The 144,179-nt window shown below is 36.2% G+C and overlaps 1 protein-coding gene, 2 long non-coding RNA genes and 1 pseudogene across 4 annotated transcripts; 2 read left to right on the forward strand and 2 right to left on the reverse strand.

Annotated features, from left to right (window-relative positions):
* Positions 1 to 17,423: 17,423 nt before the first annotated feature.
* LOC100061763 (pregnancy zone protein) lies at positions 17,424 to 70,981 on the reverse strand. Of its 2 annotated transcripts, none has more exons than XM_070270988.1 (36): positions 70,455 to 70,981; positions 67,470 to 67,653; positions 66,556 to 66,709; positions 66,344 to 66,396; positions 65,759 to 65,779; positions 65,137 to 65,305; positions 63,371 to 63,455; positions 60,433 to 60,556; positions 52,286 to 52,400; positions 50,576 to 50,685; positions 48,918 to 49,079; positions 48,042 to 48,269; positions 46,499 to 46,562; positions 40,063 to 40,205; positions 36,689 to 36,838; positions 34,588 to 34,752; positions 32,846 to 32,945; positions 30,133 to 30,277; positions 29,512 to 29,740; positions 28,894 to 29,020; positions 28,578 to 28,699; positions 28,345 to 28,396; positions 25,793 to 25,876; positions 25,055 to 25,231; positions 24,681 to 24,768; positions 23,892 to 24,048; positions 23,437 to 23,511; positions 22,973 to 23,150; positions 22,301 to 22,524; positions 21,223 to 21,441; positions 20,923 to 21,053; positions 20,455 to 20,545; positions 19,783 to 19,851; positions 19,311 to 19,413; positions 18,227 to 18,268; positions 17,424 to 17,594 (listed from the first exon to the last, which is right to left on the reverse strand). In XM_070270988.1, exons 1-36 carry the CDS (start codon positions 70,535 to 70,537, stop codon positions 17,587 to 17,589), a joined length of 4,431 nt encoding a protein of 1,476 aa, XP_070127089.1. In that variant the 5' UTR covers positions 70,538 to 70,981; the 3' UTR covers positions 17,424 to 17,586. The 2 variants fall into 2 exon arrangements, with proteins under 2 accessions (XP_070127089.1, XP_014596179.2); XM_014740693.3 differs by having other exon boundaries at positions 30,133 to 30,280.
* LOC138924772 (uncharacterized) lies at positions 21,386 to 22,700 on the forward strand. Its single transcript, XR_011439983.1, has 2 exons — positions 21,386 to 21,477; positions 22,286 to 22,700. It is a non-coding gene; the product is annotated as an uncharacterized lncRNA (long non-coding RNA).
* On the forward strand, positions 29,908 to 35,038 carry LOC138924773 (uncharacterized). The gene is made up of 3 exons (XR_011439984.1): positions 29,908 to 30,308; positions 31,734 to 31,804; positions 34,575 to 35,038. It is a non-coding gene; the product is annotated as an uncharacterized lncRNA (long non-coding RNA).
* Positions 70,982 to 82,714: 11,733 nt separating the features above from the next.
* LOC100061791 (M-phase phosphoprotein 9-like) lies at positions 82,715 to 100,819 on the reverse strand (annotated as a pseudogene).
* Positions 100,820 to 144,179: the final 43,360 nt, after the last annotated feature.

Here is a 144,179-nt window from a genome sequence, read left to right on the forward strand (position 1 = left end):
CTTTCTTTAGGTAATGTGAGTGGTGACCAAATTAGAAGTTATTTGAATTACTAATGGAGTGAACAGAATTTAGTAATAGCAGTTCTGTGTACTATACTGAAGCTTGTAAACTCATCGCTCTCTTGATAACAAGGCTAGAGCATTAGGTTTTATTCCATTTATTTTACGGAAAAGAGAAATGAAGAATTCAAGATACCAAAGAGAGTTATTTCCATTTGGTATAGCTCTATGGTTGAGACAAAAAAATCATTTGCAAAAGTGAGAGGGTAGTGAATCAAACATAAGGGCTATCTGGTCCCTGTTGTGCCTGACATTGTGCTTATAAATTGAGTTTGAGTTAGGCTCTCCACTCAAGCATCCCATCTGATATTTCAGAATTACCTTGTGAAAGAATATTTATAAGGAAAAATATATTTCCAAAAATTTTCCCTCAATATCTTTCTCAACTGTAAAAAGCGTGAATAGTAATTTCTTTAATAATTATCATATAGCTGCTTTCCCTCACGTCTTTCCAAGTGGTAGCCATCTCTATCTCTGATTTCTCACTGATATTGTTCTATTGTCTTTGTCTTTACTCTTATTTTTAATACTTAAGTATCTAAATAAACTATTTTCCATTTCCTGCCCCAGATGTCAAAGACCCTCCAAGTCTTCCAGCTATTACAGTTAACAAACTACTCCATAATGTGTTACTTTAACTTCATTTATTGAATGATGGCTATAGCCTCCCTATTTTCTCTTATTCTCAATGTCAATTTGACTCTCTACCTATCCTTTCAGAGTTTATATGATAAAATTTGATTCTTCCTCATGCTACCATTAATAAATTCTACTGTAAATTCCTTCAAATTAATTTGTCAAGACAAAATCTTTTTTTTTTTGGTTTCTTTTTCCCCTCTGACTTCATGAAAATGTGTCGATCCCTGAACTCACCCACTTACCTTATGTTCCATTGCTGGTCACAAATTACTTTCAACTGGGTATTCTGTTCATAGCTTAAAAAGGGCCACTTAATCTAGCTTTGTAATACTTGTATTCATTTCTGACCTTGACTACTTTCAAGCCAAAAAGTGTAAACACTTGAAACTTTATTTTCTTCCAAATTTTGTGCCTAGTATGATCCTTCTAAGAAACATATTAGATCGTGTCACTCCTGTTTTGAAAATCTCCCCATCTCACTCAGAGTAAAAAGTCAAATCCTTACAGTGATCTACAAGGCCCTACACAATCTGACCTAAATTTTTCCTCTGTTCTCTTTCTCCAACTGCTCTTATTTTATTAACTCTGTTCCAACCACACTGGTTTCCTTGTCTTCTTAGAAGATTCCAGGCAAGCTTTCATCTCAGAGCCTTTGAGAGGCAGAATAGTGTAGTAGTTAAAAGACATGGATCTGGAGTCAGATTGCCTGATTTGAATTCTCATTCCATATCTTACTGGCTGTGGGATCTTACTGACTGAGGTACTTAACCTTCCTAGGTTCAGTTTTTCCATTTGAAAAATAGTGATAACCACAAAAAAGAAATAGTAATTATGTGACGTGATGGTGATGTTAACTGATTCTACAATAATAATCATTTTGCAATGTAAGTGTATCAAATCAGCATGTTGCACACCTTAAACTTACACAATGTTATATGTCAATGATATCTCAATACAGCTGTAAAAAATAAAACAAAAAGAATAAAAACAGTGATAAGAATACATACCTATCTTATTGCTGTAATAATTAAGGAAATTTATGTATTTATCTATCATCCATCTATCTTTGTATCTATCTATATTATCTGCCTATTATCTATCTTTCTATCTATATTTCTATCTATCTATCTATCTATCTATCTATCTATCTATCTATCTATCTATCTCCCTACCTACCTATCTCTCATCTATCTCCTGAAACATAGTAAGCACTCCATAGGTATTTTCTATTATTGGTGTCACTTTCTATGACTGTAATGTTCTTCGAGTGTCATATAGTTGGTTCTCTTCCATTAAGTCTTTGCTTAAATTTTACTCTCTTTGTAAGACATTCACTGACCACCCTATTTAAATTTCCAACTCTTTCATTCTCTATTTGAATTTTTCCTATAGAATTTATCTTCTATCAAATATAAAATTTACTTGCTTGTTTCGTTTACACTCTATGCCCATTAGAACATGAATTTCATAAAGTTGAAGATTTTGTTATATGTCTGGAAACTAGGTTGGTAAGTGTTCAATAAATACTTATTGAACACATGAGTAATAATAACTTTCATATTTGTAACTTCTTAATTTTTAATGTTTCAAGCACTAACAATTTCTATCATTGTCTAACATGATTTTAGTCTCTTTATTAGATTAACCATTATCTCTCTCTCTCTCAGGTCCTGGGGGCACTTTTAAAGTTATATTCTCCATAGATATATGGAAAGAGCTGAGGCGAGCCAGAGTCAGCCAGAGAGGACTCCTGGAACTTCTTGTTCAAGGAACCAAGCTGAGAGAAACCAGACAGCTAAAGACTCAAATGATGAATCCTAGCAGGTGAGAAGAAGCCAGATTGACAGTGGCCAAGGAAGATAAGAACTCTGAGACCAAAGCCCCTGACACTTCTTCTCCACCAGTAAGTAATGGAGATCACAATCTTTTAGACACTATCTTGGAGAGGAACTGGGGAGAGGTAGAAAAAAAGTCTTACAACTTTTGGATTTCACCAGCTTTATGACTGAATAGAGTTAAAATTGCTTTCCCCCTGCATTGACCGGTTACTGGGTGCTCTTGATGAGGACTCAATTAGTTATTGAAAAATAAAGAAGCTTTATTTTCTATACACATATGATCTACAACATGAGTTAAATTGCACCCCACTATACACTTTAAATGTTTTTGTAGTCAATGCCTTCCATCCAAAAGAATGATTCTGTGAAGGTAGGGTCTAAGGTTTAGTGTCTAATGCAATGCTTCTAATGCTTCTTGGTGACTACTTGTGTTTACGACGATGATTGGCCCAATGAAAAGATTATTTCATATAAATGAAAGAAAAAATGTATTAACCATTTATGATTAATCTCTTATGATTGGAAGGTATCTTAAGGAATGCAAGGGTAGCATTTAACAGGAAAGGCAAAGCAAAGAATGAGAGGCTGAAATACAGAATAGACTCTTGAGGAAGAGACTTTGAGTGAGACTTACAGTTCTGCAGAGTCTGAGGCATTGGTAGAAAACAGGACAAGGAGAAGTAGCGTGAAACGTGAATGAGGAAGTCTGTCTTTCTCTATAGTAAGGGACAAATCTATTATGTATTATGCCCAACTCTCTGTCTTCAGCCTGGTCCCTGAGATCTCCCAAATTTACCAGGCTTTATGTGGCTGCTATTTGCAAACAAGCTCCACCCCAAGGCTTCCAAAAAGACTTCAGAGTTGGGCACAGACTCCCTAAAACGGTCGTTGTTGCCCTCAGTGATTGCCTCATTACTCTCACGGCTAAACTCTGACAGGCTCTGGGCATTTCCAGAGGATTTATTTTTCTCCAGCTTTATTGAGATATAATTGACATATAACATTGTTCAAGTTTAAGGGGTACAACATGATTTGATACACATATGTATCACAAAATGATCACCACTATAGAGTTAGTTAACGCTGCCATCACCTCACGTAATTACCATTTGTGTGTGTGTGTGTGATGAGAATAAGATCTACTCTCTTAGCAACTTTCAAGTATATAATACAGTGTTCTTAACTGTAGTCACCATGCTGTCCATTAGATCCCCAGAACTTATTCATCTAATGATTGGAAGTTTGTACTCTTTGATCAATATCTCCAAGATTCTACATATAGTGAGATCATATAGCATTTGTCATTCTCCGTCTGACTTATTTCACTTAGCATATTGCCCCCAAGATCCATTCATGTTATTGCAAAAGGTAGAATTTCCTTCTTTTTTATCGCTGAATATATTCCATTATGTATATATATACACACATATATACACAATATAGATATATAGTGTGTGTGTGTGTATATATATATATCACATTTTCTTTTTCCATTCGTCCATTGATGATAGATACTTAGGTTGTTTTCATGTCTTGGCTATCATAAATAATGCTGCAATAGACATGACACTGCAGATATATCTTCGAGATAACAATTTCATTTCCTTCAGATATATACTCAGAAGTGGGATTGCTGGATCATGTGGTGTTTTATTTTTAGTTTTTTGAGGAAACTTCATGCTGTTTTCCATAGTGGGTGCACCAATTTTCATCCCCATCAGCAGAGCACTGGAATTCCCTTTGCTCCACATCCTTGCCAGCACTTATCTCTTATCTTTTGACAATAGCTGTTCTAACAGGGGTGAGGTCCTATCTTATTGTGGTTTTTATTTGCATTTCCCTGATGATTAGTGATGTTGAACATCTTTTCATGTACCTGTTGGCCATTGTATGTCTTTTGTGGAAAAATGTCTATTCTGGTCTTCTGCTCATTTTTAATTTAAATTATTGGTATTGTTATTATTATTATTATTTTACTATTGAGTTGTATGAGTTCTTTAAATATTTGGATATGAATCCCTTAAAAAATATGCGATGTGTAAATGTGTTTTCCCATTTCATAGATTGTCTTTTCATTTTGTTGATTCTTTCTTTTGCTGTGCAGAAGCTTTTTACTTTGATGTAGTCCCACTTGTTGATTTTTGCTTTTGTAGCTTGCACTTTTGGTGTCATATCCAAAAACTGATTGCCAAGACCAATATCAAGGAGATTTATTCCTGTTTTCTTCTAGGAGTTTTATGGTTTCAGGTCTTACATTCAAGTCTTTAATCAATTTTGAATTACTTTTTGTGAGTGGTATAAGATAGAGGTCCAATTTCATTCATCTACACGTGATTATCTAGTTTTCCGAACATCATTTATTGAGGAGACTATCCTTTCCTTATTGAGTATTCTTGGCTTCCTGGTCAAATATCAGTTGACTGTATATCCAAGGTTTTGTTTTTAATCTCTGTATTCTGTTCCATTGGTCTATATCTCTGTTTTTCACCTATTTCTGTGAAAAATGCTGCTAGACTTTGATAGAGATTGCATTGAAACTATAGATGGCTTTGGGTAATATGGACATTTTAATGTTTAATGTTAATTCTTCTGATTCATGTGAGTGAGATATCTCTCCAATTTATTTATGTCTTCTTCAATTTCTTTCATCAATGTGTTATATTTGTCAGTGTACAAGTCTTTTACCACCTTGGTTAAATTTATTCCTAGATATGTTATTGTTTTCGATGCTATTGTAAATGAGAATGTTTTCTTTCTTTCTTTATTTTTATTGGAGTTACATTGATTTATAACATTATATAAATTTCAGGCGTACATCTTTATATTTCGATTTCTGTGTAGATTACATCATGTTCACCACCCAAAGACTAATTACAATCCATCACCACACACGTGTATCTAATCACCCCTTTTGCCCTCTTCCCTCTCCCTTTCTCCTCTGGTAACCACCGATCCAATCTCTGTCTCTATGTGTTTGTTTGTTGTTGTTTTTATCTTCTACTTATGAGTGAGATCATACAGTATTTGACTTTCTCCCTCTCACTCATTTCGCTTAGCATAATATGTTCAAGATCCATCCATGTTGTCACAAATGGCCAAAATTCATCCTTTTTATGGCTGAGTAATATTCTTTTGTGTATATATACCACATCTTCTTTATCCACTTGTCCCTTGATGGGCAACAAGCTTGCTTCCAAGTCTTGGCTATTGTTAATAATGCTGCAGTGAACATAGGGGTACATATACCTTTGTGCATTAGTGTTTTCATGTTCTCCGGATAAATACCCAGCAGTGGAATAGCTGGATCATATGATAGCTCTATTCTTAATTTTTTGAGGTATCTCCATACTGTTTTCCATAGTGGCTGCACCACTTTTCACTCCCACCAGCAGTGTACAAGGGTTCCCTTTTCCCTACATCCTCTCCAACATTTGTTATTTCCTGTCTTGTTCATTATAGCCATTCTGATGGGAGTGAGGTGATATCTCATTGCAGTTTTGACTTGCATTTTCCTGATAATTAGTGGTGTTGAACACCTTTTCATGTGCCTGTTGGCTAACTGTATATACTCTTTGGAGAAATGTCTGTTCAGATCTTTTACCGATTTTTTAATTGAGTTTTTAGGGTTTTTTTTGTTGAGATGTATGAGTACTTTATATATTTTGGGTATTAACCCCTTATCAGAGATATGATTTGCAAATATCTTCTCCAAATTGTTAAGTTGTCTTTTCATTTTGTTGAAGGTTTCCTTTGCTGTGCAGAAGGTTTTAGTTTGATGTAGCCCCATTTGTTAATTTTTTTCTATTGTTTCCCTCGCTGGGTCAGACATGGAACTTGAAAATATGCTGCTAAGACCAAAATGGCAGAGAATACTGCCTATGTTTTCTTCTAGAAGTTTCATGGCTTCAGGTCTTTAATCCATTTTGAGTTAATTTTTGAGTATGGTGTAAGATAATGGTCTACTTCCATACTTTTGCATGTGGCTGTGCAGTTTTCCCAGGGCCATTTATTGAAAAGACTTTCTTTTCTCCATTGCATGTTCTTGGCTCCCTTGTCAAAATTGGCTGTCCAGAGATGTGTGAGTTTATTTCTGGCATCTTGATTCTGTTCCATTGATCTATGTGTCTTTTTGTGCCAGTACCATGCTGTTTTGATTACTATAGCTTTGTAATATGTTTTGAAATCAGGGAGTGTGATACCTCAGCTTCGTTCTTTTTCCTCAGGATTCCTTTGGTTGTTTGGGGTCTTTTGCTGGTCTATATCAATTTTAGGATTCTTTGTTCTATTTCTGTGAAAAGTGTTGTTGGAATTTTGCTCGGGATTGCATTGAATCTGTAGATTGCTTTAGGGAGTATGGGCATTTTAACTATGTTTATTCTTCCAACCCAAGCCACAGAATATCTTTCCATTTTTTTGTGTCTTCTTCGATTTCTTTCAACAATGTTTTATAGTTTTCCATGTACAGATCTTTCACCTTTTGGTTAAGTTTATTCCTCTGTATTTTATCCTTTTTGTTGCAGTTATAAATGGGATTGCATTCTTATTTTCTGTTTCTGCTACTTTGTTGTTAGTGTATAGAAAGGCAGCTGATTTTTGTATGTTGATTTTGTATCCTGCAACTTTACCATATTCATTTATTATTTGTAAAAGTTTTTGGGTAGATTCTTTAGGCTTTTCTATATATAACATGATGTCACCTGCAATGAATGACAGTTTCACTTCTTCCTTTACAATTGGATCCCTTTTATTTCTTTTTCTTGCCTGATTGCTCTGCCTAGGACTCCCAATACTATGCTAAATCAGAGTGGTGAAAGTGGGCATCTTTGTCTGGTTTCTGTTATTAGAGGGATAGCTTTCAGTTTTTCTCCATTAAGAATGATATTAGCTGTGGGTTTGTCATATATGGCCTTTGTTATTTTGAGGTACTTTCCTTCTGTACACATTTTATTCAGAGTTTTTTTTTTTATCATAAATGGATGCAATATCCTGTCAAATGCTTTCTCTGCATCTATTGAGGTGATCATGTGATTTTTATTCTTCATTTTGTTAATGTGGTGTATCACGTTGATTGATTTGTGGTTGTTGAACCATCCCTGCATCCCTAGAATAAGTCCCACTTGATCATGGTGGATGATCTTTTTAATGTATTGTATTTGATTTGCTAGTTTTTTTGAGGATGTTTGCGTTGATGTTCATCAGTGATATTGGCCTGTAATTTTCATTTTTTGTGTTGTCCTTGCCTAGTTTTAGTATCAGGGTAATGTTAGCTTCATACAGTGAGTTAGGAAGCTTCCCCTCCTCTTCAATTTTTTGGAAGAGTTTGAGAAGGATAGGTATTAAGTCTTCTTTGAATGTTTAGTAGAATTCATCAGGGATGCCATCTGGTCCTGGACTTTTAGTTTTTGGAAGGTTTTTGATTACTGTTTTGATCTCCTTACTGGTGCTTGGTCTGTTCGAATTGTCTACTTCATCTTGATTCAGTTTTGGAAGGTTGTATAATTCTCAGAACGTATCCATTTCTCCTAGATTATTCAGTTTGTTGGTGTATAGGTTTTTGTAGTATTCTTTTATAATCTTTTGTATTTCTGAGGTGTCTGTTGTAATTTCTCCTCTTTCATTTCTGATGTTAATTTGAGACTTCTCTCCCTTTTGCTTGTTGAGTCTAGCTAAAGGCTTGCCAATTTTGTTTATCTTTTCAAAGAACCAGCTCTTAGTTTAATTGATTTTTTTTGTATTTTTCTTGTTTGTTGAGGTAGGCTTCTATTGCTATAAACTTCCCTCTTAGAACTGTTTCTGCAATATCCCATGAATTTTGGCTTGTCATATTTCCACTTGTCTCAAGGTATTTGATTTCTTCATTAACCCAATCGTTGTTCAGTAGCATTTGGTGTAATCTCCACATTTTTGTGGCTTTTCTGATTTTCTTCCTGTAGGTGATTTCTAGTTTCATACCATTGTGGTCAGAAAAGTCGGCTGGTATTATTTCAATCTTCTTAAATTTATTGAGACTGTTTTATAGCCTAATATGTGATCTATCCTGGAGTATGTTCCATGTGCATTTGAAAAGATTGTGTATTCTTCGTTTTGGGGATGGAATGTTCTGTATATATCTACTAAGTCCAACTGGTCTAATGTGTCATTTAAGGCCAATGTTTCCTTATTGATCTTCTGTTTGTATGATCTATCCATTGGTGTAAGTGGAGTGTTAAAGTCCCCTACTATTATTGTGTTGCTGTCTATTTCTCCTTTTATGTCTGTTAATAATTGCTTTACATAGTTAGGTGCTCCTATGTTGGGTGCATAGATATGTACAAGTGTTATATCCTCTTGTTGGATTGTTCCCTTTATCATTATGTATTGCCCTTCTTTGTTTCTTGTTTCAATTTTTGTTTTACAGTCAATTTTGTCTGGTATAAGTATTGCCACCCCAGATTTCTTTTCTTTGCCATTTGTGTGGAGTATCTTTTCCCATCCCTTCACTTTCAATTTGTGAGTGTCTTTAGGTCTGAGGTGTGTCTCTTATATGCAGCATATATATGGGTCTTGTTTTTTTATCTAATCAGTCACCATATGTCTTTCGATTGGAGCATTTAGTCCATTGACATTTAAAGTAGCTATTGATAATAATGTACTTATTACCATTTTGTTACTTTTTTTCTAGGTGTTTTATTAGTTCTTCTCTGTTCCTTTTTTCTTCTCTTGCTCTCTTCCCTTGTAGTTTGATGGCTTTCTTTAGTATTATGTTTGGGCTCCTTTATCTTAATTTTTTGTGTATTTATTATAGGTTTCTGGTTTGTGATCACCATGAGGTTCATATACAATAACCTACATGTATGGCAATCTATATTAAGTGGATGGTCTCTTAAGTTTGACCTTGCTAACAGCTCTCTTCTTTCACTCCCCTCCTCCTATATTCTATGTTTTTGACATAGTATTTGACCTCTTTATTGTGCTTGTGTATCCATTATTCTCTTATCATGGAAATAGATAATTTTGGTACTTTTGTCTTTTTGACTTCATTTTAGCTTTATAGGTGCTTGATCTGCTACCTTCATTGTATATTTGCCTTTGGCAGTGATTTTATTGCTTTTTTTGTTTTTGATGATTTTCTTATTCCTATTTGTGGTCTTCTATTTTCTACTTAAATAAATCCCTTTAGTATTTCTTGTAATGCTGATTTCTTGGTGATAAACTCCTTTAGATTTTGCTTGTCTGGGAAACTCTTTATCTCTTCTTCCATTCTGAGTGATAACCTTGCCGGGAAGAGTATTCTTGGCCGAAAGGGAGTATTTCCCCTTTCAGCACTTTAAATGTATTGTGCCACTTCCTGCTAGCCTGTAAGATCTCTGCTGGGAAGTCAGCTGATAGCCTTATGGGGTTTCCTTTGTACATCACTTGTTGCCTTTCTCTTGTGGCTTTTAGGATTCTCTCTTTATCTTTAATTTTGGATATATTAATTATAATGTGTTCTGGTGTGGGCCTCTTTGGGTTTATCTTGTTTGGTGCTCTCTATGCTTCCTGTACCTGGATGTCTGTTTCCTTCCTTAGGTTAGGAAAGTTTTCAGCTATTATTTCTTCAAGTAGATTCTCTGTCCCTTTGGCTCTCTCTTCTCCATCTGGGACACCTATAACATGGATGTTAGTGCACTTGATGTTGTTCCAAATGTCCCTTAGACTGTTCTTGTTCTTTTAAATTCTTTTTTTCTTTTATCTGTTCAGCTTGGGTGATTTCCTCTAGTCTTTCTTCCAGCTCGCTGATCCATTCTGTATCATCTACTCTGCTATTGAGACCTTCTAGTGAAATTTTCATTTCCAGTATTGTATTCTTCATTTCTGATTGGTTATTTTTTATATTTTCTGATTTGTTAAAGTTCTCACTGAGTTCATCCATTCTTCTCCCAAGATCAGTGAGCATCCTTCTGACTATTTGTTTGAACTCTTTTTCAGGTAGATTGTTTACTTTTCTTTCATTTTCTGGGGTTTTGTCTGTTCCTTTACTTGGCATGTATTCCTTTGTCTCCTCATTTTGCCTCTTTCTCTGTGCTTATATCTATGTATTACATAGGTCAGCTACATCTCCCCAGTGTGGAGAGATGACCTTATGTAAGAGATGCCCTATGAGGCCTTGCCATGTGCTTCCCTCTTGTCACCAGTTCCAAATGTTCCAGGAGTATCCCCTGCTTGGTCTACATGTGTCCTTCTGTTATGGTAGGGTTGCTCTGGGTGCAGGTGCCTGGGGAGGCTGGGCTGTCACCCTGGCCAGCTGGTTGTAAGGTTCAGCTGCATGTGGCTGCTATGTTCATTTCAGTCACTTTCTCAGGCATGGGTTGCACATGTTTATCTTTTCAAAAAACCGTCTTTTAGTTTTATTAATCTTCTTTATTATTTTTTCTTGTCTCTATTTCATTTATTTATGCTCTGATCTTTGTTATTTCTCTTCACCAATCAGCCCATCTAGACATTCTGGGTTGGCTGCCTAGTGATGTCCCCAAGTGGACTTGCTGCTGGAGTCCTTGGGCAGATGGGTCTGGTGCCTGTATTAGCAGGGGGCAGGCATGGTGCTTGGATCTATGAGAGCAGCCTGGTGCCTGGATCTGAGGATGCAAACCTAGAGCCTGGATTCACTGTAGGGGAGCCTGGTGCTTGAATCTGTGGTAATGGGCCTGCAACCTAGGTCTACACAGATAGGCCTCTATTTTAGATTAAGAGAGCCAACCAGATGCCAGGGACCACTGAGATGGCCCTGGTTTCTGGTCTGTGTGAGCCAACCTGGTGCTAAGGTGGGCAGGGAGCCTGGGGTTGTAGCTGCTTTCCTGGAAGCTGGAGTCACGTAGGTCAGCTTGATGCTGAGGTAAGCCTAGTGCATGGCATCATGGGAGTCAGTCTGTAGCCTGGGAGCCTGCCTGAATCCTGAAGCCATTGAGCTGGCCTGGCACTATGGTGGGCTGGGAGCCTGAGTTTGTGAGAGTGAACCTGGAGGCTAGGTCCATGAGGGCCAGCCTAAAAGTTATGTCGTGAGAGCTATGACATGAAGGTTTACCACATTTGTTTGAGACTATTTCTTTTTAAGGATTAAAGCATGCCAAATATGGTTGGAGTCCCCTTTATAACCCTCTCTAATATTGTTTCCCTCCCAATTTCATGAGATTAGGAGATTGATATGTATCCTTCCAGTTGTGTTTCTATATATTTGCTACACATATATGTAAATAATACGTAGTATTGGTTTCATGTTTTACATTTTCTAAATTTAAACACTGTGTACATATCATTGCACAATTTGCTTTTGTCACTTACTGTTATGTTTCCTAAGATGTACTCACATTGATACTGAAGAAGTAATTTATTAATTTTAACAAATATCCGTATGGTTTTCTGTTGTACAAAAATAGCCAAACATGTTACTCTATTTCTAAACTTTAGATTCCTTGTAGTTTTTCAACGTTACATATAATGCTGTTACAAATACACATAACATGTCTACTTATGCACATTTGCAAGAGTTTCTATATGATATATACCAGAAATTGGGTCATAGGCTATATATGTATGTACATCTTGAAATCTATCAGATATTGGCAAATTGCTCTTCAGAGTTACACCAATTTTAGTACTCATCCACAATGGAAGATATTTCCAGTTGTTGTTATATGTCTACCATTATTTTGCTTTACTAGGCATTTACTTTTTGTAAACCTGATGGGTGAAGCAGTATCTTGCTTTAATTTGTATTATTAATGAGGTTATACATCTTTTCAAATTTTTATCAGCCATTTTAACTTCCTCATCTGAGAATTGTTTCCTTATATCCTTGGTTTTTTTGTTTTTCTGTTGAATTGCGTGTCTTTCACTGAACAGATTTTAGGAGTTCTTCACATGTAGTAGATATTTATCTTTTGTGAGTTATAGTCCTTGGAAATATTTTCCCTCAGTCTTTTGCTTTTTATCTTTACTTTGTGGTATAAGTTATTTATACAGAAGATTTATTTATTTATTTATTTTGAGGAAGGATAGCCCTGAGCTAACATCCGCCACCCATCCTCCTCTTTTTGCTGAGGACAATTGGCCCTGAGCTAACATCCATGCCCATCTTTCTCTAATTTATACGTGGGATGCCTGTCACAGCATGGCTTGGTAAGTGGTATGTAGGTCTGTTCCTGGGATGCGAAGTGGCCCTGGACCACCGAAGAAGAATGCACGAACTTAATTGCTATTCCACTGGGCTGGCCCCAGGATTTACATTTTAATGCATTTGAACTTATCAACCTTGTCTAGTATGGTTGATGTTTTTGACTTTGACATCTTAAAAGAAACCTTTTTCTACTTAGTCATAATTTTTGTCCTATATTTTCTCGCATTTTGTGAAATTTAAAAGGTGACCTAATTTTATTTTCTTTTTACCATAAGGATGGATAATTCTTTCAAAATAGTGTATTGAATTTTCAAAGTGCTTTATAATGTTACCTAGGGTTACCAAACATCCCATTGTGATTGGGAATGTCCAGGTTTTAGCACTGAAAGTCCCTCATCCCAAAAAATCTCCAGGCCCTGGAAAACTGGAATGGTTGGTCATCCTACATCAACACTGTCATAAAAGTACTTCCCATTTGTGTATGTGCATATATATAAAGATGCCTCTCAGCTTTATAATATACTATACTTTATTGGATAATACAGGCTCCAATCTCTGTTTTAACTATTTTAAGTCTTTATTGAATGGGCAAATGGCCCTCTCCCAAATTTTTCATTTTTAAAGTCATGATTCTCCTTGGCCCATTAAGACAAAAATGAGGAGTAGCACATTGTTTCAATATAGCTTGGGAGCAAGGGTCACTTAAAGATTATCTGGGGGAATATACTTAGTTCATCTCATTATTTACTCCACATAAAAGCTTCCAGACTTAGTGAAGTTACTTGTTGATTTTTGACAGGTACACATGAAAATAATTTCTGTCCAATGGAACAGATAACTCCAAAGATTTTGTGGCACATTTTAATCATTATTCAGTTTGATACCTAACACATCATTCTTATTCTAACAGTTTTTTGTTAAATTGTCTGTAAATATTCAAGATTTTTGGATGCTCTTTGAACTGGTTATAAGACCTTACTGGTCACTTCATTAATTAATAGGTTAAATAAGATCTTTGACACATGTTCATTTTGTATTTGCCTGAGAATATAAATTTTCTTATATATATATATACACACACACAAGCATGGTTTTTTTGTTTTTTTTTTGAAAATTTGAAATATGGTTTTTTGGAAAATTATACTTTGACAAATAATTTGTTAAAAGAAGAAGCCACCATAGTTAGTAGTATGCATCTATGAGTCCCAGTATGAATTATAAAATAGTTTATAAAGTGCTTTTTTACTTCACACAATTTGACAAAGGCATTCCTTTTTGTTTTTAATCTTTTCTTTTTTTTATGTCTGATACAAAGAAGCAATTTAATTTCATATTCAGCTTCTCAGTGCTTGTCAAGAGAGAATTTTGGGGCCAACTGTTATCTGAGTGTACTGATGATGAAAGTCTTTTGTGTGGTTTATATATTAACAGACTTTGAGTAATCAAAGATTATGTACTGAATATGACGTTTCATTTTGTCAGACTAAGTACACACTACATCTTGGCACAGATTTTCTCAGGGAAAACTCTGTTCAACAATAACTCAAATCCTTGCAGAACTTTTGACTTTTGTGCTCGAGTATTCTTTATTTTAATATCATCTCATTAATTCTGATTTAATTAATGAATTCTTATTAATTCTAAGTTTTATAAGTAAAGTGCCTGAGAATGTTAAGTGAAAGCATAAAGATATTTCTCAAACTATAGTTATTTAAACAACAGTGACTTCTTTATATTATTAAATGACTTAGAAGAAAAATCTTCAACAATACTTCTCCTTTGTATTACATATTAGTTAAACGTTTCTTGAAGGACTTTACCAGAACAGGTTAAAATCTGCAAATCAGCCTTTTCACCCAGACATGTTTGAAGTCCAGCAATATTAGTGACTCATGGATTATTCATTTTTATTGTGAACCATTTTATTTTCCTCATGACCACAGGAGACATAAACAAGAAAATTTCTCCTGGAGAACTTTAACAACAAGAAGAGATTCATCTTTTTCAAAATAAGCTATAAGCATGGCAGAGGGCTAGAAGTTAAAAAATGAACACCACATCTCATTTTATTTTTTTATTTGCTTTAAATTATAGAATAAGACATTTTCATTGTTAAATTAAACTGTGTGGAAATACATGATGAAACAGAAAGAAAATTCTTTGTTTTTTGCTTCCTCCACCCAATCGTTTGGGACTTGCTCATTTATTTGTTTTGATTTTAAAGACGAATAAGAATGAACTAAGTAAACTGGGCCAATGAATGAAAATATATTGTTTTAATTGGATGTTATAGTAATTTCCTCTGTGGTAACAAAGTACTACAAACTAGCCAGCTTAAAACAGCAGACATTTATACTCTTATAGTTCTGGAGGCTAGAAGTCAGAAATGAAGGTATTGGCGGAGCCAGGCTCCCTCCAAATGCCCTAAGAGGGAGTCTGTTCTGTGTCTTTCTCTTAGTTTCTTTTGTTGCCAGCAGTCCTTGGTTTTCCTATCTCTGCCTCCATCTTCACATGGCATCCTCCCTGTTTGTCTGATACTGTCTTACATCTCTGCATGCCTGTCTCTACGAATCTTCTCCACTTCTTCTAAGACAACAGCAGTATTGGAAAAAGGGCCCATCCTACTCATGTATGATGTCATCTTAACTTCCATCTTAATTACATTTGCAGAGATCCTATTTCTAAATAAGGTCACATTCACAGGTACCAGTAATTAGGATTTCAACATATCTTGTTGGGGGACACAATTCAACCCACAACAGAGATAATTTGTATTTACCCTTTTGATGATTGCTGACAGCTAGTTTTGCAAGATAGAGGCAATGATTTCCCTCTTAGAGCTCAATGAATGTATAAAATATAATTTTAAATAAGTTTTGCTTAAAGTCTTAATAAATAAACAAAATTCCTTTTTCTCCTCATTTATATGACTTTGGAAAAGGATGAAATGCTTTTTGGAAATGGAAATGCTTTGCGAAAAAGCATTTCTATAACATATTTGTGAAACATTAAGCAATTTGAGTCAGGTTTGATTGAAAATGATCTTTCTAGCTCATTTTTTCTTCAGCTGTATGCTAACACCTTTGTGTTACTCCATTTCTCCTCTCTCTGTCTGTGGGAATATGCTTACAGACACTGACCCATTCAATCATTCCTTTGCTTTACTGAGTGCCTACAATAGTCTCAGCACTGTGTTGGGTGAACAGGCTGCAGACTTGGCCTATCAAAGAGATCTGAGTCTATAGATGAGAGGAAAATAAACAATTTTTTAAAGTGTGGAATTATATAAGTGTGGAGGAGAGATATGTGTGCTAAATCATTTGATTAAGCATGAGGAAGTGAGCCCAGCTCTGTACAAATGGGCTGTGCACCTGGAGATCAGCAAAAACTTGCCTTCTTGTTCTTGCCATTGCTGGGAAAATGAGCTCTCATAATGCAAACTTGAAATATTCTGTTGCTTAAAATCTTCCAGTGGTTTCTATCAACAAATGAGAAATATTGCTCTTCTCTTTCATTATCTTGTAGTTTTATTTTTGCTCATATTTTTTGTTTCTATGTATACATTGTTTTTAACTTTCAAGTTATCTTGCTATATGTGTCCATGATGTTAATATTTAATTTTAACTCTGTAATACACTCCTAATTTAAAAATTAAGTCATAGTTAGAATTCACTTCATGTGAATTGAATAAATGAAGATGAAACGTGTCTGTATAGAGAAGGATAAATATTGTAAAATGTTGACATTCATAATCCTTATACATTCATTCATATTCAATGCAATACTAAACAATACCCAGCATGACCATGGAGATAATTAACTTGATAAAAAAAGATTTCAATTTTACCTGTAATAAATAATGAGCTTAACATTGCAAAGAAAATAGGAGGGACCAGCAATAGTAGTTATTAAGACATTTTATGAAGCCACGGTAATTCAAATATTTTAGTACTTGTGAAAGAATAGACTAGATAATCAATGGAATAGAATAAATCACTCAGAAGCAAGCTTTAGAATGTATAATTTAATTTGTGACAAAGGAAGCACTTTTTGTTAGCAGGGAAATACAGAATTGGTTGATAAATGATAATGGGACTGTTAGAAAGCTATATGAGAAAAAAAGTCAATTTAGATACTCACCACACAATAGACAACAAAATAATTTGAGGTAGAATTAAATGTAAAAATTTGAACCAGGACTTTAACTCCCACACATGCAGGATTTCATCACCACAAAGATCTCTCTAAGGCTATCCGGTTATAGCCACACCCATTCCTCCTCACCCTACCATCCATAACCCCTGGAAACTATTAATTTGTTTTTCATTTCTATAATTTTGTCATTTCAAGAATGTTATATAAAAGGAATGGTATAGTGTGACCTTTTGAAATGGTCTTTCTTTTCACTCAGCATAATATTTTTGAGATCCATCCAAGTTTTTGTGTTTATCAATAGTTTGTTCTTTTTTATTGCTGAGTAGTACTCCATGGTATGGATGTACCACAGTCAGTCGAAACCATTCACCTATCGTTGGACATTTTGGTTGTTCCCAATATTTGGAAACGTTGTTTTCATTTCCCTACCTTCTTGCAGGTTACTTGAACATTTTTTTGAATTCCACTTTTATTTATTTATAGCGTTTTTGAGTGCACCTCTTTGTATAGTTTTTTTAGTGTTTTTAAAAATACTATGGAGAATAGACACATTGTTTGGAAGGAAAATGCAACACTGACAAAGAAATAAAGAAAAAGAGTTGTAAATGTTATAACTTTATTCAACATAAAAATTTTATGTATTTTCAGTTCCTGTCCCTTCTTTCTCCCACTGTCTTCTCTCTTGATAAGTTTTTGTTCTTCATTTCCAGAGGAGTTCATCTGATGAGGTCCATAAGTTTCCATGTTCAAGCATTCCTATGTTCAGATTCCTAACAGCAGAAGAAAAGGTGGAAATATTAGGGAAATTCTGTGATCTACTAAAGGAATAATTTTTCATATTTCAAATATAAATATTTGAATCTAATATATTTTAGTTATTTTAAATGATAGGGCTGATCTCAGTTTTTTTCTTGTTTTAAAGTGAAGAACTGAAGTTCCTCACAGCAAGTGTTATATATCAAAGATGAACACTGTCAACCAGCCTAAAGGCAGGTCTTATAGATTACATCTCTCATGCTGTGTATATGGATAATTATAGTGAAGAGTTTCCTGACTTTAAGTAGTATAAGTTTAGAAACACCCTAGAAAGGTCATGGGTGGTAAATATGTCACCTTTGGGTATAGAATGTAAAGTAAATATTATGTGAGTTAGTTTTTATACGTGGCAAATTCCTAGGTTCATCTTCAAACAAGTCATCCTAGACACCAATAATTATACTTTATTTGGATTTTTTTCTACTGAGAAATTCTATAATACATTTGAAATAGTTTAATTCATAAATGATACACAAGGAAGTTTTATAATATGCTAGAGATATACTCAAGACTCTGCTTTATGCAGACAACAGATGTTTATTTATTTCCTTTACATAGGCAATAGATTTTCCTGTTTATACTTTACCAGCAAGGCAGGGATCACTGTACTCTTCAATGGTGAATTCCTCTGAAACGCAAAAATAATGACATAGAAGAGCAAAGACATTCAGTAACAAGCACACAAGCAGTCAGTTGTAAATAAGCTGTGTAGGCTAAGAAAAAATGTATGAAGCACAGTTATGGAGCCAATAAAACAACTTATTTCTGTACTAAGCCATTTGGGATTGGTGGGAGGGGAGTAAGAGAAGATTGGGCTTAGGGGCTGGCCTGGTGGCGCAGCGGTTAAATTCGCATATTCTGCTTCTCAGCGGCCCAGGGTTCGCCGGTTCGGATCCCGGGTGCAGACATGGCACGGCTTGGCATACCATGCTGTGGTAGGCATCCCACATATAAAGTAGAGGAAGATGGGTATGATGTTAGCTCAGGACCAGACTTCCTCAGCAAAAATAGGAGGACTGGCAGTAGTTAGCTCAGGGCTAAACTTCCTCAAAAAAAAAAAAAAAAAAAAAGGAGAAGATTGGGCTTGGATACAGAATTGAGGGCAGGTTTTACAGATGGAAAACTGTGTCTTTCTATAGGACGCTGTAGAGCCCTTTTCCACAGCTGTGTTTTTCTTGTTGGAGTAGTACCTTCCTCTCTGAACCTTTCTTTAACGTAAGAAGGAGTAAAGTTTTACCACTGCCAGCATGCTGTGATGCTGGAAAGATTTAGTTCAAAGTCATGGGCAAATGGAAGAATTTCCTGATATATCACAAAAAAATATAGATCAAATTTTAGGTCTCATATCACACATCAGTACCAAGATGTGTTTCTTCAGTTATTGTTACTCTTATTATTTTTCTGAAATAATTTAGTCCAGATCAGTTTTATATGGGAATTTACAAATAATTAATCCCCTTATTGCTTTATGATCAATTTATAAGACTAGCTCTAAGACTTGTTTAGGGGGCAGATGAGAGGTTAATATACAGGAACATGATCATCTGGTGACCATAAACTCACTTTTTCTTCCAGTGAAAGACCGTGGAGTTTTGTTTTAGTTAAGGTGACCTTTTACCAGTTTAGTTGTTTTTTCCTTTCAAAGCTCAGCATGTCTGAATCTCACTCACCTGTCTCATAATAATCATAGGCTTTTACAGTAGCTGGCTTTAAATTCTTTATTTGGATGCATTGTTCCACTGAGAAGGCGAAACTCAGGGTTTGATTGGTTAGCTGGAGAGACAAGAAAACTGAATTGGAATCAAAGATTAACTTAGTTATCAGTTACCATCCTCTCTTCTTAAGATATTATTAAACCCTGTAGTTGTGCTACCCATCTGTACCAAAACCTATGGAAAGAATGGGACATTTTTGGATCTGCATGACACACTCAATGATAGATAAAAGAGGGACAAAAAGATGATTTTATAGACAGTCAGATGTACTAAACTGAGCCTTGCTGACCTCTCCAGATTCCATTTTCCTCTGTAACTATTTTCTCCTCCCTTACCTGTGTATGTGAAAAACACTATTTGGAATCTGGATTGGTTTGTCAGAACCTTTAGTGGTTCTCCCAGATCTAGCAGTCACAGAGAATCTTACCTCTTCAAAGTAGATCAGGACATGGTTGGTGCTCACTTCAGTCCTTTGAATCTGAGGCCTTTCTTGGAGCTGTGGACCAAAAGGATAAGCCAGAGACACGGGATGAGGAAATTTCAGACTGAGAGCAGTTTTCAGGTATTTATGATCTAAGTGGCTGCTCAGAAACATGAAAACTGCTAATTTTGATTTCTTCAAGAATAATGGTAATAATAGAAATAATGATAACAATAATAATAGTAATATTTATTAAGTCCCCCTATATATATATATATGCACACACACAGAATTATCTTCCCACTATATATGTATAATAAAGGGGAGAATATATCATATATATATCTCACATATATCACAATATATGTGTCTGCATATACACGTATATATGATATATTATCCCTTTTTCTTTTTATATATAGTTGGAAGATAATTCAGTACCACTCCACATACCTAGATGCCTCAGGGCCTGCTGGAACATTATTAACCATGTTTATGACTTATGTCTTATATTTGAGACCATATAACAATGATACCCACTGTTAAAATGATGGAAACTCTAGAGAAGCAAGTTTGAGGGAGTAAACCTCTTGGAAACTGAATCAACAAAATAAAATTGACAAGCATAAATTTCAGCACTTATCATGACTTTGCTGTCTGCAAGGGATTTAGGGTTACCTTTTTCACTGATGTTTTCACAGGAATGAAGCCTGATACCATCTTCACATCAACAATGACCATGTTGGAGCTGGGTCGTTCCCCAGTATAACTATGAAGTCAAGGCATAGGGACAAGGCATTCACACAAAATTCTTTGGAATTCATTCAAGACAGAAGTCTCCCCTACTCTTTTATTTCTAGTGTTCCCTATCCCTAACTACCACTTACCTTCTCCATCTACTCTATTTGCTTCTGCCATGGTTGTTTGGAAAACCCATCATTACGAACTTACACTCTGTGGGTATGGCAACATCATGTTCTCAATGTTAAGCCTTTTTTAGTAACAGCGAAGAAGATTTGCTTGTTAATAAACATTGCAAGAATTCCATAATCTTTATGTGTGACTTTGGACAATGAAGTTCTCCCACACAAAAAAAATCAATTTTGCCAAGTTCTACAAAAGGTCTGGCAGTGATTTAGGATTTACCTAATGTTGATATGAATCTGGAATTTCCTGTGAACATCTATGCCGTCACAATTCTTAGCGAGAGGATCAACCTTCAAGGTGAAGGGAACTTTTCCTTCTTTCTTGGGCAGGATGTTATATCTCAGGGATGTCTAAAACAAATTTAAAAACATTCTTTATCTTTGTACTCAAATAGTCTATCTCTTCTAGATATTCATACCTCTCTTTAGCACATATTTCCTTTTCTATTTTGAAATTCAAATCTAATTCTTGAGACTTTTTCTCCCATTTACAGCATCCCCTAAGCTCTGGCAGTCTCACCTGGAGGTATACACATCCTGACCCTGACACTGTTGTACTGTACTCTCCTGGAATCTCTGGCAACTCGACCTCCTGCAGCAATAGGCGATTGGTATCATCTACTTGGAATTCTTCAGAGAAAGTCCTTGAAGACTTGACAGTGACTATAGCTTCTTTCTCCCTTTTAGTGAAAGTTTCTGCTCCATATTTGGAGAGGGCTTGGAGAGCTACCACTGTATCCTGAAAAAGATGGGACCAGAAACACAGGAGAGAAAGGTAACAAAATCATACTGGATGTAAACCATATCAATACTACTCTCTCTCTGAGTTATTGAGTCATAAACACAGTTCATTAACTGAACTTCAATTCAGCTCAGACTTGGTTACTTATCATAAACTATTCTAGGTACTTTAGGGAGAAATGAAATTTTCTCATTTAAGTAGTTTACAATATACATACGGAAATAAAACTCAAATATTTGACATAAAGTAGAAGCTATTTCAATGATTTATAAATTTATATAACCATATTTGTTGTAAGAAATCAGAGAAGGGAGAAGAAATTGGAGCTAGAATAGTAAGAGAAGACTTTAAAGAAAGTCAGAAATAATATCTCTGAATAATGAGAAAAGTTTATATAGACAGAAGAGAAGTATCAAGGAGTACTGGGTGGGAAATGTTACAAACAAAGACATAGAAAAGGGAGTGAGCCAGTTCCAGAAAAAGTGAAGTGATCAGCCTAATTAGATAGGAGTATTCATGTTTACTGGAGAGAGAAAATATTTTGGGTAAAATATTAGATAATTTTAGTCTTTGTATGAAAGATTTACTTTATCGGGGAAATAATCTTATGAAAACATTGCTTTAGGAAGATTAATCTACTTTGCAGTTGAGGGTCCACTAAGGAGAGAAGATATAAGAGACTGTACAGAGCACAGAGCAATAATTCATAGATAAAGAAGCTAGAACCTTTCTAGCGATGGAGAAATGGAGAAAGTATGAATTAGAAATACTGTTCAATTATTCAACTCCTAGAATATGGTTGCGTCTGCATATGTATTAATGTATTAATTTTTCTTCCTAGAGTTTCTCCACAGACCTGAGTGGAAGAGAAGCCCCCATTGGGATTTTGTTGCTTGGTGATCCATTTCACAATACGTGAGGCCACAGACAGGTCTTCTGAAGATGGGGCAGGCTGGGCAGTAAGATAGGCAAGGAGCAAGTAAGATGTCATCTCCACTTCAGCAGAAGGAGCCCGGGGTTGATAATAGAGTTCCTTAGCTTCTTGAAATTTCCCAGGACGTTGCCAGTGGATTGAGTCCTCTTTGAAATGGGAAAGGATAAGATCTTAAGCTTGGATAAAGGTTTCAAAACCTAATTCATGAATGATCCTTATAATTAGAGCTCACCTGGTGAAATGATGTAAATGAAGTAACAGTATTGAGTAGTCACCAGTCAAGCAAATTTTAACCAAGAAAGTAAATTAAGGCTCTAGTAAATTACATGTGTCTTTGTGTCTATTACATACTACTTGTGTGATATTAGAAGTTGGGCTGTCTAGAGTCTATAATGTGTGAACTGACAAAATGATCCATGTTACCTAGAGAATTTAAGTGTTAGATCAATGATAATTATTCTTATCATCATTATAATAATATAATATGATATAGTATAATATAATATAAGCATGATAGGTGTGAGTTTAATAAGTCCTCTCTTCTTTTGATCACTGCTGATTTTTGGAAGTAAATTTTTCAGCAGTAGCTCTTACCTTCTTTTACAGCCTCTTTGTCTAGTGATTCAAGCAGCTCACTTCTCTTGGCCTGGTTTCCTGCTAGGGCAAAGGCATAAGCCAATAATGCCTTGATATAGACAAGACTTCCTTGGGCCTCTGAGGTGGATCTCCAGGCATTTTCCAGGCAGAATAGAGCATTGCGGACAACTTGATGCTATGAAGAAGATGAAAGGAGAGCTTAAAATAGCAGAACCAGGCTAGTGAACTGTCTCCAGGCTAATCCCAAATTAAAAGCCCCAATCAGCCTGTGCAACATTACAGTTCTCACCAGAAAATAATCTCCTCTGCAGTTTCCAAAAGGATCTAGTCCTTTATGGTCTGGTGAAATATACCAAAATTAAATATGAAAACCACAATTCACTTTGCTCAGAGATTCGTAGTTCTATCATTTTTATTCCTTACATTTGTGAAGGAAGTACAGGCAATATGCTAGAACATACAGTGACAGGCAGTGGCATCTCCAGCAGAGCAATGGTGATGTAGGCCGAGAGTGTCACCTCATCATCTACCCCACCCTGTAAGGATCAAAAGCAGAGATGCTCAAACAACCCACTATTCATTAACCAGCGTCATCCAGCTCTACTTTTCCCCCAGGGCATCTTCACTAGAAAGCACCTTTTCTTGTGCAATATTATTGATTTCCCTCTTCCTCCTCTACTCTAAAATTCCCGAATCTTTCCCAAATCACTTTCCCTCGCTTTTATTAATATATTGTGGTTTTTGCACACTATTTTCATTCAATAAAAAACTTCTCATTCATTACCAGATTTTAGAAGCTTTAGAGTCTACCACCCTTCTTCAAAGCTGTGTCACCAGGACTTGAGGAATCAATATTAGCATAATTGCTCCTACATATGACTATATTCAGGGACCTGAACAAAATTAAAGGCATCACCTTGATAGCGTTGTTAAGCAGTAATCCAGAGCTTTGGAAACAACCATTTTCCTTTTGCTTCTGTGAGAGCCAGGTGAGGGAATTTGTGATGTGTGAGTCTTCCACATAGATGTATGACCGGGCTTGAGCAAAGGACTTGAGCACAAATGCAGTGAGCCTGTCCAACAAAGAAGAGACTGAGACATGAGGACCATCTCACTTTCAAGGCTCAGTTTGTGCAATTACCTCCAGACATTGGTCTTCACAGTTCAGTGGAAGAAACTGTTGGGGGGAGTTTGTGAGAAAATGATATTTGAATACTGAATATTCTCGTTTGTCCAGCAAATATCTAAATCTCTTGTTTTAAAATCTCTGAACTTTATTGTTTCTCTAGAGTTGATTCTCTTCCCCTTTTTTTCTCATGGAATGTTTCTTGGCGCCTCCAAGCCTCCCCACCAAAGTGCCATTTTCTGAGTGATTTTACTGCATCACAGTCTCTTCCTGTCCTTTCCCTCTTCTCCTCTCTTAATGCACAGTGTAGAAGCTTCTTCTATCCTTTCACATTATGACACTTTCTGCCTTATGTTTCTGTTTTGAGGGATCCTTATTTTACTGCTATCTACAGAGCTATCAGAGCAGGTGAGCTTTCATAGATGGAATGGTGAGATCACCTAGCAGTGATGACACACATCTGGGTTTTTAAAGGATAACAAATTCCCATGAAAGAACTTCAGGTATCAGAGAATAGCTACATCCAGAATTCTGAAATATCATGGATTTGCAGGGAGTATATGGAAATAATTATCTTACCAAGTGTTTCCCTGACTTCTGCCATCATGGTCTCCAAAAGTGCTGTATGAACCATCACTGTGCTTATAATTCAACTGTCTTTGGTACCCTGAAAAGGAAGTTTTCATAGATATACAACATTGCAGAGACATTGGAGAATTAATCTGTCTTTTGCTCAAAATTTGTTGAGGAATCATAGGGAAGCTACTATTTTATTAAGATGTCTCCAAGACTTGATGATGCCATTGAATTTCTGATTGTTTAGGGGGACATTTTATTGGATATCACAGCAACAATTATTGTTAAATCTTACCCAATGGGATGCTGATTTAAATTCACTGAAGGAGATATTTAGGGAATCACTTAAAGTTTTTCCTTTTGGGGTAATCTCTCACCACTGATAAGGTGGCTGATGGCTTTGGACTTGATCTTCTCGGTCAGCTGTTGTGTCTCACTCAGATAGTTCAGAACATAAATATTAGGGACAAAAAGGACCATATTCTGCTCTCCACACCCATAGGGCATCTGGAGAAGATTCTGAAGATTTTGCATGGCAGAGCCTAGTATATCACCTGGGGAATGAAAGATATAAAAAAATCAGAGGACCTCAGAGCTGGTTTATGCTGGGATAAGAAGACAGATTACTAGCTAAGTGGGAGGTCAAGTCGCTTATGGAGGAGAGGATAAGAAAGCATAAGAGGTGAAGAAAAACAAGAAATAGAAAGAAAAGAGAAAAGTGGGAAAAGTAAAGTAGGTGGTTTAAGCATGGAAAAAACAGGGAAAAAACTGAATGGCAGGAAAAAACTGAATCTTTTCCGATGAGCCACATGTCTGGTAAAAATCACCTATTTTCAAATCTATTAGGAAACATCACCACCCAGTCAATCTCTTGAAGATGAGGGCACAGAGAGGTGACCCTTCTAACTTTTTGGAGGGTATCAAGGTATAATATGTAACACAACATCTATTCAACCCCCTTTCCGACTAATACACAATGCAATCCTTAGCTTAGTGCTCTTTCTCTCAATCCAATGCTTAGAGTCAGTGCCTTCATTAACCATGGGTGGTGAAGCTCCATGCACTAGGAGAATTATGGAGATGGAGAGCTACTTCTCTTGGGCTGAGAGACTCACCCAAAACCGAATATGTTGCCCTGGCAGATCCTTTAACCACATCTGAAGGAACTTTTAGTGACAACTTTTCAGGTACTCCAGTTTCTAATGAAAGAAGACAAATATATATATATATATAAAGGAGGGAAAAAATGAGAGAAATATTCTATTTTTGTTTGAAATTTTTTTCCTCTATATGATCAAGATCCAACCTCTCATTTCTTTTGGTCATTATATAATTTCTTTGATGCAATCCAAGTTTCTCCTAAAGCCATGACTCATCTCACAGTGAAGTTCATGTTAATCATATATATTTGTACTTAATTTCTATACATTTCCTTATAAGCATATACCTGATGTATGCTTATTTCTTTCTCTTCATTGTTTATGTTAATTTTTATTATTGTTAGTGTTTTTTTAATAAATTGCATTCATTCAGGGGCCAGCCCCGTGGCATAGTGGTTAAGTTGGACATGTTCTGCTTCAGTGGCCTGGGTTTGGTTCCCAGGCACAGATCTACGCCACTTGTTGGCAGCCATGCTGTGGTGGCAACCCACATACAAAACAGAGGAAGACTGGCGTGGATGTTAGTTCAGGGGGAATCTTCCTCAAGCAAAAAGAGGAAGATTGGCAACAGATGTTAGCTCAGGGTGAATCTTCCTCAGCAGAAAAATTAAAAAATCACATTCATTCAATAAATATGTATTATGTGCATGCCATGTACCAGGTTCTGTTTTAAGTGCAATGACATAGCAATTTTCAAAGCAAATTTTCTGACTTCCTGGAGTTTTCATTTTAGTGGAAGTAACAAGATAAATAAATATTTAATATGATAGATGTTTGTAACTTCCATAGAGAAAATTAAAGCAGAGTAAGTGTTTATATGGGTGAGCTAGTAAGACAAGGCAAGTGTCTTAGGACATTAGAAAGTGCAGGGTGTGGGGAGGGGGCTCCCTACTAAAAAACTCATTGAAAAAAATTCAGAGGTGACAGGAGAATTTAAGCAAGACATGGAGTAAGATTTATAGATATTGGGGGAAAAGATCTCCACGAAAAAAGAACAAAAAGTTAAAATATTCCAGAGATTAGAGCATGATGGTTATGTTCCAAGAGCAGATTAGGAAGCCAATGTGGCCAGGGCATGGTGAGGGAGGGAGAGAGTAATAGGAGACAAAGTCATGGGGTTGTGAGGGTTTGTAGGTGACATTAGTGAGGTAGGCTTTAACTTTGAGGAATATGCGAAACTCTTGGAAGGTTTGAACAGAGGTGGGTCATGATCTGAACTATGCTCTAAATGATTCCTCTTGCTGTAGGGGAACCAGTGATGATGATCAGGAGACTGGTCAGAAGGTTATTGAGAGAATAGGACTAGAATAAGTTCTATTCTCTCAATAACCTTTCAGGAGAGAAAGGACTAGAGTAGAAGTAGACATGGTGAGAAGTGGGAAGATTCTGCATGTAATTTACAGGTGGAGCCAACTAGATTAGAGAATGGATTGGGTGTGGAGTGTAAGAGAAAGTACATAATAAAGAATGATGCCAAAATTTTTATCTCCAGCAAGTAGAAGAATAGAATTTTCATCATCTGAGATGGAAAAATTTGTAGAAGGAGCAGGTTTGTGGGACCAGCAGAGGTTCAGTTTTGAACATGCTGGTTCTGAGATGCCTGTTAGACCTACAGGCCTGTAGGTGGAGATGCTAAGTGGGCAGCTGAACACAGGAGTCTGAGTTCAGGAAAGAGGTGTGGACCAAAGACGTAAATTTTGTGGTCTCCAGTACAAAGTTGTTATTAAAGTTCTGTGTCTAGATGAGATCATCAAAGGATGCTTATACAGTCACGTGTCGCTTAATAGCAGGAATACATTCTGAGAAATGTGCCTTTAGGCAATTTCGTCATTGTGTGAGCATCACAGAATGTACTTACACAAACTTAGATGGTATAGCCTACTGCACACCTAGGCTGTATGGCACTAATCTTATGGGACCACACTCATATTATGTGGTCTGTTGTTGACTGAAACGTCCTTATGTGGCTCATGACTGTATAGAGAAGAGAAGAGATCTGCACACTGAGCATTGTCCTCAAGATGATTCTAGATGGTGCAGAGTTGAATATTTTAATGATAATTTTATATGATTGTATTAATGGCATTAGTAAAATACTGGTTTCCAAAAATGTGAGCAACCTTAAGTTCTTTTTAAAATAACTTGTTTAAATAAAAACACGAGTACTTTTCAATTATTAATTGAATAATAAATAGTACTAGTACCACACAGATATTTCAATATTTTGAAAATTGTTTAGGAAGAAGTTTGGAAAACACAGATGTATTTGAAAACTATGGTTGTAGCTTTCGTTCTCATTATTAGCCAAGAGATTTTAGATAAGTCTTTTAGCTTCTCTACGCCTTCATCAGGAAAAGATTGTTCTTCATCAAATTTCCTTAGATTTGCTCATAGGAGAGTATGCTAATTTTTTTTTCCAGGCGAAAACACACCCTAAAGGGCATTCTACAACTATATACTTTGGCAAGTGGCTTAAAGTGAAAACTTTGTCTATTTTTGACTCTTACCTGATGCACAGAGGAGTGTGTTGAAAGTTTCCTCCTTTTCTATTCCTTCAAGCTTTGTATTGAAAGAAAAAAAATCAAAAAGTAAAGTGATATTGAATGTATAGGAGAAAAATAAATCACTTTAAAATAGAAGAGAAAATGTTGGTGAAAAATTGAGTTGCGGATACGCCCACATTCTTGGGATGAAATGTCACTGTCTCATAAATATTGGATAATGCTATACACTTACATACCTCAACTAGTAAGGGCTTGACCACGGTGTCCTTCTGTCCAAATGCTGGGACTTCAGGCACCTCATTGCCACACAATTCCTGAGATCGCAGGGCTTCTGCGGTAGCTGTGAAATTCACCTTTCCTGAGGAATAAGATTCTTAAGGGGTTAAACAGTGATTCTATATTGAATGGTTTCTTTTTAAGTTTTCCTAATATATATAATGGCTTTTTTTCAATCAATCATTGTTAAAGGAGGAGAAAAAGCATGTGTCTGGGTCACAGTGGAAAGCTGTGGTCTTGTCAGAAGTAGGATTTGTCAACAACTTTACCACTTACCCGGTGACTTTGGGGTCACAGCCCAGGACACAGTTTTCTGCCCATTTCCACAGACACAGTGAGAGTCTTCATTCTTCTCTACTGGGACAGCCGAGAAGGCAGGAGAGATATCCAGCTGCACACTGACCTGTCCCCCATACCGGCCCACAAGTTTAAGAAAGAACACAGGCAGAAGGTCAGCAATAGGGGAACGAAGCATAAAGGGCCAATGCATGCTAATTGAGAGGGTTTGTGAAATTGTTCAAACAAGGTAATTTCTTCAAATATTTCACAGTTTAGATGTTTGCAATAAGGGAATTAGGAAAAATGCCTAGGATTTAGGCTTGTGCCAACACAAGGAAGAGATATTTTCTTTAGTCAGAGTAAAAAATTAAGTAATCAGGTAGAAATAATGGCTGAGTTTAGGAATACACTGACAATATAGAGTCCTGAATGAATATAACCTTACCACCTTGGACCTGTCAGGTAATTTTGCTCTTAGTACCTATTCCACTGTAAAATTAGGCTACATTATATACAATTATGATTTACTAGGAAATTACCTAGGAAACCTAGATAATGAGTGGCGATTGTGTTCCTTCCTTCCATTTTCACTTAATTCCAGAGAAGTGCCCTTACCCGAATGCAGTGGAACAAATAGTTGAACACAGTGGCTTTGAGTATAAAGTCTTCTCCTCGCACCACAGAGTAGGGGAGAGTGAGTTCCAGGAAGAACGGCTGGAAGACTTGAAGAGAGATGATGGGGGAGAGGCCAAGCCCCGTAGTTTTGGACAAGCAGAGTGCGTTGGCCTTCCACTCCGTGATGGTGTCAGGAACCTGCTTTGCCAACTCACTTCCACCTGATGAACTAGAGAAGGGAAAAAGAGGAGGAAAGTGAATGAATCTCCATTGTTAGCACGCACTATAGCTGATCCCAGAACATGATAACTTACTAACCTAGCGTATTCATGTGAATTTTGATATAAGGTTTGACAGTCCTAGTGAGGTCTCTGAAAGTTGTTCTTTTCTTTTTAGGGGCAAGAGTAGCTTTCTGCTCTCTATTATTTTAGGTATCTCAGGACCAAATCAGAAAAAAAATTTACAATGTTCAGCTGTGAGAAAAATGAGCTATGAACCCAAATATTTACTAGAAAGGAGTGGAGCAGAACTGAAAGGAATAGGAACCAAGGATGATACCAGAATCACAGAGGAGGATTCAAATCTTCTCCGAAACTAAATTCTAGGCAACACGCAACTTACTCGAGTGGCACCAAGTCCCAGATCCAGGTCTCAGGGAAATACTTCCGAACAGTCCCTTTCACTTCCGTGGCTGGAAACTCTTCTCTCATCATCGTTGGATAAACTGCTCCTGCAGCGCCACTTGCTAGAGCTAAGCCTTGTGGAACTGCTGTGGACAGACAGCACCAGGGCCCAAGGTGAACCTAACTTTTATCATTAATTTCCTATAGTTGCCTAGTTTCTCAAGTAGAACAAGGTCATTTGCTCAGGGAAAGTTTATTATTGGAACAGCTTAACCTACCAGCTTGCTACTTTGCTCACTTATCTATTTGTCCTATAGGAAAGCTAATCCTGTTGCTTCTTAAAATAGCCTAGAAGTAGATGTATTTTCCTCTAGAAATGAAAACAAATGTAGCTCTCTCTAAGCTGATAATTCAACTAGTGAAGAGAAAAATCAATGGTAATTCAATACACCAAATATTGTTTTTCACTGAAATAATGCTCATGTGTTCTCCATTTGCAGCAAGAATCAGACAAGAGGAATGGATGGGGGCTACAGCAAGAGGATTTCAGGAATGATTTTTTTATTTAGCAGTGAATGAGATGGGGAGACATAAACAATAGGATATAGTAAAGTATGTGTTATAAATAGCAGACTCAATAAAGGACAGAAAATGAACTTTAGATTAGCCAGAAAAGACTTTACCAAAGTAGAACTTAAGCTGATGAAGAAGGATGAGAAACTGCGGAGAATGGGGAAAGCATTCCAAGGAAGTGACTATACAAGTATGCACACAGAGGTCAGAAGGATTGCTCCAAAGGGTTATTGAAAAACTTACCCTTCTGGAGTAGAATGTCTATTTTGGGGGTGTGTTTAACATAGTTGAGTAAATAGTAAGTGTAATTATATAATATAACAACATGAATATTAGGACAAATAAACTAGATCTGTTAAGGTAGGAGTTAACTTGATTAAAAAAAGTGATACTCCAGAGATCAGAAGATATGTAAAGATAATATGCATAAATGCATAAGAATATATAAATGATGGATATAAAATAATAGAATTGGACATGCTCTTTTAAAACCTTAAGTACAACGATTCTATGAATTCTGGAAGTAGTAACGATGTATGAGAAATAAGTGGCATGATAAAAGCAATGTTGAAGGGTGATATGCCTTTCATAGTATATAAAATAGACAGAAGTGGAGAAAATTGGCGGCAAGGAAGGTCAATTAGGGTGGTTTTTAAGTAATTTGGTTGTGAAATAATGAGAGACAGGACTAAGGCATAACTGAAAATGAAAAGTAAAGAAAGGATAGGGGACACACATCAAATGCAAAATCTGTAAAGAGTTTTACAGAATGTTTGGGAGAGAAATGTAATGATGATACTCTGCTTCCAAGTTTTCTGGATCATTCCATCAACATATTTTCTCTTAGGACTGGAAAAAATATACATTTGGTATTAACAGAGATCTGAAAATAAAGTAATAGTGCTTTTCAGGTTTTGTGAAACAAAAAATATGCTATTGCATGGCATAATATATTTTCATAATTATATTTTTCCATTTTATGTTCACAACACCTCAGTGACCTTGGTGTTGTCATTCTGTCTTTAGATATGAAGAAACTGAGCCTCCAAAAGGTTAAATGAGTCTGAGAATTTTCAAAGTCACATATGTCATACCAGGTAGGAGCATGATGAGAACATGTCTCTTTGCTCTTAGCACAGTGCTCTTTTTCACTCTACAGAATTTTGTTTCTGTTGAGAGAATATTCTTATTCCCCTCTCTGTTTTCGACTAGAACTTTATTTGTCTTATAATTTCTACCGTATTAAAATATGTTTATTTTATTTTTAAAGAATGCTTTCCACCACCACATTTCTTTTTAAAGAGCAGAATTAGCAGACTTCCAGCATGCAGAGAGAAAATTCTGGAGGCCTGATAGCAGTAGCAAAGAAGACTCAGAATCTTTTCAACTTTTCCTCACTTCCAGGTATACTTGAAACACACAGAGGCCAGTAACATATCTACCAAAAGCTGAATCATCCTATTTTGTTCAGTATGTCAAAATCATTTTGATTCCCAGATAAAGAATACGACAAAGACAATATTCATATGATCCTTCACATTTCTCAGCCTCCCTTGCAGTTAGGACAGACCTGAGATGTGCCATTTTCACTGCTGGCCGTAAAAGTCACGTACAAACCTACTCCTTCTTCCCGATGGCAGTAATCTTGAAAGACTGCTTGGAGATGGGGAGTCACAAGATGAAAGCAGAATGGATATCTCTGACTCACTGATGGGTAGGGAGCTGTTCTGGACAGCTACCGGCCTCACAAGCAGTTTTTGTGTGAGCAAAAAAATAATCTGTTATATGCTTAGTCACTGAGACGTGGGGGCTTATTTGTTACTGCAATATTATCTATCTTACCCTGACTAATTTATGTTTTGAATCCATAGTGGGTAAGGAGGATTTGAAGTGGTAAGACTGTTGAAGGCTATGACAAAAAAGTAGTTGATTTTGATTTCAGAGGGAAAGAAAAAAACAACTGCTTTAAAAATACTATTTTTCGGGGGAAAAATGGCATTTGAAGAAAATTTACCAAGAAGTTGCTGCAGTGTCACAACATTCAGTACTTAGAAAAATAGCTATTTATCCCAACCCAACCCAGTGAAACATCAATTTTTCGTCTATTATTCTAGCAGACAAATAAATCTCACCCTTACCTCCTAGGTAGGGCATAGGCATTGCTGGATATCCATGAGGCAGCTGACAAAAACGTGGCTTGTGGATTTTTGAGTTGGTAAAAATATTTAATCCTACAGACTGGAAGAAAATTAATTATTAAAGCATATTGCCAATCCAATCTTGAGACTGAAATATCTTCGTACCTTTGTATTATACTTTTGCTATTATTGTACACATAGCTCACAGGATCATCATCAAAATTACCCACAATAGAGAAGAGAGCTATTTTATAAAAGCCCAGTTCACCCAGTTAGTGAATGAAAGTTGGGATTAGAACACACTTCTGATTCCTATTCCTGAATTTTGTCTGCTGTACGCTGATGCCTCTTTAATTATCTTTTGCATTCTAGAAACTGAGTATTTTAGCCTTGGAAGTTTTTCTTCCCTTCCTTTCCCCATAGAAAGCAAATATAACATATATATATATATATATACACACACACACACACACGTACTCCTCATGGCTTTATTGCAGAGAGTAATTTTTTAAAATTTCTTTTTATTTGAAATTGTAAGGTTGCATATTGGAGATTTTTCTTCATAGTCTTAGTAAACTTTGCCTTGCTTATGTTTTGTTGGAAAATATGACTTTCCCTGAATATCTATGTTCAATTCACCCCTTTTGTGAGTTACCCTTTCCTCTTTTCTTTCTCACTTTCTTTTGACTATCTTGCATCTCTGCATCCGTGCACACATGCTGATGCCCACAGTAGCCTGACTCCTAGAGCCCACCTGTTCCCAACTTTCTCTCTCTTCAATATAACTCACAGTTAAACGCTACTTGCTGTTCTATCTCAGAGTACATGGGACCCTGTGGGAGGCACAGCTCTCAGTGGTGGTAGTGATATGGAATACGGAGAAAGAAGTTAGAAATAAGTGTTAAAGATTAAACCATTAGCTAATAAACCTAAAGAGTCCTCTTTCTACCCCCCACTGCAAACTGATTTATGATTCTGGAGGCTCCAGAAGGGGGAGGTTTAAATTGCTCTCAGCAACCTGCAGACCTCTCTCAGAAGAATGGTATGTATTCCTTAAGGTTAATGAGAGTTTTCAGTCCTTTTTGGCAGTGATAAAATTTAATTGCACAACCTGGATAAACTCTCCTTTCATAATCTGCCTAGAGATAGTTAATCCTAAAGGTATACATTTTAGCTAATACACCTAGAGCATGCTAACATTTCTACCCCAAGTTTTGTAAAATCTTTTCTTCATGAAAGGCTACTTTCAGTTTCCCTGAAATTTTACTGCACTAAAGGTGATGGCTGAAGTATTGTACTTTGTATATTCAGTCATTTACTCATTCATCATGCGCTTATTGGGCAAATGACTGAGGTAATGGCTGCCAATAGCTACTCACCTTTCCAAGGGTGTCAGAGGCACTATGGAAAATGTTTTGTTTTTCTCACATATTAGAACCTTTGAGAATCACTGAGAGGAGAATATGACGGTGGTAACCAGCTTTGGGATCAACTTGGTTGAGGCTGTAGGCTCTAAACATACACCTCTTGCTATTTAAAGTGCTGGAGAAATTCATGAATGAAAAGCTATGTGTATACAAAGCTCTCTGTGCTTCCAAGGTTTCAATATTTTTCTATTAGTCATAGCTTTGTTTTGGGGGGTGGAGCAGGATCAGATTCCACAGCTTAGAAGTTCATTTGTTCTCTCCTTTAACAAAGACTTGGAAATCAATTTGAGCTATGTTTTTAGGAAGAAGACTTGCCTCAAAGATACTGTAAACATCGTCATCGTCCAGGATCTGCTTTGGTGTGTAAATGATTCCGTTGTGAGTTATGTCTTCTGCATGGATGCATTTTTGACCATCTTCATTCGCAGGACCTCTGTAGCTAACACTAAAGAGATTCTTCTCTGGCAGCAAATTATAGACCTGCAAAATCAAGAGAACAAAGGAGAAACTCTTGTTTGTTGCTGCTTTTTTTTTTTTTTTTTTAATTTCAAGTGTTCAATCCGAGATTTAAAAGATCATGGTGTACATTTAACACTCCATGCCAACATTATAAAAAAGAACACACAGAATCATGGGGAAATATTAAAGGTTATGGATCCTAATCCTCTTGTTGTACAAAAGAAATTAATATATAGAGAAATCAAATTGGTTGATCGAGGTCTCAGAGCCCGTTTTGATTGAGTAAGAATAAAACCCAAGTCTTCCAGCGAAATGTCTGCTTTTAAAAGGAAGCAGAAAATTTGGACAGTACAGAGAAGAGTAATGAGAGAATAAGAACCGCTCATAAACCTGTCACCCAGAAATAACCTCTGTAAATACTTGATCCATTTCCTTTTCCCATTTTATATGATTGTTACCAAGTTTTTTTCTTTTTCTTTTTTAGTCTACTAATTTAGGACCACGTTTAGCTTGAGAAAAAGCTAGATGCAGGAGCAACCTAGAAATAAATCAACTGCAGTTCAGTTTTTGCCCAGAGCCTAGGGTAAGGCCCCTTGCTCAGTCATATAGTGTTCAGGCCATTAGCCATACACTGGACTCCATGAGGACCTCCTAATCTGATTGCTGTCATCTCTTTTCTAAGCTAACCCAACAACCTCCTAACTGTTTCCATTCTTTCATTCCTGCTCTCATACTCCAAGCAGCAAACAGGATCTTCTTAACAGATAAATCTGTCTTGTTGCCCTCCTGCTTAAAACTCCTCGGTGATTTACCGTTGCATTTACTGTCCACTTCAAACTCCACTCCAAGCCTTAGCAGAGCTCGTCGTGATCTTCTTACTTTCCATTCCACCTACAGCCTCGATCATTCTCTTCTCACACCCCTACGTATTAGGACATTACTTTTTCCCTTTTAGAACATTCCAGACTCATTCTGACCTCAAGACCTTCAGGCATGCTGCTTTCATTCTTTGTAATGCCTGTCTCTGCCCCTCCATTATCTGACAATCTAGGAAAACATCCTTAACCATATATGAGAAATTGTTCTACTCTTTTATTCTTTATCTGTTTATTCCTTTTGTTATATTAATCAAAACTTAGAACTATTATATTTCTATGTTTTTGTTGGTTGTTTGTTTTAATATCTTACAAGACTATAAGTCTAAAATGGTCAAAGACCACATCTGATTGTCCACCATTAGAACGCCTATTCCCAGAGCATGATTCTTCCTGTAGTCAAGATGCAGCAAGACCTTGTTAAATAAATAAGTGGACCATGAAGGCCGTAACCTCTAGGCCCTTTTTGAAAGTGCTTCATTATAAGGGACATCTTTAAAAGACAAGCTTGAATGGATACTCTCTTTCGTTCGTACTTAAAACTAGTGAGTGAGTGCTTGGATTTTAGGGAAAGCTTAAAGACTGGCATTTCACTTACGTGAAATGGAGTGTGTTAGAAGTGTCATTGGATGAAAGTTGGTTCAAATTCCACCTTTAAAATATATTTTTGGCTTGATCTTTCTATAGTTGCTTAATCTATTTTAGCTGTGTTTTCTTCATTCACAAAGTTAAGGTAATAATATCTGCCTTAAAGAATTATTATTCATTTATGCATTCACTAAAACTGTGTTGACCATGTTTGATACATAAAGTAGTATGCTAGGCACAGGGGAATGCAGTGGGGAGCAAGCCTGCTCCCTCTCTAAGAAAATACTTTAACAAAGAATGAAATGAGATGATACATATAAAGCACTTTGTGCAATGTCTTTGTGGAACTGAATTGAATTCTAACTCATATATAACTTACTACATTAGACCTGACACTCTGAAGAACTTTTCTTTTCTGATTATAACCTCCAGCTTCCCAAAATGGTCTTATCGTGTGTGCATTTTCTGATAGCCAAGACTGAAATGGGACTCACTGATTGAGGTGACAGCTCGGCTTCAGGCTTCATGAGCAGTACACTCTGGTCTACTGCACGGAGGGCACACAGGGAGTGAGGAGTGGCTGTGACCTTCAGTGTGGTGTTCGAGGCTGGCAGGTTCCGGGCTGAGGAGAAGCTCAAGTTTACCTGTAAAGAGGATATGATTATAGCAGAAAATTTTCTAATTATTACAATCTCAACATTCTCTTCTACTCCAGGCTAAGACTAGTCCTTTCTACACTTCCTTTCTCTTCATCCACTTTAGAGCAGGATTAAGAGGTGAATCTGCCTAGGGACTACCAGTTAACCATCTCTGGAATAAACTGGAAATCTGGTTCTTGTTAACTCAGGTTTCCCACTCCTTATATAACTGGTGAAATATAAATTGGTTTTGGTCACATTGAAATAGAATCCTGCCTGAGAATGATATACACCTTGCTGTAGCTGACCTATTTCCATGCAGTGCAGTGTTTTTGTGATGAATGTGTGTAGTTTGCCTGGTGCTGTGAAAAATCACACTCCACCTCTGAGACCAGCCAGTTGAAGTCTCCTCCAGTTGGCAGTCTTAATCACTTGACATTCTAAAGCAGTGTAGAATTTATCAGGATCAGGGATTTATTGAGTCTCTTACAAAATTAAACATCTAATATGCATCCTGAGTTGAGAAAATTAGAAAAATGTGAATAAAGAATAAGAACTACGAAATAACAAAAAATTTGTGTGTAATATTTTCAGAGATTTGATTCTGCTTTGAACAGTAGAAATTCATTGGTAAGTAAATCTATTGGTTCCTCATGTTTATGTGAAGATTTTTTGAGTAGAACCTGAGTTTTATTTCATATTGAAATATAAAATAAAATAATTTAGAATTTACTTACTCTAGCAGCATCAGGTAGCTGTCTAGGTTCTTGAACTGCAAGCTGATTTGGATTGGAGTGAAATTTCAGTACATTTAGTTAAATAATATTTGACTTGGATTGCTGAGTTTAAGTATGATAATCCTTCTATGTGGTCTACTGAATTAATGGAACAGTTTGGATTCATGTATCATGAGACATACACGAAAAATAAATAATTAATTGGTTTATCCTCAAGATGGAGTAGTATTCATCTCTATAGTTCAATATATTATGAAAACTGCTTATGGAGAATTCTACTTTAAACATGTTATTAATTTTAGGAAATTTAAATTCATTAAAATTTGTTTGTTAATATCCATATCAAATGAACAAGTGAGTTATTTGAGATTATAATCAACTGAAAATATTTAGTAACCAAGAAATGGATATGTTAGCAAATGTAAAATATTTTGCTGATATGAGAACCAAAAAAGAACTGTAAAGTGTATTTTGAGAGTCTGTACCTATCTATGTTAATCACTATTATCCTCAATGAATAATTATATCCAGTTGAGAATGACAGATAGTTTAAACTGTTACATAGTATTTAATGTCTATACTAAATCCTTTATTTTTAAAGTAAAAAAGTATATGTAGTGAATAAAAAACAGTTTTTCTCTGTCCCAATAAAGACTGCAAAACATATTTAAAGGATATTGGTTTGAAGGAACACACGTGTCAAACTGACCTGGATCCTTCCTCACCTTCCCAGCCCACACCTGACTCTGTTTACTCAGCATCCTGTCAGGATGTCTAACTTCTAGGGTCCTTAATTTTTAACTTTAATAGCTCTCCTTTCTAACTTTTTGCGGTAAATAAAAAATAGTCAACTTTCCTCTAAGTACTGCATAAATCTTCATTACTATATTGCTTAGTTTTTCATTGCTTATCTCTGCTTCTGATCAATGATGCTAAAAGGTATTTGATATGAAATGATTGAATACAATGTCCATGGACTTTTGCTTCTGTGTAGCAGTTTCCAGGTGTGACACAGGAGTTGTCATATGTTTTGCACCAGAGAGAGACCACTGCTGGAAGGAGTAGAGTGTGCTGAAAGCTGTGGCATAACATGGCCATTCAAAGGTTTAACAAACAACTAACTACCTGTGATTACCAATAAGGGCATTGAAGCTCAAAGTGGGAATCTCTTTTAGGTTCATAGGAAACGTACAGAACATCCAAACAGAACAGGAACTATACTCTTGGACCCCTGTCCAGGTTTAATAGCATTCTTTAGTAAGATGGAGTTGACAATTTTTGTCAGAATCCACTGTGTATTTTTCTTATATCATTGTATATTAAAAAAGAATAATCTAAATATGGTTCTCATTGCGGAAATGTTCACTTGCTATAAATGCATATTGTTTTAATCTCCATAAAATCCAAGGTAAAGAGTCCTTCTAGGTATATTTTTAAAAAGATATCTGAAGTCAGCGGATCCTATCTGATTGTTAGTGTTAAGATTACAGCACCAAATTCTGTTGGGACAGTCTTATTTATATTTCAGTAGGCTTCTTATTACAGCTTTATTCTTTGGAAATATAAGAAGATCTCATTTGCAAATATGTTAGATTTTATGCTATAATCATTACTAGAGTGCCGAGGCTATGTTTCTCATAATGGAGTACACACATACCCTTGTTCTGTATTATCAAACAGAATTTAAAGTCACTAGTTACTAATTTCCACAGTAGTACATGGAGGTGTGTCAGAGGAATATTATGGGACAAAATTGACACATTCCTTTGAAGCAGCATTTTCAATAGAAAATTTTGGAAACAAAACATTTCAAAATTAAAACTATTAAAGTTTTATAATGAAATAGATTTTGAATTCCGCAAGAATTTTAAGATAAAACAAGACTTAAACCACCTTGCTTATGGCCACCTGCTTTGAACTACTCCACTAGACCACTCAGGGTATGGCATCAATCTCTGCCATTAGAGGTCTTTGGAGGAAAGTTTTAGGAGCACCACATGGCACTCTTTTAGTGTACATTTGTTATTAGTGCCAATGAGTCGATTAGGACTCATTGAGTTGATTAGGACTCTTAGCAACCCTATGTATAGCAGAGTGAAACCCTGACTGGTCTTTTCATTCTATCTTCTCATCTTCTGGCACTATTATCAGACAATGCTGTGCTGTTAGTCATAGAGTTTTCATGCCCAATTTTTTTCAGAAGTGGGTGGCCAGGTCCTTCTTCCTAGTCTGTCTAGGCTGGAAGCTCCACTTTAACTTGTCCACTGTAGGTGACTTTGCTGGTATTTGAAATACCAGTGGCATAACTTTCAGTATCATAGCAACACACAGCTGCCACAATATGACAACCGACAGATTGTGGTGTGGTTCCCTGAGCTCTGAATCTTAATGACCAGACCACCAGGGCTGGCTTTTAATGTGCATAACCTCCTTATTTTCCATGTTTCAAAAAGGGAGATGAATAAAAGAACTGGGCTTAAGCAAAACACCCACCTTATTGGCAAAACAGTTTTCAATCTCAAGTGTCCCAGTATCTGCAACAATTTCTCCATTAGGTAAAATAGTATAAACAAGCAACTGAGCACTAGGAGCATTGTCTGATTTCACTTGAAAGGAGAAGGAAAATACCCCTTTCACTGGAAAATAAAGAAAGTTGAAGATAATAGATTAGGAAGAGGGAACAGTTCTCAATTTTATAAAGAAGAGGTTCTCAAATTATTTAACTTATTCTCATTTGGAGCATACTGAAGAAAAGACTTGCATTTAAATCACCATGCTTGTGGTAGTGTTCAATAGATATATGCTGAACTAGTGACATTTTTCCTTAAAGATGTAGGTTAAATAGTTCATTTCCTCTGCTTAAATAGGAAAAATATTTAGTGCATGTCTCCATTTTTAAACTTTAAAAAAAGATTTAAGAAGAAAGAATCAAAAGAGAAGAACTTCTAGACATCTTTAATTATCTTTATCTGTGATCTATGATCTATCTAAATCAGCACAAATCGTGTCATATGTATGAGGACAATTCAAATAATGCAGCACAGTCTTTACCTTCAGACCATTTACAGTAGAGCATAGATACAGGTACAAATAGTCACATAAGAAACAAGGTGTGCCTCTGATTTTTGTAAAAGAACTCCATGTACTTGCCTTAGTGTTTGTTTTCAGTGTGAATCACTTAGTGCTTATGTAACGTACCTGCTTAATTTTCTCATAAATGTTCTAAGTTTGATTTTTCTAACATAAAACTCTTTAAAAACTGTAACCTTGCTGTATCTATAGAAGATTTGAGGGCAGCTTGTGGTGAAAATACACAAAAACAGCAGGGTCAAAATAAATTTGAAATGATAATTCTAAAACTATTAGAAGGTGGATTTCTGGAGCAGGGTTAAACATAGGCAGGAATTAATTTCATTAAGAAACTGTAACAAAATGGTTATACATTAGAATGCTAAATTTAGCATTAAGTTTTCTAGAAATCAAAGACAAATGGAAAAACAACCATTTACCTTAGTTATTATCAAATAAAATGAACTATATTTTTTCTTAAAGAGAGAGACACTTCCTTTTCCTCACTCCACCTCTCTAGGTACTCAATCCTATAGGTCTTAGACACTATTACAGGGACTAATTTTGAAGAATTTGCCTTATGAGGCATAAAAACCAATGATTAAATGGAAATTTAGAGTGAATGTTCCATATTTGAATGAATGTATTCAATTTTCTTTAAGCAATAAAAAGCATTTAGTAAGATAGATTTTATATACCTATGAGATTTTTTAGACTTAAGAAGAAGCTATGTTGAGCATGGTTCCAGAGTGGTAGACATCGCATCTTTATCATGGCCTTGGTAATCTCATGCTGATTGAAAAGTGACTAGAAAAAAAAGACACTTTCATCTAAAAGTAGAGTTAGAAGAAATTTCATAAGAGGCTAATCTAAAATTCAAAGAATTACAAATAAATTTATTAAGACTTTGAATACAAACTAAAATTCATGATTAATTATAAAGGTATATTTAAACAACATTTATGTGACTATTTAAAAGAAAAGTTGTAACTGAGTTAGGTGACTAATTGCAAATCAGGTTTTGTTTGGAAGATTCTAAAGCCTCGTAAGGTGGAATGCTTGCTTCATGTTGTGTTGAACTGTTTAAATAAAAAGAGATAAAGGGCAACTAGAGAAATAGACTGAGAAGAGGCTCTTCTTGGCACAGTAGTTTATCTTGAGCAAGATGAGATATTTTTCTGCCTACCAATTTTTCCACTTGCAAAATAAAGACTCTGGACTAATGATCTCTAAGTTCTTCTATTCAGATTTTTAAGAAAGGATGGGATTTGTTCAAAGAGAAGAGCAGAAGAGCACTAAAAATATAATATCTTGAGGGCGTGGACCATGTTTTATTAATGCTTTTATCCAAAACTCCAGTTACAGAGATATATAAAGACAGGAAGATATACTGTCTTCAAATATAGTTCTGATGGGTAAACTTTTTCAAAGTTTAGCTGTCATAAATTGTAAATCCTTCATTTATGAATTAATTTAAAAATATTTATTGTGTACCCACTTTGTACCAGGAACTACTATAAAAAATGATAAAAGACAAACACTTTCCAATCTTTAGAATACATAGTCTTTGTTTTTGGCTGGATATATTGACTTACCTTGGGTTAATAGGCTTTTTGGTCTTTCTAAATATGTCTTGTTAATGAAAATTGCTTTAGTAAAATCATAGCCTATAACTTTTCAAATGAACAGGAAAAAAGGAAGCTACTTATGAGATTTAGCCTGGGGACACATAATAAACAGACCAAATGTACTTATATTTTTTAATTGACCCTCTTCTTGAAGAGTTAATTATTCTTCCTGGGATTACAGAAATCAATAGATATTTATGATTCAAGGAAATTCAGAAGGAAAGTGTGATTTAAGATATAGAAATGCTATGAAGCAACTTGAACTAAGTGACATGTAGAGAACACTTCACTTAAGAGTAGAAGAATACAAATTCTAACATTTTCCAAGATAGACCATATTTTTTTGCCACAAAATATGTCTTAATAAATTTAAAACAGTGATACAATCATAATGGCATTAAATTAGACATGAAAAGCAAAAAAAATTCTGAAGAGTGTCCCAATACTTAGAAACTAAATAACATACTTATGAATTACCCACAGTCCAAAGTAGAAAGCAAAAGAGAAATTTGAAAATATTTTGACCTGAATGCAAATGAAAATATCACATGTAAATATTTGTAGGGTGCAGCTAAAGAAATATTTAGAGAGAAATGCATAGCACTAAACACTTATATTAGGAAAGAAAAAGGCTCAATCAGTGACCTCAGCTTCCACATGAAGAAACTTGGAAAGTGTATATTAGATGCAAAGAAAGCTGAATAAGTGACAAAAATCAGTGGATATCAATGATGTAAAAGTAGAAAAACAATGAGAAAATAAATTCAACCAAAAGCCAGTTGCTGAGAAGATCAATACAATTGATAAAACTCTAGAAAGATTGATCAGGAAATAAAGAGAAAAGACACAGATTATCAGTATCTTGAATGAAAGCAGTACTATCACTATGGATATCACAGACATTAAAAAAGTAAAAGGGGGTGCTGGCCTGGTGGCACAGGGGTTAAGTTCACATGTTATGCTTTGGTGGTCCGGGGTTTGCTGGTTCAGATCCTGGGTGCAGACATGGTACCACTTGGCAAGCTATGCTGTGGCAGGCGTCCCACATATAAAGTAGAGGAAGATGGGCACAGATGTTAGTTCAGGGCCAGTCTTCCTCAAAAAAAAAAAAAAAAAAAGAAAGAAAGAAAGAAAGAAAAGGAAGATTGGCAGCAGATGTCAGCTCATGGCTAATCTTCCTCAAAAAAAAGGTAAAAGGGAATATTATGGACTATTTTATGTTAATAAAGTAGAAAATTTAGAGAAACAAAGTCATGGAATGCCACACACTATCAAAGCTCACTCAAGAAGTAATTGCTAATCTAAACTGCACTTTATCTAGTAAAGAAAATTAATTTGTAACTAAAACCTTCTCATAGAGAAAATTCCATGCCCAGATGTCTGTACTGATGAATTCTACCAAATATTTAAGGGGAAAAAAACCCTACATAAATGAATTCTCTGAGAAAATTGAAGAGGAAGGAATATTTAATTAATTCATTAGACCAACTTTAACCTAATACCAAAACCAGACAAAGAAAAAAATAAAACTATAGACCAATGCCCTTCATAAACATATATAAATTATTAACAAAATTTTAATAAATTGAATCCAACAATATATAAAAGGATAATACATCATAATCAAGTGTGCTTTTATTCCAGGAATGCAAGGTGAGTTTAACACTAAAACTCAGTCAATGTAATTCACTATATTACCAAACTACAAAGGAAAAAAGATCATCATAGATGCAGAATAAAGCTACTAAAAAGAATAAGATATAGAAATAGAGGAAGAAAAATAACTCCAAAGAAGGCATGGACTAAAATCTATTTAAGGAATAAAATAATGATTTTATCATAGTTAGTCATAATTTAATCTAGATGTCCCAAAACGGAAACTGGTGACAAATCTTACGGTTTAGAATTGATGAAACATTTTGTAGTAAATAAAATTTTGTTGTAAAGGGATGTTTAAAAGCATAAAGAAAGTATTTTTAAGTATTGGAAATTTGATAAAAAGCTGGCTGCAAAACATTGTCAAATAAATTACGAAATTATTTTGAAAAGAATTCCTGGAAAAATGACTGGAAAACTACAGATTTTGGTACCTGAAAGTGGGATGTTAGTGTAACAAATACCTAAAAGTGTGGAAGTAGCGTTGGAATTGGGTAACAGGAAAAACATGGAAGAATTTTGAGGGAAAAGGCTTAGATTACTTTAAATAGATTTTTAGTAGAAATATGGATGCTAAAATCTGTGCTAGAGAGGACTCAAAATAAAGTGAGAAGGATGGTAGAGAAAACATGTATCATCTCAGAGAATCTCTAACTTGTTATAAACAGCCTGATGGTAGAAATATGGCCATTAAAGACATTGCTGGTGAGGGCTCAAAGGGAAGTTAGAAATATGTTATGGGAAACTGAAGCAAAGGAGATTCTTGTCACATAGTGGCAGAAAGCTTAGCTGGATTGTGTCTTGCAGTTATGTGGAAAGTAGATCTTGTGGACGGTGATCTTGGATGTGTAGCTGATGAGTTTTCCAAGTAAAGTGTTAAATATTCAGCCTGATTTTTTCTTGCTGCTTATTGTAAAATGTGAAAGAGAAGAGTTAAATTGAGGGAAGAATTGTAGACCTAAAAGGAACGAAGACTTGATAATTTGGGAACCTCTCAGTTTATCTAGATTGCAAAAAGCCCTAACATTAAGACATTCATTGTCAGAAAACTGTGCTCTAGAGAAAAAGGCAGTGCGACTGGACAACTTTTTGATAATATCTCAGAAAAATCAAGAGATCAGAATATTTAGTCACAGAAAAGCTCTTTCAAGAGATTAAGTGTATGACTCATAGATCCCCTGAGTGATCTCAGCAAAAACTGAAAAGGGAGATGGAATTATTCAAGAAAATTTTGTGGAGAAGCTTCCTGTTTAATGGAGTCCCCCTGACACATGGGAGACCTATAAGCTTCTTGAGAAATTTATATCAGTGGAAACACTGTCAGCTTGGATCAAAACAGACAGAGAGAGTATAAAATGAAAAGATTATATTGGACTCATTAAATTCTACAGAGAAGAAGCAAGCTGATAAACTGCTCAGCTGAAGACACATGTTATCCTTCATGAGAAAGAAAGGATGATTCTGAGACTGGAGCCTTTAGCTCAGAGGGGAGAGACTTGAACCAAAGAGGATTATTCCCAGGCCCTGAAATCTAATATTGTTTGCCAGCTGCATTTTAAAATTTCTTAGGACTGATAATTCTTTTCAACCTAGAATGGATTATACTCAGGGCCTTATCAACACCTAATTTAAATGATTTAGATAATGATGTTTGAGACTTTTGAGTTGATGAGACTTATATGAAATTTTGGACTTAATGCTGTAATGGATTGAGGCCTTTAGGGACATTGAGAGGGGGTGAATGAATTTTGCATGTCAGTGGATGCAAATCTTTGGGGCCAGAGGGAAGTCTATGGTAGGCAGAATAATGACCCTCAAATATATCCAAGTCTTAATCTCAAAAACTTGTGAAAATGTTACTTTCTATAGCAAGAGGGACTTTGCATATATGATTAAGTCAAGCAACTTGAGATGGGAAGACTATCCTGGGTTATCCAAGTGGGCCCAATGTAATCACAATGATTTTTAAAAGAGGGAGACCGGAATGTAAGAGAGAGATTTGAAGATGGTGTGTTGCTGACATTGAAGATAGAAGAAGGGGCCATAAACAAGGAATGAAGGATATCTTTAGAAGCTGGAAAAGGCAAGGAAACAGAAAATCCCCTAGAGCTCCAGAAGGAATGTAGTTCTGCTGACACCTTAATATTAGCCTAGAGAGACCTCTGACCTACAGAACTGTAAGATAATAAATTTGTGTGGTTTTAAGCCAGAAAGCGTGTGATAATCTATTCCAGCAGCAACAAGTAACTAATAGAAAAATATGCACAGTAAAATTTTTCTCTGGTGATCTTCAGAATTTTCAATTATTTTCTGCATTTTAAAAATATTTAGTTATAAAATGAATATATTTTATTTTAGGAATAAAATTTAAAACATAGAAATGCTATAAAAAGAAGAAACAAATCCTAAATGGACTAAAATAAACCTGGTATGCCATCCTTTTTTATCAGCTTCCTCATTTTTGTTTGGTGGAAGAAGGTTGGTGACCATTTCCTCTTGGTGAAAATAACTGTCTTTCTGAAATGTTCAGGATTTAACAATATGAGAGAAAAAATAGGAATTCTGAAAGTACTTACTATCTCCTTGTTTAATGGACAACACGTGGATTCCTGATTGAGAGATGCTTCCTCTTGCTTGGATCTGAAAACAGAAGGAAATATATTAATTATTATTTTAAAGGGTTAAACAAACACATTTATAATATATCAATAAACAATAATCTCACTACTAGAATCCAGAAGTTATTTATTTATTTATTTATTTATTTTGCTGAGGAAGATTCACCTGAGCTCACATCTGTTGCCAATCTTACTCTTTTTGCTTGAAGATGATCATCCCTGACCTAATTTCTATGCCAGTCTTCCTCTATTTTATATGTGGGTTGCCGCCACAGCATGACTGCTGACAAATGATGTAGGTCCATGCCCAAGAACTGACCCTAAGCCACCGAGGTGGAGTGCACTGAACTTAACCACTAGGCCATGGAGTTCCCCCCACGAGAAGCTATTTTTGATCACTAAATTACTCTTCCAATTTTTTCCTATATGTTTACTTATGAATTTTAAATAAAAGAAATTATTTTACTTATTATTTACTATTTATTTTTAATATTAATATTTCAAATTTACATATTCTTTCAACAAATATTTTAAGCATCATTATATGCAAAGCAATATATAGTGAAAGCAGATATAAAATATATGTAAGTACTCTCTATTATTGCTTCTGTTTTTGAAAAACTAAATATATCAACAGACTCTATATGCCAGGCACTCAACTAAATAATTTGGTTTCAAGATTTTAATTTGCACAATAACCCTATGAAGTATGTGTAAATTCTACCTCCAGGATTCAGGTGAGATGACTGATATTTCTCTTTACAAATGAGATTAGGTAAATTATCCAAAGTCATGTAACAGAGAAGCAGTAAAGCTAAGATTCTAACTTACTGTTAATTTTTTTATTTCTTCATGGAATTTTTAAAAATATTATTTATAATTAATGTTCCTCTACAGAATTTCCTACACATAAATTTCTCTTCTTAAAATGACTTACTTGGGTAACTATCAGCTTTGAATATTTTTAATTTAGGGACATAAATAGATATATTGGCCTTATAAGTATCATACCAATTTATTAAATGCCTTTCAATGTACTTTTTCCCTGCAGTTATTTAGAACCACTATAGATGTAAAATGCTACTTCATTGTTTCAATGTTTATTTCTCCAATTAATGTCAAAATTGAGCATTTTCCCAGAAGATTGTTTATAATTTTTCTTTCTCCTTAAATAAGTTCTTGATTTTTATCCTTTGCTTATTTATCTACTGAGTTTTAAGAAAAACAATTCCTTTGACTAAGAAGGCATTTGTCATAGGTTCTTTCTCTCTCACTCAATAATTTTCCATTAGAAAAACAGAGAAAAACAAAAGTTTCAGTGGAGACCAGGGCATAAATAAGAAATTAAAGCATTAATAATTTGTTAAGAAGCAGCTTCTCTTCAAGCACAAAAACAAAAAAAAGTTATATTGATATCTTATAAAAGGCACTACTTAGATAGGAACTCAATCTTTTGGGAGTTTACATAATTAGAAAGAGCTACAGTGGCTTTTGTTCTTACCAAATAATAGAAGGTTAAGTCTTTTTCATCCTGCAGAATCTGCCCATTCAGAATGTAGTGTGCCCGTATCTCCTGGGTTTGCCCACAAGTCATAGTGCCAGCAACAGGTTCAAGGCGAACATAACTCTTGCTTGGGGAGAAAATACGCTTTGCAGTGTGCTGTGCTTGTGTATGAAATTCTGAAAGCCACCAGTGATCAAAACATTGGTTATTCTCTTTGTAAGTGACCTAATGGAAGGAATAAATATCTTAAATATATTGTTATTAAGACATCTCATATATATTGGTCACTTTCTGTCATTTATCGAAGATTTTATATGAACCATGCTTACTTGGTTCCATTATAGGCTACTTTCCCAAATAAAGCATAATCTGTGAATGACTTTCTGTTAAGTTTAAGATTATGTTATATTGATTTAGTAGGTATCACTCACTCACAATCAAGATCAATTCCTTTTTCTTAAAATCCTTATGGCTGTAAATTGTGTAAGGATACCTGAATATTCAGTACAAAATAAAAATAGTGGTACACCAAAGAAGCCAAGTAAAATCTAATTTGTAATAAAATTATAAAAATATTGAACTTTTCAAGGGAACATAAAGGTAACCTAATAAATATCTCCTGAAACTAAATCATCTTGTAAACAGAGTCTACCTAACGTAAAAGTTTTATGACAGAGAATTTTTTATTTCTTATAATTTAGGTCTCCACATTGCTTAATTTCTGTTTTACTGTTTATCACCTTTTCTGTTATCCTTACATCCTTATATCCTTCTCCTTATATACATCCTTAAATTACATGGCCCATATATTCTTAAATTATGTGGCCCCAGTGATCTTTATATTTTTAGTCCCAGATGCTCCTTTCTACTTACTGTAACTGTAATGAAAGAAGATGTGAAGTTGGTGGTATCAATGGAAATGTCCACCAAACCATGCTCATTAGTCGTATAGCTGGAACGGTATCTATTTAAATCCACAGCAACAACTATAGTTTCATTGGGGATTGGCTTATCCTTCTCATCCACTAGAAGAATCTAGAAACATGAAAGTGATAGCTGATTTCAAGTGTCATATAACAATAACATCTTCCACTCTTCGTTGTGTTCACCTCTTGACCTCTTGGCCACTGTCACTTACTGAAGATCTTAGAATCTGAAAATAAGACTTGTTTTCTGGGCTCTAAACTGACTTTTCTTTTTGACATTTCTACCTGGATACCTTATGAACATTCAAGTAAGAATATCCAAAAGTGGACTCATGGTGTTACCTTCCGAAATTTTCTTTATCTCTAGTGTTATCTATCTCAATAAATGGTGCTTCTATCCATCCGTTAGTTTATGCAAGAATAATGAGGGCCTTTTTTCATCATTTTCTCTCTTTCATGGCTATATCTAACCCATTGCCAAGTGCTATCTCTTCCCCTGTTAAACATATTTCTTTCCTATTTACTTCTCTCCAAATCCACTGCTACCAGCCCAGTTAAAACCACAATATTTTTCTCCCATTTGGTTTCCAATAGCTTTCTATTTAGTCTTATGCAATCTACCCTCTTTCTGCTTTATCCTTGCTTCAAACTGGTCTCTCCACAACCTGAGATTATCTGATCATGTTACCCTTCTTAAAACCTGCAGTAACTTCTCAACTACAAATTCTGAACATATCCTAAAAGGTTCTTCAAGATCTGTTCCAGCTTACCTACAACTATTCAGTCATACAGTTATACTTTCTTTCTCAGCCAGCCCTACTGACTCTCTCTTAATTCTTTGTTTTTGAAAACTGTTTCACATCTAGAGCCTTGGCCATTTTTCCACACTTCTTAAATTTCTGGCCAAGTCATACTTATCCTTCAAGTCTTCAGTTGTCTTATGCTCTTCTCTCAACCTTAAATGATCTTGCCCAATCTTGTATATACATTTATTAATTTCTTGCCAATTTGAAATGAAATAGTGGAATAAATTAAGAAAATATAAAATTTACAATATGCTGCTAAAAATAAGGAAATTGCCTATAAACTTTCAATTCAAAGATGAGTTACTACAAAAGAAAATTTAAAATGCCTAGAAATCTTGCATCTCATATGAAAGAAAATTGATATTTACTAAATTGGATATCAGTCCTAAAACTTACCAATATTATTACCAATACTGAGCCTTAAAGCTGAAAAAAAACTTTTTTAAACTATCAAAAATAAGAACATTCAGTTATCTAGGTGAAAGAGTATCTTGCAATTCTTTCTATGGAAAGCAATATTACAAAATCATTGTCTATAAAGAGGCAATCACAGAGTATACAGTCAAGCTACACAGGAAAAATGTATTATAGATGTGATTTAGAAAGTTAATAAAAGTATGCTTTATTTTTCTGGATATTGTGATGGTGTTTACTTTTTAAGTGTTTAATTTGCTATAATTTATTTTCTTACTTTAAATAAATATTCATTTTATAATAAATTTTGGTTTTGTGATACAAAAACTCATTTTCTTAAAAGCCACATCCCCCAATTTACACTTATATTGAAAAGATATTTTACCTGCCCAAAGAAAGGGAGCCCACATCTGTAGTGTGAATCCACTTTTATAAATTTCAGTTTGCTTAAGGTATTTGTGATTTCACATGATCCATGCCCAGTTAATTCCAATCCTGAAAAAGAAGTGAAGTTGAACTGTTCTATGTATTCAACTCACCTTCTACCTCCACCTCATCATAATGGCTTCACTCCATCGTAACAAAATACCATCCAAAATCTCTTCTCTTATTCTTTCCAAAATTTCTCGCACTTAGAAGGTACAAGCAATTTGACATTAGTTTCACTTTCAATATAAAAAATTATTGCTATTAATTCCCTAATTTCTCTGCTTGTTCCACCTATGTTCTTAGTAAGTTCTTCTCATCTCTGTGATCTTGTTCCATCTTTGTTTCTGTCTCTCACATCCCTGTTCTCTCCCTACAACTTTCTGCATACAATGATTATTCATATTGGCCTAAAATATGCTTAAATTTCTATCACAAGCTACTTCTCCAGCAAGACCTCTTTCTTCATTGCATGGCCTATCCGGAGTGTAGCCAACACCTGTTGCTTTTCCATTCAATGAAGTATAATCTGTATTTTGTCTTCATCATCTAAAACACCACTCTATCAAAGTCTAAAATATCCTTTATTTGTTCCCAATATAGTATTCTCATCTCAGACTTCATAAAAACAAACTCTCAGAAGTACTTCATATATAAGTACCACCAAAACCCTTCCAGTGGCTTTGAAGAAATTTACCTTTTAAATTTCCCTCATGTCTCTGACTTCCAATTTTACTACGCTGACTTATTTGATACCATCTCCTTAATGTAAATGTTTCTGTCCTTGGACCCCTCCTTGTCCATCTCTAGCCTCAATCTAACAAGGCTAAATGAGCTCACTTTCAGAATAATTGCATTTACTTTTAGGAAGAGGTAGACATAATGGCGATGGCTCAAAATTTACATTTCTGGTCCGGATTTTGCTATGGCTTCCCTTTTAAATTATCCGCTGAATGAATCAACTTTGACCCATTCTCATCACCATAGTTCCTTCTCATCTACTCTTTGTTTTGGTTAATGGTATTTCCTTTTCTCGGGTCCCAGAGTTGAAATCTTTGGAGGCATCTTTGAATAATATTCTGATGTATCATATTGTAACACTTTTTCACCTAGCCTATCCTCTTCATGTCTAGTAGAATTACCTTTTAAAAAGATCAATTTATTTAGGTGATTCTCCTCCAATATCTGAAAATATCCAATACTTCATAATAAAGTCTAACCATTTTAGTATATGATTTACTTTTCTATACACCTTCACATCACCCTACATTTTCAGATTCTTCTGAGATTGAACACATTTGTTCTATACTTATCATGCTTTCCCAGTCCATCACTGTATCTTAAAATATTATCCATTTTATACAAATTGGCTTAAATGCTACTTTATAAAGCTTTCTTTGGCTCTATATTAGAATTAATTATCTTTCTTCATACTCATCTGGCCCTTAGTTTTTATATTTCTTACAGAAATTTTATTATGGTTATACATATCTACATACACATATATACATGTACATATGTACAATATTTTTAGATTTTTAATACCTTGAGGGCAGGGACTGTGTAATTTTCATAGTTCCCAGGAACTGTAAAGTGTTTTACATGGAATGGAAGTTTGATAAATGTTTAATAAATTAATGAATTAATACATATTTTAAAAAATACAAACCTGTTCCCTCTTCTCTGACCTTTGCTTCCACTTGTATTGTCATGTCATATAGTTTTTGTCTCAGTTGAAATATTTTAGTCTTTACGAATTGTGTGAAACAGCCTTCATTGTCTGCCTGAAGAGAAAGGAAGAGAATTCCTGGGTTCTCTGATTTTCTATCAAAAAAGTCAGTTATCAACCTATGTAAATTTTTGTTGGCTATAGAAGAAAATTTTGCAACAGTTGTATCTTTTAAGTGCTTATCCTCTCCTAAGCTCAAAAATAACATAAAATTTCTTCATTAATCATTGAATTACTCATTGCTAACCTTTGCCTTCCCCCATCTGTTCTGAAAGCCTATTCCTTTTTTGCCACATTAAACTTCCTAGAGTTTCCAAATGTGCCACAGTAGTTTTCTTCAATTATTCTATTGAGATCATATTGGTTTATAACATTGTGTAATTTTAGGTGTACGTTATTATATACAAGTTTCTGTGAGGTCTTCATCATGCTCACCACCAATAGTCTAATTTTTGTCTGTCACTATATATATGTGCCCCTTTATCCCTTTCTCCCACCCCAGCAACATCCTTCCGCTCTGGTAACCACTAATCTTTTCTCTTTATACATGTATTTGTTTCTCTTCTATATATGAGTGAATCGTACAGTGTTTGTCTTTCTCTCTCTGGCTGATTTCACTTAACATAACGCCCTCAAAGTCTATCCGTGTTGTTGCAAATGGGACGATTTTGTCTTTTTTTAATATAGTTGAGTAGCATTCCATTGTATATATATACCACATCTTCTTTATCCATTCATCAATCACTGGACACTTAGGTTGCTTCCAGGTCTTGGTTATTGTGAATAATGCTGCAGTGAACATAGGGGAACATAAATCTTTTTGAATTGTCATTTTCATATTCTTTGGATAAATACCCAGTAATGGGATAAGTGGATCATATGGTATTTCTTTTTTAATATTTTGAGAAATCTCCATAGTGTTTTCCACAGTGGCTGCACCAGTTTGCATTCCCACCAGTAGTGTATGAAGGTTCCCTTTCCTCCACATTCTCTCCAACATTTGCTATTTTTTTTCTTGGTAATTAAAGCCATTCTGACAGGTGTAAGGCGATATCTCATTGTAGTTTTGATTTTCATTTCCCTAATAATTAGTGATGTTGAACCTCTATTCATGTTCCTATTGACTATCTGTATATCTTCTTTGGAAAAATGTCTGTTCATATTCTCTGGCCATTTTTTGATCGGTTGTTTGTTTTCTTGTTGTTGAGTTGTATGAGTTCTTTATAGATTTTGGAAATTAACCCCTTGTTGGATACATGATTTACAAATATTTTCTCCCAGTTGGTGTGTTGTCTTTTCATTTTGCTCATGGTTTCCTTTGCCGTGAAGAAGATTTTTAGTCTAAGGAAGTCCCATTTGCTTACTTTTTCTTTTGTTTCCCATGCCTGAGTAGACATAGCTTTGGAAAAGATGCTGCTAAGACCAATGTCAAAGATTATACTATCCATATTTTCTTGTAGGAGATTTATAGTTTCTGGTCTTACACTCAAGTCTTTAATCTATTTTGAGTTAATTTTTGTGTATAGTGTAAGGTAATGATCTAGTTTCATTCTTTAGCTGTCCATAGATGTGTGGTTTTATTTCTGGGCTTTCAATTCTGTTCTATTGATCTGTGCATCTGTTTGTGTGCCATCTTGATTACTATGACTTTGTAGTGTATTTTGAAGTCAGGGATTGTGATGCCTCCAGCTTTGTTCTTTTTTTTCTCAAGATTACTTTGGCTATTCAGGGTCTTTTGTTGTTACAGATAAATTTTAGGATTCTTTGTTCTATTTCTGTGAAGACTGTCACTGGGATTCTGAGTGGGATTGCATTGTATCTGTAGATTGCTTTAGATAATATGGACATTTTAACTATCTAACTATTTAAACATCCAACTGTTTATTCTTCCAATCAATGAGCATAGAATTTCTTTCCATTTTTAATGTCTTCTTTGATTTCTTTCAATAATATCTTATAGTTTTCAGTGTATAGATCTTTTACCTCCTTGCTTAAGTCGATTGTTGGATATTTTATTGTTTTTGTTGTGATTGAAAGTGGGATTGTATTTTTTACTTCTCTTTCTCTTAGTTTGTTATTAGTGTATTAAAATGCAGTTGATTTTTGTATGTTGATTTTGTACCCTGCAACTTTTCTTTGGTTGTTGATTATATCTAATAGTTTTCTGATGGATTCTTTAGGGTTTTCTATATATAGAATCATGTTGCTCACAAACAGTGAGAGTTTTAATCCTTCCTTTCCAATTTAGATCCCTTTTATTTCTTTTTCTCACCTAATTTCTCTGGCCCAAACCTCCAGTAGTATGTCTAATAAGAGTGGTGAGAATGGGCACCCTTGTCTTGTTCCTGTTCTCAGAGGGATGGCTTTCAGTTTTTCACCATTAAGTATGATGTGGGCTGTGGGTTTATTATTTATGGCCTTTATTATGTTGAGGTACTTTCCTTCTATACCCATTTTATTGAGAGTTTTTACCATATGGATGTTGGATCTTGTCAAATGCTTTCTCTGCGTCTATTGAGATGATCATGTGATTCTTATTCTTCATTTTGTTAATGTAGTGCATCACAAGGTTTGATTTGCCGATGTTGAACCATCCCTACATCCCTGGTATAAACCCCATTTGAACGTGGTATATGATCCTTTTAATGTATTGCTGTATTTGGTTTGCTAATATTTTGTTGAAGATTTTTGCATCTATGTTCCTCAGTGATATTGGCCTGTAATTTTCCTTCTTTGTGTTGTCCTTGTCTGGTTTTGGTATTAGGGTAATGTTGGCCTTATAGAATGAGTTAGGAAAAGCTCTGTCCAGTTCAATTTTTTGGAACAGTTTCAGAAGGGTAGGTACTAAATCTTCTTTGAATGTTTGGTAGAATTCTCCAGAGAAGCCATCTGGTCCTGGACTTTTTCTTTTGAGAGGTTTTTGATTACTCTTTCAGTCTCTTTATTTGTGACTTGTCTATTCAGATTGTCTATTTCTTCTTGATTCAGTTTTGGGAGGTTGCATGAGTCTAAGAATTTATTCATTTCTTCTAGGTTATCCAATTTGTTTGCATATATTTTTTCACCATATTCACCTATAATCCTTTGTATTTCTCTGGTATCCATCATAATTACTCCTCTTTCATTTCTAATTTTATTTATTTGAGACTTCTCTCTCTCTTTTTTTTTTTTTTAGTGAGTCTGGCTAAGGGTTTGTCAATTTTATTTATCTTCTCAAAGAACAAGCTCTTAGTTTCATTGATCCTTTCTACTGTGTTTTTTTTTTTTTTTTTTTTTTTGGTTTCTATTTCATTTACTTCTGCTCTAATTTTTATTATGTTCCTTTTTCTGCGGACTTTGGGCTTCATTTGAACTTCTTTTTGTAGTTCTGTTAGGTGTAGATTAAGATTACATATTTGAGATTTTTATTGTTTGTTGAGGTGAGCCTGTACTGCTATAAATTTCCCTCTTAGAAGTGCTTTTCCTACATCTCATAAGAGTTAATAGGATATAATTTCATTTTCATTTGTCTCCAGGTATTTTTTAATTTCTTCATTGATCCAATCATTGTTCAGTAGCTTGTTGTTTAGTCTCCAGATATTTTTGGCTTTCTCAGCTTTTTTCTTATAGTTGATTTATATTTTCATAGCGTTATTGTTGTTGGAAAAGATGCTTGATATGATTTCAATCTTCTTAAATTTATTGGGGCTTACCTTGTTCCCCATAATATGGTCTATCTTTGAGGATGTTCCATGTGCAGTTGAGAAAAATGTGTATTCTGCTGTTTTTTGATTGAATGTTCTATATATATCTATTAAGGCCATCTGATCCAGTGTTTCATTTAAGGCCCCTGTTTCCTTGTTGACATTCTGTCTGGATGATCTATCCATCAATGTAAGTGGAGTGTTGAGACTGCCTACTATTATTGTGTTGTTGGGTTTCTCTCTTTAGGTCTGTTAATAGTTGCTTTATATACTTTGGTGCTCCTGCGTTAGGTGCATATATATTCATAAGTTTTATTTCCTCTTGGTGGAAGGTCCTTTTTATTGTTGTGTACTGTCCCTCTTTGTCTCTCATTGTCTTTTTTATCTTGAAATCTACTTTGTCTGATATAAGCATGGCAACACCTGCTTTCTTTTGCTTGCCATTTTCTTTGAGTATTGTCTTTCATCCTGTCACTCTGAACCTCTGGTTGTCTTTAGAGATGAGATGTGTTTCCTAGAGGCAGTATATTCTTGGGTCTTGTTTTTTAATCCATCCAGCCACTCTCTGTCTTTTGTTGGAGAATTCAAGTCACTTACATTTAGAGTGATTGTTGATGTTTGAGGGCTTAACATTACCATTTTATCTCTTGTTTTCCAGTTGTTCTATATTTCCACCATTTCTCTTCCCTCGTATTTCTGACTGCCATTTCGGTTTGACAGTTTTCTAAGTTTTCTCTTTATTTATGATTTGAGGCTCTATTCTGACTGTTTAGTGGTTACCATGAGGTTTGTGTAAAAGATCTCAAAGATGAAATAGTCCATTTTCTGATAGCTTCTTATCTCCATTAGCCTAAGCAGGTTCCATCCCTTTCCTCTTCCTTTTCTGAGTTATTGTTGTTACAAATTATTGTTTTGTGTTGTGAGTTTGTGGCTAAATGGAAGTGCGTATAGTTTTTTTAATGCTTTCTTCCATTTGTCTTTTATGTTATAATTAAGTGTTTGCTAACCTGTTCTGATAGAGAGCTCCAATTTTCTGATTTTGTTTGACTATTTACCTCCTTGCTCAAAGCTTTGTAAACCTTTGCCTCTTTGTTTCAGGTAGGAGGGCTCCCTTCATAATTTCTTATAAGGCAGGTCTAGTGGCGATGAACTCCCTCAGCTTTTGTTTATCTGGGAAAGTTTTTATTTCTCCAATCTATTTGAAGGATAGTTTTTCTGGATAGAGTATTCTTGGCTGAAAGTTTTTGTCTTTTAGTATTTTGAATATATTTTTCCATTCTCTCCTAGCCTGTAAGGTTTCTGCTGAGAAATTGGCTGAAAGCCTGATTAGGGGTTGCTTTGCAGTTTATTTTCTTCTGCCTATTTTCTCTCAATATTTTTCCTTTGCCATTGACTTTTGCCAGTTTTACTATTACATGCTTTGGAGAAGGTCTTTCTGCATTGATGTAACCATGAGTTCTATTGGCTTCATGTACTTGTAAGTCCAGTTCTTTCTCCAGGTTTGGGGAGTTCTCAGCTATTGTTTCTCTGTCTCTGGTCCCCTCTCCCTCTCTTCTCCTGCTGGAATACCTAGAATCCTTATATTGCTTTTCCTAATTGAGTCAGATATTTCTCAAAGAATTTCTTCATTTTGAAAAGATCTTAGTTCTCTCTTCTCCTCTACCTGTAACATTTCTATATTTTGGTCCTCCAACTCACTAATTCTATCCTCCATAATGTCAGCTCTATTTTTAAGGGATTCTAGATTATTTTTTATCTCATTAATTGTGTTCTTCAAATTGAGAATTTCTATTTGTTTGTTTGTTTTTTTTTAGAATTTCAATCTCTTTGGTGAAGTATTCCTTCTACTCATTAATTTTATTCATGAGCTAATTAAACTGTCTTTCTGAGTTTTCTTGTAATTCATTGAGTTTCTTTTCTTTTTTTTTTCTTTTGAGGAAGATTAGCCCTGAGCTAACTCCTGCAAATCCTCCTCTTTTTGCTGAGGAAGACTGGCCCTGAGCTAACATCCATGCCCATCTTCCTCTACTTTATACATGGGAGGTCTACCATAGCATGGCTTTTGCCAGGTGGTGCCATGTCCACACCTGGGATCTGAACCAGCGAACCCCAGGCTGCCGAGAAGCAGAATGTGCAACCTTAACCACTGTGCAACCAGGCCAGCCCCTCATTAAGTTTCTTTATGACAACTATTTTGAATTCTCTGTTATTTAGATTGTAAATTTCTGTGACTTCAGGATTGGTTTCTGGAGAGTTATCACCTTCCTTCTTCTCTGAAGCGTTACTGTAGTTCTTCATGGTGTTTGATAAAGTGGTCTTTTCCAGAGGATTTGTGATAATATCAGGTTGCAGATACCACCTGCCACTGCTGGTTGAGGGGGAGCAAGAGCTGTGTTTTCTGCTGGAAGTTGTACAGGTAGAACTACTCTCTGTTTGCGCTGGCTGGCTGCAGCCACTCTGAAGGTGGTGCTCACATGGACAGGACCTCTGTGCTGGGTGGGTGGGTCATGCACTGTAGGCAAGGCCTCTGCTCAGCGGCAGACTGGATGAGCTGCTGCACGCTATACTGGAGGGGTGCCTATGTGGGGACTGAGTTGCCACTCTGTAGGTTTTGTGGGCTGCTATGCTCCACAGGCAGGGGCACCTTCTGAGTGAGCAGGGCACCTTCTTGCCTGTGCTGTGCTGGGGGTGAGGAGTACACACACAGAGGCTGAGCCACCACTTGGTGGGTTGCCCTGGGTTGCTGTGCCTCATGGATGGGCGCACCTCTGAGCAAACAGGGTGCCTTCTCACATTCACTGTTTTCAGCGGATGGGCACCATCCCAGGGACTGAGCTGCTACCACTCAGTGTAGAGCGTTTCCACTGGTGTGGTTGCCACAGCATGGTGGGCACTCCCATGGGCTGGGCTGCAATTCCAAAAGTTTTCACGCAAGCTGGGGTATCCCCACCTGCTCTTACAGTCATGCCGGGCACTGTGTGAGCATCCACAACCTGGGTGGCTGATGCCAGGGAGTGTGAGGGGTGTGCTCTCATAGTCCCACTGCCTCCTGGGGATCCAGTCCACCCACCTTCAGATGTAGCTGTGTGGATCTCTCAGAAGTCCTGTTGTGCAGTGCAGTGAAGCCTCTTCTGGTTAATGAATTTCCATTTAGTTGTTGTGACTTACAGGGAAAAGGCTAAGGGAACAACTCACTCCACCATGGTGGTGATGTCACTGCCCACAGCATTTTGTAATTCTACCTCTTTGCATGTGTTGTTCCTCAAATGATAACATTCTTTCTCCCATTCTTTTCTTGGCCAACAGTTACTGCTCTTCTAAACTCAACTCAGACATAACATCTTCTAAGAAGCCTCTGTAACCACCTACACATAAATATCAACTAAGGATTGTACTTTCTTGACATCTAGAACATTAGTAAAACATATATCTTCATTGACTAGATGAATTGTTATGATAATCAGATTTCTAAGCTAAATATGGAATTCTATATTTTAATACAGATTTGTTTTCATTTTTGTACTTATTTACATGAAAATATTGCATAATAAAATTTAAACATATTTAATTTACTCATATAGAGATGTCATGACTCACTTGAAAATGAAAATTAATTCTAATCTCCCTGATATATTAAAGATTTTGGCAGCTAGATTCCTCTCATTTATCTTGTTTATCAATGTTTATCTTGACATTAATCATCATAATCATCACCCTAGCCTTTCATTTGTTTGCTCTCTGCAGCTTTGGTAAATATTTTTTCCATACCTTTATTCATACTGCCCACTCATGCTGCCACATTCTGAACTTTTATGTCTTCTTCCTCTGAAGTCAGTAGTTTATACATTTTTTAATATGACATATTCTGCTTTCTGCTGTTTCCCTTAGTTATTCGTATTACACTTCTTTGATGTAATTGCAGCCTCCGGTCCACTGTCCCTCTAAATCTCCCTCTTCTCAACCCAATGCTGGTTTCATATTCTTCCATATGCATTTTAGATCCCACAGCATGTCACTTGATTCTCCCACTAACCAAATTCTTAACGTCTGCCACATTCTTCTTTTGTTATTTGTTGATAAAGGCCAACTTTGGATACTTCCACATCCTTTTATGCCCTTACACCTAGCATATTGATCACTGTTGGAAGGAAATTACAAAACTGGCTAAATAAATACCACTATAATCCATGAGCTAAACCCTCAAATGGGCTCCTAACATTGCCAGGCAATCTTACAATGTTTCTTTTACTCTACAATTTTCATAGGTCACTATTTCAAACACTCCTCTCCATTGTATTGTATTCACAATACAATACTGTATTGTATTGTATTCTCTATTGTTCTATAATCCACAAGAAAACAAGATCTAGTGTTAGTGTCCTGAGGAGAATGATTTCCACATACCTGTTGACTGAATTCTTCACAGATACTTTGTGAATGTTTTCCATGGCAGGTGGAATAGTATCGTGAATATTTTCGGCATATATTAATTGTCACCAGACCAGAGACAGGCTTTCCATATGTGTATCTATAACAATAAAGCAGTCATACAAAAAGATATTTAATATAAATAACTCAGATTTCTTTTACATGAATCGATCCATTCATATATCCATCTTGTTCATCTACAGTAATTGTATTTCCCCCCACAGCATTTGTACTTTAGAAGTGCTTATTCTGAAACTGTCTTAATTATCTAACTCTAAGCGAAAATACTTACTAAATCCTATTTTTTTTTTGAGGAAGGTTAGCCCTGAGCTAACTACTGCCAATCCTCCTCTTTTTCTGAGGAAGACTGGCCCTGAGCTAACATCTGTGCCCATCTTCCTCTACTTTACATGTGGGACACCTACCACAGCATGGCTTTTGCCAAGCGGTGCTATGTCTGCACCCGGGATCCAAACCGGTGAACTCCGGGCCATAAATCTTTTTGAAATACTTCCAAATGGAAAATTAACAACATAGTTTTTCTCAGATCTTTCCTGCCTCTCAGTTGAGGTTTTACTATAAGGCTGTGTTATTTAATTCTTTCTGCTGTCAGATTTTCTGTTATAATTCCAGCTTTGACAACACCTCTTAAGCTGTTTTAAGGAAAAAATTAAGGATTTGTAGAAAGTGTATGTCTAAGTCCTCCCTAATTCACATGTATTTTAAGAATGTAAATGAGAAGTTAAATGGGAAAGCTCTAGCTACAGAACAAAAATGTTAAAAATGAACAGTATCATAATGACTTAATCTGATTCTGCCAAATCTGATGGAAGGATATGATGTGGTATGGTCTGAATATTTGCATCTCCTCAAAATTCATATGCTGAAATTCTAATCCCCAAAGATGACAGTATTGGAGGTGAAGACATTTGGAAGATGCTTAGATCATGAGGGTGGAACCCTCATGAATGGGATCAGTGCCTTTGTAAAAGAGGCCCCAGAGAGATTCTTTGCCCCTTCACCATATTAGGACACAGAAAAAAGGCATCAGCTATGAACCAGAAGGAGGACCTTCACCAGAATGTGACCATGCTGGCAACTTGATCATTTGGATTTCCCAGCCTCTAGAACTGTAAGCAATACATTTCAGTTCTCTATGAGCAGCCCAATCCGTGGTATTTTGTTACAGGAGCCTGAACAGACATGATGACTTAGTTTACTCTTTCTTAAAGTATGCTCATTGGACCACCTACATTCAAAATACTTGAGATGTGTATTGAGACCCAGAGTCCTGGATCTGTCCTCAGATTTATAATTAGAATCTCTAGATGTGAGGCCAAGAAATCTATATTTTGACTAAGCACCTCCATAGCTACTGAGGCACATTTAAGTTTGAAACTTATTGCTTTAATACAAGCTACGAAGTAGGTGAGGTTTGTCCTCAGCAGCCCCAAGCTTCTCCTTTTTTATAGTTTTTTCCCCCAAATTTCTGTAAGTTCTGCTGAATTTCAACCACTTTGTTGGATCCTATCTTTAAATCTATATCAGAAGGCTTTCCCTCCAAAGGAAAAATTTAAAGCATTAAAACTGATGAAAAGGGTGAAAATGTATCTCACGCCGTTTTCAAAAGCAGGAAGGAAATTATGCCTCTTCAGTGCATGCGGAGGATGCACTACTGCACTGAAAAGCAATCAGGGGTGAAAGAAATATGACAGGCATTTTTAATTTTATATTATGTATTAAGCATTTAAGATAGATGGTCTGCTTAGCTGCTTTCTAACTTTCCATAGTTCAAGAAATTGGAAGCAGTGTCCAGCCCAGTGACGCAGCAGTTAAGTTCAGACATTCCGTTTCGGTGGCCCGGGGTTCGGGGGTTTGGATCCTGGGGGTGCGGACATGGCATTGCTTGGCAAGCCATGCTGTGGCACACGTCCCACGTATAAAGTAGAGGAAGAAGGACACTGATATTAGCTCAGGGCCAGTCTTCCTCAGTAAAAAGAGGAGGATTGACAGCAGATATTAGCTCAGGGCTAATCTTTCTCAAAAAAAAAAAAAAGGAAAGAAATTGGAAGCAATAAAAAAATGGGGATATCAGGACACAGAACAACACAGAAGTTATGAGCAGGAGCTTCAGAGTTGGATGGCTGGGTTCAGTTTAGCACAGTGTCTGCGATATATAAATGCTTCGTGAAGCTAGATTTTTTTTTAATTGTAGAGGCAATACAGAATAGTGGTGAAGAGTTCGGGGTCTGGAGACAAACCGTTGGATTTAAATTCCAGTCTGACGTTTATTAACTGCAGGAACTTGAGCAAGTTTTTTACCCTCTGTGTGTTATATTTTCCTCATTTGTAAGTTGAGGACACTAATTATCTCCATCTCACAGGGTTAGTTGTAAGAATAAAAACATGAATAAGTGCAAGGCACTTAAAACGTTGTCTGGTGGGGCCAACCCTGTGGCCGAGTGGTTAAGTTTGCATGCTTCACTTCGCTGGCCCAGGGTTTCACTGGTTCGGATCCTGGGCATGGAAATCGCACTGCTCATCAGACCATGCTGAGGCCGCGTCCCACATAGCACAACTAGATGAACTCACAACTAGAGTAGACAACTATGTACTGGGCGGCTTTGGGGAGAAGAAGAAGGAAAAAAAAAAAAAAAGAAGATTGGCAACAGATGTTAGCTCAGGTGCCAATCTTTCAAAAAAAAAGTTGTCTGGTACATTTTAAGTGTTCAGTAAATGATTTTGTTATTAGGAGAAGTGTCATATGCTGCCACTTCTGCTCTTTAATCAGGGCTCAGGCAAGTTGGAGACAGAGTCATTCTTTCTCTAATTAAATACTTCAAAGTCCAGTAACAGTTATTTGCATACAAATAGAGTAGGGAAATAGAAATGAGATGAAAAAAATGCAACTTACAAGCCACAGACGGATACCACAAATTCTTTGTCTAGAAAACCAATTGTCTTGGGCATTTTCACTTGGACTTCAAATTTGGGCAAAACTGTTATCAATAGAAGAGAAAGAGGTGAGAGTGAGGAGGAGATCTTGCAAATATTAGTAATGATTCTATTTGCTGTTAGTGTCATCAAGTTGACTCTGACTCCTAGTGACCCTGTGTACAGCAGAAAAGAACACTGCCTGGTCTTTGTGTGCCATCTTCTCACCTTCTGTTGCTATATCAGACAATGCTCTGCTGCTCTTAGTAGGGTTTCATGGTCATTCAGAAGTTGGTGGCCAGGTCTTTCTTTCTAGTATGTCTTAGTCTGGAAACTCTGCTGAAACCAGTCCACCATGGGTGACCCTGATGGTATTTGAGAAATTCTGGTGGCATAGCTTTCAACATCACAGCAACATGCAGCCACCACAGTATGACAACAGACACACTGGTGGAACCACAGACAGATGGGTGGTGTGGTTCCCTGACCCAGAAATGAACCCAGGCCAATGCAGTGGTGAGAACAGCAAATCTTAACTAGACCACCAGGGCTGAAAAGTATTCTATTATAGAACCTTATAACATAGGATCACATGAAATGGCTTCAATTACAATAAGGAGGGAAGGGCCACTGCTGACAAAGGAGATACTGTTTATAAGCGGGGGCAGTTTGTACCATGTTAACTTTCCTGGAATCTCCTTCGCTGAATTTCTTCAAGATTTCAAAGGTGAAGAAAAGCAACACCATTAGTCTCTGAAGATCATCATGGTTAGGTGTGGCAACAGGTGCAGAGGGGCCATTAGCTTCCAATATGTCCTTATTTTTTCCCTGTCTGTGTCCAGCTCTTCTTCCCAATTGCTAGTTCCTGCTGATTAACAGAGGCCCTAAGCTCACCATCAGACCTTGGTTAAAGAAATATTGTAGTGGTAGATCTGAAGAGGCAACGGCCTTACACAGATTATTCTATCAGTTTCCCTTTGTGGTCCACTCTGGCAGCTGAAGGTGTCCTTGCAAGTTCTGATTTATCCATCTCCACCAATTCTTCAGGAGAACTGGTTAGTAATTTCCTCTGATCCACCAACTCCTTCTCCTGGATCCTTGCTTTTCCAGCCTCTCCCACAGTTGTATAAGGTTAGTTATTCCTATGGTAAATCCCTGTTCTGTAATCCTCATGGCAGTTCTGGTGAGTTTTAGGAATCATGTTTTTATGATGGGTCTCCTCATCCATGGCATGATATATTTAATTTACATTAGAAAATCCACATAACTGATAACTCATAAGATGGCTCCAGTGTCTGATTACTATGATTATAGTAGTATAGGTGTAGTTATAGACAGCCAGGAGATAATCCTAGGAAGTACCTTCAGTTATAAGATAGAGATCAACAGATGCATGTAGATAACACAATGTATTGGTTAACAATTCATGTTTGAATAGGGTCAAATGGACCTATTAAAAGCTCTCTTGTATCTTATTGGCTCTGTGATTTGGGTAAATTACTAACTTTTCTAGTATTGATATGCTCATTTGTAAAATGAAGATAAAATAGTATCTGCCTCAGATGGCTGTTGTGAGGATTAAATGAGATAGTGTGTGGAAAGTGCTTAGCAGATATTTAAGCAAATAAAAAACTTGCTAATTCTCAATGATTGTATGCTAGATTTTTGCTTGCCACCTTGTGTAAAAACTATCCAGTCTTAATACTCTAATTTCATGAATGTCTCGGACTCATGCAGAATTCTTACCATATTCAATCACCTCAAAGGAGTGTTCTATTTTTCTCCCTGACTCCTTCTGCAGCACGACCTTGTAGGGACCCAGAGCAGGCTCCGCCGAGAGTGGCAAAGAGAGCTGGCTAAGTCCCCCTTGCAATTTGAGACTTTGCCATTGGAAAATTCGGTTCCTCTTGGGATTCTAAGGGTAAAAACATTACGAGTTGATAGAAACAATTGAAATACATACTTTTGGGTAGAAAGACAATTTTTCAGGGAGAGTGACGTTGGTATCTGGATAATAGATGATTGGTTAATTGGCACCAAAGGTATTAGCAAAAGTTTTTGAGGAATTCTAGACTGAGAAAACAGTAATAAGTTTACCAGCTATGAGATAGTACAGATTACAATACCTCTCTTTTGAGATTATGCATATCCATTTTGGTCAGAAATATTGTTAGAGTCACTGAATTGCATCATCTTAGGGAATTTCGTTCCTTCATTTACATCTTATCCACTCTCCAAAGGATTTAAGGTAGACAGGGAAAATTGTTTAGTTTTGGTGTAGTGCTAGAGAGGAGGGAGGACGTGGAGAGAAGCAATTTAACATAATTTGTAGTAAACCCTCATTCTAATTGAGATACTTATTACCTACCTCAATGTAAACCACTGGGAACTGAAAAGAAAGAAGGAAAATGAGTATGAGATAGAGTTTATGAAGAGAAAACCATGATATCAGCATCGATAGACTATCTGGGTTAGAGGAAGTGAGTCTGTGTAGTTCTCGCCCAAACAAGGAAATTTGCCCCAGTTTGGTCCACAGCACTTCATGTGTTTAGTTTGGGACATACATCTCTTAAGAAGTCATGGCTTTCCTTTTATGAAAGAACGTACAATTGAGAAAACCTATAGTTAGGTAAAAAGGTCCAAATAATGTTTATTTTGCAGATGATATTTATCTCTGAGAAATTCTCCATTTCTCTAAGAAAGAAATCAGAGGCACTGATTTTCTTTTGTTCAATAAAAATTGCTGGGATCTTTAGGAGGATAATTTCAACTGAAAATTTAATTTAAGAATGTAGTTGATGAACTGATCTCCCTTATTCTCCAGCAGTGGTACCCATATGAGATCTTTCTCTGGTAGATTTAAGTGTCTCATATTGGTCTCAGGTTCTCCAAAAGAATGGGCTTTAAACTTTGGCCTGTTTCCCTCAACCTCACCAACTGTTATGAGACTCACCATTTCATTCAAAGGGTGAAAACTGACATCCACAGAGACGATGCGGAATCTCACTGAAACACAGAGATTTTTCCCATGAAAGCTTCCAATAGGAATTCAGGGCAGTGACACAGATAACAACATGCAGGATTTCCATGACTGCAGAATAATTAATAGAGAACCACACCTCGGCCCCTTAAAGTTGTTGCCCTTGCTCCTTTGGTTCCTTATACCTGTTTGTCCTGGTTTGTAGGTGGGTTTGTCTGTCTGGACAAAGACGAGGCTCTCTGCTTGTGTTATCTGCACTGACTTTCTATTTATGAACTGCAGTGTCGGTCCTTTCACCTGCACAGTAATGAACGCTGAAGCAGATGGCAACTCTGGAATCTGTAAGACAGAAATGAGCTGAAGAATCTGCTCAGACCCACTTCTGAATGTCTTAGCCTTTATGATTCTCTCATTTCTCTGGTTAGTTCCATGAGAATTATTAAGGGATAAGGTCAAGGATTATGTCTCCTGTTTTATAGATTATTATAATTCTGTGACATGACAGTAACAATTCATTGACTTAATTAAAGGGACAATGTCTTCGCAACAAAATGAACTTCAATCAATCAGGACAGGGAAGGAAATAAAATGCTTGCATTTTCATTGCAAAATGGTGGTATTAAAATAGTTGTTAGATTTTATTTTCCAGTGATCAACAATATTATATGTTGTCATTGGTAGTAAGCCAGTATGATAACTAAATATTTAATACCTTAAGTAATAAAGGGCTACAAGGAGAGTACATTAACCATCAATTATCTGTGAAATTTTAGATAAATCAGTTAACTTTATGAAGCTCAGTGTTTATGTCTGACATGGCATGAACATCATTTACCTCAGAAGTTTACTTTAAGAGCAAACGAAATCCTTCCTATAACTGCTATTTCCTTTTGTATATTGCACTACTTGTGTTTGTAAATATTGTGTAAGCATACTCAGTAGACCTTTCATTTTTAGACTCTAATTTGAAATTCACTCTGTACACCTCATTTTTTCTTCACTATGCTTTTTTTTTTTATTGTTGGAGGTCAAAACACAAGGCATCAACTCATATGCTCTTTCTCTAATGATCTCCCTTATCCCAAGAAGTGATACTGACAATGAAAGGGCTGCAGTAGAAGGAGTTCTTCTCTGTCACCAGGTCTGTGAGGAGGTTCCTGCTCTGCCTTCCATACTCCAGAGTTACACTCAGTGTCACGGTCTCATTCAGGTGATTAAGCAAGATACAGGCCTTCTCAGGAACCCCAGAGTATAGCTGCGATGGGACCAGCACCAGGTACTGCCTGCAGAGAAGAGGCGTCTGGATCAATCATGGAGGGATTAGAAAGACGTCTTTACTGTGGCTGGTTTCTAGATCATCTTTGCCATCATCACCAATCACAGAACAGAGCTGGATTCCAGCAAGAGTGTATTCTTCAAAGGCCAATCCAAAAGACCTTAGAAACTCAGAAACCCCCAACAAGTTAAACATTAATTTACTTCTCTTGTGTTGTGGAAATATTCATCCTCATGATATTAGTAAACCTATTCATAAGCTGTGGATAAGCAATTCATGAGTTGTGGTATTTTGGCTGGAAATAATTTTCAAATTCAGAAATTTGAAATGGATCAAGAAAATGTGTTATATATAATTGAATTTATTCAGTCTTAAAAATAAAGAAGGAAATCCTGCCATTTGTGACAACATGGATGGACCTTTAGGGGATTATGCTAAGTGAAATAAACCAGATAGAGAAATACGAATACTTCATGGTACCACTTATATATGGCATCTCAAAGAAAAAGTCAAACTCTTAGAAACAGAAGTAGAAAAGTGGTTGCTAGAGCCTGGAGGATGGAGGAAATAGAGAGAGTTTGGTAAAAGTATAAAACCTTTTAGTTATAAGATGAATAAAGTCTGAGGATATAATATATAACATGGTGACTATAGTTGATAATACTGTGTTGTATAACTGAAATTTGTAAGAGAGTAGAACTTAAGTGTCTTTACCAAAAAAAAAAGGAGTAAATATGTGAGATAGATGTGTCAATTAATTTGATGAGGAGAAATCTTTTCACTATATATATGTATATCATATCACCATGGTGTATACTTTAAATATCTGATTATTTTATTTGTCAATTATATGTCAATAAGGCTGAAAAAAATTTTATTTTTTTAGTAACAAAAAATGTGATTAATCAGTTAGTCATTATTGAAACCATTAAGAACCTGAGTGTATGTGGTATTGGGTTTCATATGGATGATATCATGGATCTCTTTGTTGTAGGAAACACTAAAGAGATAACATTTAATACATGGGGAGGAGCTGAATTGCTTTTCACTACTGTTTTGGAAGCAGCCTTAGCTCTTTCTTTTCTTTCACTCTGTGGTGTTGGAAGACAAACCAAGCAACCTAGGCTTATCACTTGGCATATTACTTTTATATACCTAGAAGAAAATAGCCAGTCGCTCTTTGCCCATGATTTATCATCACCCAAACATGCTGCACTTTGCAACGCTCCGCTTGCCCATGCTTCTCTCTTTCTGAAGTGTCCTTGTCTATCTGGAAGACTTTTATTTGCATCATAAGAATTACTTCAAAAGCAATTTTCTCGTTAAAAATGACAAATGTTGGAGAGAAGGGAACCCTCATACACTGCTGGTGGGAATGCAAACTGATGCAGCCACTATGGAAAACAGTATGGAGATTTCTCAAAAAACTAAAAGTAGAACTACCATATGACCCAGCTATACCACTACTGGGTGTCTACCCGAACAATTTGAAATCAACAATCCAAAGTAACATATGCACCCCTATGTTCATTGCAGCACTATTCACAATAGCCAAGACATGGAAGCAACCCAACTGCCCATTGACTGATGATTGGATAAAGAAGATGTGGCATATACACACAATGGAATATTACTCAGCCAGAAAAAAGACAAATTCATCCCATTTACAATAACATGAAAAGACCCAAAGGGAATTATGCTAAGTGAAGTAAGCCAGTCTGAGAAAGACAAACACCAGATGATTTCACTCACATGTGGAATATAAACAAATACATGGACAAAGAAAACTGTTCAGTGGTTACCAGGGAAAGTAGGGTGGGAGGTTGGCACAGGGGGTTAAGGGGAGCACTTAGGTGGTGACAGTCAAAAAATAATGTACAACTGAAATATCACATTGATGTAAACTATTATGAACTCAATGGTAATTTTTAAAAAAGCAAATCTTCTCTGAATGTTCAAAGAAACTGTGACTATATTTAACTTCTCTGTAGAAATGCAGACTCCTGAACGTAACTTAAATTTATGATGTATATGAGACCTCAATTCATATATGAATTGATTTTTAGTATGAAGAAATTAGTGTGCTTTTTATTAATAAAATTTGTTGTTGTTTTTTTGAAAAAAGCAACTTTCTCTGTCAGGCTTTGGTGATGCCCTGTCCCACATATAAAGTCCCATGAAAAGCTGGGTTTTCTCTGCGAGCATTTTCACAGAATCCTGCAATGCCTGCTTCTGTTTTTGCACTGTATTTCATTTTCTGTGCACCTTCTCTCTCTTTTCTATGTTGTGAGATATTGAAGTCAGGGACCACATTTTGTTAATCTGTGTATTCCCAAGACCTAACGCCAGCCCCTAAAGGTCTGCTGAAGGATTGAGTGAACTGACACGCAAATCCTGGTTTGTCTGTAGGTCATGCATCCATCTTGACAATCCTTGACTTGGGGAAAACAGGACACTGAGTCACTTCACAATGACCAGGACACTGCAGCCCTTTTCAGGAGCCAATAAAGAATGTGTCCTTTTATGGGGGTAGTAATTCTATTTTCTTATTGGATGATTGTTGTTGAATTCTGTGTTATTATTTGGTGAATATTTCATAAATATTACTGCGTGTGTCTCTGAGTTTTCTAGAATTGGAGTATGCCACTTTCCACATAAACAATAACAACTTACTGACCCCCCCCCCAGCCCTTTTGACAATGGATAATTTCATAGGGGATCAGGAAATAAATAAAAAGACAGAGATCAAGAAGCAGATAACACAATGGGAAAGAGGAGGACAATAGAAGTTCTGGAAATGTTGCTTACGGTTTTGAAGTAGCTGAAGCATCTCTGGGAAGGAGCAGGAAAAGGAGAATCAAGACTGGATTGGGCAGTTGATTTCCCTTCATGGTGTGGAGAGGAATAAAAAATCATGGGAGTCTGAGCCCGTGATTCCTTGAACTCTGTTCTTGTTCCAGAATCACTGGTTTTTATTTTACCTGATGGGCAGTTAAAGTAAACTGCCAGCCATTTATTTTTGTAACATATTAACTACTTTCAATATAAAAAAATCAATTCCAAATCATTTCCATGACCATCAGTATTCTTTCACGCACTGTCTCAAATTTTCTAAATGCTTGAAAAAAACAGTACTTTGGGGCTACATTGGCTTGGTACTTTAGTTATTTTTAAGAAAAAACAATAAATTACATGATTTTGATAAGATCAATCAATATTCTTGATTTCCTTTTTCTTTTTTTCTACAGAGCTATTAATGTAAATACATATCCAAAATCCCTCCTTGGTAGTCCAGGGTGCATCACATATTCCCCCAAGCTTCATCCTATATAGTTCTTTACATGAAACAAAAAAAAGAAATTTATCACAAGATTTTAAGCAAAATAAGTTTGAAGACTACCTCTCCATTGTTTAATAGCTTAAATTTGCTTTTTATAGCTACCCTTATACTTGATCGTTTATAAAGAAAATGATAGCTCATTTGTATATAACAACCCATGAAATATATATTTATTGTTTCTTAGTTCATTTAACATCTAGAATATAAAGCCAATTAATTTATTTTATTCTCTAAGGAAATGACCTTTATTTGATGAATATTCTTATTAATTTTACCTTGAGCAATCTAAAGATATTTTATCACTAGTGATTTATCATCCTATTTGCTTAATTGGTATGTTAGAATCTGTTTTTATGGAATGCTGAAAATAAGAAAAATCCACCCTGTTAGACTCATATAACTAGGTTTCTACAAAATGGAAGTGTATATGTTTTGAATAGAGAACTAGTTTAAACTATAAGACATGATAAAAAACAGGCACTTCTGTGGATGAGGTATATTTTGTTTTTGGCATACATTTTTGTACATGATCTGAAAGATTGAGAAGTGAAGAAATGTACACGACACCCCTTGGCAAACTGTAAAACTACAGATACGTAAGATATTAAAAGTCCAATGATGATAGTAAACTATGGATGATATAATGCCAATTCAAACAGAATAAGCTGTAATAGTATATTGTGCTAGCCCTTGATAGTCAGCAAATGCTTGCTGAACGAATATACAACTCTTCTGCTTTATTTTTGTTCCTTCTCTCACCTTAATCTTTATGCTCTCTCCACTTCCAATGATCTTCCCAGCTCTCCCTTCGTCCTCTCCCACACAGCCATAAATAAACACCCTTATTCTCTACCAGCTTAATACGGGATAAATTAACTTATAATAAATAATAAGTGACTTTTAAGAAGTCTCTATATTACTTTTCCCAGGTGTAATTATACTTTTTGGATGTGCATCAAAACAATATTTGGGCCATATGCCTAATGACTAAATATAAAAATCTATATTTGGGTGAAGCAAAAATCATCATCATAGTTCGAACTTCTGGAATGGAAGAATAAATCTGGAGTGTTATCAAGGTTTTATCATCATAATATTTTAAAAAATTTTAGTAGATACATTTTAAATATTTATTGTACAGCATAGACAATATTTTCTCAGCATTCTCGCTAAGGCTTTTACACTCTTGTGGTCTTCAATCTTTTTTCTTATATCCTCTAAAAGAATTTTATTAATATGAACCCCCTAACACATACTTGACCGCTAAAAGTCTTCATCATGGCCAAGATGACCAAAAAGTGCATTATTAATACTGACATCTAAAAAATAAAACTATAATATCAGTTTTTAAAAGTATCCAAAGAAATGTAAACACTGTAGTCATTTGTCACCTGTCATCATCCATTTGAAACCTACGTGGGTTCTTATTTTACCAGTTGGAAATTTTACATCATGCTTATTTCTTCCTGAACTTATATTTCCATCTAATTCCCCAGAGGAGTTTATCCTGGTGTTTTATGTTCCAGCATTTTCAATAATCACCTTATCTTATATTTATGAAACTAAAGATAGTCAAAATTGTAAACTAGGCTCTTGTACCTATAAAGTTATGAGTAGTGATGAAATTTTTCTGAATTGAGTTATCATTACAAGTATTGTCAAATATTACTTGCCAAAAAAAATATGTTTACTACAATCTTAATAAATATTAAACATGAGCAATAAAATTTTGTTTGAGAATCATTTTGTATTGAAATAAATTGTATATTCCATCCCTCTGGCTCCCCAAATCAGATTTTGTATCCTTGGATGAATATTACTTATTGCTAGATTGAGACACTTTTCAACTCTCCATTCCATTTTTATTTTTTTCTATTCTACTCCATTTCTATTTGTAATATTCCTATTCTATTTCTCATTGTATAGATGTAAGCACTAAGTAATCTTGTATACATAGAGAGATAGAAATGCCAGAAGTTTTGTTATAATAATATTATTTAATTATTTAAACTTGTATTCTAAGTTATAAGCCAAAGATCACATTATAATCATCAATAAAAATAATTTTAATTATTTATCAGCTGTTAAATCAAATACATCCTCCTTAATTTTGTTGAAAGCAAAGCACTGGAAACTAGGTCAACTACCAAAGGTCTTGGAACTCAGTCATTAGAATCATTCTTATTTGCAGTTTCTAGAAAGTATGCAAAAAGGCTTCCTAGCACTTATAAATAGCTACCGATTGTTACTTTCTTCCTTAAATTTTCAAGGAATTTGGGAAATTTGGAATATTATTAATTCTATTATACTTTAGCAATATAAAACCTCATAAAATGCTTATATCTTATTATCTAAATTACGACTTACTGATTACATTTCTAGAAATTGTTCACCAGTAATCTAATTTTCAAAGGCAGTTCTCACTGTCAAAATAATCAGTCAAATAAGACTTACTTCTGACAGGAAAACAATATTAATTCATTTTTAATTCTAACAAACTCAAAAATATACATCTTTATGACAATTATCCCACTTCTGAATTATAAGGTAAGATAAAGAGTCTTGCTGGGTATTTGTAACCTAGATGAAGTAAGACACTTCCCCTTCAGTATTTCTTCCCATGCTCTCTGCTTTATTCTTATGTAACTCTCAGGGGAGAGAGTTTGTGCAAATATTGGCATTTTGAATTGTTTTTTTGTAAGAGACAAGCATAAAATTTTTTACTTCAAGATACATCTAAAATACATATAATAATAAATGAATATTCATATATTAAAATAAACTCACAAGCCATATCTTGATTATATTATCAAAGTTATGATAATCATTTTATATAACTATCACCTACAAAGATTATTGGATTATTGATCATGCACCATTTCAGGGATTTCAGAAATGATGTTGAAATAAGTTGAGACCAATGCTGAACCTGAATGGCAGATTTCAGCCAAATGTCAAAGTCAAAGACCAATGTCATGACATTCCAACTTTTAATAGTAGGTAGCTGCTTAACTCATATGAATAAAAATATAGTAATAAAATTCCACTCATCATTTTAATAGTCACTCAATAAATATTTCCTGAAAGAGAGAACAAATAAAATAATTTGGGATCATTTCCTAGCTAAAATAATGTTCATGTAAGCATGAAAAGCACCTGGAAAATAAGCAATCTGACATATAATATGGGAATATTTTAACTGGCCTCAAGGCAGGACAGCATAGTGGTTAAGAGAATAGACTCAATTGTCAAACTGCCTGTGGGTGGAATCCCAGGTTTCTCACTTACTGTGCCATCTGGAAAATTCCATGTCCTCTCTCTGCTTCAGCGTCCTCATTTGTCAAGTTGGCTTAATAATAATTCCCCCACGGGCTGCCCGGTGGTGTAGCAGTTAAGTGCGCATGTTCTGCCTTTGCGGCCTGGGATTCGCTAGTTCTGATCCCAGCTGCAGACATGGCACCACTCATCAAGCCATGCTGTGGTAGGCGTCCCCCATATAAAGTAGAGGAGGATGGGCATGGATGTTAGCTCAGGGCCAGTCTTCCTCGGCAAAAAGAGGAGGATCAAGGCTAATCTTCCTCAAAAAAAAAAAAAAATTCCTCTAGGGCTGGATTACATCAACTAGCATATGTAAAGCACTTAGAAAGTTCCTGGCACGAGTAAGTGCTATATACATGTTAGTTATTATTAGTAAGACTACTTTTCCAGTTATTGCTGTTGATTGTTATCTTAGAAACCCTACTTTGTGCAAGAGACATTTGCTATACATAACTGATGTGTAATTTCCATGATTTTGAGCACCAAGTGTAACCGACTCAGTCAAAAAATTCTCACACAAAGAGTAAAAATGCACACACCAAATCGTTCACTAAAGGAAAAATCGATACTAGTAAAACTTTAGATGAACTGAAATGTTTAATAACAATCAAGAAACACGTGGTATATGCCTTGGTAGAAGATTACACGTCCACCAAAAGGGATAAATGCAAAGACTTTATCATAATATCAAAAGCTTTAATTATTTATTCCTATATGAAAAATACAGAACAATAGCCAAATTATGGCTCTAATAATAGTATTAAATATTTGCATAAACAACTAGAGGAGAATAAGTAAATGTAAAAAGAATTGACTGTCTGCTGATAGTTCTGCTGTAATGTCAATTATATAACAAATAGTTTTTAAATTCTCAAAATAAAGCTATTTAACAAAAATCCCTATGAAAGACATTATTACCTTTGAACATATTTCTAAACCAATGTTATTTCCAAAGAGAAATGTGTTTACAGAGCATTGAGCAACTCTGAGTGGGTGAGAATGAAAGTGTCCTTGCCGCCTGCCTGAGTGTGCATTGGGGGAGGTAGAGTTAGAATCATTGGCGTGTGTAGAATGAAATTGAAACTCCTACTAACACAGGCAGGACATTTATAGTAATATTTTTAATGAATAGAAGAAGTAGAAATCCTGGTTGTGATATTTTATCCTCCACGATAACTTGCTGATTTTCTGTGTATTTTTTCTCCTTGTGACTACCTGGCCTAGTGGAGAGCAGGCTGGAAAATTCTGAAGCCTAAAGGACAGATTTCCATCATTCAAGGATTTCCTGGCATAGATTCTGAGAGGCGGGACAAATGATAAAAAGCATATAAGGAATGTGCTATTTTTTGTCTTATTAGAAAGACTCACGTTTAATATTACCATGCTGATTCAGAGGTCAGGTCAATGGGCTTGTCAGCTGAGCTGTGATTCCTCCATCCGCCTTGTTCAGACTGCAGGACTATTTTCTTCATACACATCACTAAAAACTGCCCTAGTGGAAAAGTAATGTTCTATCCATCCCAATCTTCTTCCTCTGAGTCATGGGTGGAGGTTTTGTCCAGGAGAATGACGTTTTCTGTGACTGTACACTTCCTTCCCCCATGATCCCCAGTCCCCACACCCCCAACCTACCGACTCCTCTACCTTGCCTGCTCCAGCCATGCTGAACTCCTTGCTTTCCTCCAGCATTTGAAAACCTGCCTACCTTAAAGACTTTGTGTTTTTTGTTCCCTTCTCCTGTATTTCTCTTCCCCCAGATGTTCACATAGTTAACTTCCTCACCTTAAAACTTTGCTCATCTATTGACTTCTCAGTGAGGAACAAGTGTCATGTCTCATGGGCACATGATTCTTCATTCATTTATTCAACAGATAATGGATATAGTTCTCATTGACAAGAAACAGTGACCAACAAGACAAAATCTCTACCTTACTTTCCAGTGAGAGGAGCCAGGCAAAAAACAATAAATATGATATGTAAGTGTATTATCTAATATGTCAGACAGTGATGAGTACTATAATAAAAAAGAAAGGCAGAGCAAGGGAGCGCAGTAGTGTCAGAAGATAGGGAGGTAGACTGTAATTTTAAAGGCTGTGGTCAGCATAGTGCTTGTCATTTTCTGATATTTTACATAATACGCTTACTTATTACATTACTGTTTATTGCCTAGCTCCTCTCACTGGAATGTAAGGAAGAGACTTTGTCTTGTTGGTTACTGTTCTTTGTCAATGAGAACTGTATGCAGTAACAGCAAGCACTCAACGATTATTTGCTAATTTTTATTTGTTTTTGTGGTGATTTATTGGACTCAAGACTTAAAGAAATAAAAACATTTCAAAGTTTTAAACATTTAAAAATAAATTCCAGAAGATCTTCTTAATCGCTTCATTTCACATCTTTCCACAAGTAATCAATCCAACATTTACTGTTATTACCATTATTATTAGACATTCCCATCAAATCAGAATCAGAAGGAAGGAGATCTATTTGCCAAAAATGTACAGTAACAGAAATAGATTCTTTCTGTTAATTATCTGTTGGCAAATCAATTGACAAATTTATTACAAGAATAAGAGAGAGCAAGAGGTTATTGGAAGCAAGTTGGTTACTATTTACAATTAAATCTGGCGTTTATATTTAGAGTTTCTCTGTAAATAATAATCTTTTTCTCCTATTATGCAGTAATACCTTTCCAGAGTTTAATCAATACTGAGTGATTATATATATATGGGATACTATGTGTTTGATACTTCATTTTTTCTCTTAGAAGAACTGGACTAAATGTTACATGAAAAAAATAATATGACAGTGGCCACTAATGTGAGAGTATTGAGGGGCCGTGGTGAGGATTTTGCATTGCAAGTCTTTAGAATTGCTCACTTAAAATTTTTAGCATTGGAATTGGGAAAGGGGAGTCTACACATGAGATGATAGAGTGGCTATTAGAGAAATTAGAACTTTTCTGAGGCTGAAAGAAAAGTCCAGGAACCAAAAACATCGTACCTTTGAAATAATACTTTCTAATGCAAAATATAGATAATTCCATGAAAAGGTAAAATAAACAAAAATACATGATTAAAATATTGTAATTAACCATTAAAATAATAAGTTAAGAAATGAAGAAAAAGAGAAGGAACTAAATAAATGTAAGCTAAAGAAACGTCAAATATGAAAATGAGATAAAGCAGTGAAAATTAGAAAGAAATAAACCAAAAGGAGACAAAAACAAAGAAAAAAAGGAGATCAGAGATAAAATGGATATAATACAAAAGACAGACAAATGCCAGTTTTAAATAAAATACGAGGTTTTAAACGTCCTTAGGGTAGAAATGTCACTGTAATTTCTCCATAAAATATCTAGAATGAAACAGACAAGGTTGAAAAAAATAGCTAAATAAAAGACATTAATAACAATTCAATACCCTTCCACTGAATACGTGGCTGGCGGTGACAGGTTTCCAAACAGATACAGCAACTGCACCTACGTGAAACGAGGCTGAAAGACACTTAATTGTTGCTTCATTTCTTGCTCCATTGTTTAGAGATTTAGGGCCCTGCTAAACCATGAAATTGAGCAGTTTTCCCTGAGCTGTGTACATTGTCCTCGGGAGGAAGACAGCAACTCTTCTAATCATCCTTCTGGTTTATCTGCATTTAAAAGCAGTCTTTGTAAAGGCCAGTGCCAGGAGGGGTTAGGGAGAGAGGAAAGGAGAAATGTGTCAGGGTATGAAAGGAAGTTTTATTGCATCCTGATGTGTAAAAAATAACTACATCTGAAGGTGGATTTGAGTTTTGTTATGCTCCAATACTTCACAGGATTAGAGAAACAGGAAGCGAGACTAGGACATAAACCAACTTTAGCACAGCAGATTCAAAGATCAGTGTTCTTCAATTTTGACTAGGACAGCAGTAAGAAATGCATTTTAAATACACGTATATGTATATGGACATACAACTGAAAAAAGTCATAAACAAACAATAGTTAAACAGTTGTGTGCAATGCACACTGACATTGCTAGTTGTGATTTCCTAAACTGATTTCAAGGCCTGTTAATGGGTTGGAATCCTCAGTTTTTGTTTTTTGTTTTTTTTGAGGAAGATGAGCCCTGAGCTAACATCCGCCACCAATCTTCCTCTTTTTGCTGAGGAAGACTGGCCCTGAGCTAGCATCAGTGCCCATCTTCCTCTACTCTATATGTGGGACGCCTGCCACAGACAGCATGGCTTGACAAGCGGTGCGTAGGTCCACACCCAGGATTCAAACCGGCAGACCCCGGGCCACCGAAGCAGAACATTCCAACTTAAGTGCTGAGCCACCAGGCCGGCCCCAGAATCCTCAGTTTGAAAATCAATGCCCCAGATAAAAGATTTTGAGGAGAGCATTGGGATTTGAAGTAAGTGCTGATGACAAAAAATTGACCTACAGGTATAGGTGTTGGAAGGGCATTCAACCTACATATATGTATATCAAGTGAACAAAACCCAGGGAAATCTACCTACCTCTTAGCAAGTGAGCCTGGCAAGATTACTGTTCATTTGAGGATGAATAAGGATATTAAAAAAAATGGAAGTATAAAAAACCCCTTATCTCTCAATAAATAAAACTAAATATTAATAAAAAATGATCATAAGCTTTAAGACTCAGAGGAAGAGCTTAATTTTGAAAGATGATTTACTAAGTAAATTAGAAAGAAATTTAAACTTAGAACTGTTTCTTATCAACAACAAAATGTAGAAGATATGACTTTCATGGAAAGACTTTCTGTCTTTTGTCAATTGATTTATTTTCTAAAAAGCACTTCCTGGTTTAATTTAATAAGTATTTTTTTAATCAGCTGCTTGTTGTACAGTGTCACATTTTTTTCCTTTAACACCTATCAGGATTGTCATCTGATAGTTTTCTTTTCAGCTTGCAGTTTTATCTTACAACACGAACAGATAATGTTAATTGATTTCCATATGCTGAATTATTCTTTAATTCCTGCAATAAAACCTACTTCCTCCTAATATGTTACTTTTTTAAAAAGCTTTCTAGGAGATTAATAAATCTATGTTAATGAATGAGATTTGTCTGTAGTTTTGTCTCATGGTTTTAAGTCAGTATTATACAGAAAAAAAGAAACATAGTATTCAAGAGCTAAAAGAAAGCTTCGGGGGCTGGCCCTCTGGCCGAGTGGTTAAGTTCGCGCACTCTGCTTCAGTGGCCCAGGGTTTCACCGCTTCGGATCCTGGGTGCGGACATGGCACCGTTCATCAGGCCATGCTGAGGCAGCATCCCACACAGCACAACCAGAGGCATTCATAACTAGAATATACAACTATGTACTGGGGGTTTTGTTTGGGGAGAAGAAGAAGAAGAAAAAAAGAAGATTGTCAACAGATGTTAGCTCAGTTGCCAATCTTTAAAAAAACGAAAGCTTAGAATGGAAAAAAAAGAGTTTTGTTAGCGCATTTTACTTGGTAAGAATAGAAATTAGGTACAATAATTACTCAAGTATACGTTTATTTTACAAAAGGGAATATAATGGAAAGTAAGTAACAGAATAAATATACTGAAACACGTTGAGCTAAAATAACATCATTAAAAAAATGAACATTAATTTAAAATAAAAACAGATTAAACCTAGGTTAAAATAAAATTACTGACATAAATAACAAGTATGAACTGAGAACAAAACGCTAACGAGTTTAAAGGGATTTGAAAAAGAAATGATTTTGATGTTCAGAGAAAGATGATCCAAATAAATATAACCTGTGTGTCCCCAAACATCCTAACAAATGGAAAAGGTATTCTTAGGAATAAAGATGTCACATTTTGCTTTTAAGTTGAAAGGTCATCTTTTGGGTGTAAAAGAGGAGAGAACTAGAAAGAGTTAGATAGAAATTTATCAAATATTTTGCAGTCAACACCATAATGCCAAATTTATATTCTCTTTCTCAAATCCAAATTCTAGAAGTGAAAAACAGTTGAACAGAAGAGTTCTTTTTTGGCTAGCCTCTCAATAGAGTTATACTTAATCTTCTTTGGTACCACCACAAATCTTCCTGAATTTTAGTTACAGGGTAGGTATGACTAAGTTTAGACACTAGGCTTGCCAGGGAAAATTCAGTTACCCGGGGATTTTAAACAAGACTGTTACATTAATGGGCTTCAGGGATAACATGAACTCCTAGAAAATTTATGCTCTTACATGAGATGAGAATATGAATGTTCATGGTTGAAGAGTCTGAAGCTTTCATCAGATTATCAGGGGCATGTGTGAGCCAAACAAACCAGATCTAATCACTTGCTTTGCATGGATTGTATTTGTGCTGATTTAATTTGCTTTCCTTTAAAAAGCTAATCCTCCTGGTGGAAGTCTCTCTTCCACGACTTCAGAAATGGAGTGCTTGCCATCCAAGGTAAATCATTTATCCCCAGGTGTTAGAAGTAAATTGGATTGGCAGAAAACTATTACCAAGGTTATATAATTCTTTTAGGGCAAACAAGCATCCTCGAGATGCTAAATGAAAATTCAAATTGGACACACGAAAGTGACTAGTAGTTAGTGACTAGGGGCTAGTGACTCCATGTTCAGGGTATGCTTTAGGTGGAGGAAATGCTGCATGATGGAAGTATTAGTGGCTTGAACTACTTCACTACTTATAGCTGTGTAAACTCTAGAAAATTAAATATGACCATAAATGTATTTGTGAGAATTGTGGTAGGATAAGGATGGAGCATGAGTTCACTGCAGCTGTGTTGAGTTTGTCATGAGCCCCATATTGGGCACAAAATCCTAGTAGCACTCAGGCAAAGCCATGACTTTGGAACTCTCTCCAACTTGACTTCAATGCCTAATTGCTTGTGAATGTTCCAACTAAAATCTATTGGATAAAATTTAAGTCTGAAGGGATAACTATAGCCTTAGTTTCACTTTATCTTCTGAGCAGCAATATTTAGCAAAAAAGAGACACACGCAAATGCCAGATTTAGTCATCTACTTTGTCGAATAAATCTGAATGGCTCCCTTATGTTAAAAGATCTCACCAAAATAAAAATTTTCTGAATTTTATCTTCCAGAATCATCCATTGGACATTCATTTGAACATACCCCAAAGAGAGGATATCTCCCACAAAGGTATGCTTTTCATGACATTGTCTCATTCATTAGAATTTAGTTTATCCTTTATCTGTTGTATTTAGAATCCTTAATATTTATTTGATGACTTTTTCAACACTTTTGTATCCTGGTTAAGGAAAGGAAAATATCAAGACTGAATCTTATATCTTATATCTTAATTTTAAGAGCTTTTAGTCTTGCATGAATTTAAATTCTTCCTCCTTATGTTTCACCCTAAGATCTGAATACCCTATGCCAATTCTCATCTCTCTCAGATTGTGCCTGGCAATTTCTCCCTCTCTCTTTGTTATCTATCTATTTTTTTTACTCCTTTTTTCTCCATTCCACCCCACTGGTGTCATAACCCTAATCCATGAATTGAGGTTATTACTGCATGTTGAATAAGAGGAATACTCTTTAGTAAAATATTACTTCCTAAGAAGCTCCAGTTTTCAGCATTTTTATCATGTAACCCTGTTGTTGGCTATGAATTTCTGTAAAGTTTTTACAAAACTATGAAATGGAAGGTGTTCGAAAGTTTTGGAGATGTCAGCAGAGAAAAAGAAATGGCAGGAGGAACTATGTGTCTTGAGCTACTTCACCAGGTTTGTCTGTCTCTACAAGAGGATTCGCAAGATAATTGGGGTGAGGCAAAGGAGTAGAGATGGGATGTGAGAGGCAAGGCATTTTATTCTTGGTTCCTTGTATTTGATGGGACCCATTTCAGGTTCCTAGCCTCTGTCAATTGAATTTTCTATGTGCATATTCTCTCTTTCATGTATGCATTTCTATATGCATAGGTTCTAGTCTCAAATATAACCGGGTGAGGAAAAACTGACATTTGTCATTTTCCCCACTGGGCTTGTTTTCTTTGAAGGGCCAAATTTAAAACTGGATAATCAGGAGGCAGAAAAGAAATCTCTGGTTTCTGAGAGTGACCAGGGTGGAGAGTGTGAGTTGAGAACAGAGAAGACACTAAGGGAAACTCTCTACCTGCTAGAAGAGAGGTAAGGCCAATGGCAACCTGTGAATGCGATTCATCTCTCAAAACGGACATCTATCTCTGTGTCAGAGGCCTCCGTGAAGGGAGAATTGCTCTCAACTTGCTAACACTAGGAAGTAAAAGATAGTCATTTCTAATACTTGAAATCGGCAAAAGTTCTACTACCCTGGAGAATACACAAACATGAAAAAGAAATGGGTAATAAAATAATACAATTTTCTAACTTTTAAATTAGGTAGGATTGAATAATAAATATAATTTAATTGTATATTTTTATTAGTCTATCATTATGAAAGCTGTTCTTATGCATTTATTTTCTAAAAAATCATATTCACAATGTAGAACAAGTTTATAAAATTGGTGTGCAATGTTAATTGTAAAGGGATAACACTATTTAGAAACAAGCTGCCTCCACTGTCCACGTTTCCTTATTCTTGATATAAATGGAGACATATACTATTTAAAAATAACACTTTTTAAATAGTAAAATATACAGGAGATTCCTGAGCATAACAAAAATATCTTGAAAATATGTGGCCATTTGAAGTATAAAATAGCAAGCGTAAAGAAAAGCATGATTGTAAAACTACTGTTTGAAGGCTTATAAACAGTGCAAAATAGTTTGCCTTTTCTGAGTGCATAATTATACATTAGCGCAAACAAAAATGTCTCAAAATTTAATGGCTACAAATCTCAGAGATTTGCAGAGGTGCGCAAAACATGAAATTTCTTCAAAGTCATGCGAACTGAGCCCAGTTCTTGATTAATCCTTTCCAAATGCTCTTCCAAGCTTCCTGATTTAATTTTGTCTGCAAAGTGATTTGTCCTCCAGTAGAAGGCATTCGACTTAGTGCTGCCTCAATCTGGTCCTTTTCTTTTGTGAGTTCGTCACAAAACCGTTCCGTTTCCGCTAGGGTCCTAATTTTTGCTGTATATTCAAAATCATCACCACGTGGTGCTACGCAAGCAGGCTGACACTGTTTATAGCTAATCGACTTACTCTTCTCCCAGGCTGGTCTCACAGAGGGTTTCTTCACTCCATTTGGCAATAGTTCGAGGGAAGAGCTATGATTAACACGGGTGTCAGTGGTTCTTTCAAAATATTTTTTTTCTTCTGAGCCATCTAGAGGAAGAAACTGAAGTTGTTTTCTTGGGTTGGTATGTTGTAACATAGACACAGGAACAGTATCTAAATCATCCAAAAGTATATCAAATTGAATTGGACTGCTTTCATTTTTGCTAAGTAGATGACTAAATCCTGGAGACAAATTTTCTTTAGGGGATTGCTTTGGACTATAAGCCACAGTCACTGGTGTTAACATAATCTCTCTTTTTGTTGGAGTACTTGATTTACGATTTGAAGGTGGTAAAGATGACGATCTCTGTGAAGCAGAATTAAATCTCTTTTGTCTTTGCTGGGCACATTTCTCTGGGGACCGACTTGCATTGACTGAAGTTTCACTTTGCTGAGGATTCATATATGAGGTGTCCTCTTTCTCTGTTTGTGTGCCCCAATTTTTAAATACTTTTTCTTCATCAAGTTCTTTCAAAGCTTTCATGATTGGTGTCTGAAGTCTCTCTGTTTATCAATAAGCTTGTTGGTGTACTTCCAGGTGAAGAATCCTTTTCCGGAGGAGAATGGTACCCAGGAACACAGGTCTCCTCCGGCTGGTTATCCACTTTACTGTCCTGGGCGTCCAAAGGCTGGCCAGTAAAGATGGAATACTCTGCTCCTGGTATCAATCACTTCCGCCTGCTGACATCTGAGGTTGCTAGTGTGTTGGCACTTGAAGCTCTCATGGGAGTTTTAGAATTATGACGAAGACTTAACACATTTTCATGCTCCACTTGCTTGACCTGAGCTTCAAGTTTTGACATTGTTCTTTTCAAATCAGAAATCTGAGTATGTGCATCAAGCAATTTGTTCTCAGTTGTGTATAATGTATCCTTCACGCTTTTCGGGTTCTTTTCCAAGGGACTCATACTCTCCTAAAAGATCTTGAAACATTTTGTTTTCTTGTTTCAGTCCAGCTTCTTCCTCATCTGAGAGTTTGTAAGCATTCTCAAAGGCTTCTTCTAAATCCTGCAGTCTAGATTTTGGTCACATGATGGTATTGTCTTTTTCTTTATTACTTGTTCTCATTTCCTCAATTTGTTCCTGCAAAATTTTGGAGGCACTGCTGGCTGCATTGAAGCGTTCTCTGAACTCATTCACTTCTATTTCCAGTAAGTTATTCTTATTTTCAAGTGTTCTCACACGACTAGCAGCTTCATTTACAGCACTATCTAATTGGCCACATCTGTCTATAAGAATTTGATTGGTTTTCTTCCAATCTTCAACTGCAGAAATTTATTTTGCCTCCAGTTTGTTTCAGACTATTTATTTCTGATTCATAATAAGCTCGAAGATCTGCTATGTGTTGAGCATGCTTTTCCTTCAGGTTCTGCCTAATCTTAGACAATATCACAGGATCTTTAAACTTAAAGGAAAGCAAATTAAATCAGCACAAATACAATCGATGCAAAGCAAGTGATTAGATCTGGTTTCTTTGGCTCACACATGCCCCTGATAATCTGATGAATGCTTCAGACTCTTTAAGTTTGCACCTTCTGCTTCAGTGGCCCGGGGTTTGCCGGTTTGGATCCAGGATGCGGACATGACACTGCTTATCAAGCCATGCTGTGGCAGGGGTCCCATATATAAAGTAGAGGAAGATGGGCACGGATGTTAGCTCAGGGCCAGTCTTCCTCAGCAGAAAGAGGAGGATTGGTGGCGGATGTTAGCTCAGGGCTAATCTTCCTCAAAATAAAAAATGTAAACCATGAGATACAACAGGCTTCATCCTGCCTAAATTTCCTCTCTTTATGAAAATGAACTGGACAGGAAAAAGCAGCATTTGTAAGAACAGCAGTGCAGAGTTATCCCAGGATGACATTCTGATATCCCAAAGTCATGTGGCACATGGTACACCTGTGGTCATGAGGTCATGAAAGGCGGGGTTGAGTTGGCTCAGACCATCTCAGCTCACAGCTGCGACGAGATGCTGGAGCTTTAAGTGTTTATGCTTTGATAGCCACATGCCCCCCTGACCCTCATCCCAGGCATATGTGACCAGCCCTCCTTCTCTGGTGTCAATGCCACATCAACACAGATTACTGTTTACTCAATAAACTTGACAATGAGTACAGAGTAACCTCATCCAGATTCTCATTTATCTTAGATCTGATGTACTCTTATAAATTATCTGAGTTAATGTTTCAAGGAGGATTTAACCAAAGGTAAAATACTCAGGCTTCCCTGAGGCTGGAAGAAAGGCCATGACCTAGCTATTCACCCTTCCTCCACCTCTGACTTTTCCTTCTGCTTCTCCTGCTCTGCTTGCTCCTTCTCCTTGTCCTTCTCTCTGTCACTCTCTCTCTCTCTCTCTGTATATGTGTGTCTCTCTCTTCTTAACACACAGCATCTCTTAGTATTGTGATGAGAAAGTCCTCTTACAAATCTTAATCTTAGTCCATTGAGTCATTCTTTAGAATACTACGGTAGTGTACAGAACACACTCTTTGACCAATTATGAAAGTATTTCTTTTCACACTGTGTTTCAGAAGTTGTATTTTATCCCGGCCTCCAGTTGCCCATAAATACACAAAAGCTGTACAAATAATTTGAACTTTTTTTTTTCATTTCCTCCAGGAAGAACTTGTTTCCAACATGCTTCATTTTCTTAAGTGACCATTGCTTTTAGATCGACCAACTGGAAATATCTGTGAATTTTCTTTCAGTGACTTATAATTGGTGCATTACTAACACATTTTCTTTTCCTTTCAAATACTGAAACATTGTGAATATATGTTAATGCTTTCTACATTGGCCCTGTGCTTATTTGTTACTAGCACAGTTAGAAGTCTGAGGGCAACATCTAACTTTGAGAAATGCCTCTATAAAAGAGACTTTAGGGGCCAGCCCTGTGGTGCAGTGGTTAAGTTCACACACTCTGATTGGTGGCTTGGGGTTCGTGATCTGGATCTTGGGTGTGGACCTACCACTCTTCAAGCCATGCTGAGGTGGTGTCCCATGTAGCAAACTAGAAGGATGTACAACTAGTATATACAACCATGTACTGGGGCATTGGGGTGAAAAAAAAAAGAGGAAGATCGGCAAGAGATATTAGCTCAGGGCCAATCTTCCTCACCAAAAAAAAAAAAAAGAAAAAAGAAAAGAAAAGAAACTTTAATTCTGACTGGTGGAGACTCCAATAAATATATATTGTTGATATAATAAATTACATTAAATGATGTCTAGATGTTAAACTACTCATATTCTGTGAATATAACCTGTTTTGGTGAATTCAGTCTCCGTATGTGCTTTTATATCCTTTTCTCCACCATGCTTAACCCTAGATTATTTCCTGTATATTGTGCAGTATGCTCTGTTTTGGTTAACTCCCTAATCCAGTTACACGTGTCCTTTCATCTGTCATTAACACAACAGCCATTTAGCCATCTTATTTTGGTGATATCTCGGCGATGCTGGCCTTGGTATTTGCTATGGACTGAATGTACCTTCCCAAAGTCCATATGTTGAAGCCCTTATCCTCAGTATGATGGTTTTTGAAGGTAGGGTCTTTGGGAGGTAATTAGAGTTAGGATAGTTCATGAGGGCTCCACCCTCATGGTGGGATTAATGCCCTTAAAAAAGGGAGGAGACAAAATCTCTCTCTCCACCATATGAGGATACAGCTAGAAGGCAGTCATGCATAAACCAGCAGGACTGATCTTACCAGACCCTGACCATGCTGGCCCTCTGATCTCAGACTTCAGCATCCAGAACTATGAGAAATAAATGTTTGTTGTTTAAGCCACCCAGTCTATGGTATCTTACTATAGCAGCCCCAACTGACTAACATAGTATTGTAACCATTTTCATTTTCATTATCTGATCCCTTATAAAACATAATAAAAATATTCACAAGGTCAAAAATCAAAGTAACACACTATCTTAATACAGAGCATGATAATTAGCTGAGCCAAAGATGGATTGTTAATATTTATGATTACAACATGCATAAGTTGCACATTTAAGCAGCATCGCTTAGCGCAATGAAATAATAGATGGTCCATTTTTGTGAGCCACAGATCATGGCTGTGCATATCAGTGGTTGGGGAAACATCAACAGTGACTATGAGAGGCAGATAATGCCACATTCATTTTACATTCAAAACAGTGTTGCTTCCAGCCTCTATATTTTCTATCATCATATGAGGTTTGTACTTTTTCTCCAATCTTTCATATCCATTTTCAAAAACCTGGATTTTTTGCACCGCAGGGAGTGATTTCCTGAGAAATGGGACTTTCAGTGCTATTAATGGAATAGACTTTGGTAAACTAGGGTGACTGGTCGCCCTAGAGTATTTATTCTTATTGAGACATTGGGAGAGAAAAATATGGCTCTGCATGAGAATCTCATTGTCTTGCTCTTATGTCAACAATTTGTTTTTAGGTTTTTTTTGTTCTTTTTTGCTGTGGTCTTGGAATGAGCTATGGTGCCAGTGAGAAGGCAGAGAGGGGGGAAAGATTCTAAAAATAAATAGTTTAAAATCTGAAATCTAACCCTACCTTACTTAAAGGCTGCTGCACACATTAGACTCAGTTTGAAAGTGAAAAGCAAACACACAAAAAACAGACTTTTACAGAAGTTGCTTGATTTGCAGAGCAGAGAATCACAAGATAAACAAGTAGCTTCTGCCACAAATGCCTTTCCATCCACCTCTTATTTATTTGGAGCTATATGAAAGATGATTAGTTGAAAAGTCATTTTTCCCACATAATGCATTTGATTTTTTTTAAGAAAAATAATAAGGAAAAGATAAACTTGTCATTATCTTGATATAGCACCGTAAAAGGATAATTTGCTAAGTACTTACCATAGAACAGACACTGTCCTAAGGATGTTCTACTTATTAACACATTGAATTCCCATAAAGAAGTAGTTGATGCTATTATCTCAATTTTACAGACAAGGAAACTCAAGCACAGATAAATTAACAAATTCCTCAAACTGGAACTTGAACCTAGTAAATGCATTTCAGAGTTCATGTTCTTAGCTTCTACATTAAAAGATAAAGCCAAAATCATCAATGAGAAAAAAAGTTAGGTTTAATACAATAATTCAATAAAATTGTCTGATAAAAGCTAAATACACCCAAATCAAGAGTTATAATATGCTAAATAACCAGAAAAAATAAGGAAAGGAGGAGTTTACAGAGCATTTTTAAAAATTAAGAGTAACATTATTGAGAATAACATCCTTCTATGATAACGAAAACTTTATGGAAAAATAAAAACAGTTCAGTGCACAGACACAATATTCTTTAATAAGGAAAGTAAGTAATCACAAAATAGTTTAGTTAATGTCAAACAAATCAAAAACTGTGGAAATGACTGCCAAACTTCCTGAATATTCAATTATCTGGTGATTTTGGAGAAAATTCTTTTCTGGTAGTATTTCCAAAATGTGACTGGTCTTTATATACAAGGAAGTTTGTAAAAAATCCACATTCCTAAATACTTTCTCTAGAGATGTTATCTGAATAGGTCAACAGTGGGGCCAAGAGATTTGCATTTTATTCATGAGTTCTGGATGGTTTTGATGATTAAGTTTGGAACTCTTTGCTCTAGAGGGTGTACAGAATTGAAGGTGGTAATGTGTGGGAAGGTTCCAAGTCTTCCTGAAGTCTGATTTTCTCTCCTAGCTCAGCATGGTTCCAACGAGCCTCTGAGGAAGAGAACTATGGTTTGCCTGCTGTGCAGACAATAACTTGAGGTGTAGGGGTTCAGGGAACATTGAGGGCTTGGGAGCCAGAGGCAAATATAAGAATTAAGGCAGCTTTAGGAATTTAGAATTATTTCAACAGCTATACTTTTTCTCCAAATACAATTCAACATTAAATAACAGACCCCCCCACCCCCCCGCCAAATTGTTAAATTGGTGGAGATTTGAAGGTTGTCATGGGAAAATGCTAAAGTAATATGACTTGACTGAAAACTCAGCTGACAGATGAATATTATTTGAATACAAACTCTGTTCTCCTAGTTCCATTTTCTCTGTCACAGGAGTGATGGTGCAAAAGATTTTGCTTTGAAGGAGTAGCATTTACCTAATGGAAGTCCAACCTTTTGAGTTCTGTTATTAATTATGTAAAAAAACTTAAAGTCAAGCTGCATTTGGAAGTAGTGAAGAAATTGAAGGGTCATTCTTAATCAAAATAGAGCTGATATGTGTTGGGTGCCTGTATTAGTTTCTTAGGGCTGATGGAACAAATTGCCACAAACCAGATGGTTTAAAACAGCAGAAATTTATTCTCTCACAGTTCTGGAGTTTCAGTAGCCAAAATCAAGATGTCTACAGGGCCATGCTCTCCCTAAAGGCTCTGATGGAGGATTCTTCCTAGCTTCTGGTGGTTGCCAACAATCCTTGGCATTTCTAGTTCCTTGGCTTATAGCCATGGCACTCCAGTCTCTGCCTCTGTCATCACAACGTGTTCTCTCTGTGTCCAAATTTCCTTCATTTTATAAGGACACTAGCCATTGGATTAAGACCTACCCTAATCCAGTATGACCTCATTTTAAATTGATTACATCTGCAAAGATGCTATTTCCAAAAAGGTCTCATACACAGATATCAGGGTTGAAGACCTGAACATATCTTTTTGGGGAATACAATTCAGCCCACAACAGTACCCATCTTAAAGTTCAGACAAAAATGTGATCTGATTTCCTTCCCTATTCTCTCCACTCTTTCTTCTCCTAAAATTTCTTCTCCAAAGCTACATAGAAGAATTTTCACATGGCTGTTTTGGTCTAAGTTGTTTCAGGAAGTTTTAAAACCACTCCCTTTCTCTCTCCACAGCCTTCTATGCTTACATCTAAAACACATTAAGCATACATGCACCAGAAACAAAATGAAAGTTAGGCTTCATAGCAAAAGAAGAGTCAAAAACCCTGCCTTAATGATTTCATGGAATATTGAAGAAAACTACTAGTATCATCTTCTCTGGCCTCCTTTTTTTTTTAAATAAATAATTATAAGGAGAATGGGGAAGATATTTTATTACTGCATAGAAGCTTATATATGGAGATGGCGTTATGGGCTAAATTGTGTCTCTTCCAAATCTATATGCTGAAGCTTTCTAACACCCAGTACCTCAGGATGTGACTGTATTTGGAGACAAGGCCTTTAAAGAGATAATTAAATCAAAATGAGGCCGTTAGGGTGGGGCTTAATCTAATCTGACTGATGTTTTTATAAATAGGGGAGATTTGGACATACAGAGACACACTAGGGATTCAGTATACAAAGACCATGTGAGGACACAGTGAGAAAGAAGGTGGCCACCTGCAAACCAAGTAGAGAGGCCTCAGAAGAAACTAAACCTGCTGACAACTTATCTTGAACTTCCAGGTTCCATAACTGTGAGAAAACAAATTTCAGTTAAGTCACCCAGTGTATGATATTTGTTGTGACATTTTGAGCAAACTAATACAGATGGCAGTAAGAGAATTTCCCTGATACAGGGTAAGAGGTGTAGGATGCCGATGGAGTTATATCTCAGATTACACCTCCAGACTGGTGTCTACATTTTTCAATTATGCTGGGGCTGTGAATGGCCAAGACTACTCAGGAGATGGGAGTTTCAGGTTATTAGATGAGTAATTAACTCAAACTTATGAAAATTATCAAAGCAGTGTATTAGTTCCATGTTATTTTTGGATAGATTTTTTTTTTTGTTAAAAAATCACACGCTTGTTTTGATACCAAATGCACTCTTAGACAAATGAGAACGGTATAGACAAGGGCAAAACGAGAGGAGGTGCACAGGAAGAACGGTAAGTTGGGGAGAGGGCTCCTCAGAGGATACAGGAATCTTCTCTAAGTGACCATCTGAGCATCAAGGGTGACGAGAAGCCGGAAACATCTGACATCTTCCCCATCTGGGCAGTCCAGAAGCCAGACTTGTGCTGGGAGCCTTCCAACCAGGGCTCTCTGTTGCAGGATATCGGAGATGGAGGGCCTGGCTTGGGGAGGCCCAGGGCTTCCCAACCGGATGGTGAAGACACTTTTTCCTAGAGGCTGTGGGAAATGGGTGGGGGGTGGTGGTAGAGGAATGAGATTCATAGCTAGAGCTGTGACAATACGTTTGCATGCAGCCCTGTGGCCAAAGCCACCCTGGATCTCAGGAACCTGGAGACCTTGGACCTGGCAGTAGGTTTTGGTGAGAGACTGAGGCTGACTTCCCTCACCAGAGATTGTCCCCAACTCTCACTAGAGATGAAGTATAGACCTCTGATGCCAAGATTCCAAAATTAATGTAATATTTCTAATTCTTGAGTGATATCATCATATACTATTCATTTACAAATAAAATATATCAGTAGTGTAAGAGAAATGGTTTATGGTCAAATTAACACTGAATCACATTTCCTGAACCATTGAAAACCTAATTTGTGTAAGCATATGTCTTTACCCAGACTTCTAAAAGTGAATCTAAATGATCCAAGATAATTTTTTTTTTCAGGAAGCTCAGAAGGTATTCAGAAAAGTCTGTTCCAAACAATTGATTTATACTCTTTAAGCTACATGATAATATTTCTGCTTTTTAAACCCTGATCTTTAGCAAGATAGGAGGGGCATTTGGAGGGAGGAGGTTGAAGTAGCCAGTTAGCAGAATCCCAGCTTCTCTGAATTTACTAGAATTCTTTGTTTAAGATACTGTCTTCTGGAGGAAGATCTTAACACTGAGCCAGGATTCTTCCTCTTTCCTGTTCTCTCCACCAGATGACATCTCACTTCTTGGTGGAGTTTAAGGGACCTCATTGTACAAGAAGTAAAAGGGCTCTGGTCTCCAGTGAAGATGTTTCACTCAACTCGAATCTGGACAATAACTTGTTCTCTCTGAATACAGTGTGTTCTTCCCGTTTTATTGTTTTAGGCCTCTAAACTTATTGTTATTACATATTTTCCTAGTATTACAGCTATGTGCTTAATTCATTTTTAAAAGTATTCTTTCCTTCATTTGTTGATGTTTTGTACCAGGAGGGTTTTGCAGGGTAACTGATCTGTCTTATTGCTGGAAAGTAAGTTTAGATTGTAACGTAAAAGTATACTTTATTTCTGAAGCTAAACCTTCTTTATGAGGGAAACCATAAAAGTATGAGAATGGCTTCAGATAGGAAACAGTGTGTTTATTCCACCTCTCCTGACTTTCTAATAACCTTTTTCTTAAGCTCCAAGATTCTTCGTATACTATCTTTCTAATTTAAAAGTTCCCTTTGAAAAGTTATATCTTCTTCTGTAGAAGAGAATTTTGGCCAAAAAGTAAATAAGATCCTAATGCCTTTTAGGTCAAAGATAAAAAGCATAATGTTGGATGATTGGTAACAATTGCTTCAGTGCGATGACTGATAGATTTCCTACAAAATCTGTAGACTCCTTGAGAACTGAGGAAGGCACCATTTTCTCTTTGAGAACTGAGGGAGGCACCACTTTCTTCACATTTTCAGTACATGAATTCAAGTGAATCCTAGGAAGATGGGTTGCAGGCCTCCTCTTTCCTCTCTATACTCATGTCAACTGGTTTAACCCTCTGGAGACACACAATTGTTGGGACCAACAATCTAACAAGATCTAGATTGAACAGTAAGCATGGCCAATAACAGGGTTGGAAAAAACTGAAGCCAGACTTTCTCTCTCTGTCAAGAAGAAAGCCTGAGCTATAGGAGATAAAGAAACATAAAGAGGGAGTAAATAATAAAACAAGTGTTAGGAGGATATTTTTGTGAGCTGACAAAAAAGCAAAATCCCCTGAGCCTATAGATTTAAAAGACTCAGAAATTCCAGTGGAATCAATGAGAGAAACACTTACAATTATCCCTCTCTTAGTAAAAGATCTGAACTGCGGTACTAAAGAGGAAAATCTTAAAAATCATGAGGAAAAGTAAAGAGTAACTTACAAAGGAAATGAACCAGACTTCTCCCTTGCAATTCTGGAAGAAGAGGACAGTGTGGAGCTATTTACAGACTACTGGGAGAATAGTTTTGCAACTCAAGAAAGATATGCCTGCGTAGGTTACTAGTTACCAGTCAAGATGAAAGATATATTTTCAAAGAAATGCAAATATGTGTGGAGAATAGAGTTGATTTACAGCTGGACTGGACTGGAAGAGCTCTGTCTTTATTTCTTGAGATGTCTAGATGTCTGGTTTGATTCTTGGCAAGATAAGGCAATGGAATATTGGATGAGCTATTAAAAGTCTGAAACACTGTGGCAACCCCCAGGGTCCATTTATTTAGGTGGTTATCAACTGGCTAACCTGTTAAAAATCATGGCTTGACTATGTGGCTAGACAATGTAAAAACATCTCTGGGAACTTATGCTTTGAGCTATCCTGAAGCTAACAGTCCCTCAACAGATCTTGGTGGTTCAGTCTGGAGATAGAGTGTGGTTAATGCGCAAATAAAGGACCCTGGAGAACTTCCATGAGAGGTCTCCCAATACTCGCCTGCACTCTGTTTCCCTTGCTGCAATGTGTATTGCCATTAAATATAGTCTTACATGAATGTGTTCCATGACTTTGGTGAGACTTTCCAAATATCTCTACTTACGGAACCACTGATGTAAGAGAATATGTGTCAACACTGTCTGGTAAGAAAAAAGTCTTTAAAAGGACAGTGTCTAATTATAAATAAACCAGAACAGAAACTTCAAGATAGAAAAAATAAAGAGAAAGCAGGATGGGCAATGGTCATATATATCTTTAAAATTTATTCATATAGCTATTTATATATTATATGTATATATAATTTATATATTAAATTTACTTACATATAACATATATTACATTTTGTAGCCGCCCCTGACACAGGAAGGGTTAATAATCACTGGAAAAGGCTTGCCAACAAACTGTGACCCGGAGGTGAGAAGGCCGGTTAGCCAATGACAGGTAAGACCTCCAGTGGGGGGCAACCTAAGCCAGGCAGCGGCTGCCAGGGGGCACAGATGGAGAAACAATATCAATATCAGGAGCAGGAGGGCCTAAGAGACCTTACCTGCTCCGAGATAAAAATATAGGAGCACAGCAATAACATGATAATATCAAAAGAGAGGCCCAGGGAGGGCTCCTTGAGAAATCACTAAGAATTCTTGGCATTTGCTAATTACTTCATCCAGAACACCCGTGTATGTTTAACAGATGTAAGCTATGCATATACTGAAACACTGGTTATAATAAACTCAGAGTGGCCATCAGCCCTCTCCGCATCTATCCTAATGTGTACATTGGATTGCGACACCGACACATTTAGATATAATATATAACAATATATACACATTTAAATTTAAATGGATAGAATAAGCAGTTTGTGGATGTGTAATAGAAGTTATATCTAAGAATTCTTAAAATATAGGTGGTATACAGTAAGGAAAGTTTTTATGTTGATTTTTAACCATAAGAAAAACCTGTATATTGGTTGATGGAGAGAAAGGCAAGAAGAGCATTTCAAAGTTTGGATCTGAGCACGTATATCAAGGAGAAGTACAGAATGAGTAAATGTAAATATTCAAAATATGCTTTTATGAGATGGGAAATTAAATGTTTGGATGTGGGGAAATATTTAGGTTTTGTCTTAAATATATTATTCTGAACCATGTGAAAACCAACACAACAATTAATAGGACAAAAAAAAAATAGAGTAGGGCTCCTAAATAAAAAAGAAAGAAATAGGAGTTGTTGGTCAAATTAGCAAAATATAGAAAAGAAGGCAAAAGTAAATAAGGTTAGCCAAAAGTTATAGAGTACTTTACTATGTTAACTCATTTAATTCTCACTAAAATCCCTTACGGGAGGTACTACATATTTTACAAATGAGAAAACTGAAGCAGAAGATATTAAATAATGTGCCCAGATCTCAAGTGGTAGAATTGAAATTTTAGCCAGGGTAGTGTGGTTCCAGAATCTGTGCTTTTACTACTTATACTAAGATGCTTCTACAATGAAATAATTAAATAATTTATATGAGGTAAACCCGAAATAATATCACTTACATTAGTTATTACACAACATAAACAGGCTGAATTCTCTCATTAAAACACAGACTATCAGACTGGGTTAAAAAAAACCCACTCAACTTCATACAACTTACAGGAAACATTTAAAACAAGATATTAAAGGATGTCAAAAGTAAAGGAATGGGCAAAATGAAGAGGGACATGGAAAATGTACTCAAACAAATTAGGAGTTGTGAGATCAATACGAGATGTTATTTAATGTTAAACAGAGTAAATTGGTTAAAGAGCAACATTACATAATATACAGCAATAAAAGGTGTAATTTATCAAGATATACTTTATACTACATCAGAAAAGATAAATATATAAACACTAGAAGAGCATTAGAAACACAAGGAGAAGTGCCTTAAAAAGTTACAGCATTGAGTAAGCACGTAAGAAAAAGTCAATAATGAGAGCAACACACAATTTAAAAGTTTAAATGAGCCTACATTTACAAAATATGTATGTGGTCACAAATGAAACTTTCACATATTCTATAAAGTATCGATTTTACTGTCCACAATCTCTGATCATAGTCAATATAATACAAAAAAAGATCAAAGGATTTTATTCCCTGATCCAAACACACAAAAAAAACAAAAACAAAAACAAACCAGGCAAGCAAGCAATCACTTGCTATAGAGACTAAGAAATACATTTGTAGATAATCTTTGGAAAAGTAATAATCAAAACTGAGTTACAAAATATTTAAAATGCAATGAAAATCACTAACATTTTATATCAAAAACTGTTACCAAACCGAAGTGGGTTGCCTCTTGGCGAGTTAAATAAGACTCTCCATCAGAAATAGTTGTCTCACAAAGTATGGTATATTTGAAGTAAAGAGGAGACCATGAGAATCATTTCCAAAGTCATGGTGTCCCTGGACAAAGGGAAGCAGGGACATTTATTTCAGATGGAGAATGAACATTCAAAAGGGAGAGGCAAGTCTTCACTTGCGCAGGCTCAGTTAGAAAACATGCTTCCATATACACTGCATGTTATGGTCATAAGGCCTAAGCTCCTCTTGGAGAGATCTCAGCATTAAAAATAAAGCAAGGTCATAGGCATAGCTCTTGTGGTGAGACTTGGTCTGGTCCAGGGTGGATGGTGATTGCATCTCCTTAACATAGGAAAAGGAAAAAAACAGTTTGGAACAACAGTTAGATGCTTCCAAATCCACCCTTGAGTTCCTCAGAGCAGCCAGTCAGTGAGAAAACCACAGGGAAGAGCAAAAGCTACCCTCCCAGGGATGTTTGTAATCTTAAATGTGCTCATGAAGAAAAACTCTTAATAAAAGTATTCACTGTCCATGTTAAGAAATTAAAAAATATTAAATATGAAAGCTAAAATAAGTAAGATAGAAAACCAAACTAAACAAAGGAGTAAACTTCTCAACAAAGAACAAGCAACTGATTAAAAAAATGGGCAAAGGACTTGAATAGACATTTCTCCAAAAATAATATATAGATGGTCAACAAGCGCATGAAAAGATGCTTAACATCACTAATCCCTAAGGAAATGCAAATCAAAACCACAATGAGATACTGCCTCACACCCATTAAGATGACTAATACTAAAAAAATAAAATAACAAATATGGTGGTGAGGATGTGGACAAATTGGAGCTCAAAAGGTTTAGGTTAAACAATCCATTATACGGTTACCCTATTTACAAGGAATATAAAGATGGTGAATTTGACACCAGAGAGGAAGTAGATAGTTTTTCTAGCACAAGATAAATGACTAAATTGACCCAAGAAGAACAGAAAGGTTGAGAAAAGGAAATATAATAGAAAAAATTAGGTTATTAAAAAGTCCTGTTATTAATAAAATCCCCAAGACACAGCTTCATAGCTGAGTTCTATCTAACCTTTAGAGAACTACAGAATTCCAAGAGTGTTTAAAATATTGTAAAATCCCTTTTTGATTTCATGAAGGCAGGCTGACTTTAGTGCCAAAACCCAGAGAAACGGTTGCAACAAAGAGCAAATTATATGAGTATGGATACAAGAAATCTACATAAAATATTAGCAAATACAGTAATGTTTAAAAAATAGGTTTTAATTACAGAATGCAAGAAATAGTTTAATATCCAGACATCTTTTAATATAATTCACATCATTTTCACTGGATTCTCTCTATATAACTTAAACTTTCCTTCAAAACGACATTTCTTAAATATTGTTCTTAAGTTTCTAAATGTTCTGGCAACAAGTAAGCATAGAGTCCACTGTGTAAGACATTACAGTACATTGAAAATATTTCAATATTTGTAAGAAAGGTAAACATATTAGTAATGCATGAATCATGAGTCTTTGGAAAAAATTGCTGAGTTATTCGTTGGGTGATCTTTGAAAGCAGTGGTTATTTCAAAGAATGCAGCATTTTTGAAACAATTTCTTACTGAGGGGAAATTTTAAAAAAGTTTAATTGTACAAAAATTTCGATATAATTGTGTGCAGCATAGGGTTGGATAAAATAGATATTTCAGAAGCAGCAAATGGAAAGAGATATTTTCGTAAATGGCCTGAAGAAAATGCTCTATAAACTCTCATGGTATTCTAAACAACTCAATGGACTAAAATTAAGATTTGTGAGAAATCTTTCATATTGCAATTCTGAGAAAGGAAAAAAGCCTGAGTTTGAAACAGAGACACAGAGTGACAGAGAGGACAAGGAGAAGGAGCAAGCAGAGCAGGAGAAGCAGAAGGAAAAATAAGACGTGGAGGGAGGGAGATAGTTGGTTCATGACCTTTCTTCCAGCCTCAGGGATGCTTGGGGATTATATCTTTGGTCAAATCCTCCGTGAAACATTAACTCAGGTAATTTATAAGAGTATATCAGATCTAAGATAAATGAGAATCTGGATGAGGTTACTCTGTACTTATTGTTAAGTTTATTGAATAAACAGTAATTTGTGCTGATGTGGCATTGATGCCTGAGAAGGAGGGCTAGTCCCACGGCTAGTCCCCTGGGATGGGGGTCAGGGGGAGGGCAAGTGACTATCAAAGCATAAACAACCCCACCTATCATGACCTCATGACCACGTGTCCCATGTGCTACATGGTTTGGGGTTATCAGAATGTCATCTGAGATAACTCTGCTGTGCTGATCCTACAAATGCTGTGTTTTTTCCTGTCCAGTCCATTTTCATAAAGGGAGGAAATTTGGGTAGGATGAAGCCTATTGTACCTCATGGGTTTCATTTTTACTGTGAACCTAAGGCCACAGCTGCTGGTCAAGCCAGATAAGCATTGCAAATAACAAGTAAATTTGTACTCTCCAGCTTAGTAGAACTTTGACAAATTTCAAGTATTGGAAATGACTTTTACTTCCTAGTGTGACCAAGTTGAGAGCAATTTTCCCTTCACAGAGGCCTCTGACACAGAGATAGATGTCTGATTTGAGAGATGAATCGCAGTCACGGGTTGCCACTGGCCTTACCTCTCTTCCAGCAGGTGGAAAGTTTCCCTTAGTGTCTTCTCTGTTCTCAATTCACACTCTCCATCCTGGTCACTCTCAGAAACCAGGGATTTCTTTTCTGCCTCCTGATTATCCAGCTTCAAATTTGGACCCTCAAAGAAAACAACCCTGTGGGGAAAATGACAAAGGTCAATTTTTCCTGACCCAGTGATATTTGAGACTAGAAACCATACATATAGAAATATATACATGAAAGAGTGAATATGTGCACAGACAATTCAATTGATAGAGGCTAGGAACCTGAAATGGGTCCCATCAACTACAAGAAACCAAGAATAAAATGTCTTGCCTCTCACATCCCATCTCTACTCCTTTACCTCGCCCCAATTATCTTGCAAATCCTCTTGTAGAGACAGACAAACCTGGTGAAGTAGCTCAAGACACATAGTTCCTCCTGCCATTTCTTTTTCTTTTTGCCAGTGTCTTCAATAGCATTTGAACATCTTCTTCCATTTCATAGTTTTGTGAAAATATTTACAGAAATTTATCATCAACAATAGGTTTATCTAATAATATTTAAAAAAATGCTGAAAACTGGAGACTCCTAGGAAAGTACATTCCACCAAAGTGTATTCCTCTTATTCAACATGCAGTAATATCCCCACTTCATGGATTTAAGTTATGGCACCGGTGGAGTGGGATGGAGAAAAAAAGGAGTAAGAAAAGAGACAACAAGAGAGAGATACTGCCAAGTGCAAACTGAGAGAGAGGGAAGGTGGCATAGATTGTTTGGGTCTCAAAGTGAAAGAAGTAGAAAAAGGATAAATTCACATAAGACTCAAAAGATCTTAAAATAGAAAGATATAGGCTCATCTTCAGCCTTGATTTTTTCCCCCCTTTTCTTAACCAGAATAGAAAGATGTTGAAAAGTTAAAGGTAAATATTAAAAAAAAGCAAATGAGACAGTGTCGGGCAAGCATACCTCTATGAGAAATGTCCTTCTTGTGGGGGGAGGGGGAACGGGGGGTTCTGTTCAAAGGAAAATCCAATGAATATTTCCGTAAGATTCAAACAAACTTTATAATAGTGAGATTCAAACAAAATGCAGTAATTCGGCGTACCGAAAATGATCACTGCTTAAATGTGTATTTGGGTGTATTTCTTTGTTGCTCTATTTTGCTTTCCAGTAGTAAAGTAAAATTAAGCCAATGATAGTTACTCCAGGCTTAAAAGTGTCCCATAGCTTTCAGTTAGAGTTTTCACAGGCTGACAGGACGTGAAGTCAGTTTAGGGAGAATTCCACCACCTGTGGCTCTGCCCATGCTTTCAGAGTTCTGAGCCCATTATTTATTTGGCCCTGTGCATGACAAACCCAATAAATCAACACAGCTTTACTGAATCCATGGTCCATCATTATACTATCATAACCCTAACACATACATGTACAGTTATATATAACTTTCCAGAGCGCATACAGCTATCGTGATGCAGTAGTGCAAACCACTGATACTTCCTTCATGCAACTTTTCTTCTATCTAGAGTATGCCCTGAGCAAGGAGTCGTTAGTACTTTCATGGAGAATTTCTCTCCTAGTACTTCAACAGTACTTGTTTCCTCTAAATGAATTATGAATCCTTGATAATATTTCTGTTGTCAAAATTTACCTCTAACTCTTGGGCATGAACAATAACTTATCTGGCATGGCAAGCCCTCCATTCCCAAAATCAAAGAAGGAAAATTTACCAATAAGGTTAGGTTTTTAAGGGAAAGAGAATTAAATCAGCACAAATTAAATCAATGCCAATAAAGTGGTTCAATCGGGTTTGTTGGGCTCCCACATACCCCAATAACCTGAAGGAAGCTTTAGACTCTTCAACCATGAAGCTTCACATTCTGACTTCTATATGAATAGTGGATAAAATCTCTAGGGGTTTATATAATCTCTGAAGCCCATTAATGGAACAGTTATGTTGAGAATCCCTCAATAAGTGTATGTTCTCTGGAGAGTCTAGTTTAGCACAGGTGGTCATTTATCCAGACCCTAAAATGTAGGAACAGTAGTAGTTGTGCCAAAGAAGATTAAGCATAATTATACTGAGAGGCTAGCCAAAACCATTGTTTTGTTCAAACTATATATTTCTCACTTTGAAATTTGGATGTGAGAAAGAGAATATAAATTTGGCATTGTGTTCAACAAGATAGCTACCTGATGCTGATGCAAAATTTTTGATAAGTTCCTAAGGTTTTTTTTTTTTCCCACTCTGTCAAATGACAGTTTTATTCCCCCCCCCACCCCCAAGTAAATAGGGGTTATTTTTCTCAGGGAAGATGGGCCAAAGCTCCTTCAGAGGATTCAACTACAGATGATGACTCCCACCCATGCTACTCCTGAAAATTCCTGACACAAGAGAGGAATATGCCACCTAATATTTGAGAATTGCTTAACTACTTGAAGTTTTCCATCTTTTGGTGGAGTTGAAAGACCATCAAATTTCAGTGGTATTGAATATTATTTTGGTGTTGTGTTCGGAAAACAGAGTAAGGATTTATGAATTCCTTTGACTGTTTTTTTGTTTATTGGTGTCTCTAAATTTCTTTCTCATTTAGATGAAAACTTTAAACTACAAATTTTTTCCCTGAAAAGAAAGCCACCTCTCTTTTCAGAAAGACACCAAACTACCTCCAATCTCTCTTCCTAGCTGGTTTTTCTGGTGGATATCCTGAGTGCTGCCCCAGCGTTCTCCTTCTCTTCTCTCTCACCTGTTGTGTAGCAGTCAGATAATTGGGCAGGAGTAGATACTATGGGAAAGAATGGGACTTAGTACTTAGCAGAGTAAATCTAATCAATCCTTTCCTTTCTCAGTGATTAGGTCAGGACTAAGACTAAAAAAAAAATAGTGTTAATTCAATCAGTGTAAATCTTAACGGGCCTTTACTTTTTAGAAAATTTTAACATTTCCTTTAAAATAGTGCATGTCTTTTCTAACTCTTCAGAATCAAAATATCTGTGTTTATAAGATTAAATTTATTGGTAAGGATGAGAGATCATGATAAGAATAATCCCTAGTACAATTTTATTTCAAGAAGTCTTACTCGCTTATATTATATTTCTTTAATTATCTGTTCTGTAACATGGCTGTTATGTATGCTCGACCAAAAAATAACAATTTGAGATGTGTGTCTCTTTATTTTTATTCTTTCACCTCAATATCCAATTTATAGGATTTCTATTCTTGCCCAAGGCAAATCTCTCCACTTGTTCACTGACTTGAACCAATCACTTTTTCCAAGTTTGTTAACTTTTTCCAAGCATCTCTTCTTTTACACCCAAAAGGGAATGAAATTTTCTATAATATGATTCACTCAGTGAATCATCCCTTCCTTTATTTCATTGAAAAATCATGGAAAGTTCAATTGTAATGTCAATCAGAATTAAAGAAGAAAAATATGTTAAGGAGCTGGTCAAACAAGAATTGTTCAGGAGGCACAATTTTTAGAAATTGAGTTTGAGAGATGTATGCAATATCCAGGACAACAAAAGAAAAAATTAATAAGATTTATTTAACCAGTATTCCTCTATGATATGCATACCACTACTCCATGCCAGAAATAGCCACCTTCCTCTTACACAGAGAATAAGTCAAGTCTCTCTACTCAGGCCTTGGCACACTAAACCACAAATAAAGTTTGCAAGCATAATTGAGAAGCAATTTAGAGAAATTCAAGGCACTTCAGGGTTTAAAATGAAGCTTTTTAGGACCAAATCAAAGCTTTGGCTTCTAAGACATAGCCTCAGGGAAAGATTGAGTCAAGGTACGGCTTTCAGATTATGATTTTGCCTGGTGGATTCTTTCAGTGGAGACAATTTGCCACTTAGAAAGGAAACGGAGAGTGTGGCGCTAGAAGATTTGCTACTTACCTGTAAGGAAATCCAGAGAGGAAAAGACATCTCAAAGAGAGTTGTTCCTGTGTCTGTGGCTTTTGGCACTTTCATTTTACTGAAATTAAATAATAAAAACCTACAGTTTTGAGAGATCTTTGTAGGCGTGGATATTGCAAGTCCCTGTTTAAAAAATAAAAAGAAAGATGATGGTGTATCTGTTCCAGATGTAAAAAGACTTTTGGGCCACCAGATTACTATGCCAGAAACTAAGTTGAGACATCTAATTAGATGACATGGAGGGAATATTCTCCAGTGCACTCTTCAGATGTGGATAAGTGATGAAATGAAGAAGGAAGGACATTCCAGAGGGTGAAGCGCAATGGGCTGAAGGCTGCTGTCAGGAACTAGAGTTGAGACTTCTCTGTCCTCAGAGAAGGGGAACCTGGCATTATCTGCCTAGTCAGATTTCAAATTGTGATCGACTAGTGACACCTTGTGCATTCTTCCCCCTTTTTGAATGGAAGTTTTCATTGTGTTTATTTTATCCCTGTTCTGCTCTTGTATCTGGGATACAAGTGTACAGAACGATTTGTCTTTTTAATCCATTGTTATATGGATAAAGAGGAGGTGTTCACAGACATGATGTGGATCACAAAAATCTGAATTTTGAGCCTAACACTGTAATTGAATAAGATTGCAGGTTTATGGGGATTGTGAAAGTATTTTTAGAAAGAATAAAGTTGAATAAATGTGATCATGAGGGCAGACTGTAGTATATTGTATTATTATTCACTATTATTCAATCCCTCCCTGTTATAGAATTTTATACCTGCATACTTTGACAGGTGACATTGCTCTGCTTCCTACTAGAATCAATGGATATATTTTTCCACTCATTGATGTTGATCTTGGCTATCTGACTTCCTTAGGCTGATGGAAGCTGAGTGGAAGTGACATTGTGAAGGTTCTGAGCTGAAGTCTTAAGATGCAGTTCATGTTTCTCCCTCACTCTCTTGCCTTTCTGTCATCTTTCATAGAGGGAACATGCCCCAAGTAGTTGCTTGCCATAGGATGAGAGGCACACTTAAACTCAACCTTCAGCCAGATGCAAGTTCAGCCAATCCCAGATAAACCCAAAGAGCCACCTCTGACCCACAGACCTATGAGGGAGAAACAAATATTTGTTATTGGAAGCCACTGAATTTGGGGTTGGATTTTTAAATCTTCATTATTATAGCAAGCTGACTAATATCCCCTTTGTATATACGTATGTATTCATATATAAATATACATATATTTATATATACATATATAATATATATGTATATATAATACATGTATATATATGTAATTGTATATAAATATATATGAATACATATGTATATACACACATGTGTATATATACATAAAATATTTATGTATAAAATAACATATATATTTTTAAATAGATATAATTTTTAGAACAGTTTCAGTTTCACAGCAAAATTGAGCAGAATGTACAGAGAGTTCCCACATGCAGCCTCCCCTACTATCAACATTTGGCCCCAGAGCTGTACATTTCTTACAATCGATGAACATACATTGATACATCATCACCCAAAGACTATAATTACATTAGAATTCACTCTTGGTGTTTTACTTTCTGTAGGTTTTGACAAATGTGTAGTAACATGTATTTACCATTCCAGTATCCTACAAAACAGTTTAATTGCCTTAAAAATCCTTTGTGCTTTGTCTATTCATTCCCTCCCTCCCCTGTAACATCACTGTTTTTTTCGCTGAAGAAGTTTCTCCCTGAGCTAACATCTGTTGCCAATCTTCCTCTTTTTTGTATGTGAACCATCATGACAGCATGGCCACCAACAGACGAGTGATGTAGCTCTGCACCTGGGAACTGAACTCAGGCTGCCAAAGCGGAGCTCGCCAAACTTAACCACTAGGCCACTGGGGCTGGCCCTGATGTTTTTTAATATCTCCATAGTTTTGCCTTTTCCAGAATGTAGTATTGTTGGAATCATACAATATGTAGCCTTTTCAGATTGGCTTCTTTCACTTAGTGATATGCATTTAAGGTCCCTCCATGTCTTTTCATAGTTTGATAGCTCATTTCTTTTTAGTGCTGAATAAATACTCTATTCTCTGCATATACCAAAGTTTATTTTCCACGGCAGATTTTCTCCTATGTCATCTTCTAGGAGTTGTATAGTTTTTCAGTTTACATTTAGGTCTATGATTCTATTTTGAGTTAGTTTTTGTGAAAGACGTAAGATCTGTGTCTAGATTCATTTTTTGCATGTGGATGTCCAGTTATTCTATCACCATTTGTTGAAAAGATTCTTTGCTCCATTGCATGGCCTTTGCTCCTTTATCAAAGATCAGTTGACTATATTTATGTGGGTCTATTTCTAGGCTATTTTGTTTTGTTGAACTATTTGTCTATTCTTTTTACCAATAGCCACTATCTTCATTACTGTAGCATTATAGGAAGTCTTGAAGTCAGGCAGTGCCAGTCTTCTGACTTTCTTCTTCTCCTTCAATATTGTGTTGTGTGGTTTTCTGTTTATTCTGGGTCTTTTGCCTTGCCACATAAACTTTAGAATCAGTTTGTTGATATCCACAAAATAAACTGCTGAAATTTTGATTGGGATTGTGTTAAATTTATAGATCAAGTTGGGAAGATAGACATTTTCTGGAAGAAGATACCATGATTATTATTAGTTTATTTCTTTATAGCTTTATTGAGACATAATTGACAGCTAACATTGTGTAAGCTTAAGGTGTACAACACGATGATTTGACTTGTGTATATATTGCAAAATGATTACCACAAAAAGTTTAGTTAACATATTCATCACACCCCAGATTTACCAATTTTGTGTGTGTGTGGTGAGAACTTTTAAGATGTACTGTCAGCAACTTTCAAGTATCAATATAGTATAGTTAACTATACTCACATGCGGTACATTTGATCCCCAGAACTTACTCAACTTAAAGCTGGAAGTTTGTACCCTTTGACCGTCTTCACCCGTTTCCTTCTTACCCCCGACCCACACCAATGACAACCACCAATCTACTCTCTGTTTTATGAGTTTGTTCTTTTTTATATTCTACACATAAGTGAGATCAACAGTATTTGTCTTTCTCTGACTTATTTCACATAGCGTAATTTAAATAACCTCAAATTCCATCCATGTTATCACAAAGGGCAGGATTTCCTTTTATGGTTGAATAATTGCATAGATGTACCACATTTTCTTTTATCCATATGCAGACACTTAGGTTATTTCCATATCTTGGCTATTGTAAATAATGAAGCAATGAACATGGGAGTAAAGATAACTCTTTGAGATAGTGATTTTATTTCCTTTGTCTATATACCCAGGGATGGGATTGCTGGATCATGTGGTAGTTCTATTTTTAATCTTTTGAAGAACCTCCACACTGTTTTCCATATGGCTATACCAATTTATATTCCCACCAACAGTGCAAAAGATCTCTTTTCTCCATATCCTCATCAACACTGTTATCTTTTGACCTTTTGATAATTGCCATCCTAACAGGTATGGGGTGATATCTCATTGTGGTTTTGATTTGCATTTCCCTGATGATTAGTGATGTTGAGCACCTTTTAATGTACCTGTTGGGCCTTTGTATTTCTTCTTTGGAAAAATATCTATTTAGGTCCTTTTCCCAGTTTCAGAATGGATTATTTGTTTTTTTGCTACTGAGTTGTGTGAGTTCCCTATATATTTGGATATTGACCCCTTATCAGATATGTGATTTGAAAATGTTTCTTCTCATTCATTGATTAACATTTTATTTTGTTGATCATTTCTTTTGTTGTGCAGAATCCTTTTAGTTTGCTGTATTCCCATTTATTTTTTTGTTGCTTGTGCCTTTGGTGTCATATCTAAAAGATCATTGCCAAGACCAATGTCAAGCATTTTTCTCTATGTTTTCTTTCAGGAGTTTTACTATTTCAGGTCTTACACTTAAATCTTGAATCCATTTTGAGTTAATTTTTAGGAGTAGCTTAAGAAAGGGGTGCAGTTTCCTTCTTTTGCATGTGGATGTCTAATTTTCCCAATATCGTTTATTGAATATCTTCAATAAAGATATTCTTTATTGAAAAGAATATCTTTTCCCTACTAAGTATTCTTGGTTCCCTTGTCAATTAGTTGGCTATAGCTGCGTGAGTTTATTTCCGGGCTTTCTATTCTTTTCCATTGGTCTATGTGTCATTTTTTTATTCCAGTACTATACAGTTTTGGTTACTATAGCTTTGTAGTATAGTTTTAAATCAGGAAGTGTGATGCCTCCAGCTTTGTCTTTCTTTCTAAAGGTTGCATTGTCAATTCAGGGCTTTTGTGGTACTATATAATTCTTGTTTTTTTTGAGGAAGCTTAGCCCCGAGCTTACTACTGCCAATCCTCCTCTTTTTGCTGAGGAAGACTGGCCCTGAGCTAACATCCATGCCCATCTTCCTCTACTTTATATGTGGGAAGCCTACCACAGCATGGCTTGCCAAGTGGTGCCATGTCCGCACCCAGATCCAAACCCGCAAACCCTGGGCCACCGAAGCGGAACGTGCACACTTACCTGCTGCGCCACCGGGCTGGCCCCAGTACTATACAAATTTTAAGAGCTTTTTCTATTTCTGTAAAAATATGCGGTTGGAATTTTGATGGAGATTGCATTGAATCTATAAATGGTTTGGAGTAGTATGGATATTTAACCTTAATTCTTTTTGTAATTTCACAGAGTTTATTAGTTCTAACAGTTTTTTGGTGCAGTTTAGGGTTTTCTCTATACAAGATCATGTCCTCTGCAAACAGAGACAGTTTTATTTCTTCCTTTCTAATTCAGATAGCTTTTATTCCCTTTTCCTACCTGAGTGCTCTGACTAGGACTTCCAGTACTGTGTTTAATAGGAGTGGTGAGACAAGGGGACCCTTGTCTTGTTCCTGATTTTAAAGGAAAATTTTTCAGCTTTTCACTATTATGGATGATGTCAGCTGTGGTCTTATTGTATTTGGCCTTTATTGGGTTGAGGTATGTTTCTTCTATAACCAAATAATTAAGAGTTTTTATCATGAAAGGATGTTGAATTTTGTAGTACACATTTTCAGCATCTATTGAGATGATTGTATAATTTTTATCTTTCGTTCTATTAATGTGACATATCACATTTATTGATTTGCATATATTGAATCATCCTTGCATCCCAGGGATGAATCCCATTTGATCATGGAGTATGATCCTTTAAATGTGTTGTTGAACTCAGTTTGCTAGCATTTTCTTGGGAATTTTTGCATCTATATTTATTAGGAAGATTGGCCTGTAGTGTTCCTTTCTTGTAATACCTTTATTTGGCTTTTGTCTCAGGGTAATGCTTGCCTCATAATATGAGTTTGGGAATAGTCCCTCCTATTCCTTTTTTTGGAGGAATTTGGATTGGTGTTAATTCTTCTTAAAGTGTTTAGTAGAATTTAGCCATCTGGTCATGGGCTTTTCTCTGTTGGGAGATTTTTGATCACTCACTCAATCCTTTTACTCATTACTGGTCTTTTCAGATTTTCTATTTCCTCTTGATTCAGTTTGGTAGGTTGTGCGTTTCTAGGAATTTATCCACTTATTCTAGGTTATCCAATTTGCTGGCATATAATTATTCATAGTAGTTTCTTATGATCCATTATATTTTTCTGGTATCAGTTGTAATGTCTCCTTTTTCATTTATAATTTTATTTGTTTGAGTCCTGTCTCTTTTTTCGTGGTAATTCTAGCTAAATGTTTTGTTTCTCTCTTTTCAAAGAACCATCTCTTAATTTTGTTAATCTTTTCTATTGTTTTAGTATTCTCTATTTCATTTATTTCTATTCTAATCTTTATTATTTTTCTTCTGCTAATTTTGAGCTTAGTTTGTTCTTCTTTTTCTAGCTCCGTGAAATGTAATGTCATGGTTTTTATTTGAGTTATTTCTTTTTTCTTGATGTATGTGTTTATAGATATAAACTTTCCTCTTAGAACTGCTTTTGCTGCATCCCATAAGTTTTGGTATACTGTGTTTCCATTTTCATTTGTCCATTGGTTGTTCAGGAGGGTGTTGTTTAATATCTACATATTTGTGAATTTTCCATCTTTCCTCCTATTATTTATCTCTGGTTTTATACTGTTGTGATCAGAAAAGATACTTCATATAATTTCTGTATTCTTGAGACTTGTTTTTTCACTTAACACATGATCTATCTGAGAAAATATTCTCTGTGTGATTGAAATGAGAGTGAATTTTATTCCTATTGGATGGAATGTTCTGTATATGTCCATTAGGTCCATTTGGTCTATAGTGTTGTTCAGTTCTGCTATTTCCTCACTGATTCTTTGTTTGGATGATCCATCCATTGTTGAGTGCAGTGTTAAAATCTTCAACTATTATTGTATTGATGTTTATCTCTCTGTTAGTATTTGATTTATATGTGTAGGTGTTTCACCATTGCATGCATAAATATTTACAATTGTTTATCTTTATATAACGAACTTCTTTTCTCTTATGAACATTGTTAGCTTAGTCTATTTAGTCTGATATAAGTACAGCTACTCCTGCTTTTCTTTGGCTACTATTTTCTTGGAATATCTGTTTCCATCCCTCCAGTCTTGGCCTGTTTGTGTCTTTAAAGTTAAAGTGAGTCTCTTGTAGGTAGCATATCATTGGATCCTGTTTTTTTTTTAATCCATTTATCCATTCTGTCTTTGATTGGAGAATTTAATCCACTTATGTTAAAGTAATTTTTAATAGGTACGGGCTTACTATTGCCATTTTGTTGTTTCCTGACTGTTTTGTAGAACCTTTTTTCCTTGCTTCCTCTCTTGCTATCGTTTGATAACTTTTTGTGGCAATATTTTTTGACTCCTTTATTATAATCTTTTGTGTATCTACAACAGGGTTTTCCTTTATGGTTACTATGAAGCTTACCTAAAATGTCTGATAGTTATAACTCTTATTTTAAGCTGTTAATACTTAAACTTTAATAGTATACAGAAATCTTACACTTTTACTTCTCCCCGCTGACATTTTAGGTTATTGATGTTACATTTTACATTTTTTTTATGTTGTGTATCCAATAAGAAATTATTATAATTATTTTTAATACATTTATTTGCTGTGCAACCTCCCTGGTTGAGTGGCATTATAAGCTATCAAGTGATTTTGTGGGGTCACTGGCTGGGCTTTCTTCCTGGACAAGGCTGCAGACTGTGTTCAGCAATTGGGCAAGGCAGTGGGCTAGGTTCCAATTCTCAGCTGTACTGTACACTGGGCTCTGAGGTTGCCCAGGGCCTCTGATCAGGCTAACTGGTTATGCAGGGCCAGAGGCTATGCCCAGTAGTTGTTTGAGACTTTGAACTTGCTACTGTGCTTGAATGGACTGTAAGATTTGGATGGGCTATAGGATTTACTTTGTGGCTGCTGGGTGGCTGTGGCCACGTTTCCTGATACAGCAGGACTTGAACTTATGCTCAAAAGCCATATGATGTGTTGTGCAGCTATTAGGCATCTGCAGCCATGCTACTTGATGGCGCAAGACTAGAGGCTATGCTCAGTAGTTGGGTGGTATTGAAAATTTGCTTCCTTGCCCAGGCAAAGGCATAGAATGGACTACACGCATGGTATGGCCCATTGGCTGGGGACCCAAATCAGGCAGACCTGCCAGCCAAGTTTCCTGGCCAGATGGGGCCACTGGCTTGTCTCTCAATGGGATCTCTGGTCAGGTGCTGCTGCAACTGCAGTCTGCCAAGATCTGAACTCTGGTGTTGTAAGCCTCTCCTCTATTCTCCATCTCTATCTCATCTTCAGTGGTCAAGCCTCACAGATTCTTCCACTGATTACTGTAAGACAAGACCCAGGTGGTCCGTCTGGGAATTGTCCTACAATGCTGAGGAAAATAGATGTCTACCTTGGGTTCTCTTTGTCACACTGGAGAATCCAAGGGCTCAGGAGGGCTCTCTTGGTGCAGCTCTGTGCTGGCCTGGGGGAGGGGTGATGCAGTCAAAATGAAACTGCTACTCTTACCCTTCAAATGTAGTCTTTTTGGTCTCTGTTGCCTAGAGGGGTGTTTCAGCCTCACCCTGAGGTTCTGGGATTTTCACAGTGGTGTCTTATCTATGTATAGTTGCTCTTTGGTCTTCTTGTGAGGAGTACTGAAGTCAGGAAAGACCTATGTTGTCATCTTGATGACATTATTCTTCCTGACATCTTGACAGTACTGAATATTCCTATCCATGAACATGGAATATCTCTACTTTTATTCGGTTTTTATTTGATTTTGTTCATGTCTTAATATCTTTTATACATCTTTTTTACTGAGATAAAGAGGAAAAACATGACAACCATTTCTTCCTCACATATTTGACAAGAGCTAGTTCATTCTCTGCACATCTGTGTATGTTGAAATATCTGCAAATTCTTAAGTGGTTATTATCATTTTTCTACCTTTGAAATGTTGTTATTATTAAGTTCATTTGATAAAGAAATTTTTCCTTATTCTTTCTTTCTGAGCATATACTTCTTGGCAATAGTCAACGTGTATTGGCTTAGTTTACTTCTTCTCTGCACTTGAGTATTGTCAGAACTGAAAGAGGTTAATGTGATTAGGGTAGGAAAATGAAATAAGATGATATTTGTATGAGCAGCAGGGACTCATTCATGGAAAACCTTGTACACCAGGATAAAGCATTCATTTACTATTTGGAATGGAATGGGAAATTACTGAAGAGATCTAAGCAAATGAAAAAAAAATGTTTAAAATATGCTCTCACTTTAGCATGTAGATTTTGGAGGCATAAATTACATCTTACTGATGAGTGTAAATGGTATGAGTAAGGGAGAAATAAAGCATAATGCACAGTTCTTGGACCTGCATCAAAGCATCTGGATCAATGTTAGTACCAGTACTGAGATCTGGATGACTACGTATGGACTGAGGATGATTGTATGTATGTATTGGGGGTAGAGGGCAGTTAGCAATCATGAGTGACATTTGGAATTGTTAACTTTAAGATATTTGTGAGATAGTGCATTAGTTTTCTGTTTCTTCTATAACAAATTACCCCAAACTTTGTGACTTGAAACAATACAAATTTATTCTTTTATCTTAATAGTTATATATAAGTAAGCACTTTGGGTATATATTTAAAAATAGTTTTCTAAATTTATATACATATATAAACATAGTCAATAATAATATACTAGCGATACTTGATCATAGCTCCCAGAAAAGCTTTTCAAAATCACAAACCAGAACTAAATTATCAACATGTTTGAATATTCCATAAAAAAACATTTTCTGTGGTTATTCTGTGAGATGTGATATGTTGTCTTTGCTCGGCTTGCCCAGAAAGCAGAATTTGAGGCAAGGACTTGGCGGCAAAGGCAGGAGGCAGGAACATTTGTCCACTGGTCCAGATCCCCTAGTTTGGCCCCTGAACCATTAAACCCGCACTTGCCGGCTGCAGTTGCACACAGGTCTATTTGGCTAGCAAGACTTCAGGAAGGTCCTAGGCCAGAAGGTGTACAAAGTTCTTAGTGGTGCACCTGAGGGAGGATGTTGTCAGTGGGAGGACTTGAACATCTGCTGCATTATGAAGATTCTGGATCCCTTTCTTTGGCTAAAATAGTAGACATGCTTCCTTAATATACCACTCTGTTCCAAAGCATCTTCTTTTCCATCTCATTTCCCTTATCCTAGAATGAGGAAGCTTCAAAAGACACCTAATCACATGGTGTTTATATTCTGCAAGTTCAAATTCATCTGGAAGAGAATAATTGTTTTAGAAACAGTTTCACGATTGTTTAAGAATAAAACATCTTTATTTCTTATCTTGGTTTAGAAATAAAACCCCCTAAATCTATAGTACTATAAACTTCTTTGCTTGACAACTTCCAAATATATTTTTATTCCTCTGAATTGTAGCACACCACATACATATGTATATGTGCTTCAGGTACGACGTTTTGTACATGACACATATTAAAACTTAACAGAGATTAGGGCTTTATCTTCTAGGGTAGAGGATCCCAAGAGCGGAGGGATGGTGAAATCTTGGTCCAATCATCCAGGACTTTGGAAACAGGTAAAGACTTACTTATCAAATGTGTGATTACCCAAAGTTTGTAAACCACTAGTTGGTGGATAAACACTTCCTCATTTGGTTGAAATATTTATCAATATAGAATATATTAAACAGGTAATTTTTTTTTAACTAAATGTCTGTGACTCTCTTATTGGCTGAGATAATATGACTTGAAAATAATTAATCTGTCACTTTCACATTTTGATTATTAAAGTTATTAGTTATACTTAATTACATTAGTTTATATATATTATAATTAATTATATGCATTAACATGTAATATTAATTATAATATTTAATATATTACATTATAGATAGTAGTTATTATAACAATTTTATTATATTAATGTAATTATATCAATTATATTTATTAAATACATAATTTTTCATCCAAAGAAAGCAAAGTGTTGCAGTGCAAATAAGTTTCAATTTCAAATCAAAATATCCAAATGAGAGCCCTTGCCCTGTATTTGCTTGTTTTATGATGTAAGTAAGAAATCATCTTTGCTGAACCTTGGTTAAAACACCACCACAATAAAAATTTGGTTAAAACAAAACAAAACACAAACCCCAAATTTCCTAGCAAAGTAGCTCTGATTATAAAAGTATTTTTTTCACTTAAAAATCTCACTGTACGGGGAAATATTTGGATAGATAGATGATGGCTACCTACATAGGCAGATACCCAGAGTCGTCTGCTGAAAAACAAGAGGCCAGAGCAAGTCAACTCAGCTAATAGCCAGTCATCCTCCAACCAAGAGCCTGCCACCAGCTAGACATTTGAGTCAGGTCAGCCTGGATCATCCAGCCAGCTATTCACCAGTTGACCCTGGACACAAGAATAATTCAAATAGAGAAGAGCTGAGCCAGCCTTGTCCAGTCAGCCTGGCTGATCCATAGAACTGTGAATAATAATAAATGGCTGTGGTTTTAAAAAATAAGCGTTGTCAAAATATTTTTACTAAGATTATCTCTATCATCTCTAATAGCATATGTGTCTTTCTCTATTCAAATGAATGTGTAATTTATGTGTCCTCTAAGTGACACTAATGCATAAATAAACTGTATGTCAACATTTATAGCCATTAAGTTGATTTTGCCTGAATCTACAATTTATTCATCCAGATGACCCACTTCTCATTTATTCTCCTTTAATTTAAATGAACATTTTAGTGGAAAGACTGGTTAAGAAAAATCATGCCAGTTTTGCCCATATAGACAGACAAAATCTCAAACGTTATTTGTTATTTAAATTTTGAAACGTCTTGTATTAGGTGGCACTAAGAGTTACAAGACACTAAATGAGGGAAGATGATTTCAAAAATAAGAACTGTAACACCAGTAAAGAAAATGAAAATTGGCGTAGGTTTAATGTAATGTAATGTAGAATATAAACTGCACTAAAACTAAATAAAGTTCTTGCCAGTTGCATAGTAATCATAGAGCTGAATGGATGTTGGCTTGATGTTGGAAACAAGTGCATCTTGTTCGATGGAGAATGAGAATTGAATTTCTTATTTATTTATTTATTTGAATTCATAATAGTTTATATCAATGTGAGATTTCAGTTGTACATTATTTCTCGGCTGTCTCCACATAAGTACTCCCCTTCACCGCCTGTGCCCACCTGCCACTCCCTTCCCCTGGTAACCACTGAACTGTTTTTTTTGTCAATGTGTTTGTTTATATTCCACATATGAGTGAAACCATCTGCTATTTGTCTTTCCCCATCTGGCTTATTTCGCTTAGCATAATTCCCTCCAGGTCCTTCCATGTTGTTGCAAATGGGATGAATTTCTCTTTTTTTAAATGGCTGAGTAGTATTCCATTGTGTGTGTATATATATCTATAGATATATATATATATATCTATAGATATATATACCACATCTTCTTCAGCCAATCATCAGTCAGTGGGCACCTGGATTGTTTCCATGTCTTGGCTATTGTGAATAGTGCTGCAATGAACATACGGGTGCATATGTTACTTTGGATTGTTGATTTAAAATGGTTTGAGTAGATAGCCAGTAGTGAGATAGCTGGATCGTATGATGGTTCTATTTTTAGTTTTTTGAGGAATCTCCATACTGTTTTCCATAGTGGCTGCACCAGTTTGCATTCCCACCAGCAGTGGATGAGGGTTCCCTTTTCTCCACACCCCTCCAACATTTGTTGATTTTAGTCTTAGTGATATAGCCATTTTAACTGTTGTAAGGTGGTATCTTAGTGTAGTTTTGATTTTAATTTCCCTGATGATTAGTGATGTTGAACATCATTTCATGTGTTGGCCATCTGTGTATCTTCTTTGGAAAAATGTCTGTTCATATCGTCTGCCCATTTTTTGATTGGGTTGCTTGTTTTTTAATTGTTCAGTTGTGTGAGTTCCTTATATATTATGGAGATTAATCCCTTGTCAGATATACGACTTGTAAATATTTTCTCCAATTGGTGGGTTGTCTCTTTGTTTTGATTCTGGTTTCTTTTGCCTTGCAGAAGGTCTTTAGTCTGAGGAACTCCCACTTGTTTATTTTTTCTTTTGTTTCCCTTGTCTGAGAAGACATAGTATTTGAAAAGATCCTTTCTAGTTCAATGTCAAAGAGAGTACTACTTATATTGTCTCCCAGGAATTTTATAGTTTCAGGACTTATCTTCAAATCTTTCATCCATTTTGATATTTTTTTTGTGTATATGGCATCAGATAACGGTCTAACTTCACTCCCTTGCATGTGGCTGTCCAGTTTTCCCAACACCATTTATTGAAGAGATTATCTTTCTCCATTGCATGTTCTTGGCACGTTTGTTGAAGATTAGCTGTCTGTAGATGTGTGGTTTTATTTCTGGGCTTTCAGTTCTGTTCCATTGACTGTGTGCCTGTTTTTGTAGCAGTACCATGCTTTTTTGATCACTATGGCTTTGTAGTACATTTTGAAGTCAGGGATTGTGATGTCTCCAGCTTTGTTCTTTTTTCTCAGGATTCCCTTAGCAATATGGGGTCTTTGGTTGCCCCATATGAATTTTAGGATTCTTTGTTCTATTTCCATGAAGAAAGTCATTGGGATTCAGATTGGGATTGCAGTGAATCTGTAGATTGCTTTGGGTACTGTGGACATTTTAACTCTGTTAATTCTTCGAATCCATGAGCAAGGAATCTCTATCTCTTTATGCCATTATCAATTTCTTTCAGTAATGTCTTATAGTTTTCATTGTATAAGTCCTTCACCTCCTTGGTTAAATTTATTCCTAGGTACTTTACTCTTTTATTGGAGTATAGAAAAGCATCTGATTTTTCTAAGTTGATTTTGTACCTTGCAACTTTACTGTAGTTATTAATTATTTCTATTAGCTTTCTGATGGATTCTTTGGGGTTTTCTCTATATAAGATTATGTCATCTGCAAAGAGTGAGAATTTCACTTCATCACTCCCTATTTGGATTCCTTTTAATCTTTTCTGTTGCCTAAATTGCTCTGGCCAAAATCTCCAGTACTATGTTGAATAAGACTGGTGCTAGTAGTCATCCTTGTCTCATTCCTGTTCTCAAGGGGATGGTGTTCAGTTTTTGCCTGGTGAGTATGATGTTGGCTGTATGTTTGTCATATACGGCCTTTATTATGATGAGGTAATTTCCTTCTATCCCTGTTTTGTTATGTGTTTTTATCATAAATGGCTGTTGGATCTTGTCAAATGCTTTCTCTGCACCTATTGAGATGATCATGTGGTTTTTATTCCTCAATTTGTTGATGTGATGTATCACATTGATTGACTTGTAGATGTTGAATCATCCCTGTCTCCCAGGTATAATCCCACTTGATAATGATGTATGATCTTTTTGATGTATTGCTGAATTCAGGTTGCCAAAATTTTGTTTAGAATTTTTGCATCTATGTTCATCAGTGATATTGGCCTGTAGTTTTCCTTTTTTGTGTTGTCCTTGTTAGGCTTTGATATCAGAGTGATGTTGGCCTCGTAGAATGTGTTAGGAAGTGTTCCATCTTCCCTAAACTTTTGGAATAGCTTGAGAAGGATAGGTGTTAAATCTTCTCTAAAAGTTTGATAGAATTCCCCAGGAACACAGTCTGGTCCAGGGGTTTTATTCTTTGGGATGCTTTGATTACTGTTTCAATCTCTTTCTTTGTGATTGGTCTATTCAGATTGTCTGTTTCTTCTTGATTCAGCTTTGGGAGGTTGTAAGAGTCTAAGAATTTATCCATTTCCTCTATCAATTTTGTTGGCATATAGTTTTTCATAGTATTATCTTATAATCCATTGTTTTTCTGTGGAGTCTGTTATTTCTCCTCTTTCATTTCTGATTTTGTTTATCTGAGCTTTCTCTCTTTTTTTCTTTGTAAGTCTGGCTGGAGGTTTGTCAGTTTTACTTATCTTCTCAAGGAACTAGCTCTTTGTTTCATTGATCCTTTCTACTGCCGTTTTTGTTTCAATAGTATTTATTTCTGCTCTGATTTTTATTATTTCTCTCCTACTGACTTTGGACTTTGTTTGTTCTCTTTCTAATTCAGTTAGGTGTAACTTGACATTGCTTAATTGGGATTTTTCTTGTTTGTTAAGGTGTGCCTGTATTGCATTGAATTTCCCTCTTAATATGGCTTTTGCTGCATCCATATGAGGTGGTATGGTGTGTTATCATTTTCATTTGAATCCAGATATTTTTTATTTCTCCTTTAATTTCTTCAATGATCCATTACTTGTTCAATAGTATGTTGTTTAGTCTCCACATCTTTGTCTGTTTCTCAGCTTTTTTCTTGTTATTAATTTCTAGTTTTATTGCATTGTTATTGGAAAAGATGCTTGTTATTATTTCAATTGTCTTAAATTTATTTAGGCTTGCCTTGTTTCCCAACATATGGTGTATCCTTGAGAATATTCTGTGCACATTTGAGAAGAAAGTGCATTCTGCTGTTTTTGGATGGAGTGTTCTATATATGTCCATTAAGTACAACTTGTTTAACTTTTCATTTAATTCCACTGTTTCATTGTTGATTTTCTGTCTGGATGATCTATCCATTGATGTGAGTGGAGTGTTAGTGTGTTATTATTAATATCTTCTTTTAGGTTTCTTAATATTTGCTTTATGAACTTTGGTGCTCCTGTGTTGGGTGCATAGACATTTATAAGTGTTATTTCTTCTTGGTGGAGTGTCCCTTTGATCATTATATACTGCCCTTCTTTGTCTCTCTTTACCTGTCTTATCTTGAAGTCTACATTGTCTGACATAAGTGTTGCAACACTTGCTTTCTTTTGTTTGCCATTAGTTTGGAGTATTGTCTTCCATCCCTTCACTCTGAGCCTGTGTTTGTCATTGGAGCTGAGATGTGCTTCCTGGAGGCAGCATATTGTTGGGTCCTGTTCTTTAATCCATCTCACCACTCTGTGTCTTTTTATTGGAGAATTCAATCCATTTAAGTTTAGGATGATTATTGATATATGACGGCTTAATGCTGTCATTTTATCATCCATTTTCCTGTTCTCCTGCATTTCATTTGCTTCTCATCCTGTATGTTTTGGTCTACCCACTGAATTTCATAGTTTTTATGATGTGCTTCTTGTTTTCTCCTTATTTATTCTTTGTGTCTCTGTTCTGCTTCTTTGTTTAGTGGTTACCCTGAGGTTTGTATTCAGAATTTCGTGTATAAGATAGCCCATTTTCTGATGGCCTCTTATTTCCTTGGTCTAAACTGATTCAGCCCCTTTCCTCCTCACCTCCTAAGTTGTTTTTGTCATATCTTAATCCATCTTGTGTTGTGAGTTTGAGGTTAAAATGACATCATTATCTCTGTTTTTGGTGTTTTCCTTCCCTTTAGCTTAATGCTGTAGTTGAGCATTTGCTATCCTATTCTGATTCTGTCTACCTATTTATCTCCTTACTCTGTGTTTTGTGACCCTTTTCTCCCCTTTTTCTTTGGGTATAAGGACCTTCTTGAGGATTTCTTGTAGGGGCCATCTTGTGGCTCTGAAGTCCCTTAGCTTTTGTTTGTCTGGGAATGTTTTAATTTCTCCCTCATATCTGAAGGATATTTTTGCTGCATAGAGTATCCTTGGATGAATATTTCTCTCTTTTAAAGATTCGAATGTGTCATTCTATTCTCTCCCAACTTGTAAGGTTTCTGCAGAGAAATCCACTGAAAGCTTGATGGAGGTTCCTTTGTAGATTATTTTCTTCTGCCTTGCTGCCCTTAGTATTCTTTCTTTGTCATTCATTTTTGCCAGTTTTACTACTATATGCCTTGCAGTAGGTCTTTTTACGTGGACAAATCTAGGAGATCTGGAAGCCTCTTCCACACAGATTTCCCTCTCTTTCCCTAGGTTTGAGAAGTTCTCTGCTATTATTTCTTTGAACACTCTTTCTGCTCCATTCTCCTTCTCTTCTCCTTCTTGAATATCTATAATTCTTATGTTGCATTTTCTCATTGAGTCAGATATTTCTCAGAGACTTTATTCATTTTTTTTTAGTCTCAGTTCTCTCTCCTCCTCTGTCTGGAGCATTTCAACATGTCTATCTTCGCTTATGCTTATATGCTCCTCTATGATGTCCACTTGAGCATTCAGAGAATCTGTATTTTGTTTTATGCCTTCCATTGTGTCTTTCATCTCTAATATTTCTGATTGGTTCTTCTTTACAGTTTCAACCTCTTTTGTGAAGTAGCTCCTGAACTCATTGAATTGTTTCTCTACATTATCTTTTATCTTGTTGAGTTTTTCGATGATAGCTATTTTGAATTCATTGTCACTTAGATTACATACTTGTGTTTCCTCAGGACTGAATTCTGGGTGCTTGTCATTTTCTCTCTGGTCTGTAGGTCTGATGTAGTGTGTGATGTTGTTAGAGGAAGTGTGTTGGCTCTTTCACATTCTGATATTATTTGGTTGCAGTTACTGGCTATCACCACTGGGTGGCAGTTGAGAGCCTTGTATTCTGAGCCCTCCACCTTCAGCTGAGATTCCAGGCAGTGAAGCGTGGCTGGTCAGGTGGGAGTAGGGGTGCTTTCTCCTGAGCGCACTCTGGGCTTTCTCACTTTGACTATCTGGTCTCCTGGGGTGTTGGCTTGATGAGGTCACCCCCTGCAAAAGCTTTTGCCTCATTAGAGGGCTTCCCTCTAGGCTGCCATGGCCCTATGGAGTCCTTGGTGTTCCTGTGAATGAGTGTCCCCTCCCCTGCTCCTTCCCTCTTGGAGCCTCCCATGGTCATGATCGCAGTCTTTAGTGGAGGGAACATGGTTCTCTCTTATGCTGTTCCAGCTCCTCTGAGGGAGGCTCCAGCCTCTCTGCCCTCTGTAGTGTGGCTACATGTCTCTCTGTAGCCGCCCCTGATGCAGGAAGGGTTAATAATCACTGGAAAAGGCTTGCCAATAAACTGTGACCCGGAGGTGAGAAGGCCAGTGAGCCAATGACAGGTAAGACCTCCAGGGGGAGGCAACCTAAGCCAGGTACGGTCACCTGGGGGCACAGATGGAGACACGATATCAGCAGCAGGAGGGGCCGTTGCCTAGGAGGCCTTGCCTGCTCTGAGATAAAAATATATGAGCACAGAAAAAACATGATAATATCAAAACAGAGGCCGAGGGAGGGCTCCTTGAGAAATCACTAAGAATTCTTGGCATCTGCTAATTACATTGTCCAGAACACCTGTGTATGTTTAACAGACGCAAGCTATGTATATATTGAAATGCTGGTTATAATAAACTTGGAGTGGCCATCAGCCCACTCTGCATCTATCCTGATGTGTACATTGGATTGCAACACTGACACTCTCTGATATTTTTGCATTGTGTTAGGATGTCCTCCGTATGTATGGATGCCCCTTTTCCTTGTATGTTGGAGGGGAGAGAGTCCTGGGGAAGTTCACTCTGCCATGTTGCTGATGTCACTCTGAGAATTGATTTTCTTTTTGAGTAACCTAAGAATAAATCAATATTTTTATACATATTGAAATGTATTTCCTCAATTTCTCTCCACTTCAAATATTCAGAATTATTTTAACAATGCTATTTTGGTACTTACCTCCTCAGGAAAATTTTTAAAAAATCATTTTAAAAACCCACAAAGTGCCTCAGATACATGTACCAACAAACAAACCAAATTATGACAGTAAACTTACATTTTCCAGATGGAAAAACCCATGGTTGGTTTTGATTTCTAGTCTTTCCACTTTGCCAGCTTTCTGAATCTAAAATGAGGAGGATAAATGTGATGAAAATTCAGGGAACTAGTAATAAAAACAAAAATGTAGTAGTTAAAAAAGATAATAATATTCAATTTCATGTTGGTGGTTATCCTACATTTTTATAGATACTTGCAATATTTCCATATAGCTTCAATAACAAATATTAATCTTTGAGACTCATTCATTCAACGTTTCTGAGAAATCTGTCAGTGTGTTTCTAATTTTCCATAGAAAGTATAGAAAAGAATAGAAGAATAATAACTAAATGCCAACTTATGTACTTGTTTAATATTTTTCATGATTTCTTTTCTCAGCAATATAAAAATAAATAAATTTGAGAACCTCAAACAATGTTGTACTATTAGATACACGAGACTCAAATTTCATTCCTTAAGAATAGAAAATGTGTCCTTTTAAAATCAACTTGTGGGAAATGTATAGCACAGGATCTAACACACTATAGCTATCTCCAAAGTAATTTTAATTAAAAGCACCTAATTCTTAACCTTCTTAACAGATGATTTACCAGTTGCAGAGCCTGAAAGCATCTTTATGCCAATGATAGCCATGTTGGAAGAAGTTGTGCCTTCTATAACTTTTTTTTAAAGTACAAAATTTAAAATTCAGATAAATTTTGGTCTTTAATCAGAAAAACAAATTAGCTATAAAAATGTATTCATGTATTTATAGTGGTTATTTGTCTGAGATTGGAATAATTTTGTAATAAACTAAAATTAGTGGTGTTTCAAAATGAAGCAACATACATTTCAATGCCTTCATAAGTGAACCCAGAGTTCAACCTGACTGATATTCCTGCTTTGGAATTTTGGATTCCAGTATTAAGGGGTTGAAATTTGTTGATTTATAAAGTAGGCGTTTTAGAGAAATGTACCTCTTAAGGAGGAATTTATGGAAATTTTCTACAATCTCTCTCACCCTTCCATTCCATAATTTTGAATCCACAGTTTTTTCCCCACCTAGCATTATCTTATACAATTCAGGCAATTTAAACAAGACAAAATATATTCCCCTATGGAATTGAAACGAGCCAACTTCTTACATAAAATAATTGAGATGTAGTTTCACAGGGAGTCAGAAAAAGCCACTAGGCTACCTGCATTAGAGGTAGAGACATGTGCAAGTTTACCAGAAAAAAGCTATTAGCTGGCTGAAACAAGATCAAACTTTGCATTAAACAATCCTTTGCAGAAAGCATTGGCTATATTCACAGAAAGGGAAGACCCAGATGACTTCTTGGGTAGCATGATGTAATATTTAAGAGTTGCCTAGAATAAATGTAGAACATATTCTTTATTAACAAAAAGATTACTTTTAAATATATTACCTCCACATTGACACATCAACTTAAAGTCAGTGTTTACGTCTGTGCTTCCTATTTTCTATACCATTAGTAACATCGGTAATGATACCTAACACTTGTTGAGCACATACTATGTGTTTACTTTTAAGCACTTTTTACATAATAACTCCTTTAATGTTTCCAACAACCACATGAGGTAGATTCCACTTTTAGCTTCCACTTTACAGATGAGAGAAATGAGGTACAGAGATTGTCTAAATAAAACAACTTTGTTGAAACTTACACAACTAAGGAGTAGCAGAGCCAGAATATGTATACCTATGTTCTCTTTAGGATAATATTAAAATTATCTGATTTTTACCCTAATAAACTGATAAAAGTATTGTAGATAATAAAAGAGCTGCAAGAATCAAGATGAATACCAGGATTACAGTGAATGAATTGAAAGATAAACTGTAGAATCTAAATTCAGAATAGTATGATTTGGAAATAGACTTGGCTAAAGGCTTAACTTGATCTAATAATCCCACTTCTAGAAATATATCCTGAAAATACATCTAGGTATGAGATACTATTTATACATTGTTCATTATAGCATTATATTTAATAGTCAAACATGGGAAATAACTCAAATAAATATTTAAGTTATTGAATTTTCTTTGGTATATCCATACAATAGTGCATATGGTATATGTTAAATACTTGTATAGAATGTTACTGTGGGTGTAAAATTGGATGAGAAATAAGAATATAACATTCATACTTGCTCACACCTACAAAAAGAAACACTAGGAGAACAAACCAGAAACTCATAAAAATGGTTATGTAGAGAAAGTGGGAGAGCATGTGGGCTGATTTTACACTATAGCAATGCAAGCAAAAGTTTTCCAAATACACTTTTTCATATAGTTTTGATTTTTAACCATGTAAATATCTCACATATTAAAAAATTAGATCTAAATGAAAAAGCATACACTAAAATTGAAAACAAATAAATTAATGAACCAAACTATCCCAAATTGGTAGCATAATCACACAAAGAAAAAATTAGTACACAGTTGTTTGACTATACATCTTTAGTTGTTATATTCCAAAAGCAAAAATGTGTTTTAAAAAGCTGAAACTTTAGTAGTTCCACTTAATAGTAGTATTGATTTATTTTAAAACTTTATTTTAGAATAAAGTAAATAAACGTGTTGTTAGTAATTTTTAATTTTTTTGTAATTTAAAAATTTTTTTTAAGAAAACAGCACTTGAGAAAATAAATATGAGCACATAATAAAAAATGTGAACACACTGTAGTATTCAATTTGAGTAGGAATATTGGCAAGAACTCACAATTTTTAAAACTATGTTCCTTAGCTCCATTCACTACAAAAGGCTGAATGCAGGATCATCTCAGTAGCAATGGGAACCCTCATCACACTGGCTTAAATGAAAAATATCATACTCCACTGAAAAGAGCGGCACTCCTTGGTGAAATTGCTGATTCCAGGTTTGGGGTAGATAAAGTGCAAGATGAAGATAAAATTAGGCCTCCCTCCCCCCCCAAAAAGCAAGAAAGTCTTCAAAGACTAATAGCGTTATGATTAAAGATTACAAGAGATAACCCGAAGGGGTTCCCACTGGTAAAATTTGGAACAGTTTTACTATCAGAAAGAATAATGACTGTAATTGATTCAACATGTCATGTACATGATGTGTGTGGTCAGGAGGCAGATATTTAAATAGAGAGTGCAAATCTGACAATGAAAAATTAAGAAACATGAGGGGATGATAATTATACCATTGCTAACCATTCTACTTATTCAACATGTAACTCCAGGAAAGGTCAAGGGTACTCAGCTACTTTCTTTGCTTTTTGTTCAGCTTCTTGAAGAATTCTCTTTCCTCTTTGTAGCCTACTAAACTGAAAGTGTAGGCCAGGGGAGCCTGTCATAGGTAGTAGTGGCTCTCTCCCCAGAGGCAGCCTCCATGCACCGAAGACCCTTTTGAATTGCTACAAACTGCAAAGGAAAGAAAAAAAATTATTTGTGCACACAAACACACACATGCAAACACATGTGTAGATGTGTTCATCTCTGAAGGAAAATCAGCAATGAATCTTGTCTGTGCCGACAAGTTCAAAAGGCAAGTGCAACATATATGTTTTAATTTCTGCATAGATCCACCTGCAAGAGGTGATTTGACAATAAAGAAGGATATTGACTCAGCGTTATTTTGTGGTAGCTACAGACATATAGTTCTAGTGCCTATTACTGTTTGTTGGTGTAAAATGTTTTAAGCTCGTAAGAAGTATGTTATGGGTATCTCTAGTAGGCTACACACTAAGATCGGGTGATCAGCTTCAAGCAGTGTATTAATAACATATGTGGTGAGAGAGATTTCATTATCTTCTTCTCCCTGAATAAAACACAGAAGTCGTATGTCAGTTTCATAGAATTCAAAGGAAAGGATACAGTTTTTTTTTAATAAATATATTATATTGTGAAAACTCAGATTGGTTGCTCTCTTTCCTCATTTTTTGGGTGGAGTTTTTCATATCTTCAAAAGGTACTGTTTATAAAATCAGGAAATATGATTTTTATAAATAAATATGATTATATAAATTATATAATTGTGTATTATAATTAACAAATATAATTATATAATTATATGTTTAAATAAATCAATATGATTTCAAGAAATAAAATCACATTTTAAACTTTGTTTTTTTATTCACTAAAAATGAAAACCCAGGGAATTGATAGGAAGAGGAACATAATTTGTAAAAATAACTATGGGCTTCAGGAGGTATTTAGAATCAAAGGAGGCATAGAATGTTCAGCAATGTTCTAATTCGACCTTCATCCTTGTCCTCACTCTAGAAATAATATAGAAAGTAGCATGAAATGTATATTACAATGATTAGAAGAGTATAGTATAAAATGAAAAGGCAAGTCAGTCAATAGAACAGGTAGAAAAGAAAGAAAGAAATCCTAGCAAATATGGCAGCAATATAATAAAGTTGACCTCAAAAATCAGTCAGGACAGATACCATTAATTGATAAGAGGTTGAGGATAAGTGATGACCTATTTAGAATATAGAAATAAATCATATATAGATTATACTATACACCGAAATAAATTTCAGGTCAATAATATTAGTTACAAATAAAATCAAAGTAGTCCCCAAAGATTAAGGGTAATTACAAGGGAGAAAATAGGAACTAAAAATAATCATATAAAACATATTTGTCTTCTTAACTTATTGTCCTGGAAACCAAAATAGACATGAAGCACTGTCTTTTTTGCTCCTATATTTGTGAAGATTTTTGTTTTAATACTTACATTACTCAATGCTGGCAATAGTGTTACATAGTCAGACAGATACTCTATATGTAATGGGAGTGTAAATTGGTACAACTTTACCAAAAATCAATCTGGTGACATTATTTCAGAACTTTAAAAATTCCACTTAAAGATATATATTCTAAGTTAATAATGACCTAAGGGCACATGTTTATGTGTAAGAATGTTTATACAACATTATTTTGCATTTACTCAACATTATTGAAAGTTCGGAAAAGATATTAAAGTTATGGTTTATCCAGATGATGGTATATTATAAAGCTATTAATTCTATGTTTTTAAATTATTCTAATAATATGGCAATGATATATAATGTTAGGTTTCAAAAAAGGCAGACTTAAAAGTCAGTACAGGATAATCCCATTTATGTTTATATATCATAGGAGAAAAGACTGAAGGAAAATATGCCAAAAATTATCGTGGTTATCTCTGTGTTGTTGACATATGAATAATATTTTGCTTAATTCCTCATATTAAATTCCCTGGGCTACTTTCAATAGTAAGTATTGCCTTAATAATTATAAAGAAAATCTAAGTTTAGGAAAAACTCAGAAGTAAAAGGGAAATTCATTCATTAACATTTACCTTGGGGATATTAATAAGTAAGAGCTAAAAGAATTGAATTCTAATAATGAAACAATATTAGTAAAAAATTTTTAAATGATAAAGCATTAAACTATTAGTAATTATCCTGGTTCTGTTATTATTCCTACTCCTTTTTATATTTTTACTAATAGTCCTGCTCCACTTCTATCACCACAACTACTGTTAGAATCTTTTAGCGTTTTTAATCTTACTGAGGAAAAAAAATGTTGGTTTGTTAAGAAAAAAGACTTTATTGGTTTTCAAGATAATTTATGTTAGTAATTATGCCAGTTTAAAGATTTCTACCAAATTTCTCAGTGGTACTTTGTATTCAATAAAGGATTATGACGAAAGAATAGAAAACTATAAGGTAGAATTTCATCAGTTCTCTTCAAACCATCGTTGAAGAGTTTTCCAAAATTTGGGAAGGAGCTATCTGATTTCTGAATGTTTAAGAGTCAAATAATGGTTTGGGACTGAACTTCATCATTCATGTAAACATAGGGTTTAGCTTGTGAAAATGGCTTGTAAAACAAATGCAGTGAGCCTGGAAAAAAAATATATACCATGCATGTTTCCAAAATCATTGAGAGGCAGAGGATTTCTCATTAAACTGTGTGACTTGCTATAATTGGATTTTTGTTTTCCACATCCCCAAAAGTCCTTCCCTAAATTCTAGCCCAAAGTGTCCACTCACCTATCCCTTTCAAATCTCCACCCATTTGGTTTCCGTGCCTCCTTTACTCCTTCTCTTCATTTGCCATTCATGTCCTAGATGAAGGGTTACCTCCTTTATTATTCTTTTATCTCCACCTCAAGAAAAAGTATGATTCCTGCATTTGTCTCCTCATAACATCCAAGAGTTATTGCAAAATTATGGAATATTGCAACAATAAAAATAACTTCAGAGGCCAAGATGAGGCATTTGTGCCTTATTTTCACAGATTATAACTTGAGGTCCAGAGAGTTTACATGGCTCAACCAAACAGGATGAGCTAGGGGTATGCTTAGATATGTCTCCTTCTCCTCTGTGTATTGGCGTTCCTTGCAGGTAAGCACTAGGTGAGATTCATGAATGTGTGCAGTATGTGCTGCATTTAGCTCAGACACGTCATCATACAGTTTCTGGGAAAGTTGTTATGCCTATAAACTCCCTAAGCATCATGTGCATACTTTTACCAGGATTTTATGGTGAAGTTAGCACTACTGGTTGAGATAGTACAGATGCTTGGAGACAACAAGGTGAATTTACTAATTCAGAACTCTCATCTATTTTAAAAAGCAGGGTTTTGACTGTGGGTATGACTTATCTCCTTGATTCACAAATCACTTAGTATCTCCTTATTGACTATTCTCAATTGTAAAATAATCAGAAAGAAAATCCAAAAGGATTCCTATAATTGTGATACCAGACTTACTTAAAAATGTTCATGGGACTGACCTGGTGGTGCAGTGGTTGAGTTCGGTGCGCTCCGCTTTGGCAGCCTGGGTTTGCAGGTTTGGATCCCAGATGCGGACCTACATCACTCATCAGCTATGCTGTGGCAACAATCCACATATAAAATGGAGGAAGGCTGGCATAGGTGTTAGCTCAGAGCTAATCTTCCTCAAGCGAAAAAAGAGGAAGATTGGTAACAGATGTTAGCTCAGGGTTAATCTTCCACAGAAACAAAAAAGAAAAAAAGTTCTCAATCAATTACAAGTTAACAAATGATAAAATTTTAACTTTGGAGATCCCATTACAACTTACTGTGCACTTGCACACACATTATTTAACTATATTTTCAGAAAATAACTTATAGAATGGATAGGCTAGATACAGTTTTTTTGTTTGTTTTTGTCTCTTAGTATAGAAGAGAATGCATAATATACAGAATCTGTATATTGAATTTTTGAATTTGAATATTTGAATTCAAGGTCAGCATAATTTCTGCACTGATGTTTAAATACTCCAATACCTGAGTATGCTCCTTAAGGTGATAAAATACTGAAAAAACAAATGAAATTTCTGGCCTCTGTAACTATAGGAGTCTCTGATATTTCTAACATTCAAACAACCAACCAAACAAAGTGGCAGCAATTACAAAATAAATTAGATAAGAGAAACAAAATTAGTCGTGGACTGGTACTATCTGTAAAGTAATCTAAATGCTGCAGTTTGGAGAATAGAAATATTTTTAGGCAATAGATATGGATCAAAGCTCTGGATAAACAATGGACTTCTAAAGATATGGTAATCAGAAAAAAGACTTGCCAGAATTTGGCTCAGAGGTGGGATGAGAAAGCCCTAGAAATGACATAAATGAAGTAGTTAGAGACAATTCTACTCTGGTTCAGGCTTTTGACAGAACTTTTTAAATCATAACACTATTTTTTTTTTTTTTTTTGAGAGTTATTTTTTAATTTATTAAGACATGAATATAAGCACCTTATTTTAGCTAAAGAATGATAGTGGTAGCCATGTTGAGTTTATCATTTTTTTTTTTTGTTTGTTTTGGGTTATATTTTTTTTTTATTAATGTTATGATAGATTACAACCTTGTGAGATTTCAGTTGTACATTTTTGTTAGTCATGTTGTGGGTACACCACTTCCCCCTCCGTACCCTCCCCCCACCCCCCCTTTTCCCTGGTAACCACCAATCAGATCTCCTTCTCAATATACTAATTTCCACCTATGAGTGGAGTCATATAGAGTTCGTCTTTCTCTGACTGACTTATTTCGCTTAACATAATACCCTCGAGGTCCATCCACATAGTTGTGAATGGGCCAATTTCGTCTTTTTTTATGGCTGAGTAGTATTCCATTGTGTATATATACCACATCTTCTTTATCCAATCATTAGTTTCTGGGCATGTAGGCTGGTTCCACGTCTTGGCTATTGTAAATAATGCTGCAATGAACATAGGGGTGCAACGGACTCTTGAGATATCTGATATCAGGTTCTTAGGATAGATACCCAGTAATGGGATGGCTGGGTCATAGGGTATTTCTATTTTTAACTTTTTGAGAAATCTCCATACTGTTTTCCATAGTGGCTGTACCAGTTTGCATTCCCACCAACAGTGTATGAGGGTTCCTCTTTCTCCACAACCCCTCCAACATTTGTCGTTCTTGGTTTTGGATGTTTTTGCCAATCTAACGGGGGTAAGGTGATATCTTAGTGTAGTTTTGATTTGCATTTCCCTGATGATTAGCGATGATGAACATCTTTTCATGTGTCTATTGGCCATATTCATATCTTCTTTTGAGAAATGTCTGTTCATGTCCTCTGCCCATTTTTTGATCGGGTTGTTTGTTTTTTTGTTGTTAAGCAGTGTGAGTTCTTTGTATATTATGGAGATTAACCCTTTGTCGGATAAGTGGCTTGTAAATATTTTTTCCCAATTAGTGAGCTGTTTTTTTGTTTCAATCCTGTTTTCCCTTGCCTTGAAGAAGCTCTTTAGTCTGATGAAGTCCCATTTGTTTATTCTTTCTATTGTTTCCCTCAACTGAGGAGTTACAGTGTCCGAAAAGATTCTTTTGAAACTGATGTCAAAGAGTGTACTGCCTATATTCTCTTCCAAAAGACTTATTGTCTCAGGCCTAATCTTTAGGTCTTTGATCCATTTTGAGTTTATTTTGGTGTGTGGAGAAAAAGAATGGTCAATTTTCAATCTTTTGCATGTGGCTGTCCAGTTTTCCCAGCACCATTTGTTGAAGAGACTTTCTTTTCTCCATTGTAGGCCCTCTGCTCCTTTGTCGAAGATTAGCTGTCCATAGATGTGTGGTTTTATCTCTGGGCTTTCAATTCTGTTCCATTGATCTGTGGACCTGTTTTTGTACCAGTACCATGCTGTTTTGATCACTGTAGCTTTGTAGTATGTTTTGAAATCGGGGATTGTGATTCCGCCGGCTTTGTTTTTCTTGCTCAGGATTGCTTTAGCAATTCGCGGTCTTTTGTTGCCCCATATGAATTTTTGGATTGTTTGTTCAATTTCTGTGAAGAATGTTCTTGGGATTCTGATTGGGATAGCATTGAATCTGTATATTGCTTTAGGTAGTATGGACATTTTAACTATGTTTATTCTTCCGATCCATGTGCAAGGGATGTCTTTCCATCTCTTTATGTCATCGCCTATTTCTTTCAAGAGAGTCTTGTAGTTTTCATTGTATAGATCCTTCACTTCCTTGGTTAAGTTTATCCCAAGGTATTTTATTCTTTTCGTTGCTATTGTGAATGGGATAGAGTTCTTGAGTTCTTTTTCTGTTAGTTTATTGTTAGTGTATAGAAATGCTACTGATTTATGCACGTTAATTTTATACCCTGCTACTTTGCTGTAGTTGTTGATTATTTCTAATAGTTTTTCTGTGGATTCTTTGGGGTTTTCTATGTATAAGATCATGTCGTCTGCAAACAACGAGAGTTTTACTTCTTCGTTACCTATTTGGATTCCTTTTATTTCTTTTTCCTGCCAAATTGCTCTGGCCAGCACCTCCAGAACTATGTTGAATAGGAGTGGTGAAAGTGGGCACCCTTGTCTTGTTCCTGTCCTCAGAGGGATGGCTTTCAGCTTTTGTCCATTGAGTATGATGTTGGCTGTGGGTCTATCATATATGGCCTTTATTATGTTGAGGTACTTTCCTTCTATACCCATTTTACTGAGGGTTTTTATCATAAATGGGTGTTGGATCTTGTCGAATGCTTTCTCTGCATCTATTGAGATGATCATGTGGTTTTTGGTTTTCATTTTGTTAATGTAGTGTATCACGTTGATTGACTTGCGGATGTTGAACCATCCCTGTGTCCCTGGTATAAATCCCACTTGATCATGGTGTATAATCTTTTTGATGTATTGCTGTAATCGGTTTGCCAAAATTTTGTTGAGGATTTTTGCATCTATGTTCATCAGTGATATCGGCCTGTAGTTCTCCTTCTTTGTGTTGTCCTTGTCAGGTTTGGGGATCAGAGTGATGTTGGCTTCATAGAATGTGTTAGGGAGTTCTCCATCTTTCTCAATTTTCTGGAACAGTTTGAGGAGAATAGGTATTAAGTCTTCTTTGAATGTTTGGTAGAATTCTCCAGAGAAGCCGTCTGGTCCTGGACTCTTGTTTTTGGGGAGGTTTTTGATTACCGTTTCTATTTCCTTACTTGTGATTGGTCTATTCAGATTCTCCATTTCTTCCTGATTCAGTTTGGGGAGATTGTAGGAGTCTAGGAATTTGTCCATTTCTTCCAGGTTGTTCAATTTGTTGGCATATAGTTTTTCATAGTATTCTCTTATGATCTCTTGTATTTCATTGGTATCTGTTGTGATTTCTCCTCTGTCATTCCTGATTTTATTAATTTGCGATTTCTCTCTTCTTTTCTTGGTGAGTCTGGCTAGGGGTTTGTCAATTTTGTTAATTCTTTCGAAGAACCAACTCTTTGTTTCATTGATCCTTTCTATTGTCTTTTTTGTTTCAATATCGTTTATTTCTGCTCTTATTTTTATTATTTCCCTCCTTCTACTGACTCTGGGCCTTGTTTGTTCTTCTTTTTCTAGTTCTGTTAGGTGTCGTTTGAGGTTGCTTACGTGAGCTTTTTCTTGTTTAGTGAGGTGAGCCTGTATTGCGATGAATTTCCCTCTTAGGACTGCTTTTGCTGCATCCCAAATGATTTGGTATGTCGTGTTCTCATTTTCATTTGTCTCCAGATAATATTTGATTTCTTCTTTAATTTCTTCAATGATCCATTGTTTGTTGAGAAGCGTGTTGTTTAGTCTCCACATTTTTGCACCTTTCTCTGCTTTTTTCTTGTAGTTGATTTCTAGTTTAATAGCGTTATGATCAGAAAAGATGCTTGATATTATTTCAATTCTCTTGTATTTATTGATGTTTGCTTTGGTTCCCAAAATATGGTCAATCCTTGAGAATGTTCCATGTGCACTTGAGAAGAATGTGTAACCTGCTGTTTTTGGATGAAGTGTTCTATATATATCTATTAAGTCCATCTGGTCTAACTTTTCATTTAATTCTATTATTTCCTTGTTGATTTTCTGTCTGGATGTTCTGTCCATTGGTGTTAATGGTGTGTTGAGGTCCCCTACTATTATTGTATTGTTGTTGATGTCTTCTTTTAGTTCTATTAAGAGTTGCTTTACAAATTTTGGTGCTCCTGTGTTGGGTGCGTATATATTTATAAGTGTTATGTCTTCTTGGTGCAGAGTCCCTTTTATCATTATATACTGTCCCTCTTTGTCTTTCTTTATCTGTTTTGCTTTGAAATCTACCTTGTCTGATATTAGTATAGCGACACCTGCTTTCTTTTGTTCATTATTAGCTTGGAGTATTGTTCTCCATCCCTTCACTCTGAGTCTGTGTTTGTCTTTGGGGCTGAGGTATGTTTCCTGGAGGCAGCATATTGTTGGATCTTGTTCTTTGATCCATCCTGCCACTCTGTGTCTTTTGATTGGGGAGTTCAATCCGTTTACATTTAGAGTGATTATTGAGACGTGGTGGCCTACCACTACCATTTTGTGTCTTGTTTTCCGGTTTTCTTCAGTTTCCTTTGTTTCTTGTCCCATGGTTTAATCTGTTCTGATGTAGAGCTGCTACTCTCTGTTGTTGTCCTTCTACTTATCTCCTCTGCTCTTGGTTTTGTAGTCCCTTTCCTTTTTTGGATTTTTCAGGAATGAGGGTTTTCCTGAGGATTTCCTGAAGAGGAGGTTTTGTGGCAATGAACTCCCTTAATTTTTGTTTATCTGGGAAAGTTTTTATTTCTCCATCGTATTTGAAGGATATTTTCGCTGGGTAGAGAATTCTCGGCTGTAGGTTTTTGTCCTTCAGATTTTTGAATATATCATTCCACTCTCTTCTAGCCTGTAAAGTTTCTGCTGAGAAATCTGCTGATAGCCTGATGGGGGTTCCTTTGTAGGTTAGTTTCTTTTGCCTGGCTGTCCTTAATATTTTCTCCTTGTCGTTGACTTTTGCTAGCTTCACTACTATATGCCGTGGAGTTGGTCTTCTTGCATTGATAAAGTTTGGAGATCTATTGGCTTCTGTCACCTGAAGATCCATCTCCCTCACCAGATTTGGGAAGTTCTCAGCCATTATTTCTTTGAATAGGTTTTCTGCCCCTTTCTCCTTCTCTTCTCCCTCTGGTATACCTATAATCCTTACGTTGCATCTCCTAATTGTGTCTGATAATTCTCGGAGAGTTTCTTCATTTCTTTTAAGTCTTGCTTCTCTCTCCTCCTCTGCCTGCAACAATTCTATATTGCCATCTTCCAAATTGCTAATTCTTTCCTCCATATTATCGGCCCTACTGTTCAGAGCATCTAGATTTTTCTTAATCTCCTCTATTGTGTTCTTCATTTCCAGTATTTCTGTTTGGTTCTTCTTTATCGTATCAAACTCTTTTGTGACATAGCTCCTGAACTCGTTGAGTTGTCGGTCAGAATTCTCTCTTAACTCAGTGAGTATTTTAATGATGGCTGTTTTGAAGTCATCATCATTTAGGTTATATATCTCATTTTCTTTGGGATTGTTTTCTGTGTATTTGTTACTTTCTTTCTGTTCTGGAGATTTGATGTATTTTTTCATATTGCTTGATGATGTTGATTTGTGCCTCCGCATGGAGATAGAGTTTAGTTGCTCCTTTCACTTGTTTCAGCTGCTGCGGTGGGGGGAGCAGCTGTTTATACTTCACCAACCAGGAACCCTGTCCGTAGTTGCTAACTGGGCCTGGGCCCCTCTTCGTAGCCACAGTGGCCCTTTGGATTCCCTCCTCTGCCGTGGGGGCCGTCACGGGGGGCTTCAGACTGCAGGTGCCTACTGTTGTTGCCCACCTAGATGCGCTCTCTCCTTGGGGTCTGCAACGGTGTTATGGGCTTTTCCAGCGGCCAGGGGTGGGATCACTTTTATTTGTCGCTCGGTTGCTGTCGGCACCCACCAAATCTCACTTGTCCTCTATGGGTCGCAGGAGAGCTATTGGCATCTTCTACAGTCTGTGGTTAGTACACCTAGCTATGCTGCTTTTGCCCTGGGGTCTTCCAGCCTTGTGGCTGGCGGCTGGGTGCCTTCTACTGGTGCTGTGCAGAGGCTTTCCCTAAGGCTTCTGTGAGCCTGTAGGGTTTCCCCCTAGGCTACTAAGCTGGGTCTCTGGAACTCTCTCCAGCCCCAGTCCTCTCCGAGATCTCCGGCAATCCCTAGCCTCACCTGGTGGGCAACGGCAGCTGGGGGTCGCCCCGCCCTCTGGGTTTCTCTCCGGGCCTCTGCCGGGAGCTCTGAATGCTCAGCGTGGCCCCTCTGCTACCGGCAGACAGAGAGTTTTGTCTGCTGCCCGGGCGGAGCTCCGGCGCTTCTCCACCGGATCGCCGGACCCGCCTTTGAAAGTTCCCCCGCCCCGGTCCTCTCCGAGATCTCCGGCAATCCCTAGTCCCACGGGGCGGGCAACGGCAGCTGGGGGTCGCCCCGCCCTCTGGGCTTCTCTCCGGGCCTCTGCCGGGAGCTCTGAATGCTCAGCGTGGCCCCTCTGCTACCGGCAGACAGAGAGTTTTGTCTGCTGCCCGGGCGGAGCTCCGGCGCTTCTCCACCGGATCGCCGGACCCGCCTTTGAAAGTTCCCCCGCCCCGGTCCTCTCCGAGATCTCCGGCAATCCCTAGTCCCACGGGGCGGGCAACGGCAGCTGGGGGTCGCCCCGCCCTCTGGGCTTCTGTCCGGGCTTCTGCCGGGAGCCCTGAGTGCTCAGCGTGGCCCCTCTGCTACCGGCAGACAGAGAGTTTTGTCTGCTGCCTGGGGGAGCTCCGGCACTTCCCCTCCGGGTCGCCGATCCGGCCTTTGAAAATTCCCCCGCCCCGGTCCTCTCCGAGATCTCCGGCAATCCCTAGTCCCACGGGGCGGGCAACGGCAGCTGGGGGTCGCCCCGCCCTCTGGGCTTCTGTCCGGGCCTCTGCCGGGAGCTCTGAATGCTCAGCGTGGCCCCTCTGCTACCGGCAGACAGAGAGTTTTGTCTGCTGCCTGGCGGAGCTCCGGCGCTTCCCCACCGGGTCGCCGGACCCGCCTTTGAAAGATCCCCCGCCCCGGTCCTCTCCGAGATCTCCGGCAATCCCTAGTCCCACGGGGCGGGCAACGGCAGCTGGGAGACCTCCGTGCCCACCGTGTCTCTCTCTGGGACCCTCCGGGCGCCCCGAGCACCAGGCCGGGTCTCCCCGCCAATGGCGGGGAGAGACTCTCCCCGCGGGCTCAGGTGTGCAACTCCAAAGTTTCCCTCTGCGTTTAGGAGTAATTGCGGGGGGTTTAAGTAGGGTTCTGGTCACCTGTTTCCACCGTCGCTCCTCTGTTGTGTTCTCGCTCCTGCCCTAGATGTGTGTGGATCCTCTGGGGGCGTCCGTTGGAAGAAAGCCGCTTGCGGGTACTAGGCTGCCCGTCGGGGTCGGAGAGTTTTCACCTATTTCCACATCCTCCCGGAGGAAAGTCCGTCCGCCTTCCGATGTATAGTCGCGTGGGTGTCTCAGACGTCCTGAGATGCTGTCTGGATATCCTTTGTCAAGCGATAAGTGTCCAAATAATTGTAGACTCGAAGGGCGAGAGACAAAGAGGACTACTCACGGCGCCATCTTGGAAGAATCCTCATAACACTATTTTTTTATGAAAAAATTAAAGCTTGGAAGGGGATAAACTAAAGGGTAGAGACAAGAATTGAGTAAAAAGCAAAGATACTTGGATTTATGAATAGGGAATAAGGAGAACCTAAAAGTTTTAAATTTGCTTTGGCTTGTGGAATGTTAATATTTTATTACCTGAAAATAATTTATTCTTCACTGTAGTCGTGTTCCTAAGAAGATGAAAAACAGTAAATTCCAAAACAAAGACAAATAGAGGTTCCATTCAATGTTGCCATGTTAGCAAGACCATGTTAAGGTATCTACTTATCATTTGTGCAAATAAATGAGCCCTGTGTCATCTCCTTTTCAATACCTTCAGGCTAAATGCTGGAAGAAGAAAAAAGAGTAGTCATGGCCAATTTCAAGTAAATTCAGAATACTCATAAATTAATGATAGTATTTTAAAAAGAACAAATCATCCACAAAAATGATTTAGAGATGAGTATATGAATTCTTAAGCCTAAGATTATGCAGAAATGAGCCATTTGAGTTTCCATGCTATTGAGTAAGCTGAATATTGTTAAGATTAAAGGCAAGAACTTTCTCAAAAATTCTTCACACTCCAAAATTCTGTCACTCTATTTCAAGAATATTTTACAAGTGAATGTAAATGTTCTCTGCATAAAGTAGACTAAATGTCTCTTCCTGGTATTCTTTCCTAAATATTTAATTGAAATATTGCATTGTCTCTTTATGTAAGTGACTCACTCTTACTTCTGTGAACTCTGAAAGATATACTTACACTTTTTAATGAAGGTAAACATTTTGAAATACAGACAGATTTTTTCCTCAAGGCCCATAAATTTTACTTTAAGACCATACCTCTACTAGCAATGGTTCAATCAGTGTATCCCTCCAGCCACTGTCCAGAGCCAGGGACAACTCATTCCCACAGCCACTATTCTGTAGGGTTTCAGCAGTGACAAGTGAGGTTGATGCATCTTAAATGGTAGGAGGTATAAATGGTAGAGTTATTTGAATGGAGATTCAAAGAGGCAGCAATCATTCTGGACTTTAAGTTGAAGTAAATTGTAAAAATAATTCAAATTTCACAAAGAGAGAATAAAGTATGACATGGAAAATATAAACTCTTAAAGTCAGGACTCGCTTCCCCACCTCTGTCCTAAGGCAAACTTATCTTGGGTTGTAAAAGAAAAGTTCTATGATGGAATTGAGAGAATGGATAGGTTGTGTTACTGAGCAGTGGGTAAATTGGCTATAATAGAGAAGTAATCTAACATAAACTCTTAGTAAGATTTACAAAAGAATGTCAAAACATACAGCATCTGAATATCTTACCCAGTGTTTAGGGGGTAAGCATCCAAGCATAGGACTTTTTCTCACTGCTATATATACAAACATTTTCATCTTCAGTTGAGAGAAGTCTGGCTTGGTGAATATTAGATGAGTCCAGTACAGTATTAATCTATGAGAGCCAGATAAGAAAAGAGAAAGATTTAATCCTTTCTTACAAAAGCATAATACAACCATGCATGCCTAAAAGATTAGAAAGAAAATCCTTCACCTTTCATTATTTTCTGCTCTGGGAAGAAAGGCTTTCAAATAATGGCTAAACCTTCAAAGTCTTGCTACATAATTATTATAATCTGGCCTTTTGCATTTTTTGACTAATTATTTTGAAAAAACAGTGCTTAGGTCTTACACAACAGTACATTACTTTGGATAACTACAGCAAAGTAAGCAGATATTTTGACCAATCTGGATTGATCAAGTTATCATAAGCTCTTGTGAGCATCAGTATACTTTTATCTATAAATTGAAGCCATTGTCATCTGCTCATAGGTGTTGCGTATGCTATAGCAAATAACATATATAAAACATCTAGAACAGTTCATCCCATGTCAGGCTTGCAAATAAAAACTTAGTAACAAGTAAACAAAAACTTTCCTGAATGTGAAAAAATGCCTTTTTTTGTTAAAAAATAGCTGTTACTGAAGACTGTATCCTGATAAACTGAACAGGTTTTGCAAGCTTAATTTTTTCAGTATCACTTAAGCTAAGAATATGCTGATCAGGTATATTACTTGGGATTTTGGATATACTGTTCTGTAACTACTGTTTACTGATGTTGACCAATTAATTGGATGTCAGTAAAGGATTAGGTTTAGGGATCATACCGTATTGAAAACCATATTGAGAGAGAAAACGAGCTAAGATAACATAGCAGAGGCCATGCTATTATTATAAATATGGCCGAAATTTGTTGTTCAGCTAAAAGTTTAAGGTAAGGGAAATGAACTCAAATGCCTATTATTTGCAGTGTATTGTGCAAGGCTCAGACAATTCTCATAAGAACTCAGCCAAATATGTGTTACTAATACCATTTTACACACTGATAAGCTGAGTTTTAGAGAATAGTCCTTTGTTCAAAGCAACAGTTGGAAAGTGTAAAAACCAAAACTCAAACACAGAGTTAAATGTCTATGCTTTTCTTGCTATGAAATTGCTGTTTTCCCACAGCTATTGCCCAGTAGTCAAGAGCCCATGAAATCACTGAAATGAACTATGTTCTATGAATCCCCAGATAATCCAAATGTGAAAGGTAAACAAATTTAAAATCTAATTGAATAACCTCCAACTTAACAATTTTATAAATCCTTTTACTTCAAAAGGATCTAAAGCATAAAATTATCAAATATCTTGAAGAATTGAAGGTGCAAGACACCTCTTCATCCAATCATTCCCACCTAAGCTCCTCCCACACAAAAGGAAAAAAGACAACTTACGTTATACAATGTGTCTTAAATTCTGTTATGTTTCAGTTAGCCACCCGGATATACTAATTTACATTTCTAAACCCCACACTGAATGGTTGGTAAAGCTGGTTAATGTATTCAAAAAAACTTAGAAAAGATAAGTTCTTATAATCTCCCATGTAATCATACAACTGAAACTTGAAGAAAATTTACATGAGAAGGAACGTGCTGTTTGCTAAGAAGACTTGTAATACCTGAGTGCATCTGTTCAGATAGCTGAGGACATTAGCCTTCACAGTGAATGCTTCTCCTTGGACCACTGAACAGAGGAGAGTGAGATGCACAAAGAAGGACTGAAAAGTTCTTAGAAAAATGGTTGGGGAGATGCCAAATCCAGCTTTGTCATTCATGCAGACTCCATTGGCCTCCCATTGTGTAATGGTATCAGGAAGAGTAAGACTAAGGCTGGCTGCTCCTATGGACCTAAGGGAGAAGATTCAAATACTACGGAAGAGAGGAGCTGTCACCATATAATATATAATTAGACCATTCCTTTTACTCAAAGCTTTATATTCCTCCCTTTGACTGTTCAACTCTCTGCTAAACTACAATACGCAAATTCTCTTTTTTACCCTATTCTTCCTCTGTTTAGCTTCTCATTATATCTTATCTATGAAGAAGCTCAGAATCAAGTTTTGTGTACAGTGCATTAGCTTCCTTTGTCTTAGACTTAACTTTGACTCTACTCTGTTTTTTTTAGTTCTGAGCTCTCATCTTTTTATTCTATTTTAAATTTTATTGATGCTATATCTCTTTTCTCACAATCCCTATCAAATTATAAATTATTGAAATACTTGATGTTGGCACTAATCTCTCACTTACTTGTAAAATCCTGGGAAAGATACTTTTATCTGTGTGTATTTCTATCTTTCGTTATTGTAGACACTGTCAGTGGCCTTAAATCAAACTATTTAGAAATCTTGAAGTAAGCAGAGTACATGAATTAATGATCATTTAATTTACTCAGGATATGTAAATTAGTGACTAGTTTAATTTACTTATAAACTATTTTTACTGCGTGTGTCCAACTTTACAGATAAACTTAATTAAAAAGTGCATATTAGCCTTACTCTTGAATTTATTATAACATCTACATAGAAACTCATTTTTCTCAACCTCTTTTCCTCCATTTCTTCCTCCTTTTCATTGTTTCCTCCTCTCTTCTTACTTCATCCACATTTTGATTCCTCTTCTCCTTTCTTTCTCCCTTACATCCATATGTATTTGTTGAGTATCGTGTTCATCATGCCATAAAACAAAAAACAAGATTTCAGTCTGTTCCATAGTCCCTGTACAATTTTTCTTCAGCAAAACCAAGTTATTACAAAAGTAAATGATAAAGAAATAAGAGAGTAAGAAAAAAAAGTAAGGGAAAAATGATGGAAAGGAGAAAGTAAGCAGAAGAAAAGAAAGAACTTAAGAGAAACCTATCAGAGTTTCTATAGAATTTTTGAAATATCCTCTTAATTTTCTGTCTTTTGGCTATTTTGATAAGGTTGATAAATATTATGAATACTGTGTCTCACTTATTCAAGTAAAGTAAATTAAATTAAGAAAAATAACAGTAAAAAAACCTCACTCAGTTGTGATAAGATTCCAAAACCAGGTTTCAGGAAATGATTTTCTCAGAATTTCATTATAAAATTCAACAGATTGCTGATCAATTACATCTGACTCTAAAAGCAATTCTGTAGAAAGGAAAACACAATATTGAAAAATAATTAACTATTTGATATCTAAAAAGTCAAATTTGGAGGAGTGAGATCAGCATCAAGGTGGAGTGAGCTTGTCCAGGATTCTCTCCCCTCTAACATACAATGAAAAGGGGCATCCATACTTCAACAGAGGACATCCTAACACAACAAAAAACGTCAGAGAGACCCATGCAGCCATATGATGGAGGGAAGAGAGGCTGGAGCCCTCCTCAGAAAAACTGGAAATGGGTAAGAGAGAACACCTCTCCCTCCCCTAAAGACTGTGATTGACATCTGTGGCAGGCTCCGAGAAGGAAGGAACAAGGGAAGGGATGTTCATTTGCAGGAACATCAAGGACCCCTGAGGGTCTGTGCAGCCTGAGATTTACCGGGGGTTACTGACTCAACCGAACACCCCAGGAGACCAGATAATGACAGAAAGCAAGCCTGAAGTGCACGGAGGAGAAAGCACCCCCTCTCCCCACTCCACTGCCCAGGATCTCGGCTGAAGGTGGAGGGCTCAGAATACATGGCTCTTGACCCTCACCCAGTGGTGATAGGTGGTAACTGCAACAAAATAATATCAGGATGCATAAGAACCCAGTCACATCCTCTAGCAATATCAAAGTCTATATCAAATCTCCAGACCAGAGAGAAAATGATAAGTACCCAGAATTCAGTCCTGAGGCCACACAAATATGTAATCTAAGTGACAGAATTCAAAATAGCTATCATCAAAAAACCCAACGAGGTAAAAAAGAACACACAGAAACAATTCAACGAGTTCAGGAGCTACTTCACAAAAGAGATTAAAACTATAAAGAAGAACCAATCAGAAATATTAGAGATGAAAGACATAATGGAAGAGATAAAGCAAAATACAGATTCCCTAAATGCTCAAGTGGGAATCACAGAGGAGCCTATCAGCATAATCAAAGATAGACATGATGAAATGCTCCAGACAGAGGAAGAGAGAGAACTAAGACTAAAAAGAAATGTAAGGCTCCGAGAAATATTTGACTCAATTAGGAAATGCAATGTAAGAATTACAGGTATTCCAGAAAGAGAAGAGAAGGAGAATGGAGCAGAAAGCATGTTCAAAGAAATAATAGCAGAGAACTTCTCAACCTGGGAAAAGAGGGAAATCTGTGTAGAAGAAGCTTCTAGATCTCCTAGATTTGCCCATGTAAAAAGACCTACTGCAAAGTATATAGTAGTAAAATGGGCAAAAATGAATGGCAAAGAAAGAATATTAAAGGGAGCAAGGCAGAAGAAAATAACCTCCAGAGGAATCCCCATCAGGAGTTCAGCAGATTGCTCTGCAGAAACTTACAAGCTAGGAGAGAAAGGAATGACATATTCAAATCTTTGAAAGACAAAAATATTCAGCCAAGAATACTCTATCCAGCATAAATATGGAGAAATAAAAACTTTCCAAGAAAACAAAAGCTAAGGGAGTTCATAGCCATGAGACTCCCACTATAAGAAATCCTCAAGAAGGCCCTCATACCTGAAAAAAAAAGCAGGAGGGAAAAGGGGATCAAGGTACAGAGTAAGGAGATAAATAGGTAGACAGAATCAGAACAGGACAGCAAAGACTCAATTATAGCATTAAGCTAAAGGGAAGGAAAACACCAAAAACAAAGATAATGATTTCATTTTAACTACAAACTCACAACACAAGATGGAATAAGATATGAGAAAAAAAAAAACTTAGGAGGGGAGGAGGAAAGGGACTGAATCAGTTTAGACTAAGGAAATAAGGGGCCATCAGTAAATGGACTATCTTATACATGAGATTGTGAATACAAATCTCATGGCAACCACTAAACAAAAAAAGCAGAACAGAGACAATAAGAATAAACACAGAGAAAACAAAGAAGCAAATCATAAAAAAATACATAATTTAATGGATAAAACAAAACACACAGGACAAGAAACAAAGTAAATGTAAGAGAACCAGAAAACAAGGGGAAAATGACAGCATTAAGCCATCATATATCAATAATCATCCTAAATGTAAATAGATTGAGTTCTTCAATAAAAAGACACAGAGTGGCGAGATGGATTAAAGAACAAGATCCAACAATATGCTGCCTCCAGGAAACACATCTCAGCTCCAATGACAAACACAGGCTCAGAGTGAAGGGATGAAAGAGGATATTCCAAGCTAATGGCAAACAAAAGAAAGCAGGCATTGTAATAATTATAACAGGCAAAGTAGACTTCAAGATAAGACAGGTAAAGAGAGACAAAGAAGGGCAGTATATAATGATCAAAGGGACACTCCACCAAGAAGAAACAACACTTATAAATGTCTATGCACCCAACACAGGAGCACCAAAGTTCATAAAGCAAATATTAAGAAACCTAAAAGAAGATATTAATAATAACACACTAATAGTAGGGGACCTCAACACTCCACTCACATCAATGGATAGATCATCCCAACAGAAAATCAACAAGGGAACAGTGGAGTTAAATGAAAAGCTAAACCAGTTAGACTTAATGGACATATATAGAACACTCCATCCAAAAACAGCATAATACACATTCTTCTCAAGTGTGTGTGGAACATTCTCAAGGGTAGACCATATGTTGGGAAACAAAACAAGCCTCAATAAACTTAAGAAAATTGAAATAATAACAAGCATCTTTTCCCATCACAATGCTATAAAACTAGAAATTAATTATAAGAAAAAAGCTGATAAAGGGACAAAGATGTGGAGACTAAACAACATGCTATTGAACAAGCAGTGGATCATTGAAGAAATTAAAAAAGAAATAAAAAATATCTGGAGACAAATGAAAATAACATACCATACCAACTCATATGGGATGCAACAAAAGCCATATTAAGAGGGAAATTCAATGCAATACAGCCACAACTTAACAAACAAGAAAAATCCCAATCAATCAATCTCAAGTTACACCTAACTGAATTAGAAAAAGAAGAACAAAGCCCAAAGTCAACAGAAGGAGAGAAATAATAAAAATCAGAGCAGAAATAAATGCTATTGAAAAAAAGGCAGTAGAAAGGATCAATGAAACAAAAACCTGGTTCTTTGAGAAGATAAATAAAATTGACAAGCTTCTAGCCAGACTTACAAAGAAAAAACGAGAGACAGCTCAGATAAACAAAATCAGAAATGAAAGAGGAGAAATAACAACGGACATCACAGAAATACAACGGATTATAAGAGAATACTATGAAAAACTATATGCAACAGAATGGATAATCTAAAGGAAATGGATAAATTCTTAGACTCTTACAACCTCTCAAAGCTGAATCAAGAAGAAACAGACAATCTGAATAGACAAATCACAAGGAAAGAGATTGAAACAGCAATGAAAAGCATCCCAAAGAATAAAACCCCTGGACCAGACGGCCTCCCTGGGGAATTCTACCAAACTTTCAGAGGATTTGATTCCTATCCTTCTCAAGCTGTTTTAAAAAACTAGGGAAGTTGGAACACTTCCTAACACATTCTATGAGGCCAACATCACTCTGATACCAAAGTCTAACAAGGACAATACAAAAAAGGAAAACTGCAGGCCAATATTGCTGATGAACATAGATGCAAAAACCCTCAACAAAGTTTTGGCAACCTGAATTCAGCAATACATCAAAATGATCATATATCATGATCAAGTGGGATTTATCCCATGGACACAGGGATGTTTCAACATCTGCAAATCAATC

This window comes from Equus caballus, chromosome 6, assembly GCF_041296265.1.
Source record: "Equus caballus isolate H_3958 breed thoroughbred chromosome 6, TB-T2T, whole genome shotgun sequence".
Lineage (NCBI taxonomy): Eukaryota > Metazoa > Chordata > Mammalia > Perissodactyla > Equidae > Equus > Equus caballus.

What these genes read in the sequence shown, in the direction of transcription:
- LOC100061763 (XM_014740693.3), bottom strand. Translation starts at nt 70,537, where the DNA reads ATGAAGGGAAATCAACTGCCCAATCCAGTCTTGATTCTCCTTTTCCTG. An exon ending in GGCTCCCTTTCTTTGGGCAG is followed by an intron (nt 49,080 to 50,575) that starts GTAAAATATCTT and finishes TCATGTTTCTAG; the next exon opens with ATTCTTCTAGTGGATGAGAA. An exon ending in AAAACTGTTTTGCCAATAAG is followed by an intron (nt 36,839 to 40,062) that starts GTGGGTGTTTTG and finishes TCCTCTTTACAG; the next exon opens with GTAAACTTGAGCTTCTCCTC.